General features: G+C 37.1%; 10 protein-coding genes across 12 annotated transcripts; 5 read left to right on the top strand and 5 right to left on the bottom strand.

The window, feature by feature from the left end:
• The first annotated feature begins 5,948 nt into the window (after positions 1-5,948).
• Positions 5,949-12,840, top strand: LOC148719200 (uncharacterized). Its single transcript, XM_088740502.1, has 4 exons — positions 5,949-6,107; positions 6,741-6,912; positions 7,518-7,633; positions 12,466-12,840. Exons 1-4 carry the CDS (start codon positions 5,985-5,987, stop codon positions 12,658-12,660), a joined length of 606 nt encoding a protein of 201 aa, XP_088596628.1. The 5' UTR covers positions 5,949-5,984; the 3' UTR covers positions 12,661-12,840.
• Positions 12,841-13,215: 375 nt separating this feature from the next.
• On the bottom strand, positions 13,216-16,722 carry LOC148719199 (uncharacterized). The gene is made up of 4 exons (XM_088740525.1): positions 16,595-16,722; positions 15,808-16,012; positions 15,221-15,330; positions 13,216-14,615 (listed from the first exon to the last, which is right to left on the bottom strand). The coding sequence occupies exons 1-4, from the start codon at positions 16,616-16,618 to the stop codon at positions 14,424-14,426; spliced, it is 531 nt and encodes a 176-aa protein (XP_088596651.1). The 5' UTR covers positions 16,619-16,722; the 3' UTR covers positions 13,216-14,423.
• Positions 16,723-31,848: 15,126 nt separating this feature from the next.
• LOC148719198 (uncharacterized) lies at positions 31,849-34,598 on the top strand. The gene is made up of 3 exons (XM_088740535.1): positions 31,849-32,015; positions 32,621-32,736; positions 34,230-34,598. Exons 1-3 carry the CDS (start codon positions 31,925-31,927, stop codon positions 34,422-34,424), a joined length of 402 nt encoding a protein of 133 aa, XP_088596661.1. The 5' UTR covers positions 31,849-31,924; the 3' UTR covers positions 34,425-34,598.
• Positions 34,599-35,739: 1,141 nt separating this feature from the next.
• LOC148719197 (uncharacterized) lies at positions 35,740-38,499 on the bottom strand. Its single transcript, XM_088740526.1, has 4 exons — positions 38,392-38,499; positions 37,564-37,768; positions 36,975-37,084; positions 35,740-36,373 (listed from the first exon to the last, which is right to left on the bottom strand). The coding sequence occupies exons 1-4, from the start codon at positions 38,413-38,415 to the stop codon at positions 36,182-36,184; spliced, it is 531 nt and encodes a 176-aa protein (XP_088596652.1). The 5' UTR covers positions 38,416-38,499; the 3' UTR covers positions 35,740-36,181.
• Positions 38,500-49,153: 10,654 nt separating this feature from the next.
• On the bottom strand, positions 49,154-60,826 carry LOC148719196 (uncharacterized). Of its 2 annotated transcripts, none has more exons than XR_015993794.1 (4): positions 60,413-60,826; positions 59,656-59,840; positions 50,121-50,242; positions 49,154-49,867 (listed from the first exon to the last, which is right to left on the bottom strand). XR_015993794.1 is itself a non-coding variant. In XM_088740529.1 (4 exons), exons 1-4 carry the CDS (start codon positions 51,565-51,567, stop codon positions 49,679-49,681), a joined length of 519 nt encoding a protein of 172 aa, XP_088596655.1. In that variant the 5' UTR covers positions 51,568-52,452; the 3' UTR covers positions 49,154-49,678. The 2 variants fall into 2 exon arrangements, 1 of the variants encoding a protein (XP_088596655.1); XM_088740529.1 differs by lacking the exons at positions 59,656-59,840; positions 60,413-60,826 and adding exons at positions 50,770-50,953; positions 51,544-52,452.
• A 2,976-nt stretch (positions 60,827-63,802) lies between these two features.
• LOC111340967 (uncharacterized) lies at positions 63,803-68,017 on the bottom strand. The gene is made up of 5 exons (XM_088740488.1): positions 67,836-68,017; positions 66,437-66,712; positions 65,745-66,092; positions 64,561-64,896; positions 63,803-64,024 (listed from the first exon to the last, which is right to left on the bottom strand). The coding sequence occupies exons 1-5, from the start codon at positions 67,921-67,923 to the stop codon at positions 64,005-64,007; spliced, it is 1,068 nt and encodes a 355-aa protein (XP_088596614.1). The 5' UTR covers positions 67,924-68,017; the 3' UTR covers positions 63,803-64,004.
• Positions 68,018-75,646: 7,629 nt separating this feature from the next.
• On the bottom strand, positions 75,647-86,034 carry LOC111340968 (uncharacterized). Its single transcript, XM_022947896.2, has 4 exons — positions 85,759-86,034; positions 77,051-77,237; positions 76,490-76,614; positions 75,647-76,203 (listed from the first exon to the last, which is right to left on the bottom strand). Exons 1-4 carry the CDS (start codon positions 85,843-85,845, stop codon positions 76,000-76,002), a joined length of 603 nt encoding a protein of 200 aa, XP_022803631.2. The 5' UTR covers positions 85,846-86,034; the 3' UTR covers positions 75,647-75,999.
• A 2,700-nt stretch (positions 86,035-88,734) lies between these two features.
• Positions 88,735-92,226, top strand: LOC111340976 (uncharacterized). Of its 2 annotated transcripts, none has more exons than XM_088740524.1 (4): positions 88,735-90,174; positions 90,878-91,079; positions 91,513-91,628; positions 91,866-92,226. In XM_088740524.1, the coding sequence occupies exons 2-4, from the start codon at positions 90,896-90,898 to the stop codon at positions 92,064-92,066; spliced, it is 501 nt and encodes a 166-aa protein (XP_088596650.1). In that variant the 5' UTR covers positions 88,735-90,174; positions 90,878-90,895; the 3' UTR covers positions 92,067-92,226. The 2 variants fall into 2 exon arrangements, with proteins under 2 accessions (XP_088596650.1, XP_022803639.1); XM_022947904.2 differs by having other exon boundaries at positions 88,744-90,731.
• Positions 92,227-93,272: 1,046 nt separating this feature from the next.
• Positions 93,273-95,729, top strand: LOC148719195 (uncharacterized). The gene is made up of 3 exons (XM_088740532.1): positions 93,273-93,395; positions 93,593-93,666; positions 95,193-95,729. The coding sequence occupies exons 2-3, from the start codon at positions 93,597-93,599 to the stop codon at positions 95,546-95,548; spliced, it is 426 nt and encodes a 141-aa protein (XP_088596658.1). The 5' UTR covers positions 93,273-93,395; positions 93,593-93,596; the 3' UTR covers positions 95,549-95,729.
• A 1,508-nt stretch (positions 95,730-97,237) lies between these two features.
• Positions 97,238-102,404, top strand: LOC148719194 (uncharacterized). Its single transcript, XM_088740489.1, has 2 exons — positions 97,238-97,484; positions 101,577-102,404. Exons 1-2 carry the CDS (start codon positions 97,337-97,339, stop codon positions 102,269-102,271), a joined length of 843 nt encoding a protein of 280 aa, XP_088596615.1. The 5' UTR covers positions 97,238-97,336; the 3' UTR covers positions 102,272-102,404.
• The last annotated feature ends 2,652 nt before the right edge of the window (positions 102,405-105,056 follow it).

The raw sequence follows: 105,056 nt of genomic DNA, 5'->3' as shown, positions 1-105,056 counted from the left end.
CACACGAGGACAACTTTACTTTGGTATATGGATAAGTTTGTTCTTTGCAGTACAAAGTGCTTAACTGAATGGTTTGCCATTATTGGAAAGTAATGGATTTTATTGCTCATTTTGTTTTGTGGTTGTTGTTGTTGTTGTTATTTCTATAGTTTTTTGTTTTGTTGTCTATATATCTTGTCCAGGAGTAGATAAACTTTCAGCTTGGCTGATCCGGATTTAAACATAAAGTCGGATTGATTGATCAGGTTCGAACATAGCGCATACCTACATAACCGTATACTGACACCCTGTCCAAAACATTTCCTTAACTAGATTTGCCTTGAACAATCTTCTCAGCCCTTGATAGATTACAATTACAATATTCTTGTATATTTATTGAATCTTTTGTTGAACCGAAATCTATGTAAGATGTTTTAGCGTCCACACACTGCCCGCCGAGACTAGCTATGCTATTTGTGGGTAGTGGTTGATTATGTTAAGTTAAGTTTAACGCCATTACAATAAAGGAATAAAGAATAAAAAATAAAGAATAAAGGATCACAGGAAGGATCACAACGATCACATTCTGGGAAGCAGATGTCAGTGGTGTATCCTGAGCATGGCTGAATTGGCAAGAGTTAAACGTTTGTATCCTATAACAACAGTAGATTATATATTTATTCCCACCTCTTCAATTTCCCTAACCTAAATGTCCATGGGCGAAAACCTTATCACCATCGTAAGAAATCAATATCTTTCCTATTATCAATCAATATCTTTCCTATTATCATTTAATATCTTTCCTATTATCAATTAAAATCTTTCCTATTATCAATCAATATCTTTCCTATTATCAATCAATATCTCTCCTATTATATCTCATTCTCCTATCGTCAAAGTAAAACAAGTTTGTCAAATTTATGTTGCTCCCTTTTTCACTCCTTCTTTTATATTGCATTACATTTAAGATGCACTTAATACCCATTATATACGCGATCCCCTGCTTCACTTTAGTTTCGGAAAAAGATCCCGCACCTATTTAGGCTTTCATAGTATTTCCTGTTGGACAAGATTTTATCATTTGATCCAACACATATATTCTCAAAAGGTAAAAAGTCGTATACTGAAGCAATGATGAAGTACCTTTTTTCAATTTTTGCTCAGAAGGTAAACTTTCTTAACTCAAATTATACACGACTTGAGAAGGAAACCTGCTGTTGTATACATCACTGAAAAAATGATGTAATGCCGTTGAGGAGTTAATTAATGATTTTTTTGGCTGATTTGGATTTCCTTAGCGATAAAGCACCAATAAAATGCTCGATGACTGACAGCCTCAATGCATAGCTTTTGTCATTTTCCAGAATCAACATGATAGCAGAACTTTCCCCTAAAGAAAAAACACAAGCCAAAATAAGGTGTAAAAAAACAAATCCCATTAAGAGATTTCCCAACTGATATTTCCAGAATACAATCCGTGAGTGAATAAGAGGTGTTTGGTCCAAATTACCTCCAGTTTTGATATGGATGCCAAGTACTTCCTTCTCGTGCAGTCCGTCGTAAGATAACTATAGTGAGTAAGACGAGGTTTCTACTAAGTTTGAAGACCTTTATTGCTGCTCTGATTTTTTCGCAACCTTTATTAATTAAACAATGTTGGAAAGTTTAGACTTTCGCTTGTTCACACAAGCGAAATCAGTTTTTTTAAAACTAAAAAAAGAAGAGAAACGAGCGAACACTGTTTTTATGTTGAACCCCATGATAAAAGGGAATGACTTTAATAGGACAGATTTTAATGGTACTTTCGTGGTCTGATTTTATTCACTTTAAGACTGCCAAACGACAAATAGCCTATAGTACCTATTTTTTAGGAATATTTTAAAGGAAATAAGAGAAGGCTCTTCGGAGGAATATTTAGTGATAGCTGACAGTGATGATTTACTTAATTTTCAATCGATTCACCCTATTTTGCATATCCTGTTTGTGACAGATTTCAACTTTTGTTATCATGTACCGAATAAGAACTAATCGCAGTTTATTCACGAGTTTTAAAGCCAAGCACATGTACAAATTCAATAATCCTTGTATTTTCATTACAACATTTCTCATGCCATACATATGGCTGCACATCCCTACATTTCTGCCACTCATGGGCCAAACGTATTCATTATAGTTCACATTTTTTTAGCTTGCAGTGATATTTTTATACCTTGTTGTTTTAATCGAATTGCCACTTAACAGGTCATATAAATGGTCAGAATTCGCCAAACTTTAGTGTTATGATAAAACTCAATTGATTTTATATCATTCCGTTTTCCCATCAACGCGCTTAAATATGTCCTCTTTAGAATGGAAAGAGAAATCTTGAACCGCGAGATCGATCGCGATATATCAATACGTGAGGTCGTTACACAGTCTCGAATTGGCAATGATTGATTTGACCCAAGGCTAAACGCTTTTTTCGCCCACTCACTTGACTGCTAGAGTTGAAAAATTTGGTTCACAAACAAGGAGAACAAGATGGATTAATAATAAGAATGAATAATACAACATTTGTATAATGTTTATATACTGCAAAAGGTTTAGTAACTGTTGTTAAAAGATTTTTTTTCTAAATGTTGATACTAAAACAATTCAGTGTCCCTTGCGGAACCCTTCAGCAAATCTATCTTAATCAACTGCCTTCTCACTAGTGATACAGTAAAGTCTATCAAGGAATACATTGAAGACCTTAATCAGAAAGATCTATAGAACCTCCAAATATGTACATACTCTTTGATCCAGAGAGGAAGAGATGTTGCCACAGATATCAATAAGTAGTGGAGTGAAGGCAAAGAATGTGAAAAACAATTTGGATATCTTAAGATACGATTGTAAAAGATCCACAGTAAAAGTCTGAAAGCAAAGTGCCAGAGAGGTCAATAATTAAGACTACCTTTATCTCAAGCTTTGAAATTGTGTATCACGCGAGCAATAAGTCTGGAACAATGCCATGCATAATGGAAAATCACAAATGAGCTTAAGCAGACAGGCATTTCATATTTAGAGACTGCTTTACATTGGATATAGGGATGACCTGGATCTTAAAACGACGGGATGAAAGAAAACTAACTCAGAACTTTGCAAGGTACAAGGTAGAGAAGTCCCGAAGGCTTCTCAACTCATTTTTGCAGAATATATGCTTTAGACGGCTGTTCGTCGTTCGGATTTTTCTGTTCAGAACGATGAATATGACATACTTCAATTTCCTAGATCCAACCACAGTAGGCAACGTGATGTCTTTATTTATGCATTTTTGACTCTATAAATCTCAATCGTAGTTTGTTATTCTATTTTCTTCGTATTCTTCTATAGATTACAAAGTCTGAAGGCCCCACGTTTCAAATATTAAATATTTTTTCTCGAAAACTAATACAAAGATGATTTTGTCGGATGAACTATGATGCTTATTGAATTCTGCATTTCAGTGTACCAGACCTGGAATAACATATTTTTCTGTTATGTTAATGATTATTTGGTATTGTTTGAAACGGTCAGGAAAAGCCTTACGTTTTTGCTGGAGTCCCTTTTTTTGAATATTCTCAATTGCTTTTATTTTTCTTGCGTTGATTGTTACCATGTGAGTGCGGACAAAACTTGAGAAAATATAATAGGCCAAATATATATTCTTTGACTTCGCATTGAAACGATAACAAGTTTTCAGTTTATCGTTTCAACAAGGACTATTTCTTCTTTTCAGAATTAAATGCTATCAGAATAAAATACTTTTTCATTATAAAATACTCGTGTCGTGGTTTTAAACATTAAAACATCAGGAGTGCGGGGAAATTAAAGAGGCTGTGATATCCAGTGGTCTTTCCTATTCCTCTCATGCTAAGTAAAGAGAATCAGTATATGACAGCTTCATCTAATCTATCCAATTATAATTTGAGCCGGTACAGATTATCTGTGTATATTGCACTGATAAACTTCCCAATATGGCCAGATCATGAAAAACTTGACGTTATTGACCCCAGTGACAACTGTTATCTCTACAACCTGACATAAAAATGATGACATTCGGCTGCCTTTATTTACCTCGTCAATCTTTATAATAGAATGTAGGTTTAACGCCTAAGCTGTTTCTTCATTTGACTATCTCTGCACACTTCCGGCGGTACATTTTTTTTTTTTCGTTTCAATTTGAATTGGTTAAATCACAGAGAACCTTAACATATTTTCTCTGGAATTTTTAGGTCTCTTTCATCTATTTATTTGTTTTCTTTCCTCTCAGAATTGCTGATATGCAGCTCCTAGTCTTTAAAGATAGAAATTTATTTTCAATAATACATAGTAATGAAGATAAAGAAATAGAGAGGAAACGTAATGAAAACCATTTAACAAGTTAGAAAAGTTAGCTTCTTAACAAGGAAAACAAGATGGATGAATGTAGACGAAGGATTTGTAATCTGTATGATATAATTAGTAATTGTTGACAATAGATTAATGAGGAGTTATCTTCTGAATGTTGAAGCTATTGAAGGTAATGAGCCGACAATCTCTGTAGTAAGAGAGATGTAAGACTTTGGACCTTGAAAGAAAATGGAAAATTGCGGATGTTTCTTTTTCATAACGAAAGAGGAAATAAGTTTAATTACCTTACATTGTCACGGTATTTTGCAGCGTCGGATTTGATTGTGGAGATGTTTTCAAATTTTTCTGGAGTTATGGATTGAGAACATAAACCAACCATGTTGCTCCAAATTAATTTTGTGGAATTTAAGCAAGTTATGGTTAGTAGAAATGTGATATGGCATAACTTGAGATGAGAGTGTTTTTTGAGATGTAGAAACTAAATATAAATAGTATATTCATATATTTGGATATTTAACTCGCCAGAATAGTGATGTGAGACTTCCAAGCTGAATTTTTATCCAAAGCTACTTGAAGAGAGACTGTTTCATTGAATTTTGCAATTGGTCTCCCACTGATAACGTATTTTTCCAGCTTTTTTTCAAGCTTAGTTTAAAGAGAGTTTGTTTGCAGCTAATCAAGTTGAAATTAATCTTATTCACAATTCAAAGTACTCATCAAGATATCTAGATCAGTCTGTCAAATAACTGGATTCGAATCGTCTCTAAATAAGATTGACTCGAGCTTTGAAGTGCTACTCAAGTCATATATCTTATTCACAAAGAAAGAGACCCCTGTGGAGGCCCAGAATAAAATTATTCGAAATCTGCGATTGACCTCTGTCGAATGATACACTGTGTTTTCTCTGAAAATAGCCTTCACCCACTTCAACGGCAGACCACAAATATCTCAGTTATAAATTCTATCAGAGAGAATATTGCGATTCAAAGCATCAAAGACCTAAGAGAGATCTCTAAAATGCTACAGATATGGGAAATGTATCAGTGCTGAAAGTACATTTAGTCAAATTGTTATTATTAAATTAGACAAACGATTCTCGTGTACGCAAAGATTATTCACTTTTTGAGCCCTCTTATTTTATTTATGTTGGTGTAAGGAGAAAAAGGAAGATACAGCAATCAAACTTTATTTCATTATGTCAGTTTAGAAATCGTAAATAAACAGATAGAGAGTTGGTTCTAAGAATTCTTTCTATATACGTGTTCGAATTTGAAAAACATGATTCAGACTTAAAATTATTGCGTGGGTAGTTTATTGACGACAATGTTTTCATGCATGCTTGAGAATCTGGTCTCAAATGTTCGAGAATTTGGAAAACTTCTGTTAGGATGCCCTCAGTGTCCACTTTTTGTGGTTCAACCAGATTTTCCCCCCTTCGTACGTGCCAGATATTACTCCCACAGGGCAGAGGCAGGAAGGAACATGTTTTAAGTTTTCCTCTGAAAGCAATAAAGTTAGAAATAAAGTAAATACAGCTACGGAATTGGTCAACCGACATCACAACAATCTCTTAAGTGTTTTTTTTTTCTCCCTTTTTTTGCCAATGTATTAGACGATGATTCAATAAGCAAAGAACGCCAAATAAAGCAAGAATGGCCTGTTCATGGCATATAAAGAGCTTAACACCTTGTCAGCTCTTATGTCTAATCAACTCTTGCTTAAACACTTTCGAGGTAGAGAACGTAATGGATCCAAAACACACTTTAGTTTTTCTGGTGAGTATTTACGTTATAATCTTGAAAAACTACTTCAAGGAGCAATAGTCAAGTATACCCTTTGGATAAGGGAAAGTATGATACCGTTATAATGCCAGTGCACCGGTATCTCAGAGGTCATGGGTTCAAATCTCAGAAATTAAGGCTTTTTCAGGCCTTGTTTTCACTACTGCCTAAGTGATTTTCGTATATTCACAGTAATTCATAATACCGTGTGTAGTTTTTATTCACTCTCCTAGGCTATTCAAATTATTTTGTGAAAAGGTACTTGGTTATATCAGATAGGTTGAATTGTAAATTGGCCACCGTGACGGGTTAAAAAGCTGACGTTTCGAGCGTTAGCCCTTGGTCTGAGCGAATGACGAAGGGCTAGCGCTCGAAACGTCAGCTTTTTAACTCGTTACGGTGGCCGATTTACAATTTCAACTTAGTTGATATAACCAATTACCTTGTTACCCCCACCGACGCAGCACCACTGTTTCTTTAGAAACTTTCACCCTTTATATATTTTGTGAAAACGCCATAGACGCAACAAAATATGCTTATTTAGAAAATCATTCCCCATTCAGCCCCCTCTCAAGTCTTTTAATAAGCAGACTGAGAAAGTAAGTCACCAAAATTATTAATTCATAGGTTATAGCAGTGTGCTTCCTGGTAGAAGGGACAGCTAGGACGTTTTTCCTCCAATCAGAGTTCAGAAAACAAAACCAATGTATGGGAGGTAATCTCATGAAAATCCACGTAGCTTCAAAAGGTCCAAGTCAGGCGAAATGTGATGGTGCGAGTACAAGAGATAACAATACCAGTAAGTTATATGCTTTGTGCTTATACATTTATTAGATTCGTTTTGAAATTACTGGTGATCCATGAGATCTTATTGGCTCTCATTGGAAGTGCATTATATTTTGCTTTAAATCTTTCCCAGCCAATGAGGAAGTTTTTTCTAAGAAACAGCAACCAATCAGATTTAAAGGCTTGTTTAAAGAAATCAGTCAAATTGCAGGAAAATGAAAACAACTTTTACAACTTGTAACAAACCAGCTCACTACTCGGGATCAAAAAAATATTTGTAAAGACTAAAAAATCTCGTATCCGAGTGACTGAATTTTGTGATTTAAAATAGATGTAATGAAGTGGTAATTGGACTTCATTTCGTGCAGTTTTGGTCTGAATCCATACTTGTGATTTAAAATCAAACTCGTGCTGCGCAATGATTTGATTTTGAAATCAGGCATATGATTTCACGCCAAAGTGCACTCCACTCAGTTAAATTGTCATCCCTTATTACAATGACATAGGGCAGCAGTAGGTATCGTACTCTCCCTTTGCGGGATAACATGATGATTGGTGCTTTTTTCTAAGAGAAGAGATCACTTATATTTCATTTGTCAATTCCCCTTTAATGTTTAGGATTTTCAATTATAAAAGTCAGAGGCTTGAGGTGCTTCCAGTTTACTGATACACAATCTAAAAATGCCAAATATGCGTTAAAAATCAAGAGAGGCACAAATGATGCTGAATTTGAGGTAGGTAAAATGAAACTTTATGTTTGCGTGTTTAATCATGGTTGGTTTTTGCGTCTTGCGCCATTTGTTCAGCTTCGCGTGTCTTTCATCCAGCGTGAAGCGTGAAACGCGGCTGAACTTCGTTGGATGAAAATTAAAGCGCGAACTGCACAACATTATATATACATTATATATATATATATATATAGCGGTTATAAATTAATGACAGGAAGATCGTTTTACCATTACTCTGAGTTTCACGCAGCTTGCGCTGCGATCGTCAGACGGTTTATTATCGATGGAAAACATACCGTGCTATAAAGTCAATTTATAACTAGAAATTATAGTTAAAATAGTAGGAAGCAATTAAGAAGACAAAAGGACTGTTTCTATTGGTTTCGCAAGTAGAACTTGTTTTCATGGCGGCACTTGGAAATGAGTTCTGATCGTTTGTTTAATAAAGTGGATTTGTCCGCGGTGATAATGTGGAATTTTTCGGCAAGGTAGAGGTTGCATGTTCTTGAATTTCCTTTGTAAGATGAGGCTTTGTGGATTGTCGACCAATGAATGGAGTAGGGAGTGTGCTCTTAGGTTCCCATTTGTATTTGGATAGGTCGGTGCTGTTAGCATAGGCTTTGTTTCGGAATGAGAGGTAATGCTGCGTTTATCTTTGTTTAAAAGAATTTTCTGTTAGGCCGATGTAGTTTTTGCCCGTTTGGTCTTTGTTTGTGGTGACTTTAGCCTTGTAAATTAAGGAGGAAGCGAGGCAATTGTTCTGTAAGGGACAAGCTTGTTTTACTCTCCAGTTGCACTTGCGGTCTTGGCATTTTCTGATTGTGCCTCCTGATAATAGAATCTATGTTGTCCATACAACTGTAGCTGACTTTGATGGTGTTTTTGTTAAAGATTTTGTGATATATGTGAGAGGTGGGGAAGTGCTTCTGAACAAGTGTAAGGAAAGTTTTACCGACGTTAGTTTGGACGTTTTTCCTGAAGCGGGGGTTGAACCATATCATCTAAAACTACATCGGCGGTGCACAGCGGTGTTCACCTTCAAATGTTCTGTTATTTACGATCAAATGTAATTTCCCCTGATTTTTTGTGATCCCAATCACCGTATCTAAATTATCCAATTATTATGATGACAATCTTTAATGAGGAAACTTTTTCACTAAAAAGTGGTTTACAAAAAGGACCTCGAAAATTAAAAATTAAAAATTTACAATGAATAAAAATGCTAAAAGATGCTACTAAAAAGTAATGTATCTTATGTGTAATACAAAACTTAAATCAATGAATTAAAAATCTTACGCTTCAAAATATTTACATTATCAGCGGCTCGTATAGTTTTGTCCAGCGAGTTAAAATCACTTACAGCATGATAGCCAGTTCTTTGTTTGCCCCAGTTTCTTTTAACGGATGGAATTTTGAGGTTTGCTTTATTTCTTGTGTTGTAACTATGCTGTTCTTGCTGAGTGACTAATGTTAGTTCGTGATGCGTGAGACTATTAAGACATTTATATACATGTACGCATCGGCGCTGGAAGCGCCTTTTTTCTAGTGTTAACCACTTCAGTGTAGTTAACGCATCAGACGCAGAGGAATACAGTGGTCGATCTAATATTATTTTAGCCGCCTTATTTTGAAGCACTTGCAAACTAGACATTAAAGTTACATTATGTTTGTCTCCCCAAACTAAATCAGCATACTCGAATAAGGGCATAACAAGGCTTTTATAAAAAAGGATGCGCGCCTTAAACGGTAACAAATGCTTAATGCGTCTAAGTAGGCCAAGCCTTTGATTAACTTTCCCTGCCATGTATTCGACATGATTTGTCCACGAAAAATCAGACGATATTAAGATTCCAAGATATTTAAAACAAGTAACATTGTTTATACAATGATCAAAAATTGAAACAGTTAGAGCTATTTTCCTCTGTAACTTCTTGTTACTGCCTATGAGCATGCATTTGGTTTTGTCCAGATTCAGTGTTAACTTATGTTCATTCAGCCATTTCGCCACAGCCAGGAGGTCTTGGTTGAGCTTTTCAGTCAGCTCCTGAGAGGAAGACCCATAGCAGTAGATCACCGTGTCATCTGCATAAAGTGATGCTTGACAGGCATCTAGAACGCTTGGCAAATCGTTAATGTAGATGACAAATAGCAGAGGACCCAGAATACTTCCCTGAGGGACCCCATGGGTAACTGGCAATTCATCAGACAACTCATTCCCACAACATGTACGCTGTTTCCTGTCAGTAATGTAAGAGCGGAACCACTGAAGCGAGTTCTCACATAAACCAATTTTGGAGAGCTTGCGTAACAAAATCCGATGGTCCACAGTGTCGAAAGCCTTGGTTAAATCCAAAAACACGGCCCCACACAGTTTACCTTGTTCCATGTTCAATAAGACTTCATCAGCAAATGATGTCAAAGCAGATTCAGTAGAGAGCCCCTTCCTGAATCCAAACTGTTTCCTTGTGAGAAGGTTGTTAATTACCAAGTGCTGGTACAGCTGGGAATGCACGGCTTTCTCGAGAATTTTACTGAGTGTCGGTAAAATAGAGATAGGTCGATAGTTCGATGCATTTGACCGGTCGCCTGATTTAAACAAGGCTGTAATTTTTGAGCATTTCCACAATTTAGGAAATTTACCAGTAAGAATCGATCGATTCAACAGCTTAGTGATGGAGGGAGTGATTGTATTAGCAGAGCTCTTGAGTAGTCTAGCACTAATTTTGTCCAAACCAATTGCTTTATTTGTCTTCAAAGAGGTAAGCTGCTGAAACACAAACGATTCCTCTAGTTCAGTTAACTGGAACTGAGACAACGGTTGTTCTAAAACCAAGTTGCAATTCGACCAGGTAGTCGTTATTTTGTCAGCTAGGCGCTTGCCTATGGATGCAAAGAAGCTATTCAAAGCAACAGCAATGGATTTGGAAGTGGTGTGCTGAATGCCATCGGAAATGATGCACTGAACCTTTTCTGAGGATGAATTACGATTGCATGCTTCGTTTACAGCTTTCCACATTTTGCCGTGATCTCCTCTGGCTTCCTCGATCATTTCGCAGTAATATTTCGACTTAGCCGATTTTACTAAGCGGTTTACTTTGTTCCTCAGTTTCCTGTAAGTGTTCCAGTGCTTTTCTGAGTTCGATTTACGTGCTTTACGATGATACCAGTCTCGATCTCTCATTGATTCGCTAATTTTGCTATTCATCCAAGGAATAGGTGTTCCCTTCACACGTCGTCGTTTGACAGGTGCATGATCGTCTGCAACTTCTGAAAACAGTTTGTTCCAAGTTAATAAAGCGTCATCGATATTGTTTTCATTGTCAACGACGTGCCAAGGAACATTCCTAAGATCTTCGTTAAATGAATTCGCATCGAAATTCTTGTAAGAGCGATACTCAAACATTCTTGGATGTGCTTTTGTGTGCACACCAGTCTTTAGAATGCAAAACACCAGGTAATGGTCGCTCAATGGAAACGGAACAACACCAGATTTTACAATACGATGTTCATTATTGACAAAAATCAGGTCAATCAAGGTCCGTGAGGTGTCAGATATTCGAGTAGGCTCTTTTATCAGCTGTGTGAAGTCAAAAGCGCGCGAGAAGGTGAGAAGTAGTTGTTTGTCTTTCTTGGGCAATTTTGAATTAGGCATCATGTTTGCGTTTAGATCTCCTAAAATGATCACATCCGATTTTTCAAGATCAACAGCAGGCATACTATCTCGCAGAGACGAAATAAAAGTGCAGAGATCGGCATCTGGTGCTCTATAAGCGCAGCATAATAACGTTGGCTTACATTTATCTCGAATTAACTCAATCCATAAACATTCCTGTCCACCAGTATTGATATCATTCCGCAAACGAAACGCCAAATCTTCTCTTACATACATAGCAACTCCGCCATATCCCTCTTTATTGCCAGTGCGATCTAACCTTATGCACACAAATCCAGGGAGTTTTATTTCAGCATCACTTATTGAGGAATCCAGCCAAGTCTCGGACAGAGTTAGCACGTCAAAAGTTTTGTTGTTAATTCCCTCAAGACGCAGAGAGTCGGTTTTGTTTGCGAGACTTCGTATATTCAAGTGAGCAATCTTGAGACCTCTAGTGGACTTGATATCAGCAAATGTCTGGTAGCCGGGATTAATCTCAATGTCACCAGCAAGAGCAATAAGAGTCAAAGCAAAACAGGCACGATGAAAAAGCTTACAAAGCATAACACTCTTCAGTCGTCCATTAGACTCTTGCCTCCGGGTCGGTTCGTTTCGATGAAATGAAGCACCCGCAACTTCAGCCCTACAATACGTCTGGGAAACAAAAAACGTCTCTCTATCGTTAAGCAAAGTGTTCTCGTATATATCTGAGAACCTGAAGAACTCCAAAGTGATGTAAATACAGAGAAACACACATAAATTTGCGGAGAGCTTGAAGCCGCGTCCGAACGCCATATTTGATTCATCAACTCATAATCAACTTATAATCATAATAAACTTATAATCAATCATTGTAAGTAAATAACTACCTTTGTAAATAAAACATTGATTTAAAATAAAAAAATAAAAAAAAAAAAAAAAAAGTTCTGTCTGCAGTTAGATATAGCTCTTTGGCATACAAAGCTTTGCTTTCATGTCCAAATTGAGCACTCTACCTAGGATGAGTCATAAAAGGGGAGGACTACAATTCAGCTTATTAGAGTTTAACAGTTTAGGTGGCAGTGAGGATCTATGACCTAAGCATTTCTATTTAATAATCGGTTTTGTTTTGTTTCATGATTGATTGCTTCTTCATTGTGTGTTTGTGGGTGAGGTATTTTTTTATTTTATCTCTTATAATTCTCAGAAAAGAGCATGTGACAACTCAGTTGGCAGTGAGTTCCTTTTTCAACAGAGGAAAGATAACGGAGTGTACAAGTATATGCATCAAACGATGTGCCTTGGAATATCTTCCGATTGTGCTGATACAAATTTACGTTTGTTCAACACTGGAATCAACGACGGGCGATGTGCTTTCAAAAAGATGCTCAAGCGAAACTGATCTATATTTTTTTATTGATTATAGCAGCAAACAAAAGTTTAAAATAAATCGATTTGATATAGAAAAGTTCTGATTTTAGAAATTATGTTCCCTTAATGTCTATAAGGTTTTGTCTTTCCTATTGTTGGAGATAAGGACTCAAAGTGGACTCGAATAAAAGGATTAATTCCCAAAAAAGCCATCAGATGTGTACAATGTTTAATTTCAAACTAATATAACATTCCTACGCACTTTCCCGTGAATTTTGAAGAAATATTCGTCCACGCAAAAAAAAATTCTCACATTTTGACTTGACACCCGAACGCATCTATTCCCCCTCCCCCCCGTCCCTAGGGAAGGTGAAATTAATGAAAAACTTCGATGGCGAAGACGATTTGAGGCGCCTATTAATAGTATTACAAGAAATATGAAATCAAGAGAATCAGTTCTTAACATATACTGAAGCGAAATCTGAAATGAATCCCTTTCTTTAGATCTCGAGTAGCCGCCAACCTCTCTTTGTTCTTTACTCTGAACGCGTTAAAAAACTCTCACACAAGGTAATCATATCCATAATTAAATAATAAATAATACATGATTTTATTTCAAAAGCGGCATATAAAACTTTATATACAATCAAAAAATATAAAGCTCTTAATACTCTATATATCGTAAGGTGCAATTTTAACCTCAACGGCTGCTCAGAGGTGAATAGTATTTGCTATTCACTTCCGAAAATTACTATTCATTTGTGCAATATATACTTATTTAAAGTGAAAATAATAATAATAATGATGATAAAATAGATTTACTTATTTATTTACTTATTTATTATAATTTGATTAAAAAGTCCCTAAAAGATGGACTAGATTTAAATTCTAACGCTAAATCGTTTCATAGGTTCGGTGCAAAAGATGAGAAAGCATTGTCACCGTAGGTTTCAAGTGGGGCTTTGGAACCTCTTGAAAGATACCTTTTGGCGGACCATATTAAGGTTTCTCTACAGGGCGCCAGTGTAAGTTTGCAGTTGGTGAACTGATTGGTAGCGAATTATCGTTGTCCAAGCGAGAACTAACAAAAGCATGCGCAGGTGATTTTGAGCTCTCGGAAGTCAAGTCCTGCCTAATTTCAAGACAAAATTTGGTAAAAATAAAACACACGCGTTCCTTGTTTAGTCAGATTATCCTTATTAATATTATCATGAATCGCGGTGACATGACGAGGACTTTGAAACATTCAAATATTACAATCAAATGTTGAATTCGATTTAAATAGGAAAAGATTAGAACTCATTCCTAATGCTTCTTTGCTTTAACGCTTTCTTTTTTTAATGTTCTTTGCTATTTGTTTGAGTTCCTGTTTCATTGATTTTGCAGGAGGTCAACTTATATAGACCCTAAAAAGCCATATCGATGTCCAGGAAGCCGTAAAAAAGATACTTTTAAACCGTTAAAGTCCAATTGAGAAAATGGCTACTAAACTGAACGAAAATTAATAAGGTCATCCGGGGCATGGCGCTCGGATCAGACCCGTTAAAAACTCGGACAAAAGACTAACGCAATAAGTCACGTATAAATTCAGTAGTAACTGAGTCCTGTCCTGTCAAACTTGCACCTGAACTCTTTCTCTAAATAAACTTTCTCCTTCGCTCATTATGGTGCAGTTGCAGATAGCATCAGGGAAAATTTTAAATATTAAAATACCTGTTAAATAACTGAAAGAGGAAATCAGAATAAAAAAAAAAAGCCAAAAAGTCGTGCAAAAGGAGAACCTCGTATAACATTTTAATGAAAGCCTCTGAAATGGCAACGCTTATCATTAATACTTGTATTGAATAAATACAAACTGGTGTCGCTACAGTCTGTGGATACTCCCACGTACATCGTGTCATGGTGTTTGTACACTCGAGTCAGTCCAGCTACTTTAATCTCATCAAAAAGGAACTCGCTGCCTGTGGAATTGTCACACTGCCCTTTCTGTAAATGGAATAAGGATACGCTCATCAAAAATTTAAAACAACACAAGAAAAGTAAGTGGCGCTTGCCTTTTATACGCATTTAGCGCAGCGGCTTAAGTTTAAACCTGAGAGCGAGTGTGGCTTATCACATTTTTGACTTATTAAGGTTAATGTTTAGCTGATTAAAACGAGTTTGGGTAAAGATATCTACAATCAGAATAACATATAATGTGTCAATATCTGTGAGTGTCCGTTGGGCTAGAATCTCGTTCTACGAAGGGGTGTGTTTTTATAATATCTTAGAAGCTTTTAATGTTTTGTTGGAGCAATTTTCAAGTGAATGTCAAAAGTGAAACAGGTATTCCTTCGCGCTGACCGTTTGTTGAGAAAACTTGGATTTTAATGTTACGATTCTCAATCGGACATATCACATTTTGCCTATTGTTATGTTTTGATTAATTTGAAAACAAGCTAAGGATCTATCGTTTGTTATCCTCCGGAACCTTTTTATCGTACTCGGCACTGAGTGTCGAGTTCAGGCGATAATTTTTTTCCGTGGAGGAAGTTTGCCAAAGGGTGGTATCTTTTATGACAGTCTAGTATGTGATAGATCCGTGAACTTACCTCAAAAACGATATGATTTGTGCCATTATTTACTTTCAATGCATACGTTGTACTCTGGTCAGCGGTGTACTCAATACATCTCTTTCCATTGATTATCCTAATTGAAAATTCTAAATGATAAAATTTAAAATAATGTTTACAAACATATATATATATATATTTCTCGTGAGAAGGTCGAGAAAGCATTTTCGATGATACAATGGTTCTCGGAAAAAACATATAACTCATTCTTCTCATTGCGCGCTTTATGCGCTGGTCATTAACCTGTTTGTGATAGGATGGGAATTTTTTTTTGGTAAATGAAACTTCATTTACTTAATGACAGAGCATCTGAGAATAAATCTACACCAGAGACTCGATATCCTTGTCTTGTGCCGCTTAAGTAATACATTTACCTTGCATCTTTCTATAATTTAACATTTTTTATTGGCAGGCGGCTTATTTTTTCAAAACACCTCCTCCCTAAGTTCTTGCAAACTTTCTGGAATTTTTCTCTTTTATCGAGGAACGATTTCTGAACAAGGATAAGAAACTTATACGAAAATCAGAATATAAAGGTCTTCTTGTCACTTACACATGTTACTTACTTGTGTTTTTATCTTTTCTTTTCGCACCATCGCACTTCGCCCTGCACGGCCTTTCCGCACCTTGACAAGCTTTGTCTATATGAATTTTCACGAGATTACCTCCTGGACATCCTGTGTGTCTTTCTAATTTATATATTGACTGAAGGCGTAGCCCTCTAGAGTTTGATAAAGCTGTCACCTCAGCCAATGAGAAAAATATCATAACCTGTGTGGAAAATCAAAATAAGTTTGTAGTCAACCTGGCCCACCAAAAAGAGGGCAATCACGTAAAAAAGTTTAACCACTTTGGGGGTGGGAGGGTTCTGAAAATGACCGTGGCCAATTACAGTGATTAACTTTTCGACAAGCAGGGAGAAGTCAACATCAGAGTCAGGTGAGCGACTTGGATGTTTATGACTTGGGTCAACAGAGGAAAATCACGAGTTGTATGCCTAGGTCAGTAATTACGAGAATCAAGGTTTGAATAATGCATTTCAAGTTGCAATTGAGCATGTTTTCAGTCAGTTTTGAATGATCTAGGGTCACCTTAATTCACGATAGTTGTACAAGCTAACAAACTAAAACGTTAATCAAGTCTAAATTTAAAAAATGGAATTTAAGTTACTAATGGAAAAAGTAATCATATCCCTGGAGTGACAAGGAGCATTTTGTCCTGTTCCGTTTGTGTGGTTTCTTTGTTTGTTTCTTGATTCTATTTCAGTTAGGAAAGCTGCTCTGTCAAGCCTCTAAGTTTCTTTATAAAGGATCTTTTTCAGCAGCAACAATGAAAAGTAAAAGTATTACTTACCAGGAGAGTGCATTTATGATTCATTAGGCTATTGTACTTTCTCACAATATTTGATAAAGGTCAGCTTGACAGGTCAGCAAACGAATGAGCTCGTATCGTTGAAATGCTTTTATTTATACTTCTGCACCCTTAATCTTATTTTCGACAAGTAAGGCATTAGGAAGTTCAAGAATTTTTTGGTTAAAAAAGGGGCAGAGGTCTCAGTAACTTTGCACATTAAGATCCTAACCTCAAATGGAAATGCATCACTTATCCGCTGTCCGGTGGTCTCTCGTCGACGCGCATGGAAACTCACAATAATTTTTGCCTGTATTCATTTGAATAACTTACAGTACTGTAAACTTCTCATGGCTGAACTCATAGAGAATTTCGGTGTACGAACTTAAATGCTGCTGCTGCTGGAGTTTTCATAGTTACGTGAGTTGAAAATTAATACCAATAAAAAAAATGCACTGAAAGAGGAAGGGGGCGTTCGTGGTCACTGAAACACTCACGCACGCACCTAAAAAGCAAAGCTCTGTGGTTGATTAAATCATTCTACATTCGATACTCATGCAAAGAAACGTCTTCCTTCAAAAAAACGTTGATTGCCGTCATCGGAACGCAGAATAACAGATCTACAGCACGTGCCACTTGAGTCTGCCGCCCAAATCATGTCGCCGGAATTAATGGCATGCATTGGCGCGTAGTTAAACAAATATTGTGGCTACGAATTATTTTCCAATGCAAACACTGCTAAGGTAATTTTTCCATTTCCCATGTTCCACATATTGTTACTTTTATCAATAAAAATTCACTTTGTGATTGGGCGTCGTCACGCATGGAAGGTCACTTATCAGTCTATTTCCTTTCTGGAGACTGTTTAATCGAGAGGGCGGGTCGTTCATCGTGTTCCGTGTTTGAATAAACAAACTAATTACATGAGACGAAAACTTGAAATTGTGTTAATCGTACATTCAAAACAGGAAAAGAGTCTTTAATTTGCTTAATTGATTAAGAAGCTTAATCCTCCGGAAGAATTTAAGCTGTTCTCACTGTAAGTATTCTTACAAATGTCAAATGTTTTGACATTTGGACATGAAGTACGGATATCTATCCTGAAAGCTTAATGACCGGGAAGTTGTTTGGTTTGCCATTAATTCATTTAGGTTAGCTAAAACAAATTGGGAATATCAGAGGTACATAACTACATAGGAAAGGATGATAGTAAAGAAACATTTTCAGAGCATTATACTGACAGCCAATAAAGTTTCACTTTTGTGAAAGCTGAAGGACATTGAAGTTTTCTAGGTCGACTGGGGTATTTCTCAGAAAGTTATTACGTAACCGCAATGGCAGTTGTCTGAATGGCCAGGTTTAGCAGATGCATGAATCACCACGTTTTGAAAAGAAATGTTTTTAGTGTCATGCGATCGGAACGGCTTTCTTTTCCTACTGAAGAGATATAGATTTTAAGAGATTATTGGAATGAGGTAAAACACATTTCTTAGTATACCAAGCCATTTAAGGATAACAGGCTAATCCTGCGGAACTCAGAGTTAAACTCCACAGAAAAACCGACACCTATTGTCTCTGATGAAGCTATCGTTCTCGACAACTTCAGTGAAAACTTTAGTTCAATACCAAACCGCAATTAAAATACTATGTAAAGAGAGCTAAATCAAGCTACCAAGCTGGCCACAAGAAAAATTATAAATTTCATTTCCTTACTCTAAATATGTACGAGACCAAAGTTGCATCGTAATAGTTCAACGCACTTCCTGTTGTTGATAAAAGCAACGAAATTCAAGATTCGACGAATTTTGTGCTTTGCGGTTTGCGTTGAAAGAAATCGGGAAAAAAAAGTAGCAGAGTTTACTTCATCACGTATCGAAAGAGTTTCTGTTTGACTAGCCAAAGAAACATTTCGTCCGCTACCTCAATAGAGATCGTGAGGTTTTTTAATTCTCGAAGGTGCCACACCTAAACGGGCTTCGTGATATGAATAAGACTTGTAGATGAAAAAAGCAACGCAAAACGTTGCAAGGTAAAAGAGAAGGAAGTCCCCAAAATTTCCGAATACGTGCTTTCAAGTGGTAGTTTGTCGTACGGGATGTACTGTTCAAACTAATTCCATTCTGCCAATGCATATTAAATACTTCCCTCTTCTTGATAAACTGTAAAGTGAACCCTATGATTATGTCTTAATCAACGCATTTTTGCTCTCCTGAGTTTTATTACTTTGTATATCTTTAGTGCAGTTATTGATTATATGTTTTCTTTCCACTCTGGATGAGGTCTGAAGGCCACGTTACAAATATCAAATCTTTAAATGTTTAGTCGAAAACAAACAGACAGGATGATTTTGTTCGTATTGATTTTCATGTTTTTTAAATCTCCACATGACTGACCTGGAATGACAAAGTACTTAGTGATTATTTCGCATTGTTCTAAGAGGCAAGAGAAGGCTTTACTTATTTCTAGAGTCATTTTTTGGATATTCGTGATTGCTTTTATTTTTCTTACGTTCATTGTTACCAAGCAAAGGCTAAACATGAAAATCTTTGGTACGCGTCATGCTCGTTCGCTTTGCGTTGTAACGATAACAAGTCACTTTATCGTTTCAGCAAGGACCAGTTTTTTCGTTGCAGAAAAGTTTTAAAATTTATAAAATATCATGCTGTCGTTTTCAACATTGAAACGATAAGAATCCAGGAAGATATCCAGCGTCATTTTCCTCTTCCTTCGAGCTAAGAACAAAGCTAGTTTAAGACAGGCTCGTCAAATCAGTCGGATTAAAATTTGCTATTGAGCCGGCACAGATTATGTGAGTGTGTTACAGTGTTAATCTTTCCGATATTGCCAATACAGACCTTGAAACATTCAAGTCATTGACCCCAAAGAAAAATGTTATCCCAAAAGCCTAAAATAAATAATAAATCCATTCAGCGGCCTTTTGGTTGTGTTATCAATTCTTATATTTACAAAAATGCATTTTTTGATGCTTAACCTGTCTCCCTATAATTCTGAAGACGGCTGTAAAATGTTCTGTCTTAATTTACTTTGAATTGCTTAGAATACGGGAAAGATGAACTTATGTCGCCCTGAAATTTTATTCAGAATTGCTATTTGTCATCAAAACCATAAATTACCAAACGTATCAACGGTAAAATTTACTGATTTCACTTTTTCGTACAGGTAGAAATTCAAATCCAAATCTTGATGTGACTGAAAAAAGATAAATGGAGAGGACTCCTGGGGTCAACATTAAGACTTGAAAATTTTGGTTCACAAACAAGGAGAACAAGATGGATTAATAATTAGAATGAATAATACAACATTTGTATTATATTTATGTACTGCAAAAGAATTAATAACTGTTATTAAAAGATTTTTTTCTGAATGTTGATACTAAAACAATTCAGTGTCCCTTGCAGAACCCTTCAGCAAATCTATCTTAATCAACTGCCTTTTCACTAGTGATACAGTAAAGTCTATCAAGGAATACATTGAAGACCTTAATCAGAAAGATCTATAGAACCTCCAAATACGTACATACTCTTTGATCAAGAGAGGAAGAGATGTTGCCACATATGTCAATAAGTAGTGGAGTAAAGGCAAAGAATGTGAAAAAAAAATTGGATATCTTAAGATACGATTGTAAAAGATCCACAGAAAAAGTCTGAAAGCAAAGTGCCAGAGAGGTCAATTATTAAGACTACCTTTATCTCAAGCTTTGAAATTGTGTATCACGCGAGCAATAAGTCTGGAACAATGCCATGCATAATGGAAAATCACAAATGAGCTTAAGCAGACAGGCATTTCATATTTAGAGACTGCTTTACATTGGATATAGGGATGACCTGGATCTTAAAACGATGGGATGAAAGAAAACTAACTCAGAACTTTGCAAGGTACAAGGGAGGGAAGTTCCGAAAGCTTCTCAACTCATTTTTTGCAGAATATATGCTTTAGGCGGCTGTTCGTCGTTCGGATTTTTCTGTTCAAAACGATGAATATGACATACCTCAATTTCCTGGATCCAACCACAGTAGGCAACGTGATGTCTTTATATATGCATTTTTGACTCTATAAATTTCAATCGTAGTTTGTTATTCTATTTTCTTCGTATTCTTCTATAGATTGCAAAGTAAGAAGGCCCACGTTTCAAATATTACATATTTTTTCTCGAAAACGAATACAAAGATGATTTTGTCGGATGAACTATGATGCTTATTGAATTCTGCATTTGGGTGTACCAGACCTGGAATGACATACCTTTCTGTTATGTTAATGATTATTTGATATATTGTTTGAAAGAGCCTTAAGTTTTTGCTGGAGTCCCTTTTTTTGAATATTCATACTCGCTTTTATTTTTCTTGCGTTGATTGTTACCATGTGAGTGAAGACAAAACTTGAGAAATATGATAGGCCAAATATATGTTCTTTGACTTCGCATTGAAACGATAACAAGTTTTCAGTTTATCGTTTCAACAAGGACTATTTCTTCTTTTCAGAATAAAATGTTATCAGGATAAAATACTTTATCATTATAAAATACTCGTGTCGTGGTTCTAAACATTAAAACATTAGGAATGCGGGGAGATTAAAGAGGCTGTGATATCCAGTGGTCTTTTCCTATTCCTCTCATGCTAAGAAAAGGGAATCAGTTCATGACAGCGTCATCTAATCTATCCAATTATAATTTGAGCCGGTACAGATTATCTGTGTATATTGCACTGATAAACTTCCCAATATGGCCAGATCATGAAAAACTTGACGTTATTGACCCCAGTGACAACTGTTATCCCTAAAAAACCTGACATAAAAATAATGACATTCAGCTGCCTTTATTTATCTTGTCAGTCTTTATATAAGAATGTAGGTTTAACGCTTAAGCTGTTTCTTCATTTGACTATCCGGCTGCATGCACACTTCCGGCCGTAGGTTTTTTTTTTAGTTTCAATTTGAATTGTTTAAATCACAGAGAACCTTAACATATTTTCTCTGGAATTTTTGGTCTCTTTCATCTATTTATTTGTTTTCTTTCCTCTCAGAATTGCTGATATGCAGCTCCCAGTCTTGAAAGATAAAAATTTATTTCCGATGATACATAGTAATGAAGATAAAGAAATAGAGAGGAAACGTAATGAAAACCATTTAACAAGTTAGAAAAGTTAGCTTCTTAACAAGGAAAACAAGATGGATCAATGTAGACGAAAGATTTGTAATCTGTATGATATAATTAGTAATTGTTGACAATAGATTAATGAGGAGTTATCTTGTGAATGTTGAAGCTATTGAAGGTAATGAGCCGACAATCTCTGCAGTAAGAGAGTTGTTAGACTTTGGGCCTTGAAAGAAAATGGAAAATTGCCGGATATTTCTTCTTCATAACGAAAGAGGAAATAAGTTTAATTACCTTACATTGTCACGGTATTTTGCAGCCTCGGATTTGATTGTGGAGATGTTTTCAAATTTTTCCGGATCGAGAACATAAACCAACCATGCTGCTCCAAATTAATTTTGTGGAATTAAAGCAAGTTATGGTTATTAAAACTGTGATATGGCATAACTTGAGATGAGAGTGTTTTTTGAGAGGTAGAAACTAAATATAAATATTATATTCATATATTTGGATATTTAACTCGCTAGAATAATCATGTGAGACCAAGCTCAATTTTTATCCAAAGCTACTTGAAGAGATACTGTTTCATTAAATTTTGCAATTGGTCTCCCACTAATAATGCATTTTTCCGGGTTTTTTTCAAGCTTAGTTTAAAGAGCATTTGTTTGCTGCTAATCAAGTTGAAATTAATCTTATTCACAATTCAAAGTACTCACCAAGAAATCTAGATCAGCCTGTCAAATAACTGGATTCGTATCGTCTCTAAATAAGATTGACTCAAGCTTTGAAGTGCTACTCAAGTCATATATCTTATTCACAAAGAAATTGACCCCTGTGGAGGCCCAGAATAAAATTATTCGAAATCTGCGATTGACCTCTGTCCAAAAATACACTGTGTTTTCTCTGAAAATAGCCTTCACCCACTTCAACAACAGACCACAAATATCTCAGTTATAAATTCTATCACAGAGAATATCGTGATTCAAGGCATCAAAGACCTTAGAGAGATCTATTAAAACTCCAGATGCACACGCCTTGAGGTCCAAGGAGGAAGAAATTCTCTTATAAAACTCCATAAGTTGTAGAGTGAAGGCATAATCATAAGGTAATTTGGTAATATCAACTATGTTGAAATTGTAAATTGGCCACCGTAAAGAGTTAAAAAGCTGACGTTTCGAGCGTTAGCCCTTCGTTACGGTGGCCAATTTACAATTTCAACTTAGTTGATATTACCACATTACCTCGTTACTCCCACTGACGCAGCACTACAGTTTGTTTAGAAACTTACCCCCTCTAAGAAAATCATAAGATGATTTGAGATACGATTATAAATGATTGGCTCAAAGAATTCGAAAAGTAGGGAAGTATCGAGACACGTCTATAATTTGCAAAACTAGCTTTATCCCAGCTTTGAATATATGTATCACGCGAGCGATACGTCTGGAACAATGCCATACAAAACAGATATGTTACAAATGTAGATAGGCAAGGCAGATATCATAGATAAAGACTGCTTTACATGAGACATAGGGATTCCAACAACTTTTCCAGCAAACTTTCCTTTTCCTTTGCCAAGCTTTACATGACAAAAAAAAAATCAATAGATTGATTGTTCTAAATAAAATGCCATTAGGGGATATGTTGAATTGTATTTCTTAGCCAAGCTTGGCTCAATGGTAGAAAACTATGGACAAAATGTGTTTTTATTAGTTTTAGAATAACTTACTTTTAAAGTTGTGTTTAAAGAAATAAAAAGCGCGCGAGAACGCAAGTAAATCATGTGGGACAGCAATCAAAAGGAATGACGCAAACAAAAGAGCACAAGGCAAATGAAAATATCCATCAGATCTGCGACGAGGCAACTTAGAAACAAGGTCCTCGTAGAGTACTGGGCCTGAATCAAAAGGGCCGAAGTGTTTCGAAAGGAGAGAGAAAGAGGGATAATAATTCGTTATTTCCATTTCTGGAATTTAGGCTGAAATGATTTTCGAATTCCTCGACAATTACAATAGTTTTACTCTTAGCACACGAGGACAACTTTACTTTGGTATATGGATAAGTTTGTTCTTTGCAGTACAAAGTGCTTAACTGAATGGTTTGCCATTATTGGAAAGTAATGGATTTTATTGCTCATTTTGTTTTGTGGTTGTTGTTGTTGTTGTTATTTCTATAGTTTTTTGTTTTGTTGTCTATACATCTTGTCCAGGAGTAGATAAACTTTCAGCTTGGTTGATCCGGATTTAAACATAAAGTCGGATTGATTGATCAGGTTCGAACATAGCGCATACCTACATAACCGTATACTGACACCCTGTCCAAAACATTTCCTTAACTAGATTTGCCTTGAACAATCTTCTCAGCCCTTGATAGATTACAATTACAATATTCTTGTATATTTATTGAATCTTTTGTTGAACCGAAATCTATGTAAGATGTTTTAGCGTCCACACACTGCCCGCCGAGACTAGCTATGCTATTTGTGGGTAGTGGTTGATTATGTTAAGTTAAGTTTAACGCCATTACAATAAAGGAATAAAGAATAAAAAATTAAGAATAAAGGATCACAGGAAGGATCACAATGATCACATTCTGGGAAGCAGATGTCAGTGGTGTATCCTGAGCATGGCTGAATTGGCAAGAGTTAAACGTTTGAATCCTATAACAACAGTAGATTATATATTTATTCCCACCTCTTCAATTTCCCTAACCTAAATGTCCATGGGCGAAAACCTTATCACCATCCTAAGAAATCAATATCTTTCCTATTATCAATCAATATCTTTCCTATTATCATTTAATATCTTTCCTATTATCAATTAATACCTTTCCTATTATCAATCAATATCTTTCCTATTATCAATCAATATCTTTCCTATTATATCTCATTCTCCTATCGTCAAAGTAAAACAAGTTTGTCAATTTTATGTTGCTCCCTTTTTCACTCCTTCTTTTATATTGCATTACATTTAAGATGCACTTAATACCCATTATATACGCGATCCCCTTCTTCACTTTAGTTTCGGAAAAAGATCCCGCACCTATTTAGGCTTTCATAGTATTTCCTGTTGGACAAGATTTTATCATTTGATCCAACACATATATTCTCAAAAGGTAAAAAGTCGTATACTGAAGCAATGATGAAGTACCTTTTTTCAATTTTTGCTCAGAAGGTAAACTTTCTTAACTCAAATTATACACGACTTGAGAAGGAAACCTGCTGTTGTATACATCACTGAAAAAATGATGTAATGCCGTTGAGGAGTTAATTAAAGATTTTTTTGGCTGATTTGGATTTCCTTAGCGATAAAGCACCAATAAAATGCTCGATGACTGACAGCCTCAATGCATAGCTTTTGTCATTTTCCAGAATCAACATGATAGCAGAACTTTCCCCAAAAGAAAAAACACAAGCCAAAATAAGGTGTAAAAAAACAAATCCCATTAAGAGATTTCCCAACTGATATTTCCAGAATACAATCCGTGAGTGAATAAGAGGTGTTTGGTCCAAATTACCTCCAGTTTTGATATGGATGCCAAGTACTTCCTTCTCGTGCAGCCCGTCGTAAGATAACTATAGTGAGTAAGACGAGGTTTCTACTAAGTTTGAAGACCTTTATTGCTGCTCTGATTTTTTCGCAACCTTTATTAATTAAACAATGTTGGAAAGTTTAGACTTTCGCTTGTTCACACAAGCGAAATCAGTTTTTTTAAAACTAAAAAAAGAAGAGAAACGAGCGAACACTGTTTTTATGCAGTAAATGGTTTGAACCCGGGGGTAACATGTGAAGGTGTAGTCTGATCGTCCGGGTGAGTGTAGTCCTGAGAAGGACTGTTGTCGGTGGCAGTGACTGACGTTTCGACAACCTGTGCGGAAGTCATCATCAGAGTCAAGTGAGTGATTGTTGTCAGTAGAATGTTCTTATTCCAGTTCGTGTGAAATGATCGGTTGGTTTTGCCGTGATGTTATTGGCTGTAAGACTCAAGTGACGTAAGTCGTTCGTGATTGGTCTGTTTCGGTCTGTCGGTAAAGCTAGGTTGTTCTTTTTCGGTCGTTTGTGATGTTTATGTCGTGAATGAGTCGTTTGTATGGGGCGGGTAGTTGTTGACATCTGTTTAGGGGAGTCTGTTCTAAGTTAGTAAACCAGCTTTCCAGAGTCAGTCGTTGAAAATAATCAGTGCTGTAGGTTAGGCATTGCGCAGAGTCCCAGTCAATGTTGTGGTTGGTAAGTCGATGGTGTTCAGCAATGTGATTGCTGACATCACCTTTCGCTTGTTCACACAAGCGAAATCAGTTTTTTTAAAACTAAAAAAACACTCACCGACCCACTACCACTACCGAAACAAACGACACCGCAACCCCTACGACTACAGCAACCATACCGTACATAAAAGGTATGTCTGAAAACATCTCGCGCATCTTACTACCCTTCAATATCCGCGTCGCCCACAAACCCATCACCACACTACGTCAGTTACTAACCAACGTTAAAGACAAAGACGAACCGAGGAACAGACAGGGAACGATTTATAAGATCAATTGTTCCGACTGCCAAGCCTGCTACATCGGTGAGACTGGCAGAAACCTCACAACAAGGCTGACTGAACACAGACGGGCGACGAGGAAAGGTGATGTCAGCAATCACATTGCTGAACATTATCGACTTACCAACCACAACATTGACTGGGACTCTGCGCAATGCCTAACCTACAGCACTGATTATTTTCAACGACTGACTCTGGAAAGCTGGTTTACTAACTTAGAACAGACTCCCCTAAACAGATGTCAACAACTACCCGCCCCATACAAACGACTCATTCACGACATAAACATCACAAACGACCGAAAAAGAACAACCTAGCTTTACCGACAGACCGAAACAGACCAATCACGAACGACTTACGTCACTTGAGTCTTACAGCCAATAACATCACGGCAAAACCAACCGATCATTTCACACGAACTGGAATAAGAACATTCTACTGACAACAATCACTCACTTGACTCTGATGATGACTTCCGCACAGGTTGTCGAAACGTCAGTCACTGCCACCGACAACAGTCCTTCTCAGGACTACACTCACCCGGACGATCAGACTACACCTTCACTGTTTTTATGTTGCACCCCATGATAAAAGGGAATGACTTTAATAGGACAGATTTTAATGATACTTTCGTGGTCTGATTTTATTCACTTTAAGACTGCCAAACGACAAATAGCCTATAGTACCTATTTTTTAGGAATATTTTAAAGGAAATAAGAGAAGGCTCTGCGGAGGAATATTTAGTGATAGCTGACAGTGATGATTTACTTAATTTTCAATCGATTCACCCTATTTTGCATATCCTGTTTGTGACAGATTTCAACTTTTGTTATCATGTACCGAATAAGAACTAATCGCAATTTATTCACGAGTTTTAAAGCCAAGCACATGTACAAATTCAATAATCCTTGTATTTTCATTACAACATTTCTCATGCCATACATATGGCTGCACATCCCTACATTTCTGCCACTCATGGGCCAAACGTATTCATTATAGTTCACATTTTTTTAGCTTGCAGTGATATTTTTATACCTTGTTGTTTTAATCGAATTGCCACTTAAAAGGTCATATAAATGGTCAGAATTCGCCAAACTTTAGTGGTATGATAAAACTCAATTGATTTTATATCATTCCGTTTTCCCATCAACGCCCTTAAATATGTCCTCTTTAGAATGGAAAGAGAAATCTTGAACCGCGAGATCGATCGCGATATATCAATACGTGAGGTCGTTACACAGTCTCGAATTGGCAATGATTGATTTGACCCAAGGGTAAACGTTTTTTTCGCCCACTCACTTGACTGCTAGAGTTGAAAAATTTGGTTCACAAACAAGGAGAACAAGATGGATTAATAATAAGAATGAATAATACAACATTTGTATAATGTTTATATATTGCAAAAGGTTTAGTAACTGTTGTTAAAAGATTTTTTTTCTAAATGTTGATACTAAAACAATTCAGTGTCCCTTGCGGAACCCTTCAGCAAATCTATCTTAATCAACTGCCTTCTCACTAGTGATACAGTAAAGTCTATCAAGGAATACATTGAAGACCTTAATCAGAAAGATCTATAGAACCTCCAAATACGTACATACTCTTTGATCCAGAGAGGAAGAGATGTTGCCACAGATATCAATAAGTAGTGGAGTGAAGGCAAAGAATGTGAAAAACAATTTGGATATCTTAAGATACGATTGTAAAAGATCCACAGAAAAAGTCTGAATGCAAAGTGCCAGAGAGGTCAATAATTAAGACTACCTTTATCTCAAGCTTTGAAATTGTGTATCACGCGAGCAATAAGTCTGGAACAATGCCATGCATAATGGAAAATCACAAATGAGCCTAAGCAGACAGGCATTTCATATTTAGAGACTGCTTTACATTGGATATAGGGATGACCTGGATCTTAAAACGATGGGATGAAAGAAAACTAACTCAGAACTTTGCAAGGTACAAGGTAGAGAAGTCCCGAAGGCTTCTCAATTCATTTTTGCAGAATATATGCTTTAGACGGCTGTTCGTCGTTCGGATTTTTCTGTTCAAAACGATGAATATGACATACTTCAATTTCCTAGATCCAACCACAGTAGGCAACGTGATGTCTTTATTTATGCATTTTTGACTCTGTAAATCTCAATCGTAGTTTGTTATTCTATTTTCTTCGTATTCTTCTATAGATTACAAAGTCTGAAGGCCCCACGTTTCAAATATTACATATTTTTTCTCGAAAACGAATACAAAGATGATTTTGTCGGATGAACTATGATGCTTATTGAATTCTGCATTTCAGTGTACCAGACCTGGAATGACATATTTTTCTGTCATGTTAATGATTATTTGGTATTGTTTGAAACGGTCAGGAAAAGCCTTACGTTTTTGCTGGAGTCCCTTTTTTTGAATATTCACAATTGCTTTTATTTTTCTTGCGTTGATTGTTACCATGTGAGTGCGGACAAAACTTGAGAAAATATAATAGGCCAAATATATATTCTTTGACTTCGCATTGAAACGATGACAAGTTTTCAGTTTATCGTTTCAACAAGGACTATTTCTTCTTTTCAGAATTAAATGCTATCAGAATAAAATACTTTTTCATTATAAAATACTCGTGTCGTGGTTTTAAACATTAAAACATCAGGAGTGCGGGGAAATTAAAGAGGCTGTGATATCCAGTGGTCTTTCCTATTCCTCTCATGCTAAGTAAAGAGAATCAGTATATGACAGCTTCATCTAATCTATCCAATTATAATTTGAGCCGGTACAGATTATCTGTGTATATTGCACTGATAAACTTCCCAATATGGCCAGATCATGAAAAACTTGACGTTATTGACCCCAGTGACAACTGTTATCTCTACAACCTGACATAAAAATGATGACATTCGGCTGCCTTTATTTATCTCGTCAATCTTTATAATAGAATGTAGGTTTAACGCCTAAGCTGTTTCTTCATTTGACTATCTCTGCACACTTCCGGCCGTAGATTTTTTTCTTTCGTTTCAATTTGAATTGGTTAAATCACAGAGAACCTTAACATATTTTCTCTGGAATTTTTAGGTCTCTTTCATCTATTTATTTGTTTTCTTTCCTCTCAGAATTGCTGATATGCAGCTCCTAGTCTTTAAAGATAGAAATTTATTTTCAATAATACATAGTAATGAAGATAAAGAAATAGAGAGGAAACGTAATGAAAACCATTTAACAACTTAGAAAAGTTAGCTTCTTAACAAGGAAAACAAGATGGATCAATGTAGACGAAGGATTTGTTATCTGTATGATATAATTAGTAATTGTTGATAATAGATTAATGAGGAGTTATCTTGTGAATGTTGAAGCTATTGAAGGTAATGAGCCGACAATCTCTGTAGTAAGAGAGATGTAAGACTTTGGACCTTGAAAGAAAATGGAAAATTGCGGATATTTCTTCTTCATAACGAAAGAGGAAATAAGTTTAATTACCTTACATTGTCACGGTATTTTGCAGCCTCGGATTTGATGGTGAAGATGTTTTCAAATTTTTCTGGAGTTATGGATTGAGAACATAAACCAACCATGTTGCTCCAAATTAATTTTGTGGAATTTAAGCAAGTTATGGTTAGTAGAAATGTGATATGGCATAACTTGAGATGAGAGTGTTTTTTGAGAGGTAGAAACTAAATATAAATATTATATTCATATATTTGGATATTTAACTCGCTAGAATAGTGATGTGAGACTTCCAAGCTGAATTTTTATCCAAAGCTACTTGAAGAGAGACTGTTTCATTGAATTTTGCAATTGGTCTCCCACTGATAATGTATTTTTCCAGCTTTTTTTCAAGCTTAGTTTAAAGAGAGTTTGTTTGCAGCTAATCAAGTTGAAATTAATCTTATTCACAATTCAAAGTACTCATCAAGACATCTAGATCAGTCTGTCAAATAACTGGACTCGAATCGTCTCTAAATAAGATTGACTCGAGCTTTGAAGTGCTTCTCAAGTCATATATCTTATTCACAAAGAAAGAGACCCCTGTGGAGGCCCACAATAAAATTATTCGAAATCTGCGATTGACCTCTGTCGAATGATACACTGTGTTTTCTCTGAAAATAGCCTTCACCCACTTCAACGGCAGACCACAAATATCTCAGTTATAAATTCTATCAGAGAGAATATTGCGATTCAAAGCATCAAAGACCTAAGAGAGATCTCTAAAATGCTACAGATATGGGAAATCTATCAGTGCTGAAAGTACATTTAGTCAAATTGTTATTATTAAATTAGACAGGAAATGGGAACGATTCTCGTGTACGCAAAGATTATTCACTTTTTGAGCCCTCTTATTTTATTTTTGTTGGTGTAATGAGAAAAAGGAAGATACAGCAATCAAACTTTATTTCATTATGTCAGTTTAGAAATCGTAAATAAACAGATAGAGAGTTGGTTCTAAGAATTCTTTCTATATACGTGTTCGAATTTGAAAAACATGATTCAGACTTTAAATTATTGCGTGGGTAGTTTATTGACGACAATGTTTTCATGCATGCTTGAGAATCTGGTCTCAAATGTTCGAGAATTTGGAAAACTTCTGTTAGGATGCCCTCAATGTCCACTTTTTGTGGTTCAACCAGATTTTTCCCCCTTCGTACGTGCCAGATATTACTCCCACAGGGCAGAGGCAGGAAGGAACATGTTTTAAGTTTTCCTCTGAAAACAATAAAGTTAGAAATAAAGTAAATACAGCTACGGAATTGGTCAACCGACATGACCACAATCTCTTACGTTGGTTTTTTTTTTTTTTTCCTTTTTTTTGCCAATGTATTAGACGATGATTCAATAAGCAAAGAACGCCAAATAAAGCAAGAATGGCCTGTTCATGGCATATAAAGAGCTTAACACCTTGTCAGCTCTTATGTCTAATCAACTCTTGCTTAAACACTTTCGAGGTAGAGAACGTAATGGATCCAAAACACACTTTAGTTTTCCTGATGAGTATTTACGTTATAATCTTGCAAAACTACTTCAAGGAGCAATAGTCAAGTATACCCTTTGGATAAGGGAAAGTATGATACCGTTATAATGCCAGTGCACCGGTATCTCAGAGGTCATGGGTTCAAATCTCAGAAATTAAGGCTTTTTCAGGCCTTGTTTTCACTACTGCCTAAGTGATTTTCGTATATTCACAGTAATTCATAATACCGTGTGTAGTTTTTATTCACTCTCCTAGGCTATTCAAATTATTTTGTGAAAAGGTACTTGGTTATATCAAATAGGTTGAATTGTAAATTGGCCACCGTGACGGGTTAAAAAGCTGACGTTTCGAGCGTTAGCCCTTGGTCTGAGCGAATGACGAAGGGCTAGCGCTCGAAACGTCAGCTTTTTAACTCGTTACGGTGGCCGATTTACAATTTCAACTTAGTTGATGTAACCAATTACCTTGTTACCCCCACCGACGCAGCACCACTGTTTCTTTAGAAACTTTCACCCTTTATATATTTTGTGAAAACCCCATAGACGCAACAAAATATGCTTATTTAGAAAATTATTCCCCATTCAGCCCACTCTCAAGTCTTTTAATAAGCAGACTGAGAAAGTAAGTCACCAAAATTATTAATTCGTAGGTTATAGCAGTGTGCTTCCTGGTAGAAGGGACAGCTAGGACGTTTTTCCTCCAATCAGAGTTCAGAAAACAAAACCAATGTATGGGAGGTAATCTCATGAAAATCCACTTAGCTTCAAAAGGTCCAAGTCAGGCGAAATGTGATGGTGCGAGTACAAGAGATGACAATACCAGTAAGTTATATGCTTTGTGCTTATACATTTATTAGATTCGTTTTGAAATTACTGGTGATCCATGAGATCTGATTGGCTCTCATTGGAAGTGCATTATATTTTGCTTTAAATCTTTCCCAGCCAATGAAGAAGTTTTTTCTAAGAAACAGCAACCAATCAGATTTAAAGGCTTGTTTAAAGAAATCAGTCAAATTGCAGGAAAATGAAAACAACTTTTACAACTTGTAACAAACCAGCTCACTACTCGGGATCAAAAAAATATTTGTAAAGACTAAAAAATCTCGTATCCGAGTGACTGAATTTTGTGATTTAAAATAGATGTAATGAAGTGGTAATTGGACTTCATGTCGTGCAGTTTTGGTCTGAATCCATACTTGTGATTTAAAATCAAACTCGTGCTGCGCAATGATTTGATTTTGAAATCAGGCATATGATTTCACGCCAAAGTGCACTACACTCAGTTAAATTGTCATCCCTTATTACAATGACATAGGGCAGCAGTAGGTATCGTACTCTCCCTTTGCGGGATAACATGATGATTGGTGCTTTTTTCTAAGAGAAGAGATCACTTATATTTCATTTGTCAATTCCCCTTTAATGTTTAGGATTTTCAATTATAAAAGTCAGAGGCTTGAGGTGCTTCCAGTTTACTGATACAGAATCTAAAAATGCCAAATATGCGTTAAAAATCAAGAGAGGCACAAATGATGCTGAATTTGAGGTAGGTAAAATGAAACTTTATGTTTGCGTGTTTAATCATGGTTGGTTTTTGCGTCTTGCGCCATTTGTTCAGCTTCGCGTGTCTTTCATCCAGCGTGAAGCGTGAAACGCGGCTGAACTTCGTTGGATGAAAATTAAAGCGCGAACTGCACAACATTATATATATATTATATATATATATATATATATATATATATATATATATATATATATATATAGCGGTTATAAATTAATGACAGGAAGATCGTTTTACCATTACTCTGAGTTTCACGCAGCTTGCGCTGCGATCGTCAGACGGTTTATTATCGATGGAAAACATACCGTGCTATAAAGTCAATTAATAAATAGAAATTATAGTTAAAATAATAGGAAGCAATCAAGAAGACAAAAGGACTGTTTCTATTGGTTTCGCAAGTAGAACTTGTTTTCATGGCGGCACTTGGAAATGAGTTCTGATCGTTTGTTTAATGAAGTGGATTTGTCCGCGGTGATAATGAGGAATTTTTCGGCAAGGTAGAGGTTGCATGTTCTTGAATTTCCTTTGTAAGATGAGGCTTTGTGGATTGTCGACCAATGAATGGAGTAGGGAGTGTGCTCTTAAGTTCCCATTTGTATTTGGATAGGTCGGTGCTGTTAGCGTAGGCTTTGTTTCGGAATGAGAGGTAATGCTGCGTTTATCTTTGTTTAAAAGAATTTTCTGTTAGGCCGATGTAGTTTTTGCCCGTTTGGTCTTTGTTTGTGGTGACTTTAGCCTTGTAAATTAAGGAGGAAGCGAGGCAATTGTTCTGTAAGGGACAAGCTTGTTTTACTCTCCAGTTGCACTTGCGGTCTTGGCATTTTCTGATTGTGCCTCCTGATAATAGAATCTATGTTGTCCATACAACTGTAGCTGACTTTGATGGTGTTTTTGTTAAAGATTTTGTGATATATGTGATAGGTGGGGAAGTGCTTCTGAACAAGTGTAAGGAAAGTTTCACCGACGTTAGTTTGGACGTTTTTCCTGAAGCGGGGGTTGAACCATATCATCTAAAACTACATCGGCGGTGCACAGCGGTGTTCACCTTCAAATGTTCTGTTATTTAAGATCAAATGTAATTTCTCCTGATTTTTTGTGATCCCAATCACCGTATCTAAATTATCCAATTATTATAATCAATCATTGTAAGTAAATAACTACCTTTGTAAATAAAACATTGATTTAAAATAAAAAAATAAAAAATAAAAAAAAAAAGTTCTGTCTGCAGTTAGATATAGCTCTTTGGCATACAAAGCTTTGCTTTCATGTCCAAATTGAGCACTCTACCTAGGATGAGTCATAAAAGGGGAGGACTACAATTCAGCTTATTAGAGTTTAACAGTTTAGGTGGCAGTGAGGATCTATGACCAAAGCATTTCTATTTAATAATCGGTTTTGTTTTGTTTCATGATTGATTGCTTCTTCATTGTGTGTTTGTGGGTGAGGTATTTTTTTATTTTATCTCTTATAATTCTCAGAAAAGAGCATGTGACAACTCAGTTGGCAGTGAGTTCCTTTTTCAACAGAGGAAAGATAACGGAGTGTACAAGTATATGCAGCAAACGATGTGCCTTGGAATATCTTCCGATTGTGCTGATACAAATTTACGTTGGTTCAACACTGGAATCAACGACGGGCGATGTGCTTTCAAAAAGATGCTCAAGCGAAACTGATCTATATTTTTTTATTGATTATAGCAGCAAACAAAAGTTTAAAATAAATCGATTTGACATAGAAAAGTTCTGATTTTAGAAATTATGTTCCCTTAATGTCTATAAGGTTTTGTCTTTCCTATTGTTGGAGATAAGGACTCAAAGTGGACTCGAATAAAAGGATTAATTCCCAAAAAAGCCATCAGATGTGCACAATGTTTAATTTCAAACTAATATAACATTCCTACGCACTTTCCCGTGAATTTTGAAGAATTATTCGTCCACGAAAAAAAAAATTCTCACATTTTGACTTGACACCCGAACGCATCTATTCCCCCTCCCCCCCTCCCTAGGGAAGGTGAAATTAATGAAAAACTTCGATGGCGAAGACGATTTGAGGCGCCTATTAATAGTATTACAAGAAATATGAAATCAAGAGAATCAGTTCTTAACTGAAGCGAAATCTGAAATGAATCCCTTTCTTTAGATCTCGAGTAGCCGCCAACCTCTCTTTGTTCTTTACTCTGAACGCGTTAAAAAACTCTCACACAAGGTAATCATATCCATAATTAAATAATAAATAATACATGATTTTATTTCAAAAGCGGCATATAAAACTTTATATACAATCAAAAAATATAAAGCTCTTAATACCCTATATATCGTAAGGTGCAATTTTAACCTCAACGGCTGCTCAGAGGTGAATAGTATTTGCTATTCACTTCCGAAAATTACTATTCATTTGTGCAATATATACTTATTTAAAGTGAAAATAATAATAATAATGATGATGAAATAGATTTGATTATTTATTTACTTATTTATTATAATTTGATTAAAAAATCCCTAAAAGATGGACTAGATTTAAATTCTAACGCTAAATCGTTTCATAGGTTCGGTGCAAAAGATGAGAAAGCATTGTCACCGTAGGTTTCAAGTGGGGCTTTGGAACCTCTTGAAAGATACCTTTTGGCGGACCATATTAAGGTTTCTCTACAGGGCGCCAGTGTAAGTTTGCAGTTGGTGAACTGATTGGTAGCGAATTATCGTTGTCCAAGCGAGAACTAACAAAAGCATGCGCAGGTGATTTTGAGCTCTCGGAAGTCAAGTCCTGCCTAATTTCAAGACAAAATTTGGTAAAAATAAAACACACGCGTTCCTTGTTTAGTCAGATTATCCTTATTAATATTATCATGAATCGCGGTGACATGACGAGGACTTTGAAACATTCAAATATTACAATCAAATGTTGAATTCGATTTAAATAGGAAAAGATTAGAACTCATTCCTAATGCTTCTTTGCTTTAACGCTTTCTTTTTTTAATGTTCTTTGCTATTTGTTTGAGTTCCTGTTTCATTGATTTTGCAGGAGGTCAACTTATATAGACCCTAAAAAGCCATATCGATGTCCAGGAAGCCGTAAAAAAGATACTTTTAAACCGTTAAAGTCCAATTGAGAAAATGGCTACTAAACTGAACGAAAATTAATAAGGTCATCCGGGGCATGGCGCTCGGGTCAGACCCGTTAAAAACTCGGACAAAAGACTAAAGCAATAAGTCACGTATAAATTCAGTAGTAACTGAGTCCTGTCCTGTCGAACTTGCACCCGAACTCTTTATCTAAATACACTTTCTCCTTCGCTTATTATGTTGCAGTTGCAGATAGCATCAGGGAAAATTTTAAATATTAAAATACCTGTTAAATAACTGAAAGAGGAAATCAGAATAAAAAAAAAAAAGCCAAAAAGTCGTGCAAAATGAGAACCTCGCATAACATTTTAACGAAAGCCTCTGAAATGGCAACGCTTATCATTAATACTTGTATTGAATAAATACAAACTGGTGTCGCTACAGTCTGTGGATACTCCCACGTACATCGTGTCATGGTGTTTGTACACTCGAGTCAGTCCAGCTACTTTAATCTCATCAAAAAGGAACTCGCTGCCTGTGGAATTGTCACACTGCCCTTTCTGTAAATGGAAAAAGGATATGCTCATCAAAAATTTAAAACAACACAAAAAAAGTAAGTGGCGCTTGCCTTTTATACGCACTTAGCGGAGCGGCTTAAGTTTAAACCTGAGAGCGAGTGTGGCTTATCACATTTTTGACTTATTAAGGCTAATGTTTAGCTGATTAAAACGAGTTTGGGTAAAGATATCTACAATCAGAATAACATATAATGTGTCAGTATCTGTGAGTGTCCGTTGGGCTAGAATCTCGTTATACGAAGGGGTGTGTTTTTATAATATCTTAGAAGCTTTTAATGTTTTGTTGGAGCAATTTTCAAATGAATGTCAAAAGTGAAACAGGTATTCCTTCGCGCTGACCGTTTGTTGAGAAAACTTGGGTTTTGATGTTACGATTCTCAATTGGACATATCACATTTTGCCTATTGTTATGTTTTGATTAATTTGAAAACAAAGGATCTATCGTTTGTTATCCTCCGGAACCTTTTTATCGTACTCGGCACTGAGCGTCGAGCTCAGGCGATAATTTTTTTCCGTGGAGGAAGTTTGCCAAAGGGTGGTATCCTTTATGACAGTCTAGTATGTGAAAGATCCGTGAACTTACCTCAAAAACGATATGATTTGTTCCATTATTTACTTTCAATGCATACTTTGTACTCTGGTCAGCGGTGTACTCAATACATCTCTTTCCATTGATTATCCTAATTGAAAATTCTAAATGATAAAATTAAAAATAATGTTTACCAACATATATATATTTATATTTCTCGTGAGAAGGTCGAGAAAGCATTTTCGATGATACAATGGTTCTCGGAAAAAAACAGATAACTCATTCTTCTCATTGAGCGCTTTATGCGCTGGTCATTAACCTGTTTGTGATAGGATGGGAATTTTTTTTTTGGTAAATGAAACTTCATTTACTTAATGACAGAGCATCTGAGAATAAATCTACACCAGAGACTCGATATCCTTGTCTTGTGCCGCTTAAGTAATACATTTACCTTGCATCTTTCTATAATTTAACATTTTTTATTGGCAGGCGGCTCATTTTTTCAAAACACCTCCTCCCTAAGTTCTTGCAAACTTTCTGGAATTTTTCTCTTTTATCGAGGAACGATTTCTGAACAGGGATAAGCAACTTGTACGAAAATCAGAATATAAAGGTCTTCTTGTCACTTACACATGTTACTTACTTGTGTTTTTATCTTTTCTTTTCGCACCATCGCACTTCGCCCTGCACGGCCTTTCCGCACCTTGACAAGCTTTGTCTATATGAATTTTCACGAGATTACCTCCTGGACATCCTGTGTGTCTTTCTAATTTATATATTGACTGAAGGCGTAGCCCTCTAGAGTTTGATAAAGCTGTCACCTCAGCCAATGAGAAAAATATCATAACCTGTGTGGAAAATCAAAATAAGTTTGTAGTCAACCTGGCCCACCAAAAAGAGGGCAATCACGTAAAAAAGTTTAACCACTTCGGGGGTGGGAGGGTTCTGAAAATGACCGTGGCCAATTACAGTGATTAACTTTTCGACAAGCAGGGAGAAGTCAACATCAGAGTCAGGTGAGCGACTTGGATGTTTATGACTTGGGTCAACAGAGGAAAATCACGAGTTGTATGCTTAGGTCAGTAATTGCGAGAATCAAGGTTTGAATAATGCATTTCAAGTTGCAATTGAGCATGTTTCCAGTCAGTTTTTAATGATCTAAGGTCACCTTAATTCACGATAGTTGTACAAGTTAACAAACTAAAACGTTAATCAAGTCTAAATTTAAAAAATGGAATTTAAGTTACTAATGGAAAAAGTAATTCCATTCAAATGAAGGGAAAAAGGCCTGGTTTACTGAATGTAATATCCCTGGAGTGACAAGGAGCATTTTGTCCCGTTCCGTTTGTGTGGTTTCTTTGTTTGTTTCTTGATTCTATTTCAGTTAGGAAAGCTGCTTGGTCAAGCTTCTAAGTTTCTTTATAAAGGATCTTTTTCAGCAGCAACAATGAAAATTAAAAGTATTACTTACCAGGAGAGTATATTTATGATTCATTAGGCTATTGTACTTTCTCACAATATTTGATAAAGGTCAGCTTGACAGGTCAGCAAACGAATGAGCTCGTATCGTTGAAATACTTTTATTTATACTTCTGCGCCCTTAATCTTATTTTCGACAAGTAAGGCATTAGGAAGTTCAAGAATTTTTTGGTTAAAAAAGGGGCAGAGGTCTCAGTAACTTTGCACATTGAGATCCTAACCTCAAATGGAAATGCATCACTTATCTGCTGTCCGGTGGTCTCTCGTCGACGCACATGGAAACTCACAATAATTTTTGCCTGTATTCATTTGAATAACTTACAGTACTGTAAACTTCTCATGGCTGAACTCATAGAGAATTTCGGTGTACGAACTTAAATGATGCTGCTGCTGGAGTTTTCATAGTTACGTGAGTTGAAAATTAATACCAATAAAAAAAAAAGCACTGAGAGAGGAAGGGGGCGTTCGTGGTCACTGAAACGCTCAGGCACGCACCTAAAAACCAAAGCTCTATGGTTTATTAAATCATTCTACAAGCGATAAGCATGCAAAGAAACGTCTTCCTTCAAAAAGACGTTGATTGCCGTCATCGGAACGCAGAATAACAGATCTACATCACGTGCCACTTGAGTCTGCCGCCCAAATCATGTCGCCGGCATTAATGGCATGCATTGGCACGTAGTTAAACAAATATTGTGGCTACGAATTATTTTCCAATGCAAACACTGCTAAGGTAATTTTTTCAATTCCCATGTTCCAGATATTGTTACTTTTATCAATAAAAATTCACTTTACGATTGGGCGTCGTCACGCGTAGAAGGTTACTTATCAGTCTATTTCCTTTCTGGAGACTGTTTAATCAGAGAGGGCGGGTCGTTCATCGTGTTCCGTGTTTGAATAAACAAACTAATTAGATGAGACGAAAACTTGAAATTGTGTTAATCGTACATCCAAAACAGGAAAAGAGTCTTTAATTTGCTTAATTGATTAAGAAGCTTAATCCTCCGGAAGAATTCAAGCTGTTCTCACTGTAAGTATTCTTACAAATGTCAAATGTTTTGTTAGACCCTGCTGAACTAAAGAAAACAGTGACATGAAGTACGGATATCTAACCTGAGAGCTTAATGACCGGGAAGTTGTTTGGTTTGCCATTAATTCATTTAGGTTAGCTAAAACAAATTGGGAATATCAGAGGTACATAACTACATAGGAAAGGATGATAGTAAAGAAACATTTTAAGAGTATTATACTGACAGCCAATAAAGTTTCACTTTTGTGAAACCTGAAGGACATTGAAGTTTTCTAGGTGGACTGGGGTATTTCTCAGAAAGTTATTACGTAACCGCAATGGCAGTTGTCTGAATGGCCAGGCCTAGCAGATGCATGAATCACCACGTTTTGAAAAGAAATGTTTTTAGTGTCATGCGATAGGAACGGCTTTCTTTTCCTTCTGAAGAGATATAGATTTTACGAGATATAGTTTTTAAGAGATATAGATTTTAAGAGATATAGATTTTAAGAGATATAGATTTTAAGAGATATAGATTTTAAGAGATATAGATTTTAAGAGATATAGATTTTAAGAGATATAGATTTTAAGAGATATAGATTTTAAGAGATATAGATTTTAAGAGATTATCGGAATGAGGTAAAACACATTTCTTAGTATACCAAGCCATTTTAGGATAACAGGCTCATCCTGCGGAACTCAGAATTAAACTCCACAGAAAAACCGACACCTATTGTCTCTGATGAAGCTATCGTTCTCGACAACTTCAGTGAAAACTTTAGTTCAATACCAAACCGCAATTAAAATACTATGTAAAGAGAGCTAAATCAAGCTACCAAGCTGGCCACAAGAAAAATTATAAATTTCTATTCCTTACTCTAAATATGTACGAGACCAAAGTTGCATCGTAATAGTTCAACGCACTTCCTGTTGTTGATAAAAGCAACGAAATTCAAGATTCGACGAATTTTGTGCTTTGCGGTTTGCGTTGAAAGAAATCGGGAAAAAAAAGTAGCAGAGTTTACTTCATCACGTATCGAAAGAGTTTCTGTTTGACTAGCCAAAGAAACATTTCGTCCGCTACCTCAATAGAGATCGTGAGGTTTTTTAATTCTCGCAGTTGCTTCACCTAAACGGGCTTCGTGATATGAATAAGACTTGTGGATGAAAAAAGCAACGCAAAACGTTGCAAGGTAAAAGAGAAGGAAGTCCCCAAAATTTCCGAATACGTGCTTTCGAGTGGTAGTTTGTCGTTCGGGATGTACTGTTCAAACTAATTCCATTCTGCCAATGCATATTAAATACTTCCCTCTTCTTGATAAACTGTAAAGTGAACCCTATGATTATGTCTTTATCAACGCATTTTTGCTCTCCTGAGTTTTATTACTTTGTATATCTTTAGTGCAGTTATTGATTATATGTTTTCTTAGTTTCCACTCTGGATGAGGTCTGAAGGCCACGTTACAAATATCAAATCTTTAAATGTTTAGTCGAAACCAAACAGACAGGATGATTTTGTTCGTATTGATTTTCATGTTTTTTAAATTTCCACATGACTGACCTGGAATGACAAAGTACTTAGTGATTATTTGGTATTGTTCTAAGAGGCAAGAGAAGGCTTTATTTATTGCTAGAGTCGTTTTTTGGATATTCGTGATTGCTTTTATTTTTCTTACGTTCATTGTTACCAAGCAAAGGCTAAACATGAAAATCTTTGGTACGCGTCATGCTCGTTCGCTTTGCGTTGTAACGATAACAAGTCACTTTATCGTTTCAGCAAGGACCAGTTTTTTCGTTGCAGAAAAGTTTTAAAATTTATAAAATATCATGCTGTCGTTTTCAACATTGAAACGATAAGAATCCAGGAAGATAAAAACAGGTTGTGATATCCAGCGTCATTTTCCTCTTCCTTCGAGCTAAGAACAAAGCTAGTTTAAGACAGGCTCGTCAAATCAGTCGGATTAAAATTTGGTATTGAGCCGACACAGATTATGTGAGTGTGTTACAGTGTTAATCTTTCCGATATTGCCAATACAGACCTTGAAACATTGAAGTCATTGACCCCAAAGAAAAATGTTATCCCAAAAGCCTAAAATAGATAATAAATCCATTCAGCGGCCTTTTAGTTGCGTTATCAATTGTTATATTTACAAAAATGCATTTTTTGATTCTTAACCTGTCTCCATATAATTCTGAAGACGGCTGTAAAATGTTCTGTCTTAATTTACTTTGAATTGCCTAGAATACGGGAAAGATGAACTTATGTTGCCCTAAAATTTTATTCAGAATTGCTATTTGTCATCAAAACCATAAATTACCAAACGTATCAACGGTAAAATTTACTGATTTCACTTTTTCGTACAGGTAGAAATTAAAATCCAAATCTTGATGTGACTGAAAAAAGATAAATGGAGAGGACTCCTGGGGTCAACATTAAGACTTGAAAATTTTGGTTCACAAACAAGGAGAACAAGATGGATTAATAATTAGAATGAATAATACAACATTTGTATTATATTTATGTACTGCAAAAGAATTAGTAACTGTTGTTAAAAGATTTTTTTTCTGAAGTTTGATACTAAAACAATTCAGTGTCCCTTGCGGAACCCTTCAGCAAATCTATCTTAATCAACTGCCTTCTCACTAGTGATACAGTAAAGTCTATCAAGGAATACATTGAAGACCTTAATCAGAAAGATCTATAGAACCTCCAAATACGTACATAATCTTTGATCCAGAGAGGAAGAGATGTTGCCACATATGTCAATAAGTGTGAAAAAAAATTGGATATCTTAAGATACGATTGTAAAAGATCCACAGAAAAAGTCTGAAAGCAAAGTGCCAGAGAGGTCAATAATTAAGACTACCTTTGTCTCAAGCTTTGAAATTGTGTATCACTCGAGCAATAAGTCTGGAACAATGCCATGCATAATGGAAAATCACAAATGAGCTTAAGCAGACTGGCATATGATATTTAGAGACTGCTTTACATTGGATATAGGGATGACCTGGATCTTAAAACGATGGGATGAAAGAAAACTAACTCAGAACTTTGCAAGGTACAAGGGAGGGAAGTTCCGAAAGCTTCTCAACTCATTTTTGCAGAATATATGCTTTAGGCGGCTGTTCGTCGTTCGGATTTTTCTGTTCAAAACGATGAATATGACATACCTCAATTTCCTGGATCCAACCACAGTAGGCAACGTGATGTCTTTATTTATGCATTTTTGACTCTATAAATCTCAATCGTAGTTTGTTATTCTATTTTCTTCGTATTCTTCTATAGATTGCAAAGTATGAAGGCCCACGTTTCAAATATTAAATATTTTTTCTCGAAAACGAATACAAAGATGATTTTGTCGGATGAACTATGATGCTTATTGAATTCTGCATTTGGGTGTACCAGACCAGGAATGACATATTTTTCTGTTATGTTAATGATTATTTGGTATTGTTTGAAAAGGTTAAAAAAAGCCTTAAGTTTTTGCTGGAGTCCCTTTTTTTGAATATTCATACTCGCTTTTATTTTTCTTACGTTGATTGTTACCATGTGAGTGAAGACAAAACTTAAGAAATATGATAGGCCAAATATATATTCTTTGACTTCGCATTGAAACGATAACAAGTTTTCAGTTTATCGTTTCAACAAGGACTATTTCTTCTTTTCAGAATAAAATGTTATCAGAATAAAATACTTTTTCATTATAAAATACTCGTGTCGTGGTTTTAAACATTAAAACATTAGGAATGCGGGGAGATTAAAGAGGCTGTGATATCCAGTGGTCTTTTCCTATTCCTCTCATGCTAAGAAAAGAGAATCAGTACATGACAGCTTCATCTAATCTATCCAATTATAATTTGAGCCGGTACAGATTATCTGTGTATATTGCACTGATAAACTTCTCAATATGGCCAGATCATGAAAAACTTGACGTTATTGACCCCAGTGACAACTGTTATCCCTAAAACCTGACATAAAAATAATGACATTCAGCTGCCTTTATTTATCTTGTCAATCTTTATAATGAAATGTAGGTTTAACGCTTCAGCTGTTTCTTCATTTGACTGTCCGGCTGCATGCACACTTCTGGCCGTAGGTTTTTTTTTTTAGTTTCAATTTGAATTGTTTAAATCACAGAGAACCTTAACATATTTTCTCTGGAATTTTTGGTCTCTTTCATCTATTTATTTGTTTTCTTTCCTCTCAGAATTGCTGATATGCAGCTCCTAGTCTTGAAAGATTATAATTTAATTCCGATGATACATAGTAGTGAAGATAAAGAAATAGAGAGGAAACGTAATGAAAACCATTTAACAAGTTAGAAAAGTTAGCTTCTTAACAAGGAAAACAAGATGGATCAATGTAGACGAAGGATTTGTAATCTGTATGATATAATTAGTAATTGTTGATAATAGATTAATGAGGAGTTATCTTGGGAATGTTGAAGCTATTGAAGGTAATGAGCCGACAATCTCTGTAGTAAGAGAGTTGTTAGACTTTGGACCTTGAAAGAAAATGGAAAATTGCCGGATATTTCTTCTTCATAACGAAAGAGGAAATAAGTTTAATTACCTTACATAAGTTTCATATGTTTGTTGTTGTTTGATTTATCATCTACGGGTTTATATCGAATTAATTTGATGGCCTGCTCCCAGTTGGCTTGTTAGCTCAATTGGTAGAGCGCTGCACTAGTATCGCAGAGGTCAGTGGTTCGAATCCCGTACAGGCCTGAAACTTTTTTCAGGTCTGATTTTCACTATTGCTCAAATAGTGCTTTACTGCGAAGGATCGTTCTCATATACGTCTCATAACCGCAGTTCACACATATGTTTCATATGTTTGTTGTTGTTAGATTGATTGTTCTAAATAAAATGCCATTAGGGAATATGTTGAATTGTATTTCTTAGCCAAGCTTGGCCCAATGGTAGAAAACTATGGACAAAATGTGTTTTTATTAGTTTTAGAATAACTTACTTTTAAAGTTGTGTTTAAAGAAATAAAAAGCGCGCGAGAACGCAAGTAAATCATGTGGGACAGCAACCAAAAGGCATGACGCAAACAAAAGAGCACAAGGCAAATGAAAATAACCATCAGATCTACGACGAGGCAACTTAGAAACAAGGTCCTCATAGAGTACTGGGCCTGAATCAAAAGGGCCGAAGTGTTTCGAAAGGAGAGAGATAGAGGGATAATAATTCATTATTTCCATTTTTGGAATTTAGGTTGAAATGATTTTCGAATTCCTCCGCAATTACAATAGTTTTACTCTTAGCACATGAAGACAACTTTACTTTGGTATATGGAGAAGTTTGTTCTTTGCTGTACAAAGTGCCTAACTGAATGGTTTGCCATTATGGGAAAGTAATGGATTTTATTGCTCATGTTGTTTTGTGGTTGTTGTTGTTGTTATTTCTATAGTTTTTTGTTTTGTTGTCTATATATCTTGTCCAGGAGTAGATAAACATTCAGCTAGGCTGATCCGGATTTAAACATAAAGTCGGATTGATTGAGCAGGTTGGAACATAGCGCATAACTACCTAACCGTATACTGACACCCTGTCCAAAACATTTCCTTAACTAGATTTGCCTTGAACAAACTTCTCAGCCCTTGATAGATTACAATTACAATATTCTTGTATATTTATTGAATCTTTTGTTGAATCAAAATCTATGTAAGATGTTTTAGCGTCCACACACTGCCCGCCGAGACTAGCTATGCTATTTGTGGGTAGTGGTTGATTATGTTAAGTTAAGTTTAACGCCATTACAATAAAGGAATAAAGAATAAAAAATAAAGAATAAGGGATCACAGAAAGGATCACAAGGATCACATTCTGGGAAGCAGATGTCAGTGGTGTATCCTGAGCATGGCTGAATTGGCAGGAGTTAAACGTTTGTATCCTATATAACAACAGTAGATTATATATTTATTCCCACCTCTTCAATTTCCCTAACCTAAATGTCCATGGGCGAAAACCTTATCACCATCGTAAGAAATCAATATCTTTCCTATTATCAATCAATATCTTTCCTATTATCATTTAATATCTTTCCTATTCCTATTCATTTAATATCTATTCCTATCAATTAATATCTTTCCTATTATCAATCAATATCTTTCTTATTATCAATCAATATCTTTCCTATTATCAATCAATATCTTTCCTATTATATCTTATTCTCCTATCGTCAAAGTAAAACAAGTTTGTCAAATTTATGTTGCTCCCTTTTTCACTCCTTCTTTTATATTGCATTACATTTAAGATGCACTCGGTACCCATTATATACGCGATCCTCTACTTCACTTTAGTTTCGGAAAAAGATCCCGCACCTATTTAGGCTTTCATGGTATTTCCTGTTGGACAAGATTTTATCATTTGATCCAACACGTATATTCTCAAAAGGTAAAAAGTCGTATACTGAAGCAATGATGAGGTACCTTTTTTCAATTTTTGCTCAGAAGGTAAACTTTCTTAACTCAAATTATGCACGACTTGAGAAGGAAACCTGCTGTTGTATACATCACTGAAAAAATGATGTAATGCCGTTGAGGAGTTAATTAATGATTTTTTTTGGCTGATTTGGATTTCCTTAGCGATAAAGCACCAATAAAATGCTCGATGATTGACAGCCTCAATGCATAGCTTTTGTCATTTTCCAGAATCAACATGATAGCAGAACTTTCCACAAAAGAAAGAACACAAGCCAAAATAAGGTGTAAAAAAACAAATCCCATTAAGAGATTCCCCAACTGATTTTTTCAAAATACAATCCGTGAGTGAATAAGAGTTGTTTGATCCAAATTACCTCCAGTTTAGATATGGATGCCAAGTACTTCCTTCTCGTACAGCCCGTCGTAAGATAACTATAGTGAGTAAGACGAGGTTTCTACTAAGTTTGAAGACCTTTATTGCTGCTCTGATTTTTTCGCAACCTTTATTAATTAAACAATGTTGGAAAGTTTAGACTTTCGCTTGGTCACACAAGCGAAATCAGTTTTTTTAAAACTAAAGAAAGAAGAGAAACGAGCGAACACTGTTTTTATGTTGAACCCCATGATAAAAGGGAATGACTTTAATAGGAGAGATTTAAATGGTACTTTCGTGGTCTGATTTTATTCACTTTAAGACTGCCAAACGACAAATAGCCTATAGTACCTATTTGTTAGGAATATTTTAAAGGAAATAAGAGAAGGCTCTGCGGTGGAATATTTAGTGATAGCTGACAGTGATGATTTACCTAATTTTCAATCGATTCACCCTATTTTGCATATCCTGTTTTTGACAGATTTAAACTTTTTTTATCATGTACCGAATAAGAACTAATCGCAATTTATTCACGAGTTTTAAAGCCAAGCACATGTACAAATTCAATAATCCTTGTATTTTCATTACAACATTTCTCATGCCATACATATGGCTGCACATCCCTACATTCCTGCCACTCATGGGCCAAACGTATTCATTATAGTTCACATATTTTTAGCTTGCAGTGATATTTTTATACCTTGTTGTTTTAATCGAATTGCCACTTAACAGGTCATGTTAATGGTCAGAATTCGCCAAACTTTAGTGGTATGATAAAACTAAATTGATTTTATATCATTCCGTTTTCCCATCAACGCGCTTAAATATGTCCTCTTTAAAATGGAAAGAGAAATTTTGAACCGCGAGATCGATCGCGATATATCAATACGTGAGGTCGTTACACAATCTCGAATTGGCAATGATTATATTGATTTGACCCAAGGCTAAACAGAGCTTTTTTCGCCCACTCACTTGACTGCTAGACGCAGTCATACCTGATACTAAATCCTTCAGTTTCCAGTTTTCTTTGTCTCTAAGGCGGCTTTTGAAAATTTCTCATGCGATAAAGCATGGGCTCTAGTTTTGCTGAATGAAGGTATCAAATACCTGGGAAGAAATTAAGGACAGAAAAAAGAAAGATTCTGAATTACTTCAAACTGTATCATTTTGCCATATCATGTCATTTTCCTGTCTACAGATCGCAGTTACTTGATAATTTATGTATGTGGAAGTTGAAACAAGACTAACCCCAAGATCTCGGAGTTTGAGTAATTGCCTAAGACAACGTAAATGTGGTTGAGGTAATCTTGTAAGGATCGATGCCAACCAGTACAACGTTTAGCTCGGATGGATGGATGGATGGATGGATGGATGGATGGATGGATGACCTTTATTTAAAGACGATAAAAATTTAAAGCTACAAGCTTGTGGGGTCGTGTATTTACAATTAAAAACATAAATCCTAATGTAAATAAAATGTCAAAATATTGACAAGATTAGTAACTAGGACAGCGGTAGTATGCCGCTAGACGCGATTACTTGTCCACAAGAGACCCTAACTCCAATAATAGTACGTGTAAGTTCGTATAATAGCAAAGTCTACAGTCCGGAGACGCAAACTAGAGAAATTTATATGTGAAAGAAAAGAACAAACAAAACGGAAGGTACTTGACCTTAAATATTGAGGACGTTGGCCACCGATAACGCAGCAGGCTAATGGTTTTTTTTAGCAGAGGAGATCTAATGGCTCGTATGATGTAGAAAATTTGCAGTGTTTCTTAAAATCAAATAAAAAATCCTCACGGGTCCAAACGTGTCAGTGTAACGCTATAATTTCCCGTCTGTGTTTTGATTATATTAATGCTTAGTACTTGTCTGTTTTTAAACGATTTACCACCTCAGCGGAAAAAGTAGTGCATTAAGTTTTTTGACGTGCAAGCCAGCTCTACGCACAGCATATGTGTATTTACCCAAGGTTAAGGACAATAACACTTTGATTTTTGAGGTGTGCACAACACCAACCTAATACAGCCGGAAAAACAAACATTTCAGCTGACCAAGACGGAGTGAAAATTCTTTTTGACGTCAGCTCGAAACCAGTGTAACAGAATCTACTGAAACATCTCTCTAGAAATCCCCTGTGAGAAAATTTCACTCGACTCACCGCCTCATTTCTAGTCAATAAAACAAATGCGGTCGTCGTCGTCATCTCTCAAAAATAACAAAACGCACGGCGAACAAACTGATAGAAACAATGCGAAACAGAAAGCCTCCAAACTGACGAAGAAATTAAAAGGCGTTGTAAAATCACATGTTGATAACGCAGCGAAACAATGTTAAGCAGCATCGAAGAAAAGCTCAACATGACTATGATTATCCTCCTCGAGTTCTATGATTATAAAATCAGAATAACTATTTCTTCATTTAAGAAAAAAAAAACGCGCTAAATCTAAAAAAATCAATGATTTTGAATAATGTTTCTTGTCCCAGGAAGTACATTTGAGATGCAAACTCAAGCACACACATTAAGGTACCCATTATTGTAACTTAATTATTCTCGATTCATTGAAACCTAACGAAAGTCCTGTCAGAATGGCAGCGGGTGTCACGTGCCTTGTAACTCCCAACTTTAAACTTCATAATATTGTAGATAACACATTTCCCCTCCTTTCCTATTGACGCCCTACTCCTCATGGGATATACATTTGGCTCCTTAGACTAAACCATTAAGGGATTCAGTTGTTGACGTCACTGGGTTCTTTGCAGCGCAACACTCAGTTTTATGAGTACCGTTAACGCTCAACTCGTCAAAGCATTGAGTTAATTTTCTAGACTTTTCTTTCTTTTGTTTTTCTGGGAACCGTCTCATCTCCTGCCTCTCACATTTCACCCCCGTTTCACCCATCTCATTGCAATAGGAACGCGATTTGATTGCACACATATTTATTGCAAGTAAACTCCATTTACCTATAATATTATTGAATTATCAAAAATTCTGTTACCGCTATAGGCTGACATCATTGTAGATTGAAGCAGATTACAATCAATTGATCGCCGGAAACTGATCACATCTTTTCGAGCCTTTGACATGCAAATGTTAAATAAAATGCATATGAATAAATTCATTACTAGTAGCTTATGGTTGTGTTATACGTGGTCATGTAAACAGGTATCCTTGAGAGAGACCAGAGATACACACCACCTTACACACCCTTTTAAAAAAATAACATCAATAATGAATAAATAGATAACTGAATAAAACAAAAAAAAAAATAAACAAAAAATTAAATAAAGCGAAACAGCAATAAAACTGTCATGAATCGTGTTCGATTTCTGATATCGAATTTTTTAAAAGCGTTACAAAACGTCTGCCACCAAGGCTGGTAAACTTATTTTGCGCTACTGTTTTAAATCAGAAAAATATTTGCGAAAACTATTTTTTCTTTACTTTTAATTTGGAAACTTAAGGCCACTTAAAGTGGCGGTAGCTACATTTCCTTCCAATATTAGTCATTAAGGACAAGGTACCGTTTATGTTTGTGCCTAGACACCTCGAATTGTGCGTATAGGTAAACATTCCGGTTTTCGGATCACGAGCAGCTGTAAAAATGAAGTCATCAGCAGTTTTGTTATTGCAACCATTCTGCTGCTCCTGTGAATGAAATAACAACGTAAGATAATGGGTGAAATATTATTTTAAAGTAAAGTAAAATGGTACAGAATGTAAAGGAAGTTCAGGTCCTTTCTCTGGGGAACAAGCTATTACAGGTAACCTGCTGTTTCATTAAGTCCATAAGGATATGAATTGAAGTTGTTTAATTTTTGTTGCTAAGCAAAGGCATAAAAGATTATACACCTCCACTACAATGTTTATCATTTCTGGTTAGGTTTTGCGATCTCCTCACCTCAAAAATGATGTTGTTGGTAGCGTTGACCTTTAGCGCATATTTAACTCGGCTGGCTGAGGTAAACTCAATGCACTTCCCTGATTTTTGGTTTGGTTTATAGACCTTTACAATGGTGAATCCTATAACACAAAAAAATTTTCTCTGTAAGCTATCGTACAAGTAGTCTCTTGGCGTTCTAGTGACGATATTGTCTCAAATCACCTATTGGTTTTCTTTTCCTTCCTCTTTCTTTTGGCTCTTTTTAACCCTTTATATCATTTCACTACTTCAAGTTCAAAGTGAGCATCCACCAACAGGCCAATAAAACCGTCATACATCACCAATAAACAACTTTGTACATCGTCATAAGAATTTTATGAAGAACTATAACAATCAGCATTTATCGCCATCTTTTTTTTGTCGTTAACTCACTTTTTCAAGAAAGCAATTATCATTCGTACGCTTGTGTCCCCGCATAGTCATACCAATCGCGTTCACAAACCACATCCTAGTCTAATTCAAGGCGAAGGAAGGGATGCATGCGATGTAATTTCTTGGTTTCCTATTTTTTCTTCTACTTACAAATTAAAACACCGATGAGTGTAAAGAATTCATTTTTGATATTTGTTACAAATGAAATAAAATGTTCATCCTGAAGTTTACCCACTCGTTTCTGGTTCTGTAGTCAGTCTGCCATTAACTCTAGCTTTACATGTCCTCGCGCCAGTTGGACAACTCTGAATCTTCATCAGACAGGCTTTATTTGGGCATATAGGTGAATGAATGGTTCTATTTTTTCTTTCAGTCGATTCCCTAAGTTCCACGTGAACTATCAGGCACGCAACGACAATCTAATTCAAGAGCAAATTACAACACTTGTATCATAAACTTAAAAAGAGAAACCTTTTTCTTTCATTAGTTTTCCTTTTATGCATGTTTTTTGTTTGTTTGTTATCGTGTCTTTTTATCTATTTTTATTTTTCTTGTAATTTGTTTTGTTTTATTATAAAGAAAGGAAAAGTATGTAGGAGGTCTAATTTACTACGGACAGGTTCTCTAAATTTGTTAACAACATTCGTTCAGCTTTTCAGGAATTACAGATTTTGAAAATAGACGTTCAAGATAGGATTGCAATTTTATAAGAACTTTACCACCATCAAAATAATTTCAATACACTAAACTTGAACTAATGCCGAATGTGCATGTAGTGTACCTATCGTTCCCGTGTAAAGATGCATGACTGACTTAAACCACTGAGAATTAGTCAAATTCGCCAAAAAATTAAAAATTGTGGTGCATTCCAAAGAATCGGTTCTAATTGAAAATTCAAACTAGAAAACCTATCAAAATTAATCAAATATGTTTGATATGTGAAAATACGCCGACCTAAAATTATATTTTCGCTGGAAAAAGCAAACATTGACAACAACTATATACTTACTAGATAAATGTTTTTCAATTCCATGATCTCAGGTTTTCTTTTCTTTCGATTTCAGTCAATTCTGATCAAGCGTCTTTGCAAGTTCGTGTACCTCAGCCCATTGCCGCCCCTTTTATATCAAAATTATCTTAAAAAAAGCAAACAACTAACTTCTGAAAAATTTATCGCCTCTTCCGCATGACAATTCGGATACAGAAACAACTTCATTAGAATTTGATACAGTTTTTTGTTGCGAAAGGATATCCTGATCTTTTAAAGTATGTCTTTCCTTATCATTTTCCAATCCTCATTTATTTAATTTTTCTGATTTCCTTAACTTCATTCACCGAAAAAAACAAAAAAAAGGAAATGAACAACTCTGAATGGAAGGGGCATCCGTCTGAGAATCTACTAAGGATTGTGCTCTCATCCCTTGGGAGGTCCACATGAAAGAATAAATCCGCCCTCCCTGAGAGGTCTATCATTGTTTTCTGGAAGAATAATTTTGAAGGAAGATGAAAACAAACTATTCCTCAGACGTCGATGAGGTGCGAGAAAGTACAGTGAATCCCTCACCACGCCAGTAAGAAACTGGATACGTTTGGTTTGATCAAATGCTTCCCCGCGGATATGATAGATATGTTCAACTCCTTGTGACTGAAACATGCAGGGAATTTGGGGGTTGGTGAGAGTTTGAATTTTTGGGAGTTCAGAGCAAACAACAGGAAGTTTTTACTTCTATTAAGAGTACATCATAATCAAATCTTATCATTGTAGAGCAAAGTCAATTGAACTCTATGTAGAAGAAGAAGAAGAAGAAGAAGAAGAAGAAGCCAAGTAACAAGAAAGTGAGAATAGAAATAAAGACAAAGAACACACAACTACTTCATTTTTAGGACCAAACTGTGACCCGTCATGCATTGACAAACAAGGCTGATGATTTCGAATAGAGGCTGATAGTTTCTAAAGAAACTGTTTGGGGCTGCGTCGGTGGGGGTAACGAAATAATTTGGATATATCAACAAAGTTGAAATGGTAAATTGGCCACTGTAACGATTACAAAAGCTAACGTTTCGAGCGTTAGCCCTTTGCCATTCACTCCGACGAAGGGCTAACGCTCGAAACGTCAGCTTTCGTAATCGTTACGGTGGCCAATTTACCATTTCAACTTTGTTGATATATCCAATTTATGATGATTTCGAAGTTAAGGAAGTGTTAAGAGATCAATTCGTGGATAAAAAGCATTGTATCATGGAGCCTCTCAGTGTATAAAACGAAGACCACATTCACTCTTATCTGATTCTTGTGTAGAATAAAAGCACAAGAAGAGACAAAAAAAAACCTTTAAATTGGCTCTTAACTATTCGACCGTTCCAGAAAAACAGAGACATCAGACACATGGCAAGTCGGCCAGTGAGCCCGAACAAAACTGACAATGGGAGTGGGCGTAAAAAAAGAGTTTGAGTTTGATCAATCGTTACCCTGCTCAGTTTCCTATTCATCACGTCTTTTTCTTTAAATTATTTGTCTTTTGATAATAATAATAGACCAAGGAAAAGAAATGAATAGACGAATAATTTAAAGAAAAAGACGTGGCAAATAGAAAACCAGATGATTAAAACTCTTGAATTTAACTGCCACGAAATAAATATTCTACAAGCACGCGCGCCACAAGCTATGACCTTCAAATTAACTTAAATGTTCTTTACATGGCCTTTTACAAGCTAAATTCCAGTTGTGGGAAGTTATTGTCAATAATTTATGATTACAGTTCCAGAAATTATAATCTTGTAGCTAAAATCATCGTTTTAGTTTGGATCATGATATGCTTACGCGATAATCTTTGCTCAAATTAGCTAGTGCCTATATTTGGAGTAGAGGTGCTCGGTTAGTTTTTAAACCAATAGTGTCCAATGCCGAGCACAAGCTTCATCATTTTTTGCCAGCTAAGAACCATATTACTTATGATCTTAGAAATCAACGTCAGTTTGTTAACCCAATAATGCGCACCAAGCGTTTCTCCCAGACATATTTACCAACCATGTATAGACAATAGGTCTGTGTATCATTCTTGTATTATTCTTGTAAATACTATGCTCTGTAAACACAATTGATAATTTTAGCCAGTACTGTATTGTAGATAATCATGCAATTCAGCCTTATTATGCCGCCATGTGATTTTTAATAAAGCTATCTATCTATCTATGTATAAAGTCTGTTTGCTTTAATTTTCAGAATTTTGTAAGCCTTGATTTTTTATTATTTTCATCTTGTAATGAGGGCCACTAGTTTATTAGCATGTAGATGCTATTTCGTGCTACCCTCTCTAAATAAAGACTTTACTTACTTACTTACTTACTAATTTCCAAATTTGTCAATCATATGTTTTTGGAGTCTTTTATTAAAGAGGTAACAACCCATTCATGGACACGGGTTAGTTTTTAGCTTACGTTAATAGTTACGTTCGTTCACGTCCATATTCCTCTTTCTAGGAAAGCTGGACTAGCGTGACCCAAGCGATATTCTCTTACTTGAGGTCAATGCTGATGCAAGACTCCCCGCTTAGCTCTTGCCTCTCCCGCACGGTTAAAAGGAAACGGAGATAAAAAAAAAAAAAAAAAAACCGACTTACAGTCTGGTTTGAGATTCTTTACGCTTTTTAGCAATCGTTGGCGGTTCATCCTACAACCATTAGCACAATTTTACCACAAGTGGGGTCCGGAAGGAAACATCAAAGTTCCCAAAGTGTATAGAATCAACCAGCACGCAAAACAAGAAAAAGATCCGTTAGATAACCTTACAATCAAAAGAATTTGTCTCTGTCAGAGAAAGACATGTGTAGGCGTTAATTCTTCGCTTAAGCCGACTTTGATTATCAGTTTATTGATAAGCTGCTATGTTAGTGCAATATGCAAAGTTTGTTACTGTTACACTGAATCTATTTCCATTCTCATAAACAAAGTTATGAGAGAAATAAAGATTGATTTATCATCTACGGGTTTATGTCGAATTAATTTGATGGCCTGCTCCCAATTGGCTTGTTAGCTCAATTGGTAGAGCGCTGCACTAGTATCGCAGAGGTCAGTGGTTCGAATCCCGTACAGGCCTGAATTTTTTTTTTTTCAGGTCTGATTTTCACTATTGCTTAAATAGTGCTTTACTGCGAAGGATCCTGCACACATACGAGAAATAAAGATGTAAGTTTCTGAGACACCGCGGGCTGCATTTGAGGAGAGGGGTGTGGGGGTATTCCGTGACGATTAGGAGCTCTGAGGAAGAGCTGATGCTCGAAAAGTCAATTTTGAAGACTCTCTACGCTGACCAATTATATGTAACACCAACAAATCAGTCAAGAAAACCAAATTGTCTTATAAGAGACAAAATTCGACTTTGAAGGTGACTTCTGTTTAGTGAGCGTCATTATCCACTTAAGATTCCTCAAGACTTCCTTCTCAAACAATTACAGTAATTTCCATACGTGCCGCCACTAAGAATCCAACACTTGGATCTGAATGACTAACTTCGGACAGATTTATTCAAAGGTGCAGTAAAGCAAAAATGAGCCACGTTTTAAAGAACAATTTTCCCACCAGTTATTCGTGTTTTGTATACTCTATATAGGATGTTACAAAACGTAAATGAACGAGGTAAAGATAATTGCTTTAACTGACAAGTTTGGAAGTAGCTACAGCGTGTTATGGATGTACGCGGAAGGTTGCTAAATACGAAAGAAGTGTACGAGTCACACGAAACAATTACCAAGAGCTACTTTACCTTCTTGAGTGCTTAGCGAACCTCCAACGTGCATTCCATGGCTCGATGTTTGTACGCTGTACGCTTACCATCTCTTCTACCACATTAAGACTTTCAAACAATTTTCTTTTCGTGTTGAAAAAAAAAAAAGCGAAACAAACTTACGTCAGCATGCAACCCACGGGCAAGTGGATCGTGCATATTAGCTAATCAGAGCGCGCGCTTTTGTAAAGCTATTTTATATATAATACCCCCACAGCTTAAAAACTCCAAATGGCAACTTGCACTAAGCTAATACTTAGCTTTGACCGCACAAATCAAATCGCTCCTTCAGATTTCACTCACAACGGAGAAAGTTGTTTAGAGAGTGCCATCTTAGAAAAAGGATGTTTTATGAAAGGCAAATATTTGTATGTTCGGGTAGTAACCTCAATAATAGGAATTATACTTGATTGTGGTCTGGCAACATCTGCTTCTTTAAAAATAAATCGACACCATGGATTCCCTTGCGCCATTTTCATTTACATGTTATTCATGTCCTTGGAAACCTAAGTTTTGCAACTATTTCATTTGTAACTCGTTTGATGTTTATCATGTTTTATCATCTCCACGGCCCATCTTGCCTTTTTCTTTCCATTATTGTGTTTCTTCACCTTACAAACATTTTAACTCAAACACCACAGCACTTTGCAATTGTCCTTAGTTCATCTGATGCTCATGTAGGATGCGGGATGTCGCTGGCATGAAATAAAAGATTTGTGTCTCGATCCCCCTCGACTAAACGAGTATATAAAAAAAAAAATAGAAACTGACAGACGAGCAAGCTTTTACTGAAAACCGTGAAGCCATGGGACAAAAAATCAAAGTTACTTAATTTCAGGAGGAGGAGAGAAACTGAATTGAGACTGTAAATACATATGGGACTTGAACCCAGCAGTTAAGAGATGCATGTATAATAAAACTTGCAAGCCTTAGATTAAAGAAGACACCAATTATTGAAATTACTTATGACTCAATGAAAGCTAATAAAAAGGCGTGGGAATGATGGTAAGTTGAAAATCCCACCCACAAGGATGTACGCCCGTCGTCAACACGGTAAGACACGGCACACGCGCCCTCTCTAATGATGTTCACCGTGCTAACATGCCGGCACATCTAATGTTTCCTATGGAACTCAGCTCAGTTTTGTTCGAACACCATTTCTGGGATTGAGCACAAAGGCGAGAAAAATAGTCTTATCCATTTTAGTCTCACTGAAAAAAAAAAATGACGGAAAAGACAGAATTGCGACTTGACCTCAATTTCGTAGAAAAGGAAAGGGAATTTATAACTTGATAATGATCAAATCTGGGCGTTTTTTATTTCTCAGTAGCTTTTTCCACATCAGCTAAGCTTTCCCCCAGAATTGAAAGGCATTCGATCACTGGAAAGACTGCTCATCACCACTGAATAAAGACAAGCGCGATTTTTACTCCTTGAAGCTCAGTTGCACTTGAGACGTTAATTTTAACAAACTGTCTGAAACGTTTAAAATCCCGGATGTACCCAAACCTTTCCAAAACTTCCTCTTTGTCCTACATAATAATTGTCAAATCGTTATTCTTATCCCTCTGTCCTTACGGAGATGCCTCCTAGCATTTCTTTCTTTCTGCACAGCGTGGGTAAAGCGGCAGCGAGTCACTCGTTCATTTTTGTGCTCATACATCATAAATATATTTTACTCACAAACTAAGTAAAAGCGTATCTTTTGTTCAGTTAACTTCAATTCATTTCTTTCTTTTAGTGGATCCTATGGCCAGCACATGCTGGGCTTCTGTAGTGGGCGTAGTCCTAGGAAAACCACAGAGCCACTTCTACATCGCATATAAGGAAGATGCTTGACTAAAGTTATTATACAGACAACCCTGACAGAGATCGAACAGGCTAGTGAACATACCTTCGCCCAAATGGATTGCCGGAAAATCTTGCTTGTAAGTAGCTCAAAACGTATTATGATCAGTTCAGGAAATACCTTCAGTTGAGCTTGCTCCCAATAAAATATTTCTAATTTTCTTCAATTTTCTTGACTCTATACAATTATTGCTTTATTTGAATAAGTAGTCATTTGTTTTATTAGCTGTAGTCTCCTTCCCGTTTTAGAGGCAATGCTTTAGAGCCGTTCAGCTCTTTCTTGCTTGCTTGCTTTTGATGCCACACTGATGAATTTCTCCGTCTTTTATCAATGTCCATTCATGTTCTACTTGCTCACCTCTTAGTTATTTGGTATACTTATTCTACTTAGTACAAGTCAGATAAAAAACTCTTCAATTGGTCTGGTTTAAGTTAACTGATCTTGATTGATGGAAAGCAAAAGACTTAAATACGCCCATCTCAACTACCCCGCCGTCATTTGTACTACAAATCGGAATTTTTTTAACGCAGCATGTTGTAAAAACGTTGCTACTCTTATTCTATCATTGTTTTAAAATTGTTTGAGCTTTTAGGGCCAATCTCATATCTACGTTTCTGTAGTCCACACCTCGTTCTCATATACTGAAGGGGAATGGGAAAGGTCTGTGGCCCAAGCTTGCATGTATGTCTTGTTTTTTACCGAACACTTAGATTGCCGTTGCGTGCTTTTTGGTTCATGTGGAGTTCAGTGAATCAAACCGACGTAAAAAAAGGAACATCCACTCAGTCATGTGCAAAGCTCTTACAACTTCTGGATGTCTAATAAAGATTCAGAATTGTGCTTCCGGCGCCAAGACATGTGAAGTTAGAGTTAATGGGAAAATGACGACAGACCCAACAACGAGTGAGTAAAGGCTGGTTTAATTTTACTTATACTGGGCAACACGACGAGAGCTAAATATACTTAAGGCTTGTTAAACTTTGTTCCTTTTGGGCACTTTACGCAATGAATAGACTGAGCCAGTGTCAGTGCAAACAATGAGTAACATTCAGGAAGTTGATCAAGTCAGTGAATAAGATATTTCTTACAATGCCAGAAAAATAGATTCATATCTAACGTATCAGAGACGGCTTTTTCTTTTGATGGAAGGATTCTTCATCGTGAAGTCTATATTTCATTTAATTTCATTCTTTTTCATAGGGTTTATCATCGTTAACATCGATAAAACAGCCGGAAAAACTGGAAAGTGCATTGAATTCATAACGGCCAACCAAGTTAAATATGCGCTGAAGGTCAACACTCCGACTAGCATCATATTTGAAGTGAGCAATTATCGAGTAAACTAACTGTTACGCGGGTAATCTTTCAGAGGATGGGTAGTTTGCAGACCAGACTGAACTCAGGGTTGTCAGAACAGCAACAAGAAGATTTATTCCGATAATGAAAGTAGTTTCCACGAAGTAAAACTCTACAATAGCGCGTAATTTGATAAACTTACACGGCCTCCGCCGACTGCACTTAACTTGATTAACTCCTACGGCCTCCGCCAACTTCAATATAAACGCTGCTTCCGTCACAGTTGACTAATCACGTCTAACGTCAAACTACCTTCGCTTGTGAAAACTTGTTAAAAACTTCGCTTGGACCCGCCTACCCATATACCTACACAACAAATTTTTGAACTTTCTAAATAGTCTAAGTATAAAAAGATTACAAAATATACTGCTCAAGGAACGCTTACACAAGATACCAAAATAAACGAACAATGAACTCTCGCGAAGCTCCTTGAAGGTCATGCTAGTCACGCAATACAATTTTTCGTAACAGTTACTCTGACATAAAGGGAAGCTTTTTTATAAGCTTAAGTGACTGACTTAATGTTGTAATACGTTCGTTCATTCTCTTCTTTACGAGTCTGTCCACTGCCCTGTTTCGCGTATCTATTGTAATCATTTGGTTTCGCAAATTTTAATTTTTAATTACCCAGACATTTTAGTAACTGTAGAAGCAATATTGTTGGGCCCGAATGGTCCATTTAAAAAAGAAAATTTCTTTTCTGTAATGTACCGTCCTAAATCTAATGTCTCCGCTATTGACTATGAATGATAAATTTTCCTGTAGATTAAGTCTAATCTTAAGAAATTCATTTTTGCGCGAGGTCAATGCATGTTTGATAGCTAATATCAGTGTTGTTGCCATGGGAGAAAATAAAAATATCCCTATATCCGTTCATTTCTTACATCTGACCATTGCCTTTTTATATTTATACAGAAACAGCAAAATGGCTGTCACAAAAACATCACTGATGAGTTCATTTTAAAAGAAGCCCGGAGCTCTGGATTTTTCATATATTCACACAATACGAGTTGTCTGGGTACATGCCTCAATGGAACCTTGTCTTTAATGAGTATGAATGATGTAACAAAATGTAAATACTTCCATCATGTTTGGACTTGAGTATTATAATTTGAAAAAATGTATACAAATACCTTTGCTGATAGTAATCTTTTAACTAATACACCGTTTGCAAATATGGCGACGATAGCTCCAAAGCGAGGCTCCTCGGTAGCAACGCCGTTGCCAAGGGCGGGCTGCGCCTGTTTTCGAGTACTTCGTACCAGCTAATACCAGGTTGGATTATGCTTCCTTTAGGCCTAGGCCTACATCCTGTGTTCTATTAACTGAGATGAGTAATTGGAAGACAGTACCATCAAAGTAAAATAATTCTAGACTTTTAACGGAAGTTACAGTTTGGAAGGTACGTCTTGAATTATGCTTTGTTATGAACGTTCGATTGTCTTTTCATTTATGCCGAACCAACTTTTACAGTATGTTTTCTGTTTTAGCATCTTTTCAACGTAAAGCATGGTGAGACCAGTGGAGAATATGCATGTAAATGAACTAAAGAACTTCTCCGCAGCAAAAATGTGAGCCTCAAAGGATTAACAGTGAAAGTAAGCGAAGACTGATTTAAGATTTCATTCAAGTTTACGTTGAATAAATTTTAAACAGCACCATCCATTAAATATCGGTGACCTGGTAAGCTTTTACGAAAATCAGTTGGCTTAAAATGTAATGATTAGATCTTAGTTCGCTCTGTGATCTTAAATGTTGGGGACACATCCCGTCGAATTTTAATAACCAAGTCTAAAACGAAAATAGGACGTATGAACAACAACAGAGAAACCAAACAGATGATTAATGTAATGGTAAGTTTATCAAAACAACAGGGATTAAAAGACACACCTTAAGTCTCCTTGTATCTGTCGTTGGAAGGCTGTGATAAGTGATCTTTCCTCCGTCCGGCTCTACTTGATATTCGCTCTTACAGCATAGCGGCACGCAACAGTTATCAGGCATGTTATACCACTCAGAAGATCACTCGTAATGGTATTGGGATCAAATTCTAAACATGGAAGAACCCACTTATCAGGTATAAAAGCCGAAATGTTATGAAATGCATTCTGTAAACAAAACAGTTCTGAATACTCAGCAATCCTGAGAAGACAATCGAACGTTCAACTGTAACTTCCGTTAAAAGTCTAGAATTATTTTACTTTGATGGTAGTGTCTTCCAATTACTTATCTCTGATAAAAGAACACAGGATGTAGGCCTAATAAAAGCATAATCCAACCAGGTATTAGCTGGCGAAGTACTTGAAAACAGACACAGCAAGCCCTTAGCAACGGCGTTGCTGCCGAGAAGCCTCGCTTTGGAGCTATCGCCATATTTGCAAAAGGTGTATTATGTTACAATATAAACCCTGAAGAAATAGTTTATGCTATTGTTGTGAGGTAAATTGAAAGTTGTTATTTTGAGACTTTTTCAGTTATGGTTTTTGTTTTGTTAAGCGTTGCCTTTTGCGCCTACTTGTTGTTTTGGTAGTTTTATAGTTTTGATCTTTTATTTTTAGTGTGTACTTGAACTTGGCTCAGTTCGCGGACTTCCTTATTACAGTGTTAGACATTTTAATCGCTTGTTGTGGTTGAGAATAATTAGTTTCATTGGTGGTCGTGTTTGTGTTGGTAAAGCTGACCTTGGATTTTGCCCACACTGAAGATACTGTTTGTGCGCGCGATTCTCGTGCGCAGCTCGATTGTTGGCGTTTAATTGGTTCCTTTATGCTCGCCAAGTACTTCGGAGCGAGCCACCCAATTTCCCCCTTTGCAAAAAGAACGGATACACTATGGAAACTCACGGTCAGCTAACCCAAACATATCTGTGGTTTTTGTATTTAATAGTGGGCACTCCTCGCTAAATAGAGAGAAGAATAAAAAAGATCTGAAGCATTGTGGTAGTAGAAGCTGTAGTAGCTCTCGAGAATAGAATAAAAAGAGAAGCGTCCAGAGTCTTGATACCTCTCGTTAAACGATCAAGTGAGTTGCTAACCTCACTCTACACTATGTTTACATTCACTTTTACGTTTACATGTTATTAGGCCGGTAAATTCATCAAGATATCACACCAACCGTAAAAATAAACCAAATAAATAAAGAAAGAAAGAAAATAAGTAAGTGAATAAAATACAATTATGTTGATGTTGAAAATAAAAACTAAATTACGAAAACTATATAAGCTATGTACAACTATCATTTAAGAAGGCTGATAACCTATGTTTAAAAATTTCTATTTTACAGTCTGCTAGCTCTCATCTCTCCTGTGCCAGTGTATTTCAATTTAATATTTATGAATTTTCAGTGCTGTGTTGTGTCTTTTTTTTTTTCGTAAGTTTTTTATTCCTTAAGGAGACCTGCATCTTACAAGAAACAATCACTGTTTAATTACTATGTAGCTAGCACTCTAAGGTTCCTTATTTGAAATGATTTAACGCGGCTTGACGGAAATTGATAATCTGAGATAGCAAACATTTATCATGTGATTTTTTGTTGTAATTTATTGTATATGCGAGGCTAGAAAGCTGTAGCTCTACACGTGTACACGCCGTATACTCTGTTGCAAAACATTGGGAGCCAGAGATCTCCTTTTGATCTCTTAGAATGGAAATTTTCACCTCAATCAAATTTTTTTTGAAGACGTTTATCAGTAACTCACTCAAAAGTTTGATTCGTTTTCGAAGAAGACGCTTTCTTTGTGATAATTCAATACTGTTTCAGCTCAGAAATTAAAATACACATCTCGTGTAGTTCTGGATTGCAAGTTCTTCATACTTTAGGGACATGATTTAAATATGATTGCATATGCTACACTTATGCCTCTTCCCTTTGCCATGATAAACACTAGCCGCTTCTTTCCCTTCTACAATAAAGTCATCGCAAGTTCAATCTGTGAGGTTGTGTGGTAGTAGTAATCTGTCTGAGGCCCATTTTTGGGGCATTAGCTAATTATTTTTGAAATCAATCGTAATTGGAACGTATGATTGATCCCAAGCAACAACGAGGTCAGAAACTCTGCGTCTGCTAATGTGGGCGCAAAACTTAAAAATAATTCTACTTAGATCAACTCAGTTGCAACTTTCTCCGTATTTACCTGTTTGATAAAGCTGGCTTAAGCCCTTTACTCCGAGGTCTAAAAAGATACCAAGGAGTCTGGTAAACAGGGACGGCTAAGCGACTCGTTACTATGAAATGATCGGCGAATTACCAAAGAGCACCCTTAATACACGTGTAACGTTTTACGACAACGGAAGTGTCTCTGTTAGGAAGTAATTTCTGTCAAAATTTATGCTTTGAGGTAAATAAAAGGGTCCGTAAGAAGATGTACTTGGCTTACAATGAAGCCGACTGTCTACATGCAACCCGGCTTGCTTCCGTTTTACTTCATAATCTGGATCATCTGAGAGATCATCTGCTGACTTTAATGATGGTTAGAGATTGACCCCATTCATGGCCTCTAAATATGGTTATGGTTATGGCGATGTGAGCCACTAAATAGGAAGCGGAGCCACGTGCAGTATGGAGTATTCGAACAGAGAGTATTTGCTGTATGATGGCTTTATTTCAAACTGGAAGTCTCTTTCCCTGTTGTATATGTAATCATTTGCATCTTTGAGACATTGTGCGCCATATGATAACAGCATTTTTAATTTTTGAGTAGGGCATGTGATCACCAGGGAGCGATTTTCTCTCGTAGACGGTGACGCTTTAGGCAGTGGAGAGCCATAACTCCAAAAAAAGCCACTTAATCTTTTTGTGGCTCGTCAACTGCGTTTGCGCGTCAACCGCGTTCGAGGACTCAGACATCTTTTAGCCTGATCTTCGTGACTTTGACGCATGCAATAACCACGCTTAAATGGGTACGAATGCATAACCGACCTGTTATCCAACTCAGCGCTCCCACCAGCTTCAATGAATAGCCACCTTTATTCCATTACTGTAACACATGTTTATGAGATATTTCCTTTCAAATCCTTCACGGGAATAAAGAAAGATCGAACATGACGCAATTTTTAATAGGTCCGGAAGAGTTACAGCGCTATAATAGGACTAAGGGACATGCATGTGCTCGTATCCCTTCCAATATGTCTAAACGCCAGGGGTACAAATGCATACTCTCTTCATACATATTTATTAGGATAATTTTTTTTTCATCATTAGAAATTATTGTTCCAACTTTTAAATATTTTATGAAAACATGAAGTTCATTAACGATTAGTGTCAGTCAGTAAATGCAACTCCTTAACCAAAAATAAACTGAAAATTTTTAATTCTGCTTGAAAGCTTGCTTAGCTACTAATTTAATTGATATTTTCCCCACTCTAAAATTGAGTTGACTAAAGATAGCAAAAGGAAAAGGCTAAAAGTTCTTAATCACAATTAAAAATCTCTATTCGACTTTTTCTTCGTCGCCGATTTATTGCTGTCGTGTTATTTCTGACCGTCACGATGAATAAAGGTTTCCTATGAATAAAGAGAGAACTCAAAATGAAAAAATGTAAGATATCTTGCTTTGATATCAACTGCACATCAAAAAAGTTAAATTTCAGAAACATTTGTAGAGTATTGCTTCCAGGTAGCAGTCAAATTGGAAACCTTGAATGGGTGGATGGAGAAGGGATAAAAAAATTAAATAAATGAACAAAAAGGTCACATTGCCGTAGGCTAAATCACTGCTGAAATAACAGTACTGTATATTTGGAAAACTTGTATATTAGGAAACCTTGTATATTAGGAAAAATTGATGTTTTCTGAGTCATGATATGATAAAACAGGAAACAATAGCTATAATTACTTTCTCAATTGATACCCCTCTAAGTAAAGATAAATACGTGATACACGCACGCAATAACATTCTGGATCAACTACAAGATCTTTTTAATGTGACATTTCGCACCCTCCACGCTCCAGAACACTTTGAGTGCTGTTACTACCTATCAAAGATGCTTTCTCTTGTAAATTATCACTTTGAACTCAATGCTGAACATATCTATATTTACCTGTTGTTGATCCAGTGGAAACTTTCAAGACAATGGATGCTTTTGTAGTATTCTCATACTCACACATCCAATGGCAGCTGTACTTTCCCTTGTCCTCCTCGGTGACGTTATAAATAGTCAGGATAAATTCCTGCTTGCATTTGCTGTGCGTGGGTTTCACTACTATGTTGTACTTGTTACTGCTCGCCAAAGGAACTCGGTCGTTGTTTTTATACCAGTACAGGTCATCTGGGCAGCCACTCTCGTCGCTATCAATCAAACACGTCAGGCTGACGTTAGACAGCTTGCTTGCAGAGACCACGGACGATGAAGTGGTCGGAGCCTGGGGTAGAGGACCTGTGTTTCCACGAAATTGAAAAAGATGCTTAAAACCATGATTATTCGTTGGAAATAATCTAATCTGGTCAATTTGGAGTGCTATTTTTCGCTATACATCGTTCGAAAGAAATCATAACCAAGCTAACATTGACAGAATTATCCCTCGCTGATGAAAGCGTCTCGGTGTATAACAGCAGGTCTGGAAGGTTTCGTTTTTTAAAAGATGATCGTTTTTGTATTTTGAGAATAACCGCTCTCAATTAAGCATCGTGCTCCTACTTGGATGCGACAATGTGAGAGGATTTACCCGAGTTTGAATACCCTTGCTTATGAAGCATGAAAGAGTTTGATGGAAACTCTAATTGTCTGTAGCAGCATATTAAAAAATTAAATAAAAAAATTAACGATTCTAAAATCATGCCTATACTCTTAGTTTTATATAGAATATATTCTTCGAACCTGCAAGTTTTGACTTGAACACTTACAAATAAATATCAATTGCACCATGTAGGAAATATTGCTGGACCAGCCTTGAATACCATTTGCTGAAATACTCTTAGTTTTATATAGAATATATTCATCGAACCTTCAAGTTTTGACTTGAACACTTACAAATAAATATCAATTGCACCATGTAGGAAATATTGCTGGACCAGCCTTGAATACCATTTGCTGAAATACTCTTAGTTTTATATAGAATATATTCTTCGAAACTTCAAGTTTTGACTTGAACACTTACAAATAAATATCAATTGCACCATGTAGGAAATATTGCTGGACCAGCCTTGAATATCATTTGCTGAAATACTCTTAGTTTTATATAAAATATATTCTTCGAACCTTCAAGTTTTGACTTGAACACTTACAAATAAATATCAATTGCACCATGTAGGAAATATTGCTGGACCAGCCTTGAATACCATTTGCTGAAATGCAGGTGTAGAATCCTTCGTGTTCCTCGCTTCCTGATGGAAAACGAAGGACACTACGAATCGCTTCTTTTTCATTGAGCCATATCTTCTCCAGAGATTGATAAATGCCTTTGGTTCCGTTCATCATCGGTAAACGTGCCCTGTCAATGACTGGCTGTTTATCCTTGTACCAGTTGACAACAGCAGGTAGAGGCCAAGCCGAGAAAACGCATTCCAATTCCAATTTTTTGTCTTTTGATATAATATTGGGGGAACTACTTCCCCGAAGAAGATCAACAGCACCTGGATATAATAAGGATGTTACGTTACTCAGTTGAAGAATCAACACTAAACTAATTAAAGTTAAATAATTAAGCAATCTACAAAGCTATTCTCTTTTCTCCCTAAGCCCCATTTCAAGCGATGTCCATGATGCTAAGTCTCTGAAACACTTGACCAAATGATGAATGTGCAAGTTCAATATGTTTATCACTGCTTTTTGTGTCTTATTTTTGATAAAGATGAGGTTGAGGTGGTTAAAATTTACAGGCATAACTTATGATTCTCTCTTACATGGGAATTGAACAAAGACAGGAACACGGCCTCTTGGGGAAGCTGTGAAGTCAATTAAACGAGGAGCTACTTACGTGTAAAATGTACAGCGGTGCACTGGCACACATACTTCCCATTATTTGATTCCCCCACTTTATGTAGAACCAAATCTGATGGGCCCGTTTTTCTAACAATTCGCTGTTTTGCTTGCTGCCAGGTCAGGATTTTTTCCGTTCCTCTCACGGTTATGGCACAGTTGGTTGGTATCTTTGCTCCTGGATTAACTGTGATTTCCTTGGTGATTTGGCAACCGGCTGGCGCTGAACAAGAAGCCTTTATTTCACATTTCGTGGTGGGTGCAGATGACACATCTAATTCACAGAACAATGGATAAATGAATCTTTCAAACGAATGAATTACTTATTGGATCATTAGATGTGGGAAGATGATAGGATAAAGGAGTGGGAAGAAGAGGAAGATAAAAGGGTGGAAAGAGTAGCTGCCACATGCAGAAACTGGAGCGTTACAGGTATTCTTAGAAACTGAATAATTAGGAACGTAGCTGAAAAGTATTTAACGCTGCGATGAAAGCCAACGATGCTTTAAAGACAGAACTTTTTGCTCTACATTCGGCGAAGAGCAGCATATAAAATTGCATAAAGAAAGATCGAACGCACACATGAAAAGAAAATAGGCAATTTTCAATTGGAAAAACAGCAATAAACCAAAAAAGAACTGAATAAATAAACAAACATAATACAATTTTTGTAATTGATTGCTTGGGTAAAGGGTGTCTCGTTTGCACGATAATTCGATATGCGCAAAAAGATCTTGGGTCGATTCAATCACAATGCAGCCCTTAATACAATTTACGCTTCTTATGTTTTGGAAAATTACTGATTTAGTGTCATATTGTGGTTCACTATACGATCCAATTGACACTAGGAAATCCAACCGTTGCTTCGTTAGTTCAGATATCATGAAAGGGTATCCTTTTTTCTGACCATGGTCAGAAAATCACCATTTAGAAGAATTGTCAGAAGCCATTGAGCAAGAATACAGCCAAAGTAGGGGTTGAGAGCCACAAAAAAAGTCATATTTTTCAAGCGCTCTGAAACAATAAGGGGAAAACTACTTTGCCGAATTTGACAATACAACTTAAAGTGATACTATAATTTTTACACTTAGCTTGCAAGATCTCTGACTGGTACTTATTCAAAATTACCAGACTCTTTTCATATCAAACCTGGTAAGAGTAACAGAGTCGTCACGCTGCAAAAGATTTTACTCCTTGATGACGATTGTGCCACAACTCTTAATTATAGTAGACATGGTTTTAACAAATAACTGAACGAAAAAGTAAAAGAATCTTTCACAGCGTAATTCTGTTATCAAGAGATACGTCTTGTTACGAATGGGCTTTTAAGAGGAAAAATGAAAAGAAAGGAACAATTAAATAAATAAACAGAAACGTAATGCAATCAATTTTCTTACCTTCAAACAAAGCAAATGACAAAGAAAACAGCAGAAAGAGTTGGCTTGAAGAGAGCCTCGTGTCTTGTTCGAAATTCTGATTCTTCATGCTCACTATTACGTGGTTTAGCGCGCCTGCACATTCACCTCTAAAAGCCGATGAATTTATACCCCCCACACATTTTCGGAATTATGGTTCAGTTTTTTTCCTTTAACAATATTTATTTGTTCAAGCATCATAGGTACCTATTGAGCTCCGCCCATTTATAGGTCAGGAACAATACCTTTTTGCCGGATTAAGAAAGCGCCTGTTAGACCAGATTCAGGAAGACGAGTAAGAAGTTTAAGGGATGAAAAGAAAATGATCCACCATGCATGGGATTTCGTATATTCGATATATGCTGCCTTGCTTAAGTCTCTGGTATAATGATGAAAATATTCGAGAGTTCTCAGTAGGAACAACCAAACAATAGCATATCAACAAGAATCACAATAGATATAGGAGCTTTAATAAAACAGGCATTATTTATGCAGACAAAGAAACAAATAACTATTGTGGAGAAGCTTTGTTTAGAGAGCAGGATTTCAGAGGCGAGGGTAATGAAAATGGGGGGAAATTACGAAAAAGGTGGGTGCATGGTGATTTCTCAAATTATCATTTATCAATAAATTGATCTTAGGGAAATACAGGAATTTTTATGGGCCTGCGCCACTGGTGGTTCTGTGCCGTGCACTTTTGAGGGTTGCGCGGCGGAACCGCAAAGATGAACGACGAAGCTTCTGAAGACCCCACTCATATATGCGCCCAGCCGCCCTTCTTATCATCTACCGCCCAAAGTCATCCTCAGCCACACAGGCAAGACATTATTTGTCGAAAAAAAAAGGGTTTTTATTCGTAAGATACTTGCAAACCTTTGGGAGCAAAACTCACATCGTTCTCTGTAATGTAACTTAACCGAAATGCAGGTGTAAAAATGCCAAAACATATACATGATATCACCTTGGTCAGCCTCATATTTCATATAGCCCGAAGACAAAAATGAAAAAAAAAATAATAATAATGATAGTGAACGAACCAAAGAAGATTAAAATTTCTAGTGATGTCCATTTGGTTTGTCCGTATGAATTCTTTCATTTGACACCATTATAAGGATATCCAAGCGAAACCATTAAACCTAACGTACATTTTTTAAGTTTTAAATCTCTATGCGTTTGGTACGAACGTGTCACGTTTATCTTCATACAAAATGCACAATTTCTTCTAAGTTAGCTAGGCTTACTCCTTAAAGGAAATGTAAGACAAGAACGACCCAATCTCTTAGACAAATGGCAAGTGGATGAGGTGTAAATTTGAAATTGGAGCTTGGGTCTCTTTCCCAGTCTGGTGAAATGGCTCATAGCTCCAACCTTTAACAGAGATTTAATTTCGAAAGAATCACGGTAAAATATCAAAGTGACCATGCGTTATTCACTACTTACGGAATGCAGAAATCGCGGCAGGGGGCTATGGCTGCCCAATTTTGCGTGGTCCTTTGTCTCAAGAGTGTGGCTTTCTACGTCTGTTTGTAAAGTACCGCGATATCCGTTAAAAGGAGGTGTGATCAAAGCAACGTGGGTCAGCTGTGTCAGTGACACTTAGTGTGTCTCTCACCAATCGGTAACTGATAAGAAACCGGATTAAGCTACAATGGTTCGCTTACAGCATGAAATACAATGGGAGAAACAACTTTTTAAGTTCACTTCGTTGATGGACGTCGTTTCAAATGACATTAAATAATTATTGTCCGCCCTTATGCAATTAAAACTTTAGCATTTCTTAAATGCATTAACTGTGACGCTAGTCCTACTGAATCTTTAAGGAAATCCGCCTTGGGAAACGGTAAAATCGTGGCATAGGGCCAAGAGGGTGCTAAAAAAAAAGAATTAAAATATACAGTTGGCGAGGGGCTTGAATACGTCTATCGATAGATAATACCCTTCTTGTCTTCACCAACATAGGAAACACGTTGACTGGAGCATACTCATAAGCAGCGTTTTGAATTTCGGTCACTCTCACGAGGAAAGAGCTTTAAATTTGGAGATAAGAGATACAATAGGAAATCTATTCATGAATTGATTAGAAGTTTCATGTTAGAGGTTGATAAGCTTCAGTGACACACTAAAAAGAGGAATTTGAGATTAATTATGACCCTCAAAGTTAGTTTTAAGTAGGTATTGCAAATTAATGGAGTCATATGGGGTAGTCATAGCAAAGATAAGTGAAATATTGAAAGCCTTGATATTCAATAACAAAAACATTTCGTAAACTGTTTTGAGTCATGATGTAACGACGAATTTTGAGTGAAAAAGCTACTTTTTTGTTGGGTAAACAACCGCCCACTGGACGGAAACTTGAAACGCGAGGTGGAAATGGGTGGTGGGACTTAAGTGTTGGTCAAAGGCACATTGTGCCGTTGTAACTGACACTTCTTTCTTTGTTGCCGACCAACGCACTGCCACACAACCACACGCTTGAAGCATACGGAGAATGTTTTTGAGCAGTCAGAACTATTCATTATTGTTTTTTGACATCACACGACGATGGCGTCAGAGGCTAATTTACGTAGGATGCACGATCCTCGCAGTAGAGAGCGCTATTTATCCAATAGCGAAAATCAGACCTGAAAAAAATCAGGCCTGTACGGGATTCGAACCACTGACCTCTGCGATACTAGTGCAGCGCTCTACCAATTGAGCTAACAAGCCAACTGGGAGCAGGCCGTTAAGTTGATTCGTAATAAACCCGTGATGATAAATCAGATACAATGTATATATGAAGTTCATATATTTTGAACTGCGGTATTAGATACGTATGATGCACGATCCTCGCAGTAGAGAGCGCTATTTATGCAATAGCGAAAATCAGACCTGAAAAAAATCAGGTCTGTACGGGATTCGAACCACTGACCTCTGCGATACTAGTGCAGCGCTCTACTAATTGAGCTAACAAGCCAACTTAACCGAATCAACTTAACGGCCTACTCCCAGTTGGCTTGTAGCTCAATTGGTAGAGCGTTGCACTAGTATCGCAGAGGTCAGTGGTTCGAATCCCGTACAGGCCTGATTTTTTTCAGGTCAGATTTTCGCTATTGCATAAATAGCGCTCTCTACTGCGAGGATCGTGCATCATACGTATCTAATACCGCAGTTCAAAATATATGAACTTCATATATACATTGTATCAGAGGCTAATTTGTTATGTACACATATTTCTAGCCCTTGAAAGTAGAATTCTGTTAGAGCGTTTTGTCTAAAAGGCTTCTGCTTTTTCTCTTATTTATTAGTTGATGAAGATCGTCCAAATTAAACTGACTAAGATGCAACCCAAATGGAACAATGCGAAAATACGCTCGTTTCTTATAAGTTTTACCTACTGATTTGTAGAAATGTGTTGCGATTTAGTAGAAAGATAAAGATTTACCGACAACTTTTAACTGGCAGAATATATATCTATATCCTTGCACACAGGCTGTGGTTCGGAGATTAAAATAGAGTAATCCTGTACAGATTGGCTACACCGGAAAACTCTGCTAAATATCGCACAGGTTTCCTTATCCTGTTCACAAACTGCGGCGTCGTTGGCAAAACGTGACGGCTGGCGGAAGCATCAGTAGGTTTAAATGCTCTCTATGAGAAAGATGAATGGAACCGGCATCTCATCCAAATAGAACTTTTCAAATGATTATCTTAAGTCTCTTTTAATCTTTTGAAATTTTGGGAACACGTCAATCTCAGAAGCTGAGAAGAATTTGAGACGTGCTCCTAAATGCTCAACCCTTATTGAAAGCAAACTAAAAACATGTTCGAAAGTAAAGGTAATCGGAACAGTTTTCAGGCAATGACGCCAAGAAAAGTAATTTGAATTACTAGTGAGTGAAGTCAGCATGATAAGGCATTCTTAACGAATCAACTTCCTGTTTTTATAAGTTGGAACTTGTTTTTGATATAAGTATTGCACAACTGACAGAAACAGATTATAGGGGCACATACAATAAGAAAAAAGGACAGTCGCTTTGGATAGTTCTGCGTCTCCATTCGCCTGAAATTTTCTCTTGAAGTAATCAGATGACTCTTTCGTTCAACTTATGTTTCAACTAAGGTTATGGAAATGGAAAAACTAACAAACTCTCGGATAGCGGATATGGATTAACAGAATATTTATATTAATGTTTATCGACCCAATGCTGAGGCGATGAAAGTGTACTCTTTAAAGGCATCGAGGCCATGACTGCTCTTGATTACTGTGATCGTCACTGTGTTATTCCAGTCTGTTCAGTGCAAAGAAATCAGGAACGTGTTTTCACGTATCAATGAGTAAGCACTTGAATGAAAGCCAAATACTTTTTGAAAAAGCAAATTTAACTGATCCATTTAGCTTGCAAGTGTGAGTTTGTGGGAAGAAGTGGGTACTTCCGTGTAAATAGACACTTGCTGCCCCAAAGGAAAGGCTTTTTTTAGGCCGCTTCGGTCTGAAAACTGTACAGATCTCGTCTGTTATAGTATTGTTTCGGGTATGGCAGCCGCGAAGGATTTCAATAAAATGTTTCAAACCCCAATGAAACCAAAATATCACTTGGGAAAAATTTACAGCTTCATTTCACCAATTCTGAGCTTTGCTCCCGACGAGAAGATTAAATTAAAAAACATATAAGTAAACGGGTACAGTTTTGAACGACTTATGGTTGTATGCTTCATAAATTTATACTATTATATCGCTCCCGATCGTATGAGAAAGAAATGTCGAGCTAATTGTTAGATATTCATTGTTCTGGTAACAGAATGATAAACCATACTGTATTCAACTATTTTCTTCTTAAAAGTATACCTCAAATGCTCCACTATCACCTATAGCCTCACCGGTCACTACGGTCATAGTAACCTTTTGAAAAAATATGCAAAAAGCAAACTTATTCTACTCTAGAAATGAGAATGTAGTGTCTGTGTCTTAGGATGGGAGGATGTGACTCATGCGATGGGCTATAGGAAGAGGTTTCACCTTAAAATTTTACACTGCCTCCTTCCTGTGTATGTTTTCAATGTTTGACTACTTTCCTACAATTTGCGCGAAAATTTTCCATTGTTATCATAATATCCTCACTTCGAAATCGAATCACACCGTTTGTTATCTACGCCGGCACCCACCACCCACGATTTGTTCTCTCGATGCATAACCGGGGTAACCAAATCACCGTAACAGCGCCTCGACGATGTTGGTATCTTTCGATTTACGAAGCATCATTTCAGTCCGTGAAAGTCATGAGAGAATGATCTCTTATAGATGTTGTCCAAGCCCTATGGAAGACCTTAAGCCCTTTGAGCGTTAGATCAACAAAATATCTGAAGAAATTAAACGTGAAATAAGACGCTTGTACCTATGAATTGGGATCAATTACAAATCTTAGGAAGCGTCTTTTATACGAGAACAACCAGTTATCTTAGCCAAAGGGGCTGACTGAGAATTGTTATTGCAAGGGCAAGTTTACAGTTCTATCATAGTCATGTCTTTTTCGTCTGGAGAGTCTGCATTGACGTATTAACAGGAAGACGAAATAAGATTTTATCACTTACTTCAAGATGATGAAATTTCGAACTTCGACGGAAGAATTAAGATAAAATTTACCTTAGATTGAAATCGGTAGCTGTTTAACCACCTTATGACTACAGTAAGTCAAAGTTAGAAAACAAGCCACCATTTTTTTTAATTTTATTTTATGGTAGATATACTTTAAAATAACACGAAAACCACGTTCCACATGTCTTCTTGGGCAAAATAGAAAACGCCATGAAACTTTAGGAGGATTCCCAAAATAGCCTCTTGTTTTGAGTGTGCCAAAAAAATAACACATATGCAATAAAAGGTGCAAAAAGTAAAACAAACAACGCTCCCGCCTCTAATGGGGTACGTGCCGCGATGATTGAGCTCTCAATTAAAAGAATTGAGAGCGTAAGTTTACATTGGCAAGGCTAACTTGCTGAGCAATAATGCAAAGTAGTGTACAAGCATAACACAATGCACGTACATGTATCTAACTTTTTAATTTGTTTAAACTTGCCCATGAAAGAGGCTATTGTTGTGAAATTCTCCACGCTTAACCACTTTAATCATTTCAATATTTCTAAAGCTTCTTTGGTTTAATTTTTTCTTCAGCCACCCTAAGTTCTATTCATAAATGGATCTCTGAGATGATGACCTCATGATATCATGTCAAGCCAGTTAAGGAATAATAAACATTTCTGTCTGGAAGGGCTTTATTCTGTAGAGGCATCATTCATTCTACTTTTGACCCATCTAATTTGCTATCTGGGCCAAAAGAACTTGGCGTGAAAACATTTCATTTTACAATATCACTACTAGAAGTATTTCTCTTAAACAAGGGTGCCTTAGTATTATATTACTTATAGCTGTGTTGGGCAACTGTCTGCGGTATCGGAAAATTCCATACTGATAGACACGCATAAATGTATGGAGTAGATGAAGCGAAGAGGGATCTTTTAAATGTGAGTTAAAGCAACACAGCTGTCATAAATGGCATATGATGACCCATACTAATAGCTTGTTACCATGCACATCCTTTACATTAATTAAACTTTGCTTACAGATGAAGATTTAGAGGCGCGGTGGCTTCATGGTTGGTGCGCTCGACTCCGGATAGAGTGGTCCGGGTTCGAGCCCCGACCGGGACATTGTGTTGTGTTCCTAGGCAAGACACTTTACTCCCATAGTGCCTGCCTCTCTTCACCCAGGTGTTATAAATAGGTACCGGTAATGGTGGGGGGTAACCCTGCAATGGACTGGCATTCTATCCAGGGAGGAGTAGAAATACTCCTAGTTGCTTCATGCTACAGAAACCGGAGTTAAGCCCCGGCCTAATGGGCCACTAGGCTCGTAACAGACCTTACCTAAAGATGAAGATATATTTTGGGTTTAGGATGAGATTTTATTTTTTCTTTTCCTAAATGGGATTCTTCCAAACCTAACTAGGCCAATAAACCGCTCGAGCCTGCGTTTTTCCTTTGTCTTCTTTGTTTTCTTGGATGTTACGAGAAAGTAAGTTAATACCTGTGAAGCTTGACAGGCTATTAAATAAAAGGAACTTCTTATCTACCTAAGTTGCAAACACAAAGAAAAATTGAATCGCGCGAGTTCTTGTTGACAACTTCTTCCTTTTGGCTACCCTCCACATTCCCTTTACCCTGCGTTCTGGCCTTTTCGGTTCAGTTGACTCCAAAAAATAGTTAGTTTGATGAAGCTATCGATATAGCGGGATAATATTTTGCATGATCACTCTCTTCTCTCTTGCTATCTAGGATGATATTCGGTGGGCACTGGTATAGGATGATTTTTCGCATTGCCGGACTTCTACCGTTTGCTAAAAAAAAAAAGGCAACTTACACATTTGCTTGTAGGACAGATTAGATACGAATCGTGACTTCGTTCACCAGTCGCACTAATTTTGAACCAACAAAAAAAAAACACATTCATGACTATCAGAACAACAATGGGCTGCCTTTAGTAAGCTTGATGAAATAGTCTCTTCATCAGCTGGCTCCGCAGCAATGGTTATTCTTTTCCTTTCTATCTTGAGAGATTGGGACGAAAGATATCACTCTTGATTGCAAGGCCTTCTTCGTTATCTCCAAGTTTTACTACTTTGGGAACTCGGTGTGTCACCCACCCACTCTGTTTTTAAGGGGAGGGGAATAAGTGTTTATATCGCCGACGAATATGTTTAACGTGTGCTGTTCTAGAAGATTCCTCATAAAAAAAAGGGAAACACACCAACAGCATAATGTGAATTGGATAGATATTTATTACAAACTCAAGCTTTGCATCACAAGGACAAATCATAAATAAGTTAAATAGAAGATGAGCAGCTGGCTGTTAACCAGCAGAGTCAGGCCGCAATCTTTCGTCTTAAGTTTACACCATATGCACAGTAGCAGCCGCAGTACTAAATATGTAAAAAAAATTACTCGAAAATAGTCTTAACATCTCTTGATACATCTGCCCTTGGAAAAATAGGTCTCCTTTCAAAAGTGATAACATAAATATTAAAATTATATATAATATATATATATTATATTGATTATATTAATAAAGATAATAGTAATGATTGCTTTAACCATCATTTAATCATAGGTAAGTCTACGAATAACGGTGGAGACTGTATTTACATTGATTATCTTTACTCACATCTTTAATAGTTTTTAAGAATAACTTGCCATCTGTTTTTGCAGCAAGACACTTCGAGTTGTAAGTGTATGTAAAATAGTTCATGCGGTAATGTCTAGATTCTTTAAAAATGAAGTCATCAGAGATGTTGGTGTAGTCGCAGCCTTTGGGCTTTTTCTGCGGATTCAAACAGAATAAAGCCAAATGTTAGGAGATGAGATCATTTAGAAGTGAGAAAACTGGTGGCAGATAACTAAGGGGGAAAACAATTCAGATATCATGTCGAAAAAAAAAGCATAAGTTAAATGCGGGTATATATAACCAAATACTTTCGTGTTTTTAAAAAGGAACCGTGCAATCTACTTTTAAACGTTAGTCAATCAGGCTGATTTAAGTTAATTTTGAAGATCCATTTTTTTAAAGCCTGGGAATCGCGGCGATCAAATAAATTGGCATTGCTCACCTCAAAAACGATATTGCTTGGATTGACGACCTTCAGTGCATACTTCACTTGGCTGCTCGTCGTAAATTCAATACATTTTCCTCTTGTTTTCCCAGACGAGTCCTTTATCTTGACAATTGTAAATCCTTTTTAAAGAAAACACAATCGTTTCGTCAACAATCTTGTGTCTTGAATAAAACTATCCGCAAATTACAATGCTTAAAATTTACAATAGTTGTTCGATATGACTTTCCGACCTTCGTCCTAGTAATAATTTGGCTGCCCTTTATTTCTGATTTTCATTTCTTTTGTTATATTGGACCTTACGATCCTCCCTTTCAATGTTGAAAATAGACATCTTTGAATGAGCTGTATGAGTTTGAATCGAACGATCACACAGTTTTTCAGTGAGGCAAAGGTGACTAAAAAGTTTAAGGAAGCTGTTTGGAAAGCTTTGGCGCGGGTTGAGAAGGCCGCTTTAGGTTTACCTCAACCAATAAAACCGATTCGCTATAAACGAATTTGAGAATTTCAAGTCTCAGTTATGTTAAAATCAGTCTCAAGTGATCAGCATATACTTACTTGTTGCCAGGTCTGTCGTAAAAGCGCCATCAATGCTAACTCTTCTTTTGCCCGTGCTGCCTGCTCCTATCTTCATTAGACAGCGTCCACTTGTTATCAAGTTGCAGTAACCTGACCTAATGGTTGTTTCTCTGCGTGATTTTGATTCGCTAAATTGTACAGGCACCAACAGGCACACAACAGAAATCTAAAAGAAGAAGAGAATATAGTACAAAATGAGAAAATTGAATTGAACCACGTCTCAACATGTAGTACAGTCAGACTTCAAAAATAAACTAAAAAAAAAAATTTTTCTTCAAACTCAACAATCATAGAGGCAGTATTCATTGAGGGCCGTTGATGACCATTGACTGATACCATGGATATAGAAAGATAACAGGGGTGTATCTTGACCAACTGACCGAGGCAGAACAGGGCATATGAATGTAGGATAGTCGCTATCACTGTATAGAAAAACGAAACCAACCATTACTGGCCAAGGTGATAGGCTATATAAGTCAAGCACCATCAATAGAAACTGACCGAGATCATGCCGACTTATAGAATATTTTTAAAATTCCTCGAAACGATGTAACAGAGTAGCTTGTCTGGAGCAACACCAACAGCAATGACACTTGTTAGCTACTTACAAGAAGAATAACTTTGCGATCCATTTAGGCAACCTTATTTCCACTGCCTCTCTTATAAATCAGATTTTTTTTTCTATGAAATTTCTACCGAACAAGGTTCCTATTTATACCTTAATGGGCGGGATTTTTTAATGTTTGAGTATGTAAAATGTTATTTTTTTTAATCGTCATCCTTGAACTCGGAAACTCACAACCCACTGTAGGATGCATTGCGATAACAGAAGCAAATGTTATTTCAACCTCTCCGAACGGAAATTTTGTAAAATTTCTAAAAAGTTTTGTCGTTGCAGAAATAACCGTGTGTTCCTCCCTGTTCATAACCGGCCATTTCATTAAGAGCTTTAGGCAATGACTTTGTTAACAAATGCAAACCTAAAAACCGACACTAGTTCTGCAATTTCACTGAGTCTTGGTGAGGCGTGAGCCGTAAGCAAGATATACTCAGCATATAATTGCAGCTAGTGACCTATATTTTTATAGATGAAATCCCAAAAGGATACTACCGGAGAGAATTTGTAAAATGCGAACCTTGCGTTAGCTGTTCAGATTGCGTTACTTGGACTCAACAGGGTTATGGTATGGGAATTTACAAAATTATGCAAGTTTGGCGCAAGGGGAAGGGAACTTTGAAAGGCTATGTTGCTGTATTTCAATGCGTTGTATATTCGGAGGATCACGTTTGAAGTCAAAAGACAAATAAACCTCAGGTGACAGGTGCCTAAACTTCCAAACGTTTCATATCCTCCTGATCGTAAGTTGCCAGATTGGCAGAAAGTTTGTGTCCTAATAAAGTAGTTGAAGGCAAAGATAAAGAAGAAGCAATGTTCAAGGTTTGAGAACGTAAATTTATAGTTTCAACTTTCGAGTCTAGAGATTCATTATAACTCCACAGAATCAAGGAAAGAATTCCTTCCTGGGTTGGTGAGACCCACTGAAGTCAGTGGGGGTCTGATCAACATTTAAGATAAAAACAGGTAAGGGAAGTCGGAAGCAAATGTCGGGCGCCAGGTGGGAGCCAGGCGTTTTTCGGGATGGCGATGTAAACAAGGATGAAAAGCAACGCTTAAGTTCAAACGGATACAAAGGGGTGGAAAACGAATTTCACACATCTAGAAGCTTTCATTTTAGGGAGTGGCTGCTTATCTATCGATCCGCTTTTCTCCTGTTTTTTCTGGGTCTCGATGTTATTTCATGTGTATCTAAACTGACGCTGACTTTAAATCCTACATTGGGGCCAAGTCCCAAAGTAGTCCAGTACAGAGCGCCTTCATTTGAAATAATTTATCAATAAAGCCTAATCTTATGAAGTATCGCTTTAAAACTGTACTTTGCTTTCGTGACTGTTTTAATTACCTTTTTTCAATACCTGAGATTTATTTATGTTTTCGTCATATTTGACGTTGGTCGGCTAACCTACTCAAACGTGTCTTGACCATAAATTGCACATTGTGTGATATCTGTTCCCGGTTAAAGTTAGACTTTCAACATTAATGAAAAGGCAGTGAAACCATTTAACCAGGGAAACTTAAGAGCGGTGAGGGCTTTCAAGATTTGAGAGCGGCCGGGCCCTGACCAACTATCAACCGAATACGAAAGTTGTTGTCACAGAAATATTGTGACAATTGTTTTGCAAAGTGGACACTTTACAATTAAAAACGGCGCGAGCGATCATCATGAAATAACACTGGCCGTCTGTATATGAGGTTTTCATAGGTTCATAGAACGAGGTCAACGGTGAACACGAGATTTTCACTCATGGCAATATTCTTCGTGGAGCTTCATTGTACAGTACTCTTGATTAGTAATATAGCTTCCACAATAAGTGGTAGAATATGGAATTGAGAATCTAGTTTTTATTTCAATTTGCGACAAGTCGTCCTAGAACGCTGATGAAGCCATTACGTCTTCGTTATCAGTCCTCGAGAAAGTAACTCTTAACTTTTAATGCAGTTTTTTCCCTGTTTACTCACTGAAACGATTGCTGAACTGAGGTTTAAATAGACGGCGAGAGTGCCATATGCATAGTATACTTTTTAGCAGCTGGGCCAAGTGAGTCACTCTCAGATCAATCAACTCACTGAGGCATCAGAAACAACCCCGGTCATTTTTAATTATCTCTTTAACGATCTCCCCTTTCCGGAAGATACTTTATTTATTTGGAGATAGCTTAATGATGCTATCGTTAAGTTGTGGATTAAGAAAAGCACCGAAGCAAACCAGAACAATCTGGATCATGTTAACATTGTCACTGATCAAATTCTTTTTGTCCTACACGACAGCGAAAGATCTGTATCGTTGCGTCAGTTTTTGAAATTCCGCTCCTCGAAACTTGATCTAAAGCAAGCTTACATATCATGACTGTCCTTGCTTTGGTCTTTATGCTTTGAGTAACTGCCCAAGAAATTCGTAGCATTGTTTCGCCTTGGCACCACGCGCGTCTGTGGAAATAAAGAACACAACAAAACAGGCAAAAGAGGGAAAACTGGGAAATCTATAGCTTAGCTCCCTTTGCGTATTCCATTATCTTATTCTCATAGTCCATCAAAAAATCCTTAAACAAAAATGAAGTTTGGAGTTCAGAGATATAAGGTACCTTGTTGAGGAATTGATGAAAAGATGACCAGCGTTATTTTCGCGTGTCATTGTTGAAGTGCCTTGCCTCATCTTGTGCAGTTCGCCACCATATTCAAGTCACGTTTCAAAGACTGGATGAAATTTTGGAAATCTTGAAGTTATGTTAAGTGTTGGAGATACTTGTGTGCAATTTTGGAATGCGGAGTTTTTCTTTTTTTTTTTTCTTTTTGAATCCTGAGTATCTGTTTTACGTATATTTTTTTTTCCTTTTGCTTAAAGAGGTCTTCCGGTTGGCAAGTGGAACTTTTCACCATTGTTCAATTGTGTGATGTAAAATCAAATCCCGAGCCATATTTTACATTACGTCATCAGTAACACCTCCATAATCCTCAAGAATGCGTGTCAAATATGCAAAGAGAAAGTAAGTGACGCAGTCGGAGCCCACAAAATTTGTTATATCATGATTAGATATTTTAGAGGCCTTACAATGGAATATAACCTTTTATTGTCCTTGGATATCCATATTTTACTAACTTTCTGGGAGAGCCTGGCTCAGGTATACCGGCTGTGATTCCAACCACACTTTTCTTCAAGATAGTCTTCCTCTCCTGAAAATTCCATCACGTTCCCTGCTGCATCATAGAGTTTCTATATAGAGTAAAGCTATATATCTCACTTGAATCATGTTTTTCCTAAACTGCACATATGATTCCGTCAAAGGAAAAGTATTTCTGCGTCTATCACTAATACCCGGCTATGGCCAAGATGAATACCAGCGGGGCGGCGCTTTACACATCGCCGTCTGAGGACAAGAAGTTGGGACACTGAATAATTGTGTAGCGCTGCTTAAAGGTGGCCTTGTGCCAGTTTTCGTATGTTTAAATTTTTATGTGCTTCAAGTTGAAGCTCTGGGCAACCTCAGAAGAAAATGCCCATTTCCTTCGTTTGGAATCGATATGATAAAAACATCAAGGAAAAAAAGCGATTGGTTTTATAGGATCATTTATTTCTCATGTCTGACTGGTGTGTTACGTTGAAGAACGTTGAAATTTTGGGAAGAACAGACTTTTATTTTAGGTACATATTTCCTTGTGATATGATTTTTGTTTTTCATTATAGTTATTTTTGAGGGAAGATACCTTTTTTTTATCTTCCTTTCACGTTTGACTTGCAGACACCAAGTTAAACTTAAGCACCTACATGCATGTTACACAGATATAGCTCCTAATTCCAATTTCTATTTGTGATAATTCTTATAAAAGCCAATCGCTTTTTTCAGGAGAATGTCTTACAGAGCCAATTTGCAACGCGACCAGCTTCTGATGAATTGACGTAGAAAATGTGATCTACAGTCAGTTATCCAAGACATCAGCCAATTCAATCGAAGCAAAGTGAACTTCATTTTCTTGGTTTAACCATTATATATCCTCCTTTATTCAGCTTATACAAACAAAGACATGCTGTTGTTGTATTTACTTCAGTCATACGTGAACAGTTCATAACTTTAAAAAAAAAACCCAATATTCTTCTTGAAAACTACCCAATTAACAAAAGACAAGGAATCCTCAGGCGCCAATTTCAAAGATGCTTCAGATCTAAATTAAGCTTAAGGCATGAGAACTACATCAAGAAGGTCCTAATGGAGTGATTGATTTTGCGGCTAAGGGTTAATTTCTTCCGTCATGGTTCAATGGAAAGCTTTTATACTTTAATTTTTCACGACTTGCAGTTAAATTTTGTCCCTCTTTACCGCTAATGGTTAAATTGTTTGACTGTTTTATGGCCAACAGTTAACACTAGTGCGACCTTCTTCCATCAGCGGCACACCTGACATCCTGCAATAATTCCAAAATCATAGTAGCTTTTGTGATTTTTCTGGGTTCGGCCTTAATAACATTTTTGTTTGTTTCACTCTAAGAGTTGTATTACCTCTCAACCGGTGTCCTGATTAATTTATAATCATAGCTACCGAACTTATGTTTAACTTGCGGAGCCCAAACCCCTGGGAAATGGCTAGATTAGGGATGATATTTTTCGCAAAACTCTTACACAGATTCTACCAGGTCAAAATAAAGCGTGTTCTGGATTTTTTCCAAAATGCTCCGATGCTCCCAAAATGGGCTCGCATAAAAATAAACTAGAAACAGCTGGAGCGCATATCAAGACAGATAAGTTACCACTGGCAAGTGTGCATCACACGAAGTTTTGAACCATCAGCGCTGATCTGCTGATGAAAAGTCTACTATCAAAAACAAAAATAAATTGAAAAATAAAAAAGCCGGGAAAGCTATTACAATGAATTGTCATGGGCAAAATCCAGTGGAAACAATTTTGTCGTACATTAAAGAAGAAAATGTCAGTACTCATTTGTCTCATTCACTAAGTTTATCAGTGTGACAAGGCCTCCGTACCGACGTTTTATCCATATAAGACGCTTTTGGAAGAGCTCATTCCAGCATCTTGCAGTTTACTTGCCAAATAAGAGCACGAAGCGAGTAAATGGCCTTTTACGGTTAAAAGCTTGCCGAGATCTCTCTGAAGCTCCCGATTTTGTGGTCGGATGCTACCAACCGAGTTAGAGAGGACCTGTTGGCGCGCCAAGCCATCTGCTAAGTCGATATATGACAAGCGTACATGTTCTCTAAATGGATTCGGTGTAGTTTAGTCGAAAGTTTCCTGTGTGAAGATCGATTTAGAAAAACAGAGAAAGTTTTGGTGCGGTCACTGATAAAGAAAACTGTTTAGAATTCAACATGGGCGCGAGGATAGCCACAGCAGGCCCCGCTTGCCTAGCGGGATGTTCTTAGCAACTAACCCACGGAGACCTAGTCCTTGAGCCGGGCCCTAACTATTTTAAGTCCCTACGAAACAAGCGGTCTGCCATATTTACAAGGTTAAGTATTTTAAGAGGATTGGAGACCCACTTATGAGTGAAAGATTCTCGCTGATTGGTAAGCGAAGTGAAAAACAGGAACTGGGAAGCCCTCGTTTCAGTAAATTCTGTCATAAGATGGAAGGTCGAGTTCGTTCTCCAAGTTCGTCAGTGTCTAACATGTTATTCTACATTGTTTGGTCATTAAGAACTAGAAGGTCAAAATGAAACTCTTTATATAGTAGCGCATTAATGGCCGCGAGATAGCAATGTTTGTACGGCCATGTGCCTGACAAGAAAATCGATCAGCCCAGCCGAGTTTTTTGGAAGAGAACGCCTGACTCGATCTTTGAAAATCTTCCATCAATGGGTTGTTGTTCAAAAGTACAATCACGCTCTTGCGAGAAAAAAAACATTCATGTATTGTAATGAAGTAAAACAGAAAAAGTAATGTTTTGACTGCACTAGCAATTACATAGTGATACGAAAATAGCATACGACGAGAAATTGCCACTAAAGTGACAGATGGATAGATAAAAATGTTAGTGTCTTAATAAAGTAGTTGAAGACAAAGAATAGAGAAGAAGCAATGTTCAAGATTTGAGTCGGTGAATTCATAGTTTCAATCTTTGAATCTATAGATTCATTATAACTCCATAGCCGGTGATCAAGGAAAGAAATCCTTCCTGGGTCGCTGAGACCCATTGTAATCAATGGGGATGTGATCAATATCTAAGATAAACAGCCAAGGGAAGTCAGAAGCAAATGGTAGGAGCCAGGCGTTTTTCGGGACGGCGATGTAAACAAGGAAGAAAAGCAAAGCTTAAGTTAAAACGGATACCGCTGCGTGGTAAAGGCACCCCACATACAAATGTTTTTTTTATGATTGCCTGAGCCATTTCATTGCTGTAACATTAACATCGTAATCGGTATGTTCGTGATATAGGAGAGAAGTTAGAAGTGAATGCAAATATTATCTGGTTTCCACACCGCGCCGTTCGGAAAACCCTTAAATCAGTTTAGTTAACCGAGGAACGTCTACGCTCATTTAAGGGGAAATTCGATGTGAGAAGTCTCTTTGCTGAGCTTTCAGCGCTGACCCAAAACCACTTAACCCACGCGACTGTTTTCTACGAAACAAATTTCATTCATCTAGAAGCTTTCATTTTAGTAAGTGGCTGCTTATTTACTAATGTGATATCGCTTTACAATATCTCCTATGTATATACTTAGCGTTAGACCCTCAACATTAATGAAAAGGCAGTGAAACTATTTAACCAGGGAAACTTAAGAGCGGTGAGGGCTTTCAAGATTTGAGAGATGCTGGGCCCTGGCCAACTATCAACCGAATGCGAAAGTTGTTGTCACAGAATTATTATGACCATTATTTTGCAAAGTGGACACTTTACAATTAAGGACAGCGCGAGCGATCACCATGTAATAACACTGGCCCTCTGTATAGAAGGATTTCATAGGTTCACAGAACGAGGTCAACGGTGAACACGAGATTTTCACTCATGGCAATGTTCTTCGAAAAGCTTCGTTGTACAGTAATCTTGATGAGTAACATAGCTTCCACGATAAGTGGTATGGGACGGAATTGAGACTTTAGCCATTTGACAAACAAATCTAATACTGGCGTGTTGGTATCTCGTTTTTATTTTTGCGACAAGTCGTCCTTTAACGTTGATGAATCTATTACATCTTCGTTATCAGTCCTCGAGAAAATAACTCTTAACTTTTAATGCAGCTTTTTGCCCTGTTTACTCACTGAAACGATTGCTGAACTGAGGTTTAAATAGACAGCGAGAGTGCATAGTATACTTTTTAGCAGCTGGGCCAACTGAGTCACTCTTGGATCAATCACGACTCACTGAGGCATCAGAAACAAACCTCGGTAATTTTTAATTATCTCTCTAGCGATCTTCTCTTTACGGAAGACACTTTTTTATTTATTTAAGGATAGCTTAATGATGTTATCGTTAAATTGTGGATTAAGAAAAGCACCGAAGTAATCCAGAACAATCTGGATCATGTTAACATTGTCACAAATCAAATTCTTTTTGCCTTAACACGACCCAATGTTTCAGCAAATGATCCGTATCGTTGCGTCAGTTTTTGAAATTCCAGTCGTCAAAACTTGATCTTAAGGAAGCTTACAGATCATGACTGTCTTTACTATTGGTCTTTATGCGTTGAGCAGCTGAAGAAATTTGAGAGAAGAGAAGACTGGTCGGAATTTTGGAAATCTTGAAGTTATGTTAAGTGTTGGAGATACTTGTTCGGAATTTTGGAATGCGGAGTTGTTGATGTTGTTTTTTTTTTCCTTTGAATGCTGAGTATCTGTTTTATGTATATCTTTTCCTTTTGTTTAAAGAGGTCTTCCTGTAGGCAAGTGGGCCTTTTCTAGCATCGTACAATTGTGTGATGTAAAATCAAATCCCGAGCCATATTTTACATTACTTCATCAGTTGCACCTTCATAATCCTCAAGAATAGGTGTCAAATATGCAAAGAGAAAGTAAGTGACGCAGTCGGAGCCCACAAAATTTGTTATATCATGATCATACATTTTAGAGGCCTTACGATGGAACATAACCTTTTATTGTCCTTGGATATCCATATTTTACTAACTCTCTGGGAGAGCCTGGCTAAGATGTTCAAGGAGTGATTCCAACCACACTTTTCTTCAAGATAGTCTTCCTCTCCTGAAAATTCCATCACGTCCCATGCTGCATCACAGAGCTTCTATATAGAGTAAAGCTATATTTCTCACTTGAATCATGTATTTCCTCAACTGCACATATGATTCCGTCAAAGGAAAAGTATTTCTGCGTCTATCACTAATACCCGGCTATGGCCAAGATGAATACCAGCGGGGCGCCGCTTTACACATCGCCGTCTGAGGACAAGAAGTTGTGACACTGAATAATTGTGTAGCGCTGCTTAAAGGTGGCCTTGTGCCAACTTTCGTATGTTTAAATTTTTATGTGCTTCAAGTTGAAGCTCTGGGCAACCTCTGAAGAAAATGCCCATTTCCTTCGTTTGGAATCGATATGATAGAACCATCAAGGAAAAAAGCGATTGGTTTTATTAGATTATTTATTTCTCATGTCTGACTGGTGTGTTACATTGAAGAATCCTGAAATTTCGGAAAGAACAGACTTTTTATTTAAGGTACATAATTCCTCGTAAAACGATTTTTGTTTTACATTCTAGTTGTCAGTTTTGAGGAGTGATACCTTTTTTTTTATCTTCCCTTCGCATTTCACTTGCAGACACGGAGTTATACTTGACCACCCACATGTCACGCAGATATAACTCCTAATTCCAATTTTTAAATGTGATAATTTCTTATAAAAACCAATCACTTTTTTTAGAAGAATGCCTTACAGATTCAATTTGCAACGCGACCAGGTTCTGATGAATCGACGTAAAAAATGTGAAGTACAGTCCGAGTTATCCGAGACATTAGCCACTTCAATACAAGCTAAGTAAACAACTTCATTTTCTTGAATGAACCATTAAATTTGGAAACAGTCCTTATGTCCTCCTTTATTCAGCTCATACAAACAAAGATATGCTGTTGTTACATTTATTTCAGTCATGCGTGAACAGTTCATAACTTTAAAAAAAAACATTTTTCTTGAAATTACCCAATTAACAAAAGACAAGGAATCTTCCTTCAGACGCCAATTTCAAAGATGCTTTAGATTTAAATTCAGCTGACGGCATCAAAACTACATCAAGATGGTCTTAGTGAAGTGATTGATCATGATTTTACGGCTAAGCCGGGTTAATTTCTTTTTCACGACTTGCGGTTAATTTTTGTCCCTTTTTACCGCTAATGGTTAAATTCAGTTTGGCTGTTTTAGGACTAACAATTAACTCTAGTGCGACCCTCCTCCATCAACGGCTCACCTGACATTCTGCAATAATTCCAAAATCATAGTAGCTTTTGTGATTTTTCTGGGTCCGGCCTCAATAACATTTTTGTTTGTTTCACTCTAAGAGTTGGATTACCCCTCAACCGGTGTCCTAATTAATGTCTAATCATAGTTACTGAACTTACTTAATGTTTAACTTGCAGAGCCCAAATCCTTGGGAAATGGGATATAGATTAAGGACGATATTTTTGACAAAACTCTTAGACAGATTCTACCAGCGTCTTTTGGATTGTTTCCGATGCTCCCAAAATAGGCACGCATAAAAACAAACTAGAAACAGCTGGAGCCGATATCAAGACAGATAGGTTACCACTGGCAAGTGTGTATCACACGAGGTTTTAAACCATCAGCACATATCTGCTAATGAGAAGTATACTATAGAAAACAAACATAAATTGAAAAATAGGAAAAGAAAGCTCAGTATTGCAATGAATTACCACGGGCAGAATCCAGTGGAGGCAATATTGTCGTACATTAGAGAAGGAAATGTCAACACCCATTTGTCTCATTCACCAGGCCTCTGTACCTACGTTTTATCTATATATGACGCTTTTGGAAGTGCTCATTCCAGTATCTTCCAGTTCAGTTGCCAAATAAGAGCACAGAGCGAGTAAATGGCCTTTTACGGTTAAAAGCTTGCCGAGACCTCTCTGAAATTTCCGATTTTGTGGTCGGAGGCTACCAACCGAGTTAGAGAGGACTTGTTAGCGCGCCAAGCCATCTGCTAATTAAGTTGATATAACACAAGTGCACATGTTCTCCTGTGTGAAGATCGATTTAGAGAGAGAAAAAAGTTTTGGTTCGGTCACTGATGAAGAAAATTGTTTAGAATTAAACATGGGCGCTAGAATAGCCACAGCAGGTTCCGCTAGCCGAGCCAGCGGGATGTTCTTAGCAGCTGACCTACAGAGACCTCGTCTTTGGGCCGGGCTCTAACTATTTTAAGTCCCTTGAAACAAGTGGTCTGCCATATCTACGCGGTTAAGTAAGCGGAGTGAAAAACAGGAACTAGGAAGTCCTCGTTTGAATTCTTTCATAAGATACAAGTTCGAGTTCGTTCTTTAAGTTGGTCAATGTCTAACATGTTATTCTACCTTGCGTTTTGTCATAAAGAACTAGAAGGTCAAAATGACACCATTTAGATAGTAGCGCATTAATGGGCGCGAGATAGCAGTGTTTGTATGGCCATGTGTTTGATACGATAATCTATCAGCCCAACCTCTTGGGTTTCAAGCCGCAAGACTTTTTCGGAAGAGAACGCCTGACTCGATCTTTGAAAATCTTTTATCAATGGGTTGTATTTCAAAGTACAATCACGCTCTTGTGAAAAAAAACATAATTTATTGTAATCAAGTAAATCAGAAAAGGTAATGTTTTGACCGCAATAGCAATTGCATAGTGATACGATCATAGCATACGACGAGAAATTGCCACTGAAGTGATAGATGGATAGATAAAAATAGAGTTTAATTTCTAATCCAATTATTCTGACGTAAAATACCTATAATGACAAACTAGGATTATTCCTTTATATGGTACTTGTTCTGTAGCCGTTGAACAAGGTTCTCACGACAAGTCACTTGCCTGCAGGATTTCTCCTCTTCATGAGATTAGGGTCTCCTCACCTTTCGTTCATTCTCACGGAAACTCATTATGGCTTTTTTTATCTTTCAAAGTCAGAAGAATGACGACTAAATAGACCATAGAATCTCTGGGAAAATCTTAATGAATTTTTTTAAGGAAATTTTCTGAAGTTTTCAGAATCAAGTAACATTTCTTAAGCTCAGACATTCCTCAGACAGATTTCAAGCTTTAAAGATGGTTGCTCTTCATGCAGGTTAAACCAATCATAAAGGATCTACCTTTAATCGATGTAGATACCTGTACGACTGCCAGAGATATTGCATGCTAAATATATCTTGTTAAACGTTTTGTTGTGTGGTATCGCTGAATTTACGAGCTGTCCCGTAATTTGACTCGCCCTATGGGCGAGTCAAAATACAAACAAAGAGTAAAAATACTCAGCGATAATACACAACAAAACTTCTAATAAGGGATTTATTATCCAACATACGGGCGAATTTCGTGCGGGCGAATTTCGCGGATGTTTCTGAAGTAAAAATATCGCGTGATATTTGTACTCGTCGCGCGCGTTATTTGTACACTACGAAGCACAGTTGGATAATAAATATATCGTATTAGACATTTTATTGTGGAGTACCGCTGAGTATTTTTACTAGTTGTGCCGTATTTTGACGAGCCCATAGGGCGAATGAAAATACTCAGCGATACTACACAACAAAACTTCTAATAAGGGATTTATTATCCAACATACGGGCGAATTTCGTGCGGGCGAATTTCGCGGATGTTTCTGAAGTAAAAATATCGCGTGATATTTGTACTCGTCTCGCGCGTTATTTGTACACTACGAATCACAGTTGGATAATAAATATATCGTATTAGACGTTTTATTGTGGAGTACCGTTGAGTATTTTCACTAGTTGTGCCGTATTTCGACGAGCCCATAGGGCGAATGAAAATACTTAGCGATACTACACAACAAAACTTCTAATAAGAGATTTATCATCCAACACGCCAAATTGTTATTTCAGTGCGGGCGAATTTCGCGGATATTTCTGGAATACAAATATCGCGTGATATTTGTACTCGTCTCGCGCGTTATTTGTACTCTACGAAGCACAGTTGAATAATAATACCATTTATCCATTTATTATTACTTATAGCCAGTAACGACCCAGTAAAGTTGCAGCAAATACGAACACGAGAGAAATAATAGAAAACGACACTTAAGGTCAGACCTGCCCTTAGGGCCTTTTGAATTCCCGACGAGTGATATTAGAAAAGCCTGAAACATGGCTCTCATCAGCGAATGCACTGTCGCCGGAAACAGAGACCTTCCATTTCGTTTCCCTTATGGAATTATGCCAGATATCCTCTTCCTCTAGGAAAAACAGGGCAATTGCGTCTGAAACTGAAAGGCACAACCCACACATAAGGGATGGTTCCTCTAAATGAAACGCTTGTTGTCACTGTTGGCCCTCTCTCTTTAAGACTAATAACCCGTAATTAAATTCCACTAAAGGTGAGTAGTCTGGTGGCTTTGGGAGAAACTTCTACTTGTAAGCTGAGACTCGATTCTAACTGTAGAGAATCACCATAGAGCTTTGCTTCATTTGCCAATCTCTGGAAAGAGGGTGGGTGAAGGAGTTACCAGATATTATCAAAGGTAGGAGGGTGATAGAGCACGCAAAGAAAACTTGCACGGAAGAGTTCTTAAGAGTTAAACTTTACGTCAAGTTTTAGCTTGCAACATTGGCCAATGTTACATACTTCAAACAAAAAAAAAACAAAAAAAAAAAAGGTAAAATCGCATTCCAAGCGATACTTATGTAGTTTATCCCCCTCTGCAATGAATCAAACCCTTCAGTTGCAGATAAATAAAATGTTTAATCTCGGATCATCCGGTGCAGCAGTGGCAAAAGTTCCTCTTTGTTTCAAAGGTCACGTCCAGAGCAGTTTCCTACTACCGCTCGTAGGATATAAAAAACAAAAATCAAAAACAAAGTCAGTTGCCCTCAACACACCAAAGCTTTCGCACTGTGGAACGTTGAGCGTAAAAAAATGGACTTAAAACTTGCGGTGGGTATAATGGCCAAATTTTTGGTTGAATTTTTTTAACTTTTCTCAGCTTTGCTTCCTATCTTGATTCACCTTAGTAAAAGAGATTATTTCGAAAAACATTAATTTGTGCCCGGTAAATTCAATGTAAAGTGTTTTGATTGCAGAATTTTGCAGTGTTTTTGATGGTTTTGGCGTGCGTGGAATCAAGATCAGCCGTTCGAAGCCTAAGCTCAGATTATCGTAGAAAGAATTGCAGCGGAGGAGGAAACCTTATTAAGATTCATACTGAAAAGTGTGCAACATTTTCGGGAAAACGGCAATGCGAAGCAAAATGTGATGGCTCACGCACTTCAGACCTTACGACAAGTAAGTTAAGTGTTTGAAATCCTTGTGACATGAAGTACAAACGGAACTTAAGATCACAGTATTTAAGAGGCCATTGACAAAATTCCCTCTGTGACATGCCCCAGTAAAAACTACTATAATGAAGTAAATCAAGGGCTGAATGAATATTATTTTATCTTTTTCATTAATTAAGAACCGATTTCAACGAAGGTAGAGTTTATTTTGTGGATTTCTAATTTTACAAATCTCTCGAAAGGCAAATTGAATACCTCATTATTATTAATCTTTCTTTTTTTTTTGTTTTGAAAATGTCTTAAAAATATCCTTTTTTGTCTCACTAATAGTTCGAAACGATCAAGAAATTTCCCAAACAGATGTTGCCGTTTAATCAAACGAATATTTAGAATTATATTTTCGCAAATAATCTCTTTTTTCTCCTTTCGCACAATCAAAGGAATAACAATCGAGACCGTGGGAGGAAGGAAGCGCATTCAATTCACTGCAAACGAAAACGGAACTCAATACCTATATGCCTTAAAGGTCGTCAACGGGACCAATGGTGTTTTTGAGGTTGGTCCGGAATGCTAATACTGCAAGTATCATTTCAGTCTTAAAATTCTTCTCATTCTCAACGAAACGATCGAATTTGCTTTACATTTCTTTAAAGTTATGGACTGAGTTTCCTTTTATAGCAAAGCTGAATTAAGTAGGTGACACTCATATACATGTCTGTTTATATTTAGTGCTGATCGTTTTTACTCATTAAGTCAATAATTATCGACACGTATTGTCGCTTTTGTTTCACAGGAAAGTGGTTGCCAAGGATCAATCGAGGACAGCTTCCTCTTTGAAGAGGCAGTTATAAGGATTGGACAGCGAAAGTTGAAACGATTTGTGTATAAAAAACACAATACAATGTGTCTATCTAGTGATTGTGACGGAAATCTTTCTCTAATAAGTACAACAAACAACACTAGCGAGATGTGTTGGTTTCTTAAGCTTAAATAAGTAACAGAGCAGTTAAAGCTGATAGTAATTACCGCAACCTGTTTTGAATTTTACATCTGTCCAGCCATTATATCGCGACGATAACAAAATAAATTAGAGTACATGTAATGTGTAGAGGATTTTAAACGAAGCCAGTAAATTTTATCAGTTCTTCTTATTACTCAAGTGTGTGTCTTTAACTGCACTTGCAAATATGGTAAACTTTCCCCAAGAATCCGTGTGAGAGATCAGACTCGGTGGCCCTAAAGATGGCGCTACGAACTCTGGATCAATAAGTCTAATTTCGAGCGCCGTTCGGATTCAACGAACCGATTTTTCATAGGCTTGTAAAGTTCATAACTCTTACTTCCCTTTCATTATCCGAGGGTAAACATGGAAAGCCTTGCACAAATGGCCTGGATTAGTAGGAGTTGCAATTATTATTTTCTTTAATTTCGTAGGCAGGTTTGGTCACCGGCCATAATCAACCTAATGTTGATTTCACGTTGCTTCAACTTTCTGGGTTTTGATCATTGCAATAATGAATTTACAGGGTGATTATATGGAGAACGCAACAGTTGATCTTTACTCGCTTTTTTCTCTGTGTCCTCGGTTACAGTACCTTTCTATGAATGACAGCTTTCCCGTCTAGTGCAAACTTCTATTAGTAAAACAAAAACACTAATGCAACATTATTTTCCTCTGGAAGCATGTGGAAGCAGGTGCCGGACCCAATTATTATCTTTTCATTTTTGAGATTTGAGGGCAAAAACATTTTCATCTAACACCCACTTCCCATCCCAAAAGGAAGTGCTCTGGTGTTTCCTTTAACTCTGGCTTGACCTGAAAACGTATGCTACCGATCAAGCCGAGATTTGCGTGCTTCTTCCTCGTTTATTAACTTTTGTTTCGTCACTGAAATATGATAATAATTGAAATAAACAAGGAAACGACACATCCTTAAAGGAAACTTCGTAAGATTGGATGCACTTCTTTTCTTTTTCTTTTGATTCCTTCCTCTACATCACCGCACTGATACTTCAACTGATTGCTCCTTTTCATGGAGAATTTCAGTTTCTCTTGTCACGATTGCATTCTAAAACTCCAAACTTCTCTTGAAGAGATATACAATGTTTAGACAGGGAAAAACTAATACGCTTAACTAGTGGAATTAATAACAGCCTGAAATAACCAATACAAGACATGAAACTTGACGGGCGGCACGAACGTAATTCCAAAACTATTAACATCTTCCCTGGAAAGCAATCAATAATTTATTGGCAAGATCACATAAACGGGAGGAACCTTAATCAAATAGGACATTTCACAGGTCTAAAAGGCCATAAAAAGGTAAGCAATCTGCATTCTACAAAGTTCATGTTTTGTCACTGCGATTAATTTATATTTCTTCCCAAAACTGATTTTGTTTTCGTCGGTCAGAAAAGCCCATTGGCACCGTACCATTGGCATGATAAGCCGTTTTGACCATCTTAACATTTGGTGATGTTTGCTAAAAACCTAAACGATATTTTTCTTCCAATCTGCAGGAAAATGAAGATCCATTTAATTTTGTGCTTTGCCGTTGTCTTGGTCGCCTCCGCAGCTGCGAGATCTCTCGAGGGTAAGCAGAAGGAAAAAAAAACTGTGCGCTATTTACTTCATTTGACCTAAATATGACAACTTTACAAATATAAAACAATGATCCATGGAAAGGGTATAGAGATAAGATAGTCAGGGCGCAAAGGCTCTAAGGAGAAAGAGTTGTGGTATACAAATCGTCCTGACTGAAGGTAAATTGGTTGAAAGCTATCTGTACCAAATCCTTCCCGTGGAAGGTGAAGTCAAATTTATTTGGAAGCTCTTTGGCCTTGCGTACGACAAATAAATAGGTCTTTCCTGGATGTATTCTCTTTTCAATTTGCTGAGGTACGATACTATAATTTCTCTCTGATAGAAATGGATCGTGAATTGTTTCAGAAGCTAGAATAAAATTAAAGTGATGAGGCAATACCTCAAATAATTTGAACTAAAGCAGCTAGCCAATGTTTTCCCGTGGAGTTTTTTCGAAAGGAATATTTGGAGTAAAGTCCTTTCTTACATCAGACAGAAGTCGTGTTATATTCCTTTTGAGAACTTCTATCGTTATGTTTGTATTTGATTCCCACTAGGATTTTAATTGCACTGGCTGTAAAATATAACAACAGCTAAACGAAAAAAAAAAGATAAAAAATTCAAATCGGTTAAGAAGTGCAGTATTTGTCCCATGGAAATGATCGCATCCTTTCGAAAAACAATGAAAGTTACGGTGAGATAGTCAGGCCAATCAAGACATAATTGGTCTATTATGTCCGATTACTTCACAACGCTATGGGGAATTCCAGCTGAGAAAGGAAAAATAAAACGAACGATGACATCAGAATTTAACTACCATCTTTAAATGAGCCCACTTTCTGGATCAACTCTCTCTAAAATCTCGACAAAGAACTTGTTACTCGGGATTCTATCTCAGGTGATATTCATTAACTCAAGTGCTGATTGAAATATATGGTGTAGAATTATCTTCCACTAGCACCTCGGCCATGATGATGGTCCATTCTGCTCTTTCAAGTAGAAATAAACCAGATCGAGAAAAGAAAATCATTTGGATCCACTTCTGTTCAGATTCTTTGGTAATGTTTATTTGGTAGTGTCTTAGAGTAAAATAATATTGCAGACAGAAATCACCGGCCAAGTTTCCGTGGAGTACTAAGAATACGATAGCGGGTACCTGATTTTAAGAGAGTAAATAAGCAAAATGTGTTTTAATAATAGCATGAAAGTTTTCGTCCAAGTTGAAAATTTAAATTTTGAAGTAAATAGTCCATTCCTACTTCTTGGCCAGTCTAGAATTTTATGACCAAGATTCCTGGCGACTGAATTAAATCGAGAGTCCTGAATACTTAAATAGAAATTATTTACCCCTATGATATTTCTCTTTGCTCATCATTTTAGGGAAATACCATAATATAAATATTGGTATATGATTAAAGAACTATGTCTCGCTATGTGCTTACTTTAAATAGGTATTTTCCACCCGTTAGGCTCAAAGTAGCAAGTTTATAATATTCTAAAGATTGATACATGAGACGTTTTCTCTACCATTTTCAGCCTCAAAGAGATGTTGTCCACCCCCTCCACCTCCCCCACCAGCTCCACCTGTTGCGGGACCTCCCGGACCTCCTGGCCCTCCTGGAGCACTCGGCTGCGCGGGCCCCCCAGGGTCCACCGGATGTCCCGGATGGAAAGGCGCTCCGGGAGTAGCAGGACCAGCTGGACCAATTGGCCTTCCTGGAAAACCTGGTCTAAATGGTGCAGTCGGAGCACCTGGACCAATGGGCCCTGTTGGACCAGCTGGATGCCAAGGTCTTAAAGGCTGCCCTGGACTCAACGGTGCCCCTGGCCTAATAGGACCTCCAGGACCGCCAGGACCACCAGGACCCCCAGCTCAACCTTGCTGCGGTTAGGGCACCATCTAGAAACAGACCAATTACGAACAACTGCTGCAACAGTAGACAACATTGAAGATTAGCGAGAACCTGTTTTCTGTAATACCCCTTCTCCTTCTTTCAAGGGGAAACTATTTTCAACAGAAATCAATTAAAGTTCTTTTTGAATTATAATAAAAGCGAATCGCCCTCTCTCTCACTTTAACTTCTAAACTTGGGTTCCATTCAAGTGTTACATACGCACGGGGACTCAGCTCACCCAGCCATACTATCTGGCATGGTTTCCAAGAAAAAGCTACGAACATTGTAATACTCTCACTTAGACAACACAGGAAAGCTTCTTACACTTGTTGCTCATTTGTAATGCAATTTCCTTAGAGTTCATGTAGCGGAGTGACAATGGTTTGTTTAAGAGAACTGTCCAATAGTCAAGAATTGAATAAAAATCCATCATAGGGACAAAAAGAGAATAATCTACTACTCCTTAGAATCCAGCCGATCAGACCTGCCTTAAATATTTAAGCAGACTGAAGTCCTATGATCAAGTGAAACCCTTAGCATGCAAACTATAGGCAAAATCCATAGCAGTAACACTCGTTAAGCTTCTCTAGTTATCGTGTCTTGCAAATGGTTTTCAGGAGAATAGAGCACTGAACCTTTCAGAGCTTTAACACATGCTAAAGAAGGGGTGGCCACCCGTGTGAAACCAACTTATGCGCTAAAAAATAACTGCTCAACAATTGTTAATTTTTTCTTAGAAAAAGCCGCATCCAAACATACATCGTCCAAAGCTGATGGTGATGCCTATAGTACCGAACACACAAAATTTTATGAGTCGAAACCTATGCACCCTTAGCTCTTCTAGACTTTTTAGGCCATTAGACGTCACCTGCTCGAAAACTCTTGTGGTTTAAATTTTCCTTTTCGCACCCAAACGATCACCAAACAATCAACTGTTCCTATAGAGGAGTATGAATAACAAGAAAAGACGCTCTATTTTAATATTAGAGGATCTGAACAGACTGCACAAGTTTGTACCATGTTTACTGCGTGTTACTATATATTTCAGAATACTGGATGAAAACGTAGTCAAGAAATTAAATAACTCACAGCAAGAGTCAGACTTAATAATGAACCAGATTTAATACATGTGTCTTTAAGATATAAGGAGAAGGCATGAACGATAACACTACTATTGCTACAAATAAGGCAAATATCAAAGAAATCGAGAGTCAGATGAAACTAACTGAAAACACTTGTTTAGTCTTCGCAAATTAAAACTGAAATGCAAAATTATATCTACATCACAAAGTGTTGAACAGGAATTTCTCACCTGCAACTGCTTGTCCTATCACCCCAAAGAAAAATAGTTTGGAAAGACAAGACATCTTTCCGTTAAAAAGAATGATGAACAGTAGCATATTTTACTTAATTATTTTTTTTCAAATCATTTTTTAAAGCAAATCACTCAATTCGTGAGAAAATTAATTCGCGGAAATGTTTCGTCTAATTAAGAGGCAAAGATTGTAGCGTATTATATGATCTCAACAGTTTTAATTATTTAACAGTACAGGTGTCTTCATATAAATGATAGTCATCTCAGTTGCTCAGAGGGTTGTTTGGTCTTTACTCACCGTCTAGGTAAGTGCTCACTTGTTCACTAAATTTCTTTGTAAGATATATCTTTGAGCCATGTTTGATCTAAAGACTTGAAAGGTATTTTATCAACTCTTCATTTTTGAGTCATTTGATCTTAATAGTAGTTAGGTAGAGTTAACAAAGAGCTTCAGACAGACCCTGCATTATATGATCTCTCTATATAGACACCCGGGTTTCTTTGTATTCAAGTTTCCTCTCACGTCTTCCTCGACTGGCGCAAATATGAAAAATCAGCTTGTTTGGTGCCTCGCAGTCATCTTTGTTGGCTCCGTGACCGCCAGGTCGATTCTTGATGGTAAGTGAAGATACTGTTTCTCGATCCTATCGCTGCGGTACACTAGACTTAGAGTGGAGATTACGACCGACTAAGCTTTCAAGAAGCCAGAAGATCACAGCTTTTTATTTTGTTAGCGCATATTTTGACAATTCAATTTCGACTATTCTCATCCGTTTACCGTCTCTTGCTACGTAGTTAATAATTGAAGCAATTAAAATGCCAAAATCATTATGGTACTCTCTAGGAAAAAACATGAAGACTCAGGCCTAATTACGTATTTTTTCAGATGGTTTCCAAGTGATATCATTGCCGAGTGATGTCAGAGAATTTCTTTCTTGCTGGTTTCAACCTCCATTATCTGCTAAGACAAACATTAATTAGTATAATCGATTCGTCTCAACGGAGGAAAATTCCAGAAACGTTGTTTTTCTGATATCATGATGGTGTGATAGCTGTAGAGTTTTCCTGTCCAGGATCATTTCATCTGTAGTATATGTACGAATACAGTCAAAACTCAAAAATGTGAACGTTTGTCATGCCGAAATCACATTTTTTATCAACATTAATTTGAGCTCTGATAACGCACGTACACAATGCCCAAGAGTAAAGGTACATTTTCCGCTTTAGAGAAAATATCATAAATGACGATCAAGCTCGCCAGGAACTTGTCATGTAATATGTAAATAGCGCCATGTGTGGCTGCTTAGTTTTAGGGTTCCAATACCATTACCGTTTTTTTAGCCATTTTCGTGGGATTATTCACCGAACGTTATCACTATACAGAGGATAAAGTTCATCGGCAGTTAACAGGATGTCTTATTCCAGAAACTACTGAATATCCGGAATTGTTGGAAAATTTGGAACAACTCATGTCGCGGTTTACCGGTATGGCAGATTTCAAGTGACGTTTGGGCACGTTTGAAGTTTCTGGACTTGTTGACACTAAGAAGAGGCCACCGAGGGGGCAGAAGCCAAAGCATGTATAAGGATTAAAGGAGGATTGATATTGTCAATGGAAGACGGAGTTTTAATACATCAAATTCTCAATTCTTTCAGCGAAGTAATTCAAGTAATCTCATTAACATATTACCAACTGCAATTATGAATAATAATAGCAGTCCAGCAACAGATGTGACGCAGTATCACGCAATGGTCACGCCACGTACTCAAGCTTTTCAGAAGTCAAAAGTCAGTGTGGCTCACCTCAATGCACAATCGATCAAGGACAGAAACCACCTAGTATAAGTGAGGAATTTAATGACTGAAAAAGAGTATGGAATTTCAGCGGTTTCCGAATCTTGGTTAAATTCCTCTGTTACGAACGCTGAAGTTGAGATTGAGGGATACAAGCTGATTAGGCTTGAACGCCCTAAACATCGTGCCGGTGGTGTCTGTGTTTATGTACAGAGATCTCTCAAAAGCAAAATCCTTAAAGATCTTTATCGAATTTCAGTTTAACACAAGAAATTGAAATCATTCTTGTTGTGTGTCACCTATAGAACTCCTGACTGTCCGCTCTCATGCTTTGTTGACGATTTTATTTGCAAGCCCTCACCTAAGGAAGTTCGTTTTGGTAGTTGGAGACCTCAAGTGTGATCTGCTTACGAACTCCTATAAATCGAGAGCACTATATGACTTGCGTAGCAACTTAAATATGAAGCAACTTATAACAGGACCCACAAGAGTAAAAACAACATCCGAGACTCTGATTGATGTCATGACTTCCAATTCAGCTCTTGTTACCGATTGTGGTGTGGTTAAAACACACATTAGTGATCATTTTCTGGTATTGATGATGCTGGTGAGAAAGTAGAAGATTTTAATGGAAAATTTTTGGAAATCCTGGAACGGCATGCACCTGTCAGGAAAAGGAAAGTCAGAAATCGGCAATGTTCATTTCTACTGAGATCAAGAGATCAAGAAGTTGATGGATGAGAGAGATCAAGTACACAAAGTTGCTTGTGAGTCGGGCGCTGCTATAGACTGGGAACATTACCGTTGGTGTCGTAAATAGGTTAAGAGAAGGCTATGTGATGCTGAGAGGAACTATGTTCAAAAGGAGATCAATGATAATCAGAGTAGCAGTGCCATGTGGAAGGTGATACGAAACTGCATCCCGACGAAAGAGAAATCGAAACCGGTGTATTCAAGGGATGTGACGGAACTGGCCAACGAGTTCAACGAGTTCTTTACTTCTGTGGGAGCGAGGGCTGCAGCTGAATCTGCGAGGCTTGCTTCAGTTAACGCTCTTCCAGCGTATAAGGCCCCCTCAGCTAAGACCATATTCCAACTAGAGAAATTCCAATTCCGCGCAGTCACTACCTTTGAAGTACGCAAGATCATCGTATCTTTTCCTTCAAACAGGGCACCAGGAATGGATAAGTTACAAATTAGTGTGATCAAAGATGCCCAACCGGTTATACTTCCAGTCCTGACAGAGCTTATAAACAGATCACTTTTAACATCGGTTTTTCCATCTGCTTGGAAAGAATCCGTAGTAACACCAATATCAAAGGAAGGGGATCATGAAGTTTCCAATAACAACCAGCCAGTATCTCTGCTACCCGCTCTGTCTAAGATCTGTGAACGGGTAGCTCTCAATCAGTTAACAGAGTATACAACACGTCAGAACTGTTTAACTGAACAGCAAAATGGAAACAAGAAGAAGCACTCGGCAGAAACACTTCATATTTTCATGTCTGATATGATTCTCTAAGCAATGGATAAGAAACAAGTCACAGCATTGGTTCCGTTGGACTTGTCGAAGGCTTTTGACAGCATCAAGCATGGGATCCTTTTACGTAAACTTTGAGAACTGGGCGTATCTATGCAGGCCTTGGAATGGTTTAGAAGCTATTTAACGGACAGGAACCAGCGGGTGAGAATTGGATGTGAGGTGTCAGGTCCGCGCCATGTAGCTTACGGTGTACCTTAAGGGTCGATCTTGGGGCCGGCCCTATTTAATATCTATATTAACGATCTCCCAGCTGTCCCTAACCTGTTCTCGCTAAAGAGTAACGTGGATGATTCCCAGCTCTATCTCTCGTTTCCTGTCCAGGAGACAGCCATGGCTGGGGAACATTTGTCCGAGGATTTGCAGCGGATTGCCGCCTGGTGTTGTACACACAGCTTGCTGATTAATCCAGACAAGACTAAGCTATTGCTTCTTGGAACGCCTCAGATGTTAGCTCGCGTGCCGAAGGGCTTTGGAGTTACGCTACTCAGCAAAGAGATACTACCGTTTTGTTCCGCAAAAGATTTTGGGGTCATCGTGGACTCTCACCTCAGTTTTGACGAACATGTGACCGAAGTTGTATCTAAGTGTATAGGTAGCCTGTGTCAAATCAATCGTGTGAAACATTTGTTCGATAGGTCTACCCTTATAACCATGATAAATTCACTAGTCTTCAGCAAGCTTTTCTACTGTTCATCCTTGTGGGCTAGTACAACAGAAAAGAACATTGCTAGGCTTCAAAAAGTTCAGAATTTTGCTGCACGGATCGTGACTGGCGTAAGGAAGTATGATCACATTACGCCGATACTAAAGGAACTTCACTGGTTGCCGGTGGCTAAACAACTGGAAGTTAGAGACACTTTAATGGTTTTTAAATGTATAAAGGGATTAGCCCAACCTTCCCTTGTGTAATAAGTTCAAGACAAGAAGTCAGGTGCATACAAGAAATACTAGGAATAAAGATAAGCTTAACATACCATTTTTTAGATCAGCAACAGGTCAGCGATCCTTCTAAAATAGGGTTGCTCAGCTCTGGAATGATCTTCCAGAAAGTTTAACAAACATGGAGTCATTTAACGTTATTAAGAATGTCATTAAAGGACGTGCTCTTGACGAATTTTTAAGTCATTGACTTACAATAGGTGTTATAATGAATTATTTATCTTAAGTTTTAATAACACGGTAATGTAAGTTCTTATCACCTTTAAATGCTTATATTGTTTATATTACATTTTATTGTAATTGGTATGGAAGACCCATTTTGATTGGATGTACTAATAAAGCTATTTATTTGATTTTATATTTCATCTCAGATACATTCTTCACGGTTAGAAAGATTAAATATGATCTTAAACTAATTGTAGATGATATTTCAGTCTCCAGGCGATGTGGTTGTACATCTGTTGTTTGTCCACCCCCAGATGCTCCATGCCCACCTCCCCCAGCCCCTCCAGCACCCGTGCCAGCTGGCCCCCAAGGACCCCCCGGACTACCAGGCTCTAATGGATGTCAAGGTCCCCCAGGGACGGCCGGTTGTCCCGGGCTAAAAGGGCCACCAGGCAGTGGAGGGCCGCTTGGGCCACCAGGGCCTATTGGACTTCCCGGTAAACCCGCTCTTCCCGGCCCACCCGGGCCACCAGGCTGTATGGGATCACCAGGCCTTCCCGGATGTGCTGGAATGAAAGGGCCAGCAGGATCAGTTGGAGCACCAGGCTCCGCAGGACCACCAGGACCACCTGCCCTTCCAGGCCCTCCTGGGCTACCAGGGAAAATGGGCTGCGCTGGTGCTCCCGGATGTCCCGGTTTTAAAGGAGAGCCCGGAGCAATTGGACCAATGGGACCACCAGGAGCTCCTGGAAAACCCTCTCTTCCTGGCCCACCTGGCCAACCTGGAAGTATGGGACCACCAGGTCCTCCCGGTTGCATCGGCCTGAAAGGATGCAACGGCGCCCCCGGAGCCCCAGGATTTGTTGGACCTGCTGGCCCTCCAGGACCCCCCGGACCTCCGGGTCCACCAGGACCAGCTGCCGAGCCGCCGTGCCCCCTTTGCAGTAGTGGATGCTGTGGCTAAATTGCACATACAGCCAAAGCAGTATGTGTCATTTCAAGAGCAATCATTAAAGCCTTTCTGATGAGAGATGAAAAATACGATAAGAGCATTTTTTTACAACAAAAGATTCCCCTAGTTTGTAGGTCGTCTTAAGGTTGAGAAATAAAATGGATGCAAACCCATTCTCTTAACGTAGTGTCAAGTAACTACGCTGCATGACATTAAAATGATAATCCAACATAAACATATGCAGTAGGCTTACCTTAAATTAACCAACCCTGAGCCTGATATCCAATTATGTTTTGACCCTTCAGATCTTCATGTCAGTATGCTTACTCTCCGTACTGTTCTCTATACATTTTCTAAGCTACTGGCAAGGATAATGTTGACAGTAACGAACTCATCAAGACTCTAACATCTGCTTCAGCAGTAAAAATGTAAGCAGAAAATACCTGCTAGTCACTCGTAGGTGTCCAAGGGTTAAAACGTGGAAATAGGAGGGGGGAGCGGGGGGAGAAAGGGGCTCGTCGTGCAGCAGGCCACGGGAATATCCCATTGTGGTGTTTCCCATTAACGATGGCAATGTTCAGGCAAATGATATGCTTCGTGGTGCTTTCACTCTAGTTCGTGAGTCGTTGAAAGGCTAGAAGTATATGCTTTAAGGCCACGGACGCTTCTGAGAAAATCTTGCACTGTCATTCTTTTTGGACGCAACTAACGTTGAGCTTTAATTCCCAATTTTAATGTACTTCTTTTGAATAGCAACACCTGAACATATCTTTCTTTTTATAGCAGTAGCTTTAAACAGGTTTTAAGACGCTTAAATACTTCTAATTTGAGGTAGGGGCATAACTGATTATTTACCCTTTTGAAATTCTATTCTCAATTGACAGAAGCCAGTTGCAGTAACCATCATGCCCAATTGAGAGTCCCCCCCCCTTGTCTCAACAGCCAAAAAAAATCATAAAAAAACGTCTCGAGAGTATCAAAACCATGAAAAGTTGCGGCAAGCCTCGTTAACTTTACTTGAAATTCTATAAAATAAAATTTTTTCCTATACATTTTTTTGGTATCAACTTGGTCGCCCCATGAAAACTAGTTAACTTCTTCATTAAATAATTTCCAGATATTCTGTTTTTTTTTTATTTCGAGTCGTTTTCTATGACGCGTAAATCACCTTAAGTAGGAGAAATATAATGATATTCGTTTGGTAAGATTAAAATCACCAACAAGCTAAAAGAATCTAGAACAGAAGGGGGATGATTCAGCCTGCACCTAGAAAGGACTCACACGGTTTGGGAGCTGTGTCCAACTCACACAGAAACGTATGCTAAACCTTTGAGGATACAAAAGTCATGAAATTGCTAGTTGTTCAGTTTAAAAGAAAAATGACTCCAATGCTCGTCACAGACCACGATATAACTAAGACATTAAGAAGCACGAGTTCATGAGACGAGAAAGAATTTGTCCACATAAAATTGACATGTGTACTTTTCATCAAATTATCATTTGCAAATCTAACGCATAAAAAAATACCAACAATGCTGTCAAACTGTCTTTGTTTTTGTCACGTGGATCAATACATATTGACTTTCTAGCCTAAAACATATTTCAAAAGCTGACTGCAAACAGATAAACAAGTAGTTTCCCTCCTCACCGGAAAAAAAAAATTCGCGAAACGAGTGCGTGTATTCTGGAGATCTACTCACAAACGCCTGACTAGCAGTGATTTCCTAGCTCGAAAAAACTGCTCTCGAATTTCTTAGTCATCTTACTTTAAGATATAGTAGACGGGCTGGGGTAAACTTTTGGTAGTACCTTTTCCATTCCTCCTCCTTCGTATGACCACATCACTTATTACAGTAGTGGTACATTCTTTCATTAGTTAAATGAACTAACAAACAGAGTAGTTTTCTTTAATATTACTTTTAGTTTTAATTTTCATAAGAGACAAGCATCAAGTTACCATTATGATAGTTGAATCCCTCAAACACAGCATATATTTTGATCAACAACTTGAGGCTTCTTATGTACGTGTGTCAACAAATTTATGGAACAATATTGCTTTCTAGTCTTTTGATATCAATATCTCTCTGCGAATTTAATTCGTCCTCAGCGAGCACGAGTCGATCCTGGACAATAGGAGAGCCTCATCGGAGATTAGAAACCGACAGCAGAGATCTGAATTCTTTCCTTCACAGTTAAACAAGTTTGACACATTGACAATAAGAAAACAAGCAAGTTATGTTTTTGACCAGTTGTTTCAATCATACCACCACATTTCTTAGGTGATAAAAAGTTCGTCATCATATAGCAATCTGTTTAAAGGCGTAACCTTTTTCCACACCTCCTTGTAAAGTAGGTTTGGTAGGAAAAATGACTTTGGGCTGGCGTAAAAAAGCAATCCTAGGCTAACTTAAGCGTGAAAGTTTGATAAATAAATTGTGTCGGAATCAGTGGAACCCATCGGGATTACCTGTAATGACCAAGTGAAGAATGAAAGGGCAACCTGCCCAAATATTTACCCAAGCTTTTCTCCTGACAATTTTTCACTGTAATTTGAATTTTAATCTTAAATGTTAGTTTAATATTTTTTCAGCTATTTTATATTGGTGGTTCTTTTCATAATTACGAGGTTTAATTTTCGCTTATTCCTGTCATTTTGAAGGGGGAAGTATTGGGTAAGCTGCATTTAACTTGTCTCTGAGGTCAAAGGACAAAATGTGCCTCGCATTTAAAAAGCGCATAATCCTACTTCTGATTGCTGATGGCCTTGTAAGAAAATAACCTTAGTATTCGTAACATA

Source organism: Stylophora pistillata, chromosome 12, assembly GCF_964205215.1.
Source record: "Stylophora pistillata chromosome 12, jaStyPist1.2, whole genome shotgun sequence".
Taxonomy (NCBI): domain Eukaryota; kingdom Metazoa; phylum Cnidaria; class Anthozoa; order Scleractinia; family Pocilloporidae; genus Stylophora; species Stylophora pistillata.
This window is presented reverse-complemented; position numbering and strand designations above follow the sequence as displayed.

Excerpts from the sequence above, each read along its gene's own strand:
- LOC148719200 (XM_088740502.1), top strand. The coding sequence starts at position 5,985 with ATGGCCTGTTCATGGCATATAAAGAGCTTAACACCTTGTCAGCTCTTA. Across the intron at positions 6,108-6,740 it reads AACACACTTTAGTTTTTCTG|GTTATAGCAGTGTGCTTCCT; the intron begins GTGAGTATTTAC and ends ATTAATTCATAG. Across the intron at positions 7,634-12,465 it reads CAAATGATGCTGAATTTGAG|AAAAGAGCATGTGACAACTC; the intron begins GTAGGTAAAATG and ends TATAATTCTCAG.
- LOC148719199 (XM_088740525.1), bottom strand. The coding sequence starts at position 16,618 with ATGAATCATAAATGCACTCTCCTG. Across the intron at positions 15,331-15,807 it reads AAGAAAAGATAAAAACACAA|AATTTTCAATTAGGATAATC; the intron begins GTAAGTAACATG and ends TTTATCATTTAG. Across the intron at positions 14,616-15,220 it reads CAAATCATATCGTTTTTGAG|AAAGGGCAGTGTGACAATTC; the intron begins GTAAGTTCACGG and ends TTCCATTTACAG.
- LOC148719198 (XM_088740535.1), top strand. The coding sequence starts at position 31,925 with ATGGGAGGTAATCTCATGAAAATCCACTTAGCTTCAAAAGGTCCAAGT. Across the intron at positions 32,016-32,620 it reads TACAAGAGATGACAATACCA|GATTTTCAATTATAAAAGTC; the intron begins GTAAGTTATATG and ends TTTAATGTTTAG. Across the intron at positions 32,737-34,229 it reads CAAATGATGCTGAATTTGAG|AAAAGAGCATGTGACAACTC; the intron begins GTAGGTAAAATG and ends TATAATTCTCAG.
- LOC148719197 (XM_088740526.1), bottom strand. The coding sequence starts at position 38,415 with ATGAATCATAAATATACTCTCCTG. Across the intron at positions 37,769-38,391 it reads ATCATAAATATACTCTCCTG|GTTATGATATTTTTCTCATT; the intron begins GTAAGTAATACT and ends TTTTCCACACAG. Across the intron at positions 37,085-37,563 it reads AAGAAAAGATAAAAACACAA|AATTTTCAATTAGGATAATC; the intron begins GTAAGTAACATG and ends TTTATCATTTAG.
- LOC148719196 (XM_088740529.1), bottom strand. The coding sequence starts at position 51,567 with ATGGAATTGAAAAACATTTATCTA. Across the intron at positions 50,954-51,543 it reads AATTGAAAAACATTTATCTA|ATTGTCGTTGCGTGCCTGAT; the intron begins GTAAGTATATAG and ends CTCTTGAATTAG. Across the intron at positions 49,868-50,120 it reads CCAACAACATCATTTTTGAG|GAGCAGCAGAATGGTTGCAA; the intron begins GTGAGGAGATCG and ends TTTCATTCACAG.
- LOC111340967 (XM_088740488.1), bottom strand. The coding sequence starts at position 67,923 with ATGAAGAATCAGAATTTCGAACAAGACACGAGGCTCTCTTCAAGCCAA. Across the intron at positions 66,093-66,436 it reads CACCGCTGTACATTTTACAC|GTGCTGTTGATCTTCTTCGG; the intron begins GTAAGTAGCTCC and ends TATTATATCCAG. Across the intron at positions 64,897-65,744 it reads GGTGCAATTGATATTTATTT|GTCCTCTACCCCAGGCTCCG; the intron begins GTAAGTGTTCAA and ends GTGGAAACACAG.
- LOC111340968 (XM_022947896.2), bottom strand. The coding sequence starts at position 85,845 with ATGGAATTTTCAGGAGAGGAAGACTATCTTGAAGAAAAGTGTGGTTGG. Across the intron at positions 76,615-77,050 it reads TACGACAGACCTGGCAACAA|GATTTACAATTGTCAAGATA; the intron begins GTAAGTATATGC and ends TTCTTTAAAAAG. Across the intron at positions 76,204-76,489 it reads CAAGCAATATCGTTTTTGAG|AAAAAGCCCAAAGGCTGCGA; the intron begins GTGAGCAATGCC and ends TTGAATCCGCAG.
- LOC111340976 (XM_022947904.2), top strand. Across the intron at positions 91,080-91,512 it reads CACTTCAGACCTTACGACAA|GAATAACAATCGAGACCGTG; the intron begins GTAAGTTAAGTG and ends GCACAATCAAAG. Across the intron at positions 91,629-91,865 it reads GGACCAATGGTGTTTTTGAG|GAAAGTGGTTGCCAAGGATC; the intron begins GTTGGTCCGGAA and ends TTTGTTTCACAG.
- LOC148719195 (XM_088740532.1), top strand. The coding sequence starts at position 93,597 with ATGAAGATCCATTTAATTTTGTGCTTTGCCGTTGTCTTGGTCGCCTCC. Across the intron at positions 93,667-95,192 it reads AGCTGCGAGATCTCTCGAGG|CCTCAAAGAGATGTTGTCCA; the intron begins GTAAGCAGAAGG and ends TACCATTTTCAG.
- LOC148719194 (XM_088740489.1), top strand. The coding sequence starts at position 97,337 with ATGATCTCTCTATATAGACACCCGGGTTTCTTTGTATTCAAGTTTCCT. Across the intron at positions 97,485-101,576 it reads CGCCAGGTCGATTCTTGATG|TCTCCAGGCGATGTGGTTGT; the intron begins GTAAGTGAAGAT and ends ATGATATTTCAG.